The following is a 108487-nucleotide window of genomic DNA, read 5'->3' as shown; positions in this document are numbered from 1 at the left end:
GCCAAACTGCAAGCAGGCAAGTTCCCCTGAGTGGAAGATGCTATGGAGTGAGCCCATAACCATTTAAATGTGGGAGGGGGTGAGCTTAAATTAGGAAGGAGGTTGCCACCCTCCAATCAGCCATGACTAGCTGGACAACAATTGTAAAACATACTAGACACCTAACAAGCTCCTATTGAACCCCCAAAATGACCACAACAGACTCAGAACTTTGCAACTAATATTGACAGATTTACTATAAATCATTCTTCCTGTTATTACACAGGTTATTAAGAATTTATATTAGCGTTAGGGACCCCTGATATGTGGTCTGCCTTGGCGTTGGCTCAGGGGCTTACAACAATTTTGGCCAAAAATGTCAAACTAAAAGACCATTTTACTTATTAGATATTTATACATATATATTTAGGCACTGTACCGTGTATGAGTCTCACTGGATGTGCTAAAAACTGAGCTTTGTCTGTGTTTTATGTTCTGTCTCTGGTTTTAAAAATATATATTGCCATGCTCAGTAGCACTCCTCTGTGACACTCATATGCTTATATATATGTTGTGGTCATTTTGGGGGTTCAATAGGAGCTTGTTAGGTGTCCAGTATGTTTTACAATTGTTGTCCAGCTAGTCATGGCTGATTGGAGGGTGGCAACCTCCTTCCTAATTTAAGCTCACCCCCTCCCACATTTAAATGGTTATGGGCTCACTCCATAGCATCTTCCACTCAGGGGAACTTGCCTGCTTGCAGTTTGGCTGTGACATCTCTAATACAGAGTGCTTTTCCTGGTAATGTACAGGTTAATAAAAGCTTCAGTCAGACTCAGAACTTTGCAACTAATATTGACAGATTTACTATAAATCATTCTTCCTGTTATTACACAGGTTATTAAGAATTTATATTAGCGTTAGGGACCCCTGATATGTGGTCTGCCTTGGCGTTGGCTCAGGGGCTTACAACAATTTTGGCCAAAAATGTCAAACTAAAAGACCATTTTACTTATTAGATATTTATACATATATATTTAGGCACTGTACCGTGTATGAGTCTCACTGGATGTGCTAAAAACTGAGCTTTGTCTGTGTTTTATGTTCTGTCTCTGGTTTTAAAAATATATATTGCCATGCTCAGTAGCACTCCTCTGTGACACTCATATGCTTATATATATGTTGTGGTCATTTTGGGGGTTCAATAGGAGCTTGTTAGGTGTCCAGTATGTTTTACAATTGTTGTCCAGCTAGTCATGGCTGATTGGAGGGTGGCAACCTCCTTCCTAATTTAAGCTCACCCCCTCCCACATTTAAATGGTTATGGGCTCACTCCATAGCATCTTCCACTCAGGGGAACTTGCCTGCTTGCAGTTTGGCTGTGACATCTCTAATACAGAGTGCTTTTCCTGGTAATGTACAGGTTAATAAAAGCTTCAGTCAGACTCAGAACTTTGCAACTAATATTGACAGATTTACTATAAATCATTCTTCCTGTTATTACACAGGTTATTAAGAATTTATATTAGCGTTAGGGACCCCTGATATGTGGTCTGCCTTGGCGTTGGCTCAGGGGCTTACAACAATTTTGGCCAAAAATGTCAAACTAAAAGACCATTTTACTTATTAGATATTTATACATATATATTTAGGCACTGTACCGTGTATGAGTCTCACTGGATGTGCTAAAAACTGAGCTTTGTCTGTGTTTTATGTTCTGTCTCTGGTTTTAAAAATATATATTGCCATGCTCAGTAGCACTCCTCTGTGACACTCATATGCTTATATATATGTTGTGGTCATTTTGGGGGTTCAATAGGAGCTTGTTAGGTGTCCAGTATGTTTTCCCCATTTAATGTGTAAGTCGACAATTTATTCTTGCATCCCAAATGCATAACCTTACATTTATCTGTATTAAACCTCATCTGCCATTTACCTGCCTACGTTTCCTGCCACTCCAAGTCCTTCTGGAGAGAAATTACATCCTGCTCTGATTCTACTACCTTACAGAATTTAGTATCATCAGCAAAGGTGGAGACTTTGCTCTTGATGCCAACCTCAAGGTCATTTATAAACAAGTTAAAAAGCAGGGGTCCCAGTAACGATCCTTGAGGTACTCCACTCACGACTTTAGCCCAACCTGAAAAAGTTCCAATTATGACAACCCTCTGTTGTCTATCCTTCAACCAGTTTTCAATCCAGGTACATACATAATTACTGAGTCCAATTTGCTTTATTTTGTACACCAACCTCTTGTGTGGAACCGTATCAAAAGCTTTTGCAAAATCTAAGTAGACTACATCAACTGCATTACCCTGGTCTAAATTCCTACTTACCTCCTCAAAGAAACAAATAAGGTTAGTTTGGCATGAACTATCCTTCATAAATCCATGCTGACTATTACTAATGATTTTGTTTTCCATGAGGTATTCCTGAATATTATCCCGTTTTAAACCTTCAAGTAGTTTCCCCACTATTGAAGTCAGGCTTACAGGTCTGTAATTCCCCGTTTGTGATCTAGCTCCCTTTTTATATATAGGCACCACATCTGCTTTACGCCAATCTTGTGGTAATGGGGCTGTGGAAATGGGACTCCTGAAGGGGTAATTCTCTCTGAGGCATAACAGTACCTGTTTAGCATGGCTGATGTGTTCCTGGGTAGACAGGGAAAAGATCAAAATGTCATCCAGATAGACAAGGAGAAATTTTGAGGACGTCCAGGAATATTTTATTGACGAAGTCTTGAAATACCGCCGGGGTGTTGCAAAGACCGAAGGGCATGACTAGATATTCATAATGGTTATCCCAGGTTTTGAATGCCGTTTTCCATTCATCGCCTTGGCGTATTCTCACCAAATTGTAGGCACCCCGCAAGTCCAATTTAGTGAAGATAGTTGACCCTTGTAGACGGTCGAAGAGTTCCGTGATCAAGGGTAACGGGTAGCAATTCTTTATAGTAATCTTGTTGAGACCCGTATAATCAATGCACGGTCGGAGAGACCCATCCTTCTTTTTGATGAAAAAGAATCCGGCTCCCGCTGGGGAAGAAGATTTCCGAATAAATCCCTTCTCAAAGTTCTCTTGGATGTACTCGCTCATAGCCTTGGTCTGCGGAAAGGAGAGTGGGTAAGATCTTCCTCTAGGAAGTACCAAGCCGGGCAACAGGTCGATCGGACAATCGAAGGGGCGATGTGGAGGTAGCACTTCAGAGCGTACTTTATCGAACATATCACGAAATTCTTCGTATACCTCTGGCAGAGAGTTTGCCTGCTTCCCGGACGTGCACAAGCCCCCAACATTGTGAACCGGCGTAAGACAGGATTCCGCACAACGGGTACTTCACTGGATAGGCTTTTTATTGGTCCAATCCATGCGAGGATTATGGTGTTGGAGCCATGGAAGACCAAAATTACCTCAACCGCAGGGGTGTGAATCACGTCAAGGTGAATCACCTCCTTATGGTTTTATCCCGTCTACAAGCGGAAAGGGACGGTCTGTAGGGAGATAAAGGCTGGTTGTAGTGGTCGTCCGTCCAACCCCACCGGTACCTTCTTGCGGGTGAGTGGAATGTTATTCTGTTCTGCGAAGGTCTGATCGATAAAGTTACCTCCCGATCTGGAATCCACAAAAGCAATCGCAGTGACGTGAAAATTCTCCCCGGACAAGATCACTGGTATCATAATCCAGGTTGGCAGACTCTCTTTGGTGTTAGGGGAGATGGGCAGCTGTCCCAACAAGACTCTCCGGGATCTCATTGGGAGTTGGCGTTTCCCGGCTTGTGGACACACACGAGAACTTGATGGCCGGAATTGCCGCAGTAGAAACAAAGGCCAGCGCTGCAGCAGCGTTGCTTCTTGGATGAGGATAACTGGCTGCCCCCAAGTTGCATGGGTTCCGGAGCATCAGCATGGGAAAATACTGTGGCGATGAAGCGAGGAGGAGGAGATCTCGGTCTCCACTGTTGACGACAAGAACGTTCGGCCCTCCTCTCCTGCAGGCGTTGGTCCACCTGAATACAGACCGCAATCAGCTCCTCCAGATAAGTGTGGCATTCCTGGGCTGCAAGTTCGTCCTTGAGATTCTCCGCAAGGCCTTGCCAGAAGGCAGAGGATAAGGCCTCGTTGTTCCATCCCGTCTCGGACGCAATAGTGCGGAACTCCAAAGCGTATCTGGCGACCGATCGGTCTCCCTGGGAGATATGAAATAGGGAGGAAGCAGCAGTCATCTTACGTCCTGGAGTGTCGAAGACCCTACGGAACTCCCTGCGAAGAGGCTGATGTCCTGTGTAAGGTCTGATCTCTGCTACCAGATGGGGGAAGCCCAAGCCAAGGCGTCATCCGTAAGTAGGGATATGATGTAGGCCACCTTGGATCTTGGAGAGACAAAACGAGAAGGGGTGATCTAAAAATTGGATAAAGCATTGTTTTAAGAAGCCTCTACACGCATGGGGATCTCCTGTGTAACGGTTAGGCGTTGGTAGACGAGGTTCAGTAGAAGTACTGACGAGAATCGGGGTGGCAGATACAGTGGCAGTTGCCGGTGGGTTAGATACGGAAGGAGCGGTCTGTGCCTGGACAGTGAGGGAATGGAGGCTCTGCTGTAACAGGTCCATACGGAGGTCATTCTGTTCTAGGTATCTCTCTAGCCTAGTGAACATATTGGCGTGAGAGAACAGAGTTCTCTCCACCTCAGCGGGGTCCATGTTTGTAGGGCTGAGCATACTGTCACACTGTGCTCACCACAAACAAGGCGGGACCACGGTGCTGAGGTGGGAAAGGATATTACGCCACCCACAGCCACAGATCTGGAGTGTAGAGTACGTCAGAATAGCCGGGTTGGGGTTGGAGAGGTACGGATCATCGTTATACTTGTCGGGGTCAGAGGAGGAGAGGTACGGAATGTTGCAGCTACTATTAGCCGGGTCCGGGATTGGAGAGAGTAGAGTCGTTGTAGTCCGTTTGATGAGGTCAGGTTTGGAGAAAAGCAGATGGTCGTGGGAAGCTGGGTCGGTACACAGGAAGAAGCAGCAAGGCAAGACAGGACAAGACTGTGGAGACAGAGGTGAGTTCAATGCAACTAGAACTATGCTCAGCCAAAGTGCTAGTTGCACAGCTGAGCATATGTAGGTGAGAGCGTCCAATAGGAAAACTGCAATGTGGAGGTGTGTGCAAAGCGAGGCTGCGATAGGAGGCAGGATAACAAGGCTCAGGTGAGCTCCCTGGGTTGGAGCCTGTGTGTGCTGCGTGTGCGTCCGTGCGCGCATGTTGCGCGTGCCCCCTGTCCTCGCGAAGGGATGGCTTTAAGGGGCTGGAGCAGGTGTGCGCGCGCTTAAAGCAAGATGGCCACCGGAGGGACACACGGAGGCAGGAGAAGATCTCGAGAGAGCACTGGCCACCGGAGTGGGTGAGCAGGGAGTGCACCGAGGGCGGCGTGGCTCCCGAACCTTACAAAAGTATTGAGAGGTTACGTAAGAAATGTGTTTAAATAAATATTAATATTTAAACCTAGAGGTTGCATGGGGCATAGTTTATATATTGTGGCAGGACGGCCTTGCAATAGGGTCAGTAAGATGCTTAGACAGTGGGTTAATCTTAACTGCAGTGGTTTATTATCCTCAAACAAACTAAACATTAGCCGCACTGTCCCTTTAATTAAACCAAACCATAAAAATAATACCTACTCCTCTTTAGAAGACTGACTACACATCAGTTTCTGACTATCACACTGGCTGGCTAAGCCCAGTTTCAAGCTTTAACAAGTCCTTATGCATAGAAATATATATTATTAAATCCTTATCTGTTGGGGCCACAGTCCCATGCGAGTCCAGGAACTCCCTCTGGGCACTGCAACACAGCTTTAATCCATCCGCAGAGTTGGAACGACAGTTCCCTTGAGACAGGAACAGGGCTGTGTCCAGCAGCCCGTGGCGTATCAGGGAAAGTCTCTTACTGTATGTGGGTCCCTGGTGGTCCCAGCACCCCCTGCTTCCTTCAGGACTGGGGAATCACAGCAACCAGTGTTCCTCCTGTTTTGGCAAAGTCTCTTACCCCTTTCCTGGGGAAGATCAATCTCTTCTCTGCAAGCAACTTCATGTCTTTTAAATCCCTGTTGATTCAGGAGTTCAGCCTGCTTCATTAGCTGCATGTGCAGCAAGCTCTCCAGGATGAGGTTAACTGTTTGTATGCTGGAAAGCATACATATGCTCCTCACACCAGCATATCGAGCCAGTGACCAATAGGATTCTTCTTGTGAGATGTGTTTTAACTTGTTGCCACCTCTTTTCATTTTTATAGTGTCTATTTCCAAATATAACAGCCCAGTATGGTATTTCTTGAAATGGGATGATATACTATGTGTCTCCAAACCTATAGATATATTTCTAATGTGCTCCAGTATTCTAACGTGCAAAAGTCTTATAGTGCGTCCTATATATTGGAGTCCACAAGAACAAATCAGCATATAAATTACAGAGTCACTCCTGCAATTAATAAACTCAGTCATTTTGAAGGTTTCTTTGGTAACCTGTGATGTAAGGCAGTCTGTTTTCCGGTGACCAAATTTGCATTCCTTGCATCGAGTGCATTTGAAAAAACCTTTTTAGTGTATTATTTATCCAACTGTTCTCTATTTCATTTTCCTCGAATTTTAACATACTCGAGGCCAATTTATCTTTAAGATTGTTGGCTTTGGTGAATACAATCTGTGGTTTCTCAGGTAGGCCATCTTTTAAAATTGAATCTTGCTTTAAGACATGCCAGTGCTTCTTAATAATCGTATTTATTTATTCTGATTTTCTATTAAACTGAGTGATAAATGGAATAAAGGAATCTTTCTTTGGACTTTTGGGTTTCATTTATAAAGTATTGCTTCTATCTAAATTCCTTGTTTTGGATTGAGCTTCTTGAATTTCTGACAGAAGGTAATTCCTGTCAAGAAATGTATTTTCCAAAATGAGTGATTGTTCCTCATCAATCTTAGGGTCTCAACAATTTCTCCTTATTTGTCTGAACCGGCCAAACAGAATATTTGATGTCCATTTCTTATGATGACAACTACTGTCGAGAATGTAATTGCTGCAATCCACCTCCTTAAAAAAAAGGTTTTGGTGCAAACAACATCATTTTCTATATACAAATTTAAACCCAAGAACTCAATGTTAGTTTTGTGCAAATGATCTATAAGTCGAAGATTTAACTCGTTTATATGTTCAATGAAATCTCATAATCTCTCTTCACTCCCTTTCTAAATGAAGACCACATCATCGATGTAGTACTTCTATAGCACCAGGTTTGTGCCCAAAGGATTAGAATGATAAATAAAATCATCCCAAATCCACATAAAGAGGTTGGCGTAACTTGGCGCAAACCTGGATCCCATGGCTGTGTCGATCATCTGCAAAAAATATTTACGTTCAAACCAAAAAAAGTTGTGGCTGAGTATAAATAGTATACTCTCCACAATGAAATCAATTTGAAGATCATTTTCTTTCACAAGTTTTCTTCTAACGGCATCACAACTACTTTTGTGGTCCATGACCGTGTATAAAGAAGTAACGTCCACTGTGCACCAAATAAAATCAGATTCCCATTGAATTCCTTCTAAAATATTTATTACCTGAGTAGAGTCCTTTAGATGTGAAGGGAGTTTAGTAGCATATTTCTGTAGGAATGACTATGTACTGTGATAAATTTGAGGTGGCTGTGTCAATACCTGAGATATGAGCTCTCCCAGGGGGGTGAGTCAGATTCTTGTGTATTTGTGGTAAGAAAATATAGGAATCCTTGGAAATTGATTAAACAATAAAATGTTATTTGTTGCCATTGAGAATCCCACTATTTTTACCTTTTTGTAGAAGCAAGGCAAATTATACCATAAATTATTTCGTTGGATCTGCTTCTAAAGTTTCGTAGGTATCAATATCACCCAGTGAAAAACAAACTTATCAATAGTGGCGCTCCAAAATTACCAGTGTGTGACAAATCATTAGTGCAATAGTGAACAACAGTGATACTAATACAAACACATTTGATGAATGCTGCTGTGACCCAGTGTGGGATTGCTCTCTCAATCCCGTGGAGAGTGGAAAAGGTGTAGATCATCGGGAAGAGCAAACATGTGGCAACAGAAAAAATATTCTGATGGTGCAATATTGTTAAAACAAAAATGTGGAGATGATAGTATAAAGTCAATGTGTAGAATACTCACAAACGTGAGATGAACTGTATACACGTAATGGTATCTTTGGATGATGATCCGCCAAAATGCGGTGGAAATACAAGTAATCCCAATGGAAATGTACACTCCGGTAACCTTAGTATAAAACAAAAGAACCAGACATAGTGCAGACTGTATATGGTATTTATAAAAGGTAAGTGTAATGCAATGCACTCACATGATAAAAAGTATTAACAGGCATTTAGATCTCACAAAACGGATCTCGGCAGCAGGATCAATGGTCTCTCTGCTTCCCCTGTGTTGTGGCGTGCGTGTCACGGATGCGTCTCACCGATACCGGAAGTGACGTCATCCGCTTCCAGGGGTTCCAGCCGGTTGTGGATTTGATTGATCAATGTCACTCTACGCGTTTCACCTTCCCACAGTTTTAGTGTTAGGACCTGCATTTTTGGTTTACCTTGACGTTTAGTATGCAGGCTTACGATGCTTTGGCCAAAGGGTTTAACTAAAAAACCAAGTAATTACCATTATTATTCAAGTATTTAAACTTTATACTCATTACCATATATGTTTTGTCAATTTGATGTAGCATTGGGCACCCCTGTCTTCTGTTGTATACATTTGCCACGCTCAGTAGCACTCATTTTGGTATAAATATATATTCATGATGTGATGGATGTAGGAGTTTGAGCTATCTGGGAATGTGTGTTAATCAATTTCTGACTGGTAACAGTCTATGGAGGTTAGGTGGCACCTCCCCCCAGAGCTCGCCCCTCCCCACCTTTTTAACTTGGGAGGTTCTGGCAACTTGCTGAATGGACAGGACTCACTGCAGTTCCTCCCCCTCATACAGAGGTAACAGGAAGGGTTCACAGTTTTAGTGTTAGGACCTGCATTTTTGGTTTACCTTGACGTTTGGTATGCAGGCTTACGACACTTTGGCCAAAGGGTTTAACTAAAAAAACAAGTAATTACTATTATTACTCAAGTATTTAAACTTTATACTCATTACCATATATGTTTTGTCAATTTGATGTAGCATTGGTCACCCCTGTCTTTTGTTTTTCTTTAGTAATCAAATCAAAAGCATTGACTATTAAGTGAAAAAACGTATCTACTAAATTCCCCATGTCAAATTGTGGAAAAAAGTTGATTTGCTTTTTAAAGTTGTATGTTGAAATTCCTCTGAAGAGACTCCTATGGGATTATTAATCCTCTGAATTTTTGGCATGTCAAAGTCCCTTCTCAAAAAGTGTCTTTTAATAGTTCATTTTTGCATGAATTTATTGGCATCTATGAACAATTGGAGAATACATTACAATAAGTCTCAATTTTAACAAAAATGTGACTAAAAGTGAACCACCACCACAATAAAGTGCAATATAAAATAATTCACCAAAAAGTGATTAAAGTGCTGCTTTAGGAAAGATAAGGTGAACATGAAAAAAAAGAGAACCAGGGCAAAGCAACCACCAATGGTGAATACAATTGAAATCAGGTGATTAAAGTCCCTTAAAAAGGGGGAAAGTGATGTAAGGGATGTGTGCAGAGGTGCATTTAATGGAGACTGATTTAGGGCGAAATTAAATCCTGGCTTTATTGCGCCTATTCCTTTTAATAAGGCAAAATATACAAAAAGAAACAAAATAAAGGCCTACTCCACTTTGGAGAATAACTAAATACTCCAGCCCTCTCTAACTGAGTGGATAGCAAAGCTGGTTACCACCCCAAACATGTATATGTATGTGTGTGAGTGCGTATATATATATATATACACACATACACCCAACAGTCCAACAAGAAAGTCTCTCACCGGCAGTGAAGGATGTCTTCCGCTGCTCTCACCGCCCCCAGGATGTCAACGTGGTTCTCCTCACCCTCCGCCGTGGTCCTCTTCACCCTCCACCGCTGGTTGCAGGTTACCTGGCCGGGTAAAATTTTTTTTACGGGTACACTGTACCAGTTACCTGGTTATTTTTGGGACCTGGTACAACACTAATATATAGTAAATGTTATTTTCACCCGCTGGCGCGATATTCTGTGACATTCTGCTTTATCACTGCCATTGAATCGTATGGAAACTCTGTGATATTCTGAGTTATTACACAATATGTTGTGCTACCTGTTATATATAAAGTATATATGCGTGTTTATGTATGTCATTTTGTCATATAGTAGACAGTTTGCAACAGGTATTTCTTTTGAGCGAGAATTGTGGGATTGTCTGACAGATGAAAATGGTAAAGTTTGACATTTTTAATATGGATTTTAAGGAACTTCCAAAGCAAAATGGCAATAGAGTTAAGGGCACTTGGATGGAGACCCGTGACTTAACTTGAATGCAGTTTTTTGTAATTACATTTTGTAATGTTTTTACATTTATTTAAAATAATTAAATGTATCATTGAAATAGATTTCCCCTTCCTCCCCATGACTGGGCCAAACCAAAATACATTGCGGACCTGTCTGCAAAAAAACCCCCAGCTGACTGGGATGAGAAAACAGATGGCACGTGGAAACCCACCAGGATAAAGAATCCCAAATACAAAGTATAACATCAATCTTTCTGTGCGCAAAAGTAACTCATCCTCAGCCACTTTGTGATAAGTAGACAAATCAGCAGCAGTTTTATGTGGTTGCATATGTGTTGATTTATCAGACTTTTTAATGCAGTTAGCTTTCCCTCAAACTCACTTTCTCGAGCAATCACTCTCACAGGAGACCAGGACGTTTAACTAGTGTTGTACCGGGTAGTGAGTTTGAAAAAGAAATGGGTAACGGGTACCCTGCCAAAATCGATAGTTCTACCCGGCCGGGTACCCGGTTACCCGGTTTTGCACTTACCTGCAGGGTGGCGGCAACATCTAGGAACAGCAGCAGCGGTCCTGTGCTGGTGGCAGCATTGGAAGTGTCTTCAGCCGGCGTGGAACAGCTGGAATCCATTACACAGCACCGCAGCAGGTAAGCCGTGTGTGTGTGTGAGCCGCCGGGGAACCACGTGACCGGAGCAGGAGCGTTCCTATTGGACAGCCGTCCACTACTTTTAACACTTTTATACCGGGATCATTCACTAGGCAAAAAACAGTATTGGAATAAAATGTAGTTTATTCGTGTAAACCTGCACACACAATGAATACACAAAATACTGACGAAAAACACACTTTCTGGGGCTGAAAACCTGGCTAAAATATGTGCATGGCGCCTGCTTCGGAAGACTTGCCTTGACCGGGATATCCACCCGGGCTTCCTGTTCCTCTTTTCGGTTAGAAGCTCTAGCCGCGACCGCTACATTCTAAAATGAGAACTTGGACCTCGCGTCTGACAGCCTCAGCTAGGCAGGCTTTCTTAGCTCCAAAAATTAAGCTGGTTGCTCTGCTATTCGTAACAGAGCAACTTTGAAAAGCCCGCCTTTGCATCACCGGCCCCAGCCACAGGATTGTTCGGTTCTCTGACTGGGGCTTCTCCTTACATACCTTCCGCTGTTCTATGTTCTGCATGGAAGTAGGAGGAGCGACCAATCAGAGCGTGGGAATTCCTCCCCGCCAGCAAATAGGAATAGGGGCTCGTCCTTTGGCTGATGTCAGAGGAGGAGACGTGCCAAGTCGGCTCTGGATGCACCGTGGGCAGGACATATAAATTGACCAATGGGAAACGCACTGCCATTCTGCCGCTTCCCCCAGTCAACCCATTGCCACCTACTGGGCAGGCTCCACTGAGTCCTGCAAACCAGAGGGTCTTCCCCGCAGGGGTTCTCTGCCCTACGAACCCAGTACTCTGAACTGCCCCGGTCACTTAGTACCCCAACACCTGTCAACATCCCGTCTCCTCTTTGAACTACGATGTCTATCCAGACTTCCCGGCACCTATATGGATGCCCGAGCTGACTGAATAGACATTTATAGTAAATGGAGTGTGGAAAGGAAGGAATGGTCACTACTTCCTAGAGCACCAACACAAGCGTAATGAATAAAAGTTCTTTTATTGCAAAAAGCTGGTCATCATGAACAAAGCTCTGACGCGTTTCATCCCGTGCAAGGGACTTTATCAAAGACTTTGATAAAGTCCCTTGCACGGGATGAAACGCGTCAGAGCTTTGTTCATGATGACCAGCTTTTTGCAATAAAAGAACTTTTATTCATTACGCTTGTGTTGGTGCTCTAGGAAGTAGAGACCATTCCTTCCTTTCCACACTCTATGCTACGTTTTTTGAATGGAGCACACAGGAGTCTCTATTTGCAGCAGGTGATCATTCATTCACAGAGGAGCGGTATCCAGCTGTCACACGCCGGAAGACACCGCACACCGACTCCCCGGTCTCAGCACAGCTGATTGCTTCTCGGTCGCAGCCCCAGGACGACCTGTGCGTGCATACGCACCATCACGTGGGTTCCCAGACCAGCACAGCCATGTGCAGAGGCGCAGCTCCCATACCAAGCACATCGGTGAGGTGAGGGGTGGGCTCGCAAGACAGACAGCAGTGCAGCGGTGCCTTCTGCCGGTGGCTCCCGTAGGAACGCCATACACGTGAGATCTCCAGCCACGGTTCACCCGACAGCCGTTTATGGTTCATTACGGGACACTATTTCAGTTCACAAACTTGGCTGGAAGGGGCGGTATTGATACCAGTCGGTAAGGTTAGCATTATTGGGACTATTTATGGGTCACAGTCGGTATGACGGAGGTCACATTTCCCTGTGCCCCTTGTCCACATTTGCCTATTAACCACCGACTGGTTTATTCATACTAACATAACCACCCCATGTCTATTTCTTATGCACTTTATACCTTATACCTGCTTGGAGACTCCAATCCTATAGCTACACGTGGACAGTGATTGCATATCACAACACATATGATTGTTTAGCATTTGGATCACAGGAGTTCACTCTCCATTTCTTCTATTTATAGTAAATGCACCAAACATTATAAAACATATTTTAATACATATTATGACTTGGGGAGACCCATATCTATGTGGGACATAGGACTGGGATATCTGGGCTCGAAACCGAGGAGTCTGGGGGACACTGGGCAGCCCTTGTGTAATTCAACCCCTGTGCCGGTAAATCATGCCTGCACGCCTGGGAGAATTAGGAGACTACCGGTATCTTTGGCCCCCGAACTCCTGCAAACAAAACAACTGCATTTCGACCCAAATATCCCACCTAAATCTTACACACAGAAGTTTCATGAGTCTGGGGCAAAGGGAACATGAAAAGTGGAAAAGCAGGGGACACTTTAACTTTTGAATGTTATGTTAACTGGTCCCTGGCTTATGGTGCTATGTAGCTGCCAGGGACCCACGGTAACCAGGGGTAACCAGATGGGCGTAACCTTTATTGTATAGCCTAGTTACCCCCTACCATCACACACTCATGACACCCCTGTCTGGTACTTCAGCTGCTGGGACATAGGATTTTCTGAAAGATGCATTTGTTCTTGGACCAGTTATCTGGGAATAAATAATGCTGCATGTCATGCACACAAGCTGGAGGGCAGGAGGCTCAGGGAAAATGGGAGGACGTAACTATTCAATAAAAGGCAGTGGCCTTACCAGCAGAGGTAATAGAGGTCTAACAGGGTACAGGATTTCAGAATGGCTTTGGATAGACACGAGTGTCCTAAATATGGAGAAGAGCCAGGGATCAAATTGGGCCTGAGGGTGCACAGCAAATTAAGAGAACAGGCAGAGCGCATAAAGCATGCTATCCTTATATATGCCAACAATATCAATGCTTGTGTTATCTGTAGTAGTTAAATATGTCACCCTAGGGCAGGTAAAACACAGCATCTTGTAGGGTAAATGGAAGCCACGGCCGTTTGCAAACCCAAATAATAAAGAGGTTTGGGTTCACCCAGAGATTGACAATCCGGATAACATTGGAGATCCCAGCCTCTCTGCCTACAAGGACATTGGAGCCGTCGGCCTTAAACTGTGGCAAGTCAGTGCTTTTCTAGCACCCGCTAAGTGGTAGGCAACCTGTGCCCTAAGGGCTAATGAGACCTTAAAGGGGCAACCTGTGACCCTATTATGTGCAATCTGATTTGAGTTATCCGCTATTGGTTAGCACTCGTTAATTGGCATCCAAATGAATAGCCTTTAAAGATTTCTAATGACTAGTTTTCATTAGTGAATAAACCTGGTATCTTTTAATGCTGTCCCTTTTCTATTGAGCTTCTAACCATTGTCTCAATGTTGTACAACTTTTATTTATAATTTTATTCAGTTATGACATTTTGTCTTTTGATACTGTAAAAGGGGCACATGCCGCTGACTGAGGTATGTGAGAATTTATAATCTCATTTTTGATACTTGAAGCAAAAAGAGATAACAAAATACAAGACTGGCCCTACGATCTGATGCAGGATTTTGAGCCTGCAGTTTGCATTTCAATTGCCCTTACCCAGGGTTGAGCAAACTTTTTACACCGAGCCCCCCTTTTCATCCGTGATATTAGTCGGGCCCTCCCTGCCTGATGTAAACCAAATCGCATGACTTTTTTTTTATTAATGGGTATAATATTTTTAAAACGGTAAAACAGGACAAATGTTATAGGTTTATTGAAGTGAAACTTCTTTCGTGGCACCTAGTCCTGATAGAGCAAAACTGGATAGATGGGGGGCGAAATGTGAAACGGAAGTGACGTCACGTAATGGACGCCGCTCCGCTCACACGTCCCCTGTCACATATCGCCGCCGCCGCCGCTCCTAATCGCCGCCGCACCCCCACACACACGGCTGCTGACATATGCGGCGGCGATAGCCGCCGCCGCTCCTAACGGACCGCCTAACTGTTCCACGACCGCTACCATGCCGCGCATGCGCAGTTGTGATGGCGCCGCTGACGGACACCACACATGCGCAGAAGCGGCTGGCAGCGGCGTCGTTCCACCCACACGCTCCTAACGCCCATTGGCAGCGGCACCATTCAGCCCTCCACTGACGCGGGCGTTCGCGGGCCCCATGCGCCCCCAGGAAGCGGTGGCACATGGCGCAAACTCGGGCGCAACCCGCGCGGCACAGGGGCTCGGTCACCCATGCCCGTGCCGGGCGCATGTACCCCGCAGGGGGGTGTGTGTGCAGAATTTGCGTGGGGGGGGAGGGGGTGTGTGTGTGTGCAGAATTTGCGTCACACTGACTGACCCCCCCAGACCCCACACACACTGACTGACCCCCCCAGACCCCCACATACACTGACTGACCCCCCCAGACCCCCACGCACACTGGCTGACCCCCCCAGACCCCCACACACACTGACTGACCCCCCAGACCCCCACGCACACTGACTGACCCCCCCAGACCCCCACGCACACTGACTGACCCCCCCAGACCCCCACGCACACTGACTGACCCCCCCAGACCCCCACGCACACTGACTGACCCCCCCAGGCCCCCACGCACACTGACTGACCCCCCCCAGGCCCCCACGCACACTGACTGACCCCCCCAGTCCCCCACGCACACTGACTGACCCCCCCAGACCCCCCACGCACACTGACTGACCCCCCCAGACCCCCACGCACACTAACTGACCCCCCCAGACCCCCACGCACACTGACTGACCCCCCCCAGACCCCCACGCACACTGACTGACCCCCCAGACCCCCACACACACTGACTGACCCCCCCAGACCCCCACACACACCCCCCCAAACACACACACCTCCACACACCCACACCCCTCCCCCCCACACACACACCCACACACACACCCCACCCCACACACACACACCCCACACCCCCCCACACCCCCCTGTAGACGGACGTTTATCATGTGAAATTATAATAGGCTTTATTGTGCCTTTTCCTTTTTATCAGGAAATTATCCAAACACAGGGGGGAACAAAGCTTCCATTCACTTGGGAGTATTTCTAGTGAAAACCTTGCAATTAGTTCACATCTCCATTAGTTACGCTTTTCCCAGCCCAAACACATAACATGAAAATAAGCAGATATAAGCAGTCTCTTAATAAGGAAAGTCTTATCTGTTTAGTTGCTGTAGAGTAAGCTTCTCTGCTCTCCTGGAACCGCACCCGTGCGTGCACAGAAAAATATCAGCATCCAGGTTTAGAAGTCTTATTTGGTGTCTTGCAATCAGCTCTGCTGTGTGGCTGGCAGAGCTCAAGACTGGTCAGCTCCAGAGATCTGAGTTTCTTTTGGTCAGTCTCTCCTGGGACTCAAGAACCTCTGCTCTGTCTCTCCAAAGGTCAGCTCTCAGTCAGAGCTAAAGAGAGACACTTCCTGTCTCAAAGGCAGGCTTTTTGTAAACAATCTAATCAGGCAGGTGGTGTTTAGTAATTAACTACCACACTGCTAGATTAAAGGAACATTACTGAACAGGGATAAGTACCCTGTTACACCCCCCCCCCACACACACCCCCCCCCCCCCACACACCCACACACACACTCTCCCACCCCACACACACACACCCCCACACACACACACACCCACACCCCCCCCCCCACACACACCCACCCCCACACACCCCACACACCCCCCCCCACAAACACACTCCCCCCCCCCACAAACACACACCCACACCCCCACACACCCCCACACACACCCACCCCTCACACACACCCACCCCCCACACACCACCCCCCCCACACACCACCACCCCCCCACACCCCCCCCCCCCACACACACACACTGACATACATACACACACTGACTGACACACATACACACAAGGAATTCACACTTAGTGCAAATAGCTAATACAGGGGATGTGTGCCGAGCACGCGCATTATAAGTCAAATTTATTTGCGTTTTGTCAATGAAATTGTATTTTGATTTTTAATTAAAACATCACCAATACAAATACAATTTCTGTGACAAAAGTCAAAGAAGTTTCACTTACTATGCGCATGCACAGCACACACAGCTTTTTTTTTAAAAATAAATCAGCATAGTAGTATAAGATAATAATTTTTTTCTCCCTCCCATCCTCTCCCTGATCCTTTCTCACCCTCTCCTCATCATCCCTCCTCATCATCTCTCACCCACTCCCCCTCTTCATGCCTCCTCTTCCTCATCAACCCTCCTCAGCTCTCTCCCCCTCCTCCTCCATGCCTACCTGTGGGACAGGGTGGTGATAGAGGCAGGCGGGGGGCCACCAGGCGGGGGGAGATGATGCTACCCGGCGGCGGGCCACCAGTGTTAAGCAGAGGAGCAGCCTGCAGAGGAGTTAGGAGCTGCACAGAAGCAGAGCAGGATGACCGGGGAGGAGCGCGCTGTAGCAGCATAGACACCGGAGGTAAGAAAGATTTCCGGGTTGGACCGCTGTGACGCGCTCTTACCCGGCCATCCTGCTCGGCCTCCGTGCAAATCCTAACTCCTCTGCAGGCTGCTCCTCTGCTTAACTCTGGTGGGCTGCCGCCGCGTACCATCATCTCCCCCCGCCTGCCACAATCACCACCCTGCTTCACTCTGTGCCCCCCCTACAAAATCTTGCACCCCCCCCCCCAATTTGTGCAACCCCTGCCTTAACCAACAGTTCTCTAGTAGTCTAAACAGAAAAGCTACAATATTGCTCAAGTATAATGTTCATTTGTATTTTATAATTCATTCATAGTTATTGAAACATTATTATGGGCAAGTAAGATCCGGCACAATTTTCGATAACTTCATGATCACGGACGATGAAAAGTATGCAGAGAAATTTGTGAAAGTGATGTGGGGGGAAACGAAGGTTGAATTGTGGTTATGGGTTTTTATGATTATTATGATGCGGGGACCTACGGGTTAATGTATCAAGGCAATTTGGGAGATTATAATTATATGTCCAAAACAGTGGAGTTATTTGTCTCCCACATGTCTTAGTGCCAATTGTCCGTAACATCATCTGGCTCACACAGGGCACAATTAGAGCTGTGTTAATAGGTGAAGTTAGAGAAGGGTTACATAATGCAAACATTTTAACATGTACAGTATAGTCAGTTGAACACTTTAGTAATTCACGCTTCTGGACTGCACATCTATGCCTTTTGGACCAGCTAGACTTATACCTTTAATCCCTGTTTCAAGTATCTTTGTATAGTTTTCCACTCTTGATATAACTACGCTAAAAACACAGGGTCCTGACTCCTGGGCGTGGATTAAAATAACTGGGAATTGCCATAGACACTAGAAATCAAAGAAGAAGAAAAAAAGATGAAATAGCCTTCATCTTTAGGAATGATTGAAAACAAGTACTATGCTCTTTGAACGGGGCTGTATCAGCAAAGGATGTTATTTCTAAATGCATTTTGCAGGGGAATTCTTGCTTTCGAGTATCTGGTTTGATCCCTTCACCACCAGAAGGGCCTGCAATGCATTGATTTGCAAGGGGGTTACGTACGTGACTTCCCTGATGCTTCCAACACCGACTCTATTCACTATGTTGCTGCAGGATCCTGAAATGAAAATGAAAGAACAGAGGGATGAGTATTTAAAACAGGAGGCCAGACGGGAAGAGAATGAGAAGAAAGCAGCAGATCGTGGTCACCAAGATGACAAGAATTTTGAAGACAAGGAAGAAGGGGGAAAAAACGCGGCGTTAAAGAAAGTTGAACTTTAGTCCTACTCTCCAAATGCAAATGTTACATATTGGCTTTTAAGAGCTAAACACGATTTACTTGTAGGCTGTACTATGAAACAGAAATATGTATTTAAAGCATTGAGCAAAGGGTAAAACATTTTTGTAAGGACAAGTTTTACCCTCTGCCACTTTTACCTGCTGTCACCTTATATCAGAACATGACGCTCTTTAAGCCCACTGCACAAATTCACTAACATACACAGATGCACACACACATGAACCCACCGATCCACCTACAGACACATTAATACACTGACACATAAAGGCACTGCTACACACAGTGTAAACACAGATACACTGACATGTACAATGATATACACAAATTTGCACATGTACAATGATACACACAGACCCACAACTGCTTATATATACTGTTATATACGGCTGAAATTGTAAGCCTGTATTTTTGTATGTGCTGTATATGGGTGCAATGTCCCTACTCGTATAGTATGTTCAATTAAATTCATGTCATGTAAAAATACTCTGTTCTTTTTGTTTAAGTTCCCGTGCATCTGCCTGTCTCTTCTCTTGCGGCTTTACTTAGGTGGTGATGACATTACCATCAACAGCAGCTTTCTTTTATTTACTGATCACCTAATCATCCGGTGACATACAATGAGGCTGTAAATGCGTTTCCCATTTTCTTTTAAAACAAAAAAGTGTGTCCAAACTATTGACGACCAAAAAAGGGACCCACATACACAGAAAATTATTCCATTTATTAGTATTTTAAAATGGCACAAAAATAACTCATCAAATAAGCACCAAGACAGAGGGGAAAAAAACACCCAGTAGCAGACTATCCATGGAAAACTAGAGTCTTCGTTATATGGCTTTGTACCAATAAGCCAAAATACAGCAAAGCAAACAGCCTCATATTTGTGAGTAGATACACATCACACAATCCCAAAATCAATTGTATACATAATGAGAGCCTCATTCACTAGATGTGACGGTGCTCGTCTCAAATCAGGAGGTGGACCCGCAGGGCTGAGGCAGGGATGTAAATAAACCGACCAGAGCCCTGGGACAAAGTCCTGAAAGAGTATTCGTAGTTGGTATGGAAGCAGGGGTCAGGGCTGGCAGCAATGGTGCGGTGTCCAGGGGATAGGGAAAAGGTCAGGGCAGGCGGCAGTGGTGCAAAGTCCAGGCTAAGGGTCAGGGCAGGCGGACGGTAGCGAGGTCGGGGTCACGGTCTGGGGTCAACAACAAGGAATCCAAACAGGTAACGGAAAGGGGACAGCAAAGACCGACAGTGTAACGCTTGCGCTCACCACGAACAAGGCGGGGCCCCCGGTACTGAGGTGGGAAAGTATAGAACTGCGCACCCACAGCAGCGGAGGCGCGCCTGGAGGGTGGATAGTCAAGATCGCTGGGTCTGGGTTGGACAGAGTGGGTTAGTCGTGATACTTGCCAAGGTCGTGGGTAGGTGCCAGGAGGATAATTAGAGTCCGTAATGCCGTGGTCAAGGGTTGGAGCCAGGAAAGGAGTGAATGGTCCATTAGCCGTGGTCAGGAATGGCGCAGGCAGGCTGGTCTGAGGCAAGCCACGGTCGATAATCCAGAGCAGTCGATAGTCCAAAGTCTAGCCGAGTCGGTACACAGGGAAGCAAGCAGCAACAGGTTAAACACAGCAGAAGGCACAAGGCAGAGACAGAGTCGTGGGAACACAAGGCTACCAATAACTATGATCAGCCAAGAGGAAGTGACAGAGCTGAGCATATATGGAGGCAGGATTCCAATGAGAGAAGGGGGTGGAGCGGAGGAGTGGTGCACCCGCGCGACGTGTGCGCACTGCACGGCCCAAGCAGAGGGGCGGAGCCAAGCTCCGTAGGAACTGTGAAAGCCCTGCGTGGGCACACGCACTCTGTAAGGTGCGCAGGAAGGCTGTACAGCAGGAGGCAAGGAGGAAGCACGCCGCGGGGGACGCACTCTCAAACCCCTTGCAGCAGGAGGTAACACGCCGCAAGGGACGTGTTCCTCGATTCCTTACAGACTGGAGCTGCAGAAACACAGAACTTTGCTCGACGACTCCCACCAGGAAGTGCAGCCTTATATAGCAGGCTGCCAGTTACCAAAATGGCCAAATTGAGTTGAAAGGGCAGGCAGCCTGGAAAACACGAACTGGCAGCAAAACCCGGCACGGATCGAGCAGAATTCTTACAGTACCCCCGTCTCTAGGAGAGACCACCGGGCGATCTAAACCGGTTTGGCAGGAAATCTCAGGTGAAACGCTCGGACCAGTTTCGGGGCATGGACATCCCTGGATTTAATCCATCAATTTTCCTCGGGTCCATAACCCTTCCAATGGACCAAGTATTTTAGCCCGCCACGGGCTCTTCGAAAATCCAGTGTCTAGCATACTTCAAATTCCGCCTGTCCATCCATCAAGAACGGCCTAATGAATTTGTGTCCAAGTTTGGAGAAAGGTAGTTTCAGACGGGATTTTTTTGTAGCCAGCCAGACCTGATCTCCCACTTGATTTTATTATCCATTGCAGGAACTCTGGAGAGAGGACTGGAAGAGGGAAGGGCAGCAGGGTGGTACTCATAGGCACAGAAGAACGGAGATTCCAGTGTGGAATCGTGTTTCAGGGAATTGCGGGGAAACTCGGCAAACGGAAGCAGATCAACCCAGTCGTCCTGTAGTTCAGATGCAAAACATCGCAGGAATTGCTTCAGGGACTGGCCAGCCTCTTCTGTGAATCCATTGGACTGGGGATGGTAGGAAGAAGAAAAATGAAGGGCGATGCCCATTCTTTGACAGAAGGCCTTCAAGAATCTTGAGTCGAATTCGGATCCGCGGTCTGAGACCATAACCGTTGGGACTCCATGAAGGCGAAATATCTTCTTAATAAAGATTTCAGAAAGTTCAGAGGCTGTAGGTAGCTTCCTGAGGGGAACAAAATGGGCTTGACGTGTAAAGTGATCGACTGCAACCAGTATGGTAGTGTGAGGAATCCACTCCTGGCTTTTCTCGTAGCCTTGCAGGGTGCTGTTGTTCTCACTAAATTCCCTCTTTGCAATCAACAGCAGCGGTGTGGGCTACCACTGCAACCTAGCCTTGTACTCAGTCATTGGAGCAGTGCCCTCCTGGAATTGGTCCACTGGCCTTTAAGTACTGCATTCCCACAATCTCTCTCTGCCGAGCATAATCCTTCTCTGGACGTTACTGCCTCTGCCACAAGCCGCCTGGCTTATCTCCTTGTGTACTAACCTCTCTAATTATCGTTAGTAGTTCCTGAGGCCTGCTGCTAATCTTCATGCAGAGGCGTGTGTTTCCTGAGTATCCTGAGGCCTGCTGCTACTCTCCACGTAGAGGCCTGTGTTTCCTGATTATCCTGAGGCTTGCTGCTACTCTCCACGCAGGGGTCTGTTCCTGACTCCTGTGCTGAAGCATTGTTTAGCTAGCACAGGTTCCTGGTACCTGCTGCATTCTCACTAGCAGAAGTTACCCTTTGTTTCCTGAGGCCTGCTGCTATTCTCCACGCAGAGGCCTGCTTTGGACTTCTGTGCTGAAGCGTTGGTTTTCCCGGACGCTGCCGCGCAGTGTACTTCGGCCAGCCTGCTGTCTCCTCCTGCTGAGACCGGCGCCATGGGCCGAGCCCGCTCCTCGCACAGAGGCCACTCCTGCGCTCACGCTCCTGAGCTGAAGCGGGGAACTCCTGACTACCTGTTGCCGAACTCTTGCTTGAATAACGTCGGTGCTGCCTTCTCCAATCCTGACCATGCTATGTACGACTATGAACTGCGCACTCCGGATCAGTCTGCGATGACTAAGGTCGGTGATTATATAACGCCACCTCAGCCCCGCGGTCTGGTCCCGGTTTGTGGCGAGCACAATCGTAACAGGTAGTCATACCCCTGGCAATTGCACGACAAAATCCACGGATAAGTGGGTCCACGGACGGATGGGAACAGGAAATGGTTCTGCCTTGGTTTCTGGTTCCGTAAGGGGGTAACAAGGAGAGGGGAGGGGTAATGAGAGGAGGGGTAACTAGGAGAGGGGGATAACGAGGAGAGGGCAGGTTAACGAGGAGAGCGGGGGTAACGAAAGGGGGTAAGTGTGGCTTCAATGGGGGTTGGCCCCTGGGAGCAGGTTGATGGTACAAACGTGAGATCGGTTTGGCGGTAACTCCTCTGTTGGGACAGGCAGCAGTGTTGCAAAGTCCAGGCAAAGGGTCAGGGCAGGCAGAAGGCAGCGAGGTCGGGGTCACGGTCAGGGGTCTGCAACAAGGAATCCAAACAGGTAACAGAAAGGGCAACAGCAAAGACCGACATTAGCTGCAGAAACACAGAACTTTGCTTGGCGACTCCCACAAGGAAGTGAAGCCTTATATAGCAGGCTGCCAGTAACCAAAATGGCCAAATTGTGTCGAAAGGGTAGGCAGCTTGAAAAACATGAACTGGCAGTAAAACCCGACACAGATCAAGCAGAATCACTAGAGAGGTGTTTTGACATTATCCCTTTGATGACTCCCGACCATAGTCCCTTAATACATAGAGCGTTACAAATAAGGCATCTCTGGGTTCTCCCTCTATATTGGCAATCTGCACTTGGTGTGTTCACTCACTCCCCTTGGCGTGTCATGGAAAAGAGCAAAAAATAACCAACGCTAGGCACATGTTTAAAAAGAAATGGTAGAGATATGCTGACATTCACTGTGCTGCATACATTAACAGTAGGATTATTATGAGGTGCCAGAGCCCCTTTGTGACTCCTATCGGCGAATTTCAGGTTACATCCAGTCCAGCCTCCTAAATTCCAGTCTGCAGCGATCGCCATCAACCTGCTCCTATAGCCCAACGCATTTCACAAGCTCTATATATTTAATTAAAGCTGCAGTTCAAGCTGCCATTTAAAAAAAATATATATTTTTTTCCCATTCAATATGTGCATTAATACAATCTGCACACTGACAAGTGATTCGCTAAGCTGCAGATCGATCCGTTCTCCTGTAATCGATCGCTTGCTCCGAGTTATTTAATTCAGTTCTTCCACAGCATTCTGGGCAATGTAGTTCCTAGAATATGATTGACTGGGCAGTTACTAGATACAATTGGTGCACTGCCAGAGAGAGGGCGGGGCTTAAGAGCCAGAGCCTATCAGAACATTAGGCCTCGTTCAGGGTGCCTGCTTCGCGACATGCGCGCTTACAAAGTATTTAAAGTCAATAGCGGTTGTCAGGGTAGCAGCTACCCTGTTGCCGAAGCAGGGAGTTGACGCTTGCTACAGTTTGCATAAACAACTCAAGTTGTTTTTTCAAGATGCAGCAGCGTCACTGGTACTTCGGCAGCCAATCAACTCATTCGGGAAAGTGTAGTGAGAAGAACAACACCCATCCCTAAGCTGAGTTCTGTAGACCCACCTCCTCCATGCTAGCAAAGGTCTGCTGGGGATGATATGCACACATCGCCCAGCAGACTGACGCGCGGACACGCGCCCCCCCACCTCCTGTCTCTGCCACCCTGAACGAGGCCTCGGGCATGGTGCCTCGGGCCGCGCTGATCCGCGCTCCTGCTCTGCCTCGCCTGCTCAAACTGGAGCTTTTTTGTGTCCTGGCAGGCGAGGCAGTGAGCGCGCTTTGGGGGCGGAACGGAGGCGGGGCGTGGCGGAGGCAGTACGGAGGCGTGACGGGAGGCGGGGCTAGTTCCTTGCTCCCATTGGATGTGAGCGGTCACATGACCGCTCCTGCGCTCCCGAGCGGCAAATTTTAAATTTGCCTGTTTCTCCAAAATATCTGAGCTTCCGCACGCATGCGCAAGCGGCTGTTAAACCCGCACTGATGACAGATGCAGGGTGTAAGTGCATCTGCTCAGCGCAGCTCAGCAAGGCTCACCGTACTATGTCCCAGGCCTTAGAAACATTAAAAATGTCTTTAAAACCTTTTTTTTAATTTTTTTAAATGCTTCAAGTATTTTCTCATAGTACAGAACTGATTTATTAAAAAAAACACGCATGTAGGATATTGCTTGAACTGCTACTTTATTACAACTATGTGCAGTGCTTAGCTCCGCCCCCCAGCAACTTAGCACCGCCCACTGTCAAATGTCGTAGTGGACCACTCCCCTTGTCTACAGTGTTGTGCTTCCTCCGCAGGCTAGCTCGTCCCTCATTCGCTAAAAATTTACCCGCTCTCCCCCAATCCCCGGCTCCCGCTTTCCGCCTCATTTGCATGACTCCGCCCCCCCTCCGCAGCGCGACCCTGCCTAGTTGACGCTGCGCGCGCTCCCGCGGTTGCAGGCAAGATGGCGGCGCTCATCCCTCTCACACAGGTACCCCTATCTACTCATTGACATTGCGGGCTGGGGAAGGGGACGGTGACAGGGGGAACATGGGGGGCGGTAGCCGGAAGCTGCCAGGGAAGGAAACAGTGAGGGACAGAGGCATGCCCCTGCCCCAGCTCTCCCTGCAGGAATGGGGTGAGGCTGAGGAAGGCCCGGGGAGGTGTCCTGTCATAAAATAATACCACATAGCTCCTAGCTAAGCCTCACACTCACCCTCTGACATACACTAGCCTGCCCCAATGAGTCTTAATAGGATCACCCTCTTGCACGGAGCAGTTTCCCCTATAAACATGAATCACACAGCATCCTGCCCATGTAGGTCTTGATAGGATCACCCTCTCGCACACATCAGTTTCCCCTATAGAGCTTCAGTGGATCACCCTCATACACACATCGGTTGCCCCTGTGGGTCTTAATAGGATCACCATCATACACACATCAGTTGTCCCTATGAACATGGTCAATGTTGTTATTATTAATGTTTATTTGTACGTGATACCTCCTGTAGGTCTTAATAGGAGAATAATTGTGCACACATCAGGCCCTATAGACTAGGATCACACTCTTACATCAGCTGTTGCTATAGCTATCAATAGGATCACTCTCACATCAGACCCTACTGACTTAAATTAGCCTCTTTCCTACATCAGTAGGATCTTACACATACCTTTTTGCATATAGAACCACATCTTGTGCTAGTTGGGTGATAATGTCCTAAGCAATTGCTAAGGAAATCTATGCAGCTTACCACACACAAACTTTGTTTAATCGTTACAGGACCCAGAAACATGTTGTGTACACTTTCTGTGCACTGTAGTTTTCACTGTATTGCCTGTGACGCATCTGAGTTCCATATAGTTCCAGTGTGTTGCCAGACCACTGGCAGTATGTATGTATGTATGTATGTCTTTATTTGTATAGCGCCATAAAATGTACATAGCGCTTCACAGTAGTAATACATGTCATATAAATAGCAAATATAAATAACACATCATGGGAATAAGTGCTTCAGACATACTGTAAAAGTAACATTAAGGAAGGAGTCCCTGCTCCGAGGAGCTTACAATCTAATTGGTAGGTAGGGAGAACGTACAGAGACAGTAGGAGGGAATACTAGTAAGTGCGTGTGAAGGGGTTAAGCGGCTTTGGAGCTGGCCGGGTGTGTGATTTAAGATATTGGATTGATAATGGATTGTGGGATCAGTACCGAGCTCTGTGTCTCCTCTCTTGGCTGTCCACATATATTGCAGGAAATCACAGAGCACCATCAGGGAGGAGATTTAGTATCCTTGAGCTGCAGGGTTTTTAAGCTGTGGTCAAACGAAGGCACAATTGGGTATGCTTTTTGTATCTACTGTACGACTGACACATATTCGTAGCCAGATTGAAGGATAGTGCAAGTTGTAATTTTTCATCTGGAAGTACGTACTATTAGCTATTTTATGGAGATTTCCCAAAATGTTGGTGCTTTAACAGAATGGCTAGGCTTTAATGTATTGTATTATCTTTATCACTTCACGGTTGACGCACCAGCAGTCCATATAATTGAATGCTGAATGGGAAATTCTCAACGAAGGGTGTCCAAGAGATCAACAGGAAATGTTCAAACATTCGTTGATTCCCTTAAGTCTAAACATTAGTCATTATTTTTTTTTATTTTTTTCAAAGTACAAAATACGAGTATTAAAAAAAAAAAAAAAAATCCATAACACAAATTCCGGGTAAACAAAACTTAATTTCCTTATGTTGAATCACTGTTCATTACAATATGCACTTAGCTGACAGATAAAAGGAATAAAAGTTGGGAGGAGTGGCTCAGTGGTAATGTCGCTGTCTTTAATGTGGATGAACCTGGTTTGGATGCCATTATCAGCTCTCATTCTGACAGTCACTTTTTCTCCCTGTGCCTAATGTATCACACTTAGATTCTAAGGTTTATGGGGCAGGGACTGAAAATTTCTCTGTTAAGCACTGCGTGCACTGTCAGCCTTATGTAAGAAAAAAAATATTTCAAAATGTGGTTCTGTCAGGATCTTGGGTTAGTGTAATGGTTATTTTTTATTATATTTGATTTCTCCGGAAATTTGCAATCTCATTTGAAAGTAACCCTGATTGATTATTTTATGAAATGCCTCGGTTTATCATGTACATGTATAGTACCCTGGCAGCCTATAGAGTACAACATAATTATTTTAAATTATAAATGAGGGTTTGGTCTAATGCTGAGAATGATGTAACATCGGTTCAGGGTTAATGTTCTCTTATAGTCCTGTGTAGTAATCCTGTACCAACATTAGACTCATTAGCTGTGTGTGTGCTGTGGGTTTTTATTGAGTTTGCTTCTAGGTTGAAGTCCCATGTGGGTGATTTAGATGGAAGAGGGTGGGAAATGAGGAATGGGCCAGGGGAGGAAGTGAAAACCCCCTTCCTTCCTGCATTGGGATGTCGGGCTACTTACTAATGACTGCCATTTCTATCCATTTCCTGAATGGAGACTGCCCAGCATGCAACATGGGGACATAGGGTCAGCATCCTAATACTATTGAATAATAAGCATTTATGGTTAGATAGCTGTACTGTTATATGCAGCGTTGAACACAATGGAGGGCAGAGTCATCATAGTTGTACTGGCCCAAGAGATTTGTGGGTGTGTTGCAGGTTGCGGTACCTTTTTTATACTGGTTTTAAATCAGTGCATCAGCATCCCCACCCAAACAACCCGCCCCTGTCTCTCTTTAGCTAATTGTACTGTATGATGCTTGTGCCAAATTATCTCCACCTTTCCAGGTGTCATCTGAAAGCAGTCAGGGCCGTGGAACCTGTTTCATTAGGAAATCCCTGTTTAAATTCTTTCAGTGGAGGTGTGTTGTTGCAGCTCTTTTTTTTTTCCAGCACTGAAGGGGTTATAATACTTAAACCTGACCTTCACACCCACACCTTACTGATCCACTTTCACTGCTGATAATTCCCATGGCTGAAGTATAAGCACCTGTCTTTATAATGGTAATATTGTGTGTGTGTGTGTCAGTCAGAGACCCCCTGATGAAGCACTTCTCGTGCGAAACCGGTTAAAGATATTTTATTAATAAGTCACTATTTGACACTTCGGTCCCTTGTCCCACATTGAATAGTGATGTATTAATAAATGATCTTTATTTAAAAGATCCTGAGTGCCGTCCCCTTTTTAAATTTTTGTAATTTTGTTATATATTCACTTGATGCATGCTCATTTCTATTTTCTTTAAGGATATTATTAAAATTTCACTATCATCTTCCTTTTGCAGCTGGGCAGTGGGAATCCCATATATGAAACTTATTACAAACAAGTAAGTAGAATTCTCCTCCTAATACTCGGATGTGTTCTAAAGAAACATTTATCAGTGCTATGGGGACCACTGTGTTTCCTACTCTTATTGTAAACCCTTTAATAAAAAGGCTTTGTGCAGTCCCTGTTGCGTATATCACCTCTCTGTATGTATATATTTATATAGTGCAGTCTGTACATAGCGCTTCACAACAGTAATATACGTGACATAATAATATGACACATAATGGGAATAAGCGTTTGAGACAAAAGTAACATTAGGAAAAGGAGTCCCTGCCCCGAACAGCTTACAATCAAAGTCTCTGCTTGCTGAGCCTCTGACACTTGCAGTGGCACGTAACTAAAAATGAATGTTCTGTTCCTTTTTTGTTTACAAATGGTACAGGTTATCACTCTGGTGACAGAGATGCACTCTCTTTTGGGATCTTAATCCCTTTAAAACATTGAGTGTTGGGGCATGTGTGTGCATTGCTGCTTATCCTATTAGCCTGTTAATATTTTTGGGTCTCCAGACTCCAAAACCTGTGCAAGAAAACTGCGCCAGATTTATTGAAGAACAAATAAATCCTCTTGCTTTCAATGGGATTCATTTAGTTGGCTGAATCTGTGGGGTTTTTTCTCCACACTGGCCACACTGGTGACTTTCATAGACTCAAATCCTCATGCTGATTATTATTAGTTACATCATTGGAAGCAATGTGTTTTTGCTCCATTATAAAATCACAACATTCTGTTCACCCATAAAGTAGAAATAACATAATGTGACACATATTGGTGGTACACTAGCGCAGGGGTGGCCAACCTGTGGCCCAAGGGCCGCATGCGGCCCTTCAGTGCTTCATGTGCGGCCCCTGAAGAAAAAAAAGTAGGGTCTCCGACTGCAGACCATAGACACATGGAAGAGAAGCCAGAGCGCCCCCTAACCAGCTCCTCTCCTGAGCTCCTATGGACCAGGGACCCCTGGTGGGCTCCCAAGCAGCATAGGGAGCGAGTAAACACTCTACCTGCTAAGAGCTCCACGTGGTGCTGGCGGTAGAGACTGAAGAGCAACATAGGGATAATCCCCCCTTGTTCCCCTGTCACTCCAACTGGTGCCCCCCATCTCCCCTCTTGTCTACCACTGCCCCATCTCCCCATGTCTCTTTTCCCCCCTTTTCCCCCCTCCTCCCCCCGTCCCCATGTCAGCCCCTCTCCCATACACACCCTCATACTCTGTCCGATTATATACCCTGTCAGTGTATAGGGCCATCAGGTTATACTCCGCACTATACACTGACACGGTATATAACCTGACGGCCCTATACACTGACAAGGTCAGGTTATGCTCTGTCTGTGTGTACATGTGTTAATTAGAATTTTTTTCTTAGTGTGGCCCTTTGAAATTGACACTGGTAAATTGTGGCCCCAGCTCCGAGTCAGGTTGACCACCCCTACACTAGGGGAACTTACAATCTAAACTGTGAATGGTTCCTGCAGGTTGACCCATCTCACACTGGGAGGGTGGGACCAGCGGAAGCAGCTCTCTTCCTCAAAAAGTCATCCCTGTCTGACATAATCCTTGGGAAGGTACGTTCAGGGCTGTGGGAAGGAGGTGTGCTGCCTGGGAGAGGAGGGTATCCGATGGCCCAAGTTCATTTTTAAATCAGTTTAAATAACATTAGGCATAAAATCAACTGTGTTATGAGTTTGTATAATTTCCTTAGTTTTAGTAGAGTGGTACAGAGGCCATTTAGTTCCTGACATTCAATTTATATTTTAATGCCATATAGACATTTTGGTCAATATTTATTAAACAATACTATGCCATAAATGGACCATAAGGTGCCTTATGACTTGGGACCATTTAGTAAATATGGCCCTTTCTCTTTTCAGTTTTGTTTCTATTGAAGGGCGTCAGTAGGGCAGAATAACACCTTTATCTTCTATCGCCTTGTTTATCCTTCTTGCAGATATGGGACTTGGCAGATCCAGAGGGAAAAGGGTACTTGGATAAACAGGTATATATATATACTAGCTGAGAGACCCGGCGTTGCCCGGGATGTAATGTTCCCGTTCCTCTCTCTCCTCCCCCCTCTCTCTGTTTGTCCCCCATTCACATCAATCCAGTCCCCCCCCTCCCTCCCTCCTTTACAGCTTCATGTAGCGTGTGTGCGTCAGTCACTGTGTGTTTGCTCGCGCGTCAGTGAGTCTGAGGCAGAAACACAAACACACACAGACTGACTGACGCACACACAGTCAGTGTGTGCCTCAGTCAGTGTGTGCGTGCGTCAGTCAGGCTTTGTGTGCGCGTCAGTCAGTGTGTGCGTGCGTGCGGCAGTCAGTCAGTGTGTGCGCGCGGGGCGTCAAAGGCAGGGGGGGGCGTCAAAGGCAGGGGGGGGCGTCAAAGGGAGGGGGGGGGCGTCAAAGGGAGGGGGGGGGCGTCAAAGGGAGGGGGGGGGGCGTCAAAGGGAGGGGGGGGGCGTCAAAGGGAGGGGGGGGGGCGTCAAAGGGAGGGGGGGGCGTCAAAGGGAGGGGGGGGGCGTCAAAGGGAGGGGGGGGGCGTCAAAGGGAGGGGGGGGGCGTCAAAGGGAGGGGGGGGGCGTCAAAGGGAGGGGGGGCGTCAAAGGGAGGGTGGGGGGCGTCAAAGGGAGGGTGGGGGCGTCAAAGGGAGGGGGGGGGCGTCAAAGGGAGGGGGGGGGGCGTCAAAGGGAGGGGGGGGGCGTCAAAGGGAGGGGGGGGGGCGTCAAAGGGAGGGGGGGGGCGTCAAAGGGAGGGGGGGGGCGTCAAAGGGAGGGGGGGGGCGTCAAAGGGAGGGGGGGGGCGTCAAAGGGAGGGGGGGGGCGTCAAAGGGAGGGGGGGGGCGTCAAAGGGAGGGGGGGGCGTCAAAGGGAGGGGGGGGGCGTCAAAGGGAGGGGGGGGGCGTCAAAGGGAGAGGGGGGGCGTCAAAGGGAGAGGGGGGGCGTCAAAGGGAGAGGGGGGGCGTCAAAGGGAGAGGGGGGGCGTCAAAGGGAGAGGGGGGGCGTCAAAGGGAGAGGGGGGGCGTCAAAGGGAGAGGGGGGGCGTCAAAGGGAGGGGGGGGGGCGTCAAAGGGAGGGGGGGGGGGCGTCAAAGGGAGGGGGGGGGGGCGTCAAAGGGAGGGGGGGGGGGCGTCAAAGGGAGGGGGGGGGGCGTCAAAGGGAGGGGGGGGGGCGTCAAAGGGAGGGGGGGGGCGTCAAAGGGAGGGGGGGGCGTCAAAGGGAGGGGGGGGGCGTCAAAGGGAGGGGGGGGGGCGTCAAAGGGAGGGGGGGGGGCGCCTCAAAGGCATGGATTCCTCCCCCTGCATTTCCTGCAGTGGACAGGAGGGGGGGGCAGTGGACAGGAGGGGGGGGGGCAGTGGACAGGAGGGGGGGGCAGTGGACAGGAGGGGGGGGCAGTGGACAGGAGGGAGGGGGCAGTGGACAGGAGGGGGGGGGCAGTGGACAGGAGGGGGGGGGGCAGTGGACAGGAGGGGGGGGGCAGTGGACAGGAGGGGGGGGGGCAGTGGACAGGAGGGAGGGGGGCAGTGGACAGGAGGGGGGGGGGCAGTGGACAGGAGGGAGGGGGGCAGTGGACAGGAGGGGGGGGGGCAGTGGACAGGAGGGGGGGGGGCAGTGGACAGGAGGGGGGGGGGCAGTGGACAGGAGGGGGGGGGCAGTGGACAGGAGGGGGGGGCAGTGGACAGGAGGGGGGGGCAGTGGACAGGAGGGGGGGGGCAGTGGACAGGAGGGGGGGGCAGTGGACAGGAGGGGGGGGCAGTGGACAGGAGGGGGGGGGCAGTGGACAGGAGGGGGGGGGCAGTGGACAGGAGGGGGGGGGGCAGTGGACAGGAGGGGGGGGGCAGTGGACAGGAGGGGGGGGGCAGTGGACAGGAGGGGGGGGCAGTGGACAGGAGGGGGGGCAGTGGACAGAGGGGGGGGCAGTGGACAGGAGGGGGGGCAGTGGACAGGAGGGGGGGCAGTGGACAGGAGGGGGGGGCAGTGGACAGGAGGGGGGGCAGTGGACAGGAGGGGGGGGCAGTGGACAGGAGGGGGGACAGGAGGGGGGACGCAGTGGACAGGAGGGGGGACGCAGTGGACAGGAGGGGGGGGCAGTGGACAGGAGGGGGGGGCAGTGGATAGGAGGGGGGGGCAGTGGACAGTGACACACACACACACACACACACACACACACACACACACACACACCTCAGTTGATGCGCCCTTTCTCAGTTCCGTTTGGCGCCGGAGGTGGGGAGCGACACCTACCTGTACTTCCGGGCGCCGCCACCGTCTGACTCGGCGCCGCGAGGGAGGAAGGGGGTCCGCCATCTTACGCGCCGCGTGGCAGCTGCGGGAAGCGAGGTGATTTGGAGCGGGGAGGGGGGAGAGGTGATTTGGAGCGGGGAGAGGTGATTTGGAGCGGGGAGAGGTGATTTGGAGCGGGGAGAGGTGATGCCGCTGGGGAGGGGGAAGAGGTGATGCCGCTGGGGAGGGGGAAGAGGTGATGCCGCTGGGGAGGGGGAAGAGGTGATGCCGCTGGGGAGGGGGAAGAGGTGATGCCGCTGGGGAGGGGGAAGAGGTGATGCCGCTGGGGAGGGGGAAGAGGTGATGCCGCTGGGGAGGGGGAAAAGGTGATTTGGAGAGGGGAGAGAGAGGTGTGTGTGTGTGTGTGTGTGTGTGTGTGTGTGTGTGTGTGTGTGTGTGTGTGTGTGTTTTATTTATTTTTTTGGACCTTTGGCCCGTCACTCCGCCTCAGGCCAATGAGAGGTGTGGGGGGCGGGCCAAGGGGGTGGTGTGAGTGTGTGAGGCCAATGAGAGGTGTGCGGGGGGCGGGCGGGCCAAGGGACCAATGAGATTGCCGCTAGGGACACCGGACATCCAGCAGGCAGGCAGGCAAACATACAGTGCTTTCACTAATATAGTATAAGATATAAAAATACAGTGTAAGTGGTGGGGACAAAGTGGGACACGTTATCACAAGTTACTCAGCAGTCATGAGCCACCACTGCCTCAATTGCTATTTTTCTCATCCTGTTACTGTCTTTCAGGGGTTCTTCGTTGCTCTGAGGCTGGTGGCGTGTACACAGAACGGACACGAAGTGAGCTTGGCCAGTTTAAACTTTCCAGTGCCTCCACCCAAGTTTGTAAGTGGCTCTTTGTTCCTCTTTGAACAGTTTGCGACCCAACAGCGCCAATGGTGTGTGAGGTACACCTGTGTCCTTCTCAATTATCTGTGTGTTTGAGGGTATGCCAATTTTGTCTGAGAAGGGTATTTTTTACATAACTTTCTGTTGTATGTGAAAAAACTAAAACTGCACTCGTAGAAATGTAACATTGCACAATTCAGCCAATTACATTGCAGGATCTGCATTGTAAACTTTAGTGATTCTATATGAGTGCTGGTTGGGTGGGACATTGTATACAAGAGCCAAATTATTTTTTTTATTACTTTATAATAGCATTAAATCCTCATTAACGTCTGCAGAAAGCCTGCAATTCATTGATATCAGGTATACTTTTATTGGTTATCTTTGTGCAAATAACTTAAATTCTTCCACCAATGCCCAAGGAGACCCCCCCCCCAACACAGGTACTACAGTAACTGTTATGCTTTTAACATATTTGGGGGAAAAAATCTGAAATGAATGTAAATCTCACTCCATTACCAGAACATCCTGCACACAGCAATGAAATGCAGGAGCCTCTGGCACCGAAAGTGTTCTAGACGCTAGTCTAGAGCTACTAACTAAATCCACTTTCCCATATTGTTGTGGTGCTGACAAGTGATGGGTTAATCAGGTAGAGATAAAAAAAAAATGTTTAGCAAAGCTGAATTAGCTGAGCTCAGACCTACCTCTGTGACAGAAATCATCAGTAACACTGTATATCTTTCAATACCTTGGGAGTGCAGCTAGGAAAAAATAATTGGCCTGACATTTATGGAAAACAAATATAAAAACCCTGCACTTCTACCAATTTGGCTTGCAATTTATTAGTGAACTTTTACATTTTGATCCTAAATCTTAACAAGGAATTCTTTTAGTTGCATCTTTTGATCAAAAAATGATTTGCGCCTGCTAATCCATCAAGGATAGCAGGCTTAAACAATGATTGCTTTTTGTTTGTTTCAGCACGACACCAACAGCCCTCTGTTAATCACTCCTCCCCCTGCCGAGGCACATTGGTCTGTTCGGGTAAGTGTATTAGGGCCGATCTATACAGCGTGCGGCCGCGCATTCCTATGCGAACGCGCGTGCACGTGCCGCATGCTTTCCGTGTATATAGAGCCGGGAGCTGCAGGTAAGTGTGTCTCGTGCGAGTGTATGTGTCGTGCGAGTATATGTGTAAGGGGAGTGTATGTGTAAGGGGAGTGTATGTGTAAGGGGAGTGTATGTGTAAGGGGAGTGTATGTGTAAGGGGAGTGTATGTGTAAGGGGAGTGTATGTGTAAGGGGAGTGTATGTGTAAGGGGAGTGTATGTGTAAGGGGAGTGTATGTGTAAGGGGAGTGTATGTGTAAGGGGAGTGTATGTGTAAGGGGAGTGTATGTAAGATATTTTTTTTAAATTAAAAAAAAAGTTTCATTTTTTTTTGTGTGCGCATTTATTTACCCCCCCACACACACACATCCATCCATACATGCACGCATACATACATGCACACATACATACACACCAATACATACATTTGAGCGCAGGCAGCGGCGCGAAAAGATACATTTCTTCATCTTCGCCGCTGTCTGTCGGCTCCCCTTTCCCTGCCGTGCGCGCGCGGCACTTCTATAGAAAGGCTGACAACTAAAAATCCACGCGCACAGCGTAGCACGCGCCCGGCACTATAGAACGTGCCTTAGAAACCGGGATATGGTAATAGGGGGGGGAAGTGCAACAGACATCATTGACGTCTTTGGAGATCAGATGTAATGTTTAAATTAGTTATTAACTATCTAACTACAACAAATGCAGTTTCACCTACTCTATCCAAGCAGTTTCGTACTATAATAATATAAGTGTATCTTTCCACCTTCATCCTGATCACTTCATTGTAAATTCCTCTGTTCATTTTCTGGCTAGTCAGATACATGGCATTTTGTTCCAATGTGAACAGCTTTCTATGGCAGCTCTGACCTTTACCAGCACGTTCCTTGTGCGCTTTAAATCTCCCAGTGTTTATGTAGATGCAGAAAGTACTACACACCTGTGCCTAGCGTGTTCCCGTAACAAGTTACTTATTGTCATTGCCAATAGTCAATCACAGGGGATCTCACTATGGTGGGATACTTTGTTGCCCTACTCAACAACTTCAAGAGCGGCAGAAGATTTACCATGCTTTTACCGTCATTGTAACAGCGTAAGAGGGATTCGCAGCTAAACCAAATTAATTTGTCAAAATGTATAAGGAGCAGCAAGGAGGCTGAATGCTGCACAAGAGCCTACGTCTCATTTGGACAACACTATACTAATGTCAGACTGGTGTGTTTTTTTTGATTAATTTTTTTTCCTTTTACCTATTCACATAATTTCTTACTTACTAGATAGAAGAGAAATCCAAGTTTGATGGTATTTTTGAGAGCCTGTTGCCAGTGAACGGCTTACTATCTGGAGACAAGGTGAAGCCGGTACTTATAAACTCCAATCTACCTCTGGACATCTTAGGAAGGGTGAGAACGCATCTTGCTTATATCCGGTTAAGACATTAATCCACACTTCTCCAAGACGCTCAGCATCTTTGTAATTTGCATTGCTGAAATACCAAGCCTCATATCGGTTGTCCTAGGAATTCATTAATGAATCACGTTGCTGTTGCAGGCCTCTCTGTCTGGACAAGGAAACAATGTGACCATAGAAGCGACCATAGAAGCCAAAAAAAAAATATATCAGTAACTCTAATATTTTGCAATGTTTGAAAAAGCACAAAGGGTTTGGCCGGTGAAACAATGCTGGATTATAAATGTATTGGTGTAAGGTGTTGCAAAACCCTCAGGCACTGTTAGAGATAACAATGTAGAGTGTGAACATTGGAGTGTTTCCCACCTGTGGAGACTGACACAGCAAATGCATTTAATAAGAGTGCATATCTCTCTCTTTTTTTTATTTTTATTATTATTATTAAGGGAGAGTATACAGGGATGCGCCAAACAAGTTAAACCATAAGCAGTGTATAGATCCAGAGAGTGATCTGACTGCCATGTACTGGATTCAGGAAGGAATGTTTCCCCTTGTATGACTTTAACAGATGCTGAGGCTTTAGTCTGCCTACCTAATGTTCAGTATAAATAAATTTACAGTACTCGCATCTCCCCTCGTTAGAGTTCAAACTTTGCCCAATTCTATCGACATTGTCTTCCAGCCTAACATACGTTACTTTGTTAGTACTTCACGTTTCTCCTGAGGCACCACCGTGTAGCAAACCTTATTTTATAAACACCATGATATAGAGATGACAAAACATACATTTAATATAACACTTAGGAGGCACGTATGCTTTAGGTGCAGGGCATGTAAACCTTTGACTTTCTCCATCAGAACCTTATCACTATCCTCCTTTTAGCTAGACGGAGCAAGGAAATTGCATTGTAGATGGACCAATAGGTCGAAGTGTTTTAACAAGTCTTTTTAATAATGGCGTTGTCCTTTGAACCTAGGTGTGGGAACTCAGCGACATAGACAAGGATGGGCACTTGGACAGAGATGAGTTTGCCGTGGTAGGTACAGCCTGTTTTATTCATAGTGAAAACAACCAACTCTGTAAGGCTGCGGCCCCAGTACGCGCGTCGGGATGCCTGGCGGCGCTTGTTCCCGGCAGCACCTCGACCTGGTAGACTACAGGCAGCGCACGACGGGGAGGCATGGCGGGGGCGTAGCAATGACGTCACACGGCTGGTTCGCCCTCATTGGCTGAGCCTCCGCCATGACGTGGCAAGCGCTCCGTCACCACAAGCAAAGACAAAATCCTTGTCTTTGCTAAATGTGGTCGCGCATTGTGCTGGGCGCGCAGGCAACTATTGGGGTCGGCCCCATAGAGGGCCGCACCTTGTGTGCGCCGCGCATGCAGCCGCGGACACTGGGCACCTTGCCAAACATTGCAAATCGCTGCTTATAGACTACATTATAGTGCTTCTCCAATTGTAGTGAGCAAAACAAGTTCCAGTGCTGGGCTGTCGTGCCTGGAAGGATCTCTTCAAACCAATCCAATAACGTTCTATTGCATATATTAAATGTAGCACGGGGAGACGTTATGTAAGCATGTTTTATGTAATCAGTGGGGATTCATAAGACAAATTGTGTGTAGAGTGACTTAACCATTGTATACCCAATAAAAATATATTTCTCTTTCTCTCTGTCTCCTTTCTCTTCTCTTTCTTATGCATCCTATAATGATCCATTACAAGAACAGTTACTCTTAGAGCATACAAATAGACAAAAAGTGCCTAAAGAGCTTTGTTCCATCTTTAAAAGGATTGTGCTCTTCCATAACCAAACTAAGTACCACTGATTTTTAATAATACCTAGGACACTGGGTGTGTCTGTGATATGAGGGTATTCCTGTGGCAATAAGGGGTGTGCGTATTGTAAAAGGGGGCTGGTGCCACAGCTTATTACAATAGTGATTTTGAACTCTAATGGAATGTATGTAAGTGGGGAGGTAATGGCGTCCTTATTTTCTGCAGGCGATGCATCTCGTCTACAGAGCGCTGGAGAAGGAACCTGTCCCGCCCGTATTACCCCCATCTCTGATCCCCCCGACAAAGAGGAAGAAGACAACATTCCCCGGGGCCGTTGCAGTCCTCCCTGCCAGCCCCCCACCTAGGGACAGCCTGCGCTCCACCCCGTCCCACGGCAGCATGAGCAGCTTAAACAGCGCAGGCAGCCTGTCCCCCAAACACTCCGCAAAACCCACTCAGGTACAGGTGGAGTAGCGAGGGAGGGAGACATCTACATGGCTCTGCAGGAAAGGGTTAAAGGGGCAGTCCCTTCCAAATTGTTCTAATGGTGTTCATTCATTCACCCATTCATTTTAGCTCTGGCTACTCCTTGCTTCCAGAGTTACTTACCTTCGTAGGAGGTGTCGGTAGCCACTCCAGGGTTCACTATGTCTGCTTTTCAAAGCTCCCTGGCTCTGCGGGCCAATAGGAAGCCATGACAGCATCAGGTTGGGCTTCCTATTGACGGATGTGACAAGAGCTGAAAACTGCAGGAGATAATGGCACTCCCTTTGGAAATATCTTCGGGAGCAGGGGGTACCCAGAGCTGAAATTTACGGGGTTCAGCTCCGGAGGCCCTCTGCTTCAATCCAGTATTTAAAATTTAAGATTAAAAATAAACTGCTTGGATTTCTCCTTAAAATAATGGTGATCGTTGTTTTTTTTTTACACGATTATTGGTATCTTAAAATTCTTTATTGTACAATGCATACAATTGTACATTATTTCTAACGCGATCCGCTTATAGCGTGATGTGATTCTTTGGTCCCCAAGAGCAGCGTTATAAGTGGGTTGAGCTGTACCGTGCATTGCTCCCCTTATAAATGGGTATTAAGTAGCTGATCCTAGTTGCTCTGGTTTGTATTGTTGTTGGCACTTGCATTGATTAGTGCTTTTGTTTCTTTGGATGTCTGTCTGTCCCCTGTCTCTTTTTGCCCCCTGTTTTAGGTCTTCTCATGTGTGGGAATGGGGGACATCGTTTTAGAGCATCACCTTGTGGTTTTTTTTTTGTTTTTTTCCATTTATTGCTGTTAATTACAATTTGAGTTTTTCTCCTTATCCTGGAACCAGGATCACGTGTGGTGTATGAATGGCTCCAGTTAGCTTAACTCATGTCTTCCCTCTTCCAAAGCACAAGTCCCTGTGTCTTTCTTAACTTTATTAAAGGAAAGTCATAGGATGAAAGGTACTTGCAGATGTAGGGTGGGTAGAGAGTCCTACTCTATATGAAGTGCTAATATCAGGGTAAGACTGTGGTAAAAACAGAAAGGCCTTGCTAAGGCTGTTAGCAGGCAGGTACTATACTCAGTGTCCTGGGTGGAAAGGAAGTACAGGCATACCCCGCTTTAACATATGCAATGGGACCGGAGCATGTATGTAAAGCGAAAATGTACTTAAAGTGAAGCACTCCCTTTTTTCCACTTATCGATGCATGTACTGTACTGCAATCATCATATACGTGCATAAATAACGCATGTGTAACAGGCTCTATAGTCTCCCTGCTTGCACACACCTTCGGTACAGGTAGGGAGCCAGTATTTCTGTTCAGGACGTGCTGACAGGCGCATGCGTGAGCTGCCGTTTGTCTATTGGGCGATATGTACTTACTCGCGAGTGTACTTAAAGTGAGTGTCCTTAAACCGGGGTATGCCTGTATATGGCTTTCTGGGAACAGGAATAGACTGAGGATGAGACATCTGTGAATACAGACGGAGTAAGGGAAACTCCACTAAACCAGGGGGATTAAGGGGTTTGCCAAGACAACCTGGTTATGAGCTAACTGGAAAGCCCAAATGCAACAAATGTATCCGTTCCAAAGGCACTGTTTTCAGAGCAAATATACATGCAGCTGAAATAAAGGGCTGACAGACAGAAGCTGCAATGGGGGGGGGGGGGGGAGGTTAAACAGAAATATGAATTCTGTTCCAGGACACTCCTTATGCTCCACTGATGTGAATTGCAGTCTTTTGAGTGCTGTAGGTGTTGAGGTTATTGATGCATTGCTATTATTTTCCTTTGCATATAAATAGTTAATGTAAAAAATAAATAAAAATTGTTTAATAACTGTTGTGGATAAACCTGCGTTTTACTTTGCATTGTTGGAGGTATACTTTGCATGCCTCTTTTTGCTATTTAGCACCTACCTAGTATTTATTTTTCCAAGAAAGGGCTTCCTTTTGATTGAAGTGTACATGATTCTCTCATGTCATGTTACAAAGCAGTTAATAGAACATTACAACAGAGATTTTTTTAGGAATCTCCATTATAAAGATCAATTCTGCTTTGCTGTATGTTTCTTAATGAAGGATGTAGCTAAAATGCATCGTTAATTTCTCCTTTTTCATAAGCCTGCTGTAAATTGGGTGGTTCCCCCAACAGACAAGATGCGGTACGATGACATCTTCCTGAAGATAGACCTGGATATGGATGGATATGTGAGCGGGCATGAAGTAAAGGACATCTTCATGCAGTCCGGCCTGACTCAGAACCTATTGGCGCACATATGGTGAGCAGAGAGGGGGCTACGAGGCGCAGAACTGCGCGGCCTGTTTGGAAAAGACAGCGATGCGAGCTGAAGGATATATACACTGAAATCAATATAGCAAACTCAGGATTTCTACAATTTGCAGGGAGTCAGAGTTTCTATATGTTCTTATAACTCTTGCATCAAACTTCTTAATGACGTTTCCTAAATTTGTCTGGAGGAACAGTACAACTCCCAGCATCCATTGAGCTGCCGGCTCATCTGGCAGGTTGGGTTTATACCAGAATCTCAACGTCTACATTTATTGTTCTATGTATCTGGCAGGGATAGTGGTTTACTGTAAACAACAAATCCATCACTATGCCCTCTGTGATTTTGATGAAAATGAAAGGTAATTTATTAAATATAGTTTCTCATCCTGTCCTGCAGTGTAGTATATTGTGTTTTGGGGTCTGAAGTCCCTGCCTCCGAACTTGCTGTGCGCTCTACCAGGCAGAAAGGGGCTGTAAAACTTTTGTGTAAAAGAATGTGATGCTTGCCCATTTGTAATAATTCATTACCAATAGGCAGTAGTTGACAAATCACCAAAAAATCTACTCGGCGAACAAAAAAATCTACTCGCCACCTAGTACCACACGTGTGCTGCTTGGGCCAATAGGAGCTCGCCACAATGTTAAATCCACTCGCCCGGGGCGTGCAAATGTATAGGTTTGTCGAAAACTGCCAATAGGTGTAGACTCACCCAGACCATGGGGCTAATCCAAAAGGCATTTTGATAAAAGGCTAAACGATGATAAACCTAATTAGGGTTTACTCAGATATATATATTATAATATAGTTTTTATTTCTTCTGCATTGAAAAGCAGTTTTAAAAGCAAGATAAAAACCATGAATCTAAAGACATTTAGTTGTCTACGCTACTCATTACTGCATCATATGAGTCATAATAGTAATTAATATGAACCAACCTGATTTCTTCCAACGTTTTCAGTAGTTCAGTCCTGATTCTCTTTCAAAACTTTTTCTAGCGCAAAATGAGTGTAACTGGCATATCGTCTCCATACACATCAGATCTAAGCCGTAATCTTCTTCTCCTGACTTTGTGTTACTCGGCAGTGTCCTCCCATCTATGTACTAGCCTTATCTTATGGTTTTTACATCAACATAAATTAAGAGAGAGGATAACCGAATTAGAATCCGCCCTGTCAAGCAGCTATCATTACATGACTGAATCGGTGAGGTAGAAAGCATCGCATAGTAGCATATGATTGCATTACAGATGTAAATATATATAATGTGTTGTGTGTGCTTATCCACAGAACTGACTCTTAACTCCTCATGTCCTGTAGGGCGCTGGCCGACACAAGGCAGATGGGAAAGCTTAGTAAGGATCAGTTCGCTCTGGCCATGTATTTCATACAGCAGAAGGTCATCAAGGGAATCGATCCACCACAGGCCTTGTCCCCCGACATGATACCTCCAACAGAGAGGAGCACCCCGATACAGGTAATCAGATCTGGGTGACATGCGTCAGAGGCTGTCAGCTCTGCTTGTCATTCTGTTTTACATTTTCTTCTGTGGGAAGCTTGATTATCGAACTTCTTTCATCCGATGAAAATTGTTCGCCTAGGTGTCTTGACGAGGATTTATGAAAAATAAATAATGCGCAGAATTTGCTACATCCCACCTTAGTTGCTTAACTTCCCTCCAATTCCACTTAATGACATTATATCACAAATAGGTGCCAAAGTAATAATAACTTTATTTCATATAACGCTCTTCTTCCAATTGGACTCAAAGCGCTTGGCAAATAGTATAGTGCATGGTAAGCAGCATTATATATAGGATTTTTACAGACAGTCTCTGCCCTGTATAGCTTACAATCTGTTTTTGGTGCCTGAGGCTTGGGAGAGGGTGACTTGCCCAAGGTCACAAGGAGCCAACAATGGGATTTGAACCAGTCTCCAAACTCTGTGTCATTGTTTAGAGTCAGTGTTTTTACTCACTGAGCTGCTCATTCAGCCCAATACTGTGATAACATAGACGCTAAGAAACACAGCAGGCAAATCTCTGCACCAATTCAACGTCAAAATCGCCTTGATACAGAGACCAAGTTACACCACTTTTTTATTTATTCTTTTATTTGCGGTGGGGCATCAGAGCCGAAATGCGCTGCTTTCAGCCCTGGGTATCCCCTGATTCTCTAAAATATTACCGCTGAAGGTAGCGCCAGTACAGTCCCCTCCAGGGGAAAGAAATGGAGGTTTAAATCTCCAGTATGAACTGCTTCTTTAACCTTATAGCAAAATAGAATTAGGTGATCTCAGGCCTACCCCTGTAACAAAATACAGCAGTAACACTATACCTATCATTGCCCTGGGAGTCGAGGGTTATTAAACCTCATCTCTTAAACCCCTCATCCTCCTCCCTCCCCCTTCTCACTCCCCCACATTGTTAAAAGCATCTTTCATAATTCGCTGTTCCATCTGTGGCTTCTCCTCCCTGGACTTCTCCTCTCTAGACCCTGTCTGGTTACATGACCCCCATAGGAAATGAAATGCCGATCTTAACAGAAGTGCGCCGTGTGAGTAATCCTCAAATAAGTGCGCCCTTCGCTGGCATGTTGTGCATTTCTGCATCTCGTGCATGCGCCCACTTGCCTTTCTGCACCGACATGCTATCAGCCTGCTCATTTTTAATCCTGGGCATTTGTGATCCCTTTCCATTGTGACCCTTTTTAAGTAATAAGTAGTGATGTATCGAGTACCTGGAAATTGCCCGGTACCCGACTTACCCATCGCTTTTTCAGCTACCCGGACCCAGCAGCAGGGGGCTGGGACCGGCACCAGGTCGGCGCCGGATAATTTCAGGTCAGCTGAAAATAGTTCAACCCCTACCTGCAGCCGGCGACGGAACGTGAGGAAGACCGGCGAGGAAGACCGCAGCGACATCTGGGAGCAGCAGCAGACGTCCTGGTGGGGGTGGCAGCAGCCGAAGTCTGTGTGACCCAGGAAACTATGGGACCGGAGCAGTAGCATTCCTATTAGATAGCCGGGAGGAGCCGGCTGTCCAATATGAACACTCCTGCTCCAGTCACATGGTTCCCCGGCTCACACAGGCATCAGCTATTTGCTCTGTTCCTGCTGCACCCACCGGCTGAACATGGACTTTGGCTGCTGCCACCACCACACCAGGACGTCTACTGCTGCTCCCAGATGTCGCTGCGGTCCTCCTGACCCTCTGCAGCAGTCTTCCTCACCCTGCAGGTAAGTGCCGTCCGGGTGAAATGATTCATTTTGCCCGAGTACCCATTACCCAATTAAAAAAAATATAGGTCCCGGTACAACACTAGTGAGAAGTGTCTACAACCCTTCGCCGAGCTGTGAAGGGGTTAATGATGATCTATAAGATTGTCACTGTTGGTGTGTGCTGCGGAATAAGAATTTTGCATGAATTGCATCGTTCCCACCAGCATGGGTTAAAAGGCATGATATAATTCCTCTTGTAAGATGCCTTGCAATCCCTGGGGCAGTGAGACGGTTAGAGATGGGTAACGTAGTCACAATTGGGTAGAATTGACCTGTTTTAACCCTTTTGCTGCCAGAGGCCTGCCCCGCATTGCTTGGTTGGTAGAGAAGCAGTCTGCTCAGGTCCCTTCCTTCTGCACTTGTGACTGACGCAGTAATCCCCTTAAATTTGTTATGATGAATGCTCCTCCTCCTGCCTTTCTCAGGACAGTTCCAGTTCTGTTGGTTCAGGAGAATTTACTGGCGTGAAAGAACTGGATGAAATCAGCCAGGAAATAGCCCAGTTGCAGAGGCAAGTTGAAGGTGGATATAGAACCACACAGTATTGTGTATTTGTTTGTGTGTATATATTTATATATGTAGACACACAGTATTGCTATACTATACATGGTAAAATTATTTGCCTCCCAAAGCGTTTACAATGTGGCAGGTGCAGTAAACTTGCCCTAAGCAGGCAGGACTGCTTGTCCACAGATCCAGTGTAAGTACCCTAAGCTGTATCAACATGAAACACAATAACAATGGCGGGTATTCATTAAACTGTGACAGTGCCGATTTGGGCACTATCCCACACACTGCAATGCATGTTGGTGGTTCTATGCGACAATGCACCGATTGGCACTATCACAATTTTTAATAATTAACCCCCTAATGAGTCTTTATGTAGACACCAGCGGGTCTTGGGCTGCACAGACCTAAACGTGGGTTTGCTTATTTGACCTGCTCTTCCCCTACAGGGAAAAGTACGTGCTGGAGCAAGACATCCGAGACAAAGAGGATGCGATAAGGCAGAAGAGCACAGACGTACAGGTACAGATCCACCAATGAGTACCAAAAGGCACAATCCTACTTGGTTCACAAATCATTGCAGAGCTGCCTGCCAATTTATTTGACATACTGTATTTAAAACGTTTCTTCTCAGGGGGGGCGGGGTGGTGGGGGGGCAGAAATGACCACTCCTCAATCTGTCCTTTCCAAAGCCACCAGATATTTGCTGCCACCACATACAATGCACTTATTCCTTAAAGCTAATGTTAGGCAAATCCCACCATCCATGTGCAATTCTTACAGACCTATAAATATCAGGTCAAATCGGCTTCTCCCTTTGCGAGCAATTGGGGGGTAGGAAAGCGTCACTACTTTTGAATTTTCAACCCCTTAGACTTTCACTTTCTCAAAATAAAACCCCCCCAAAAAACGGAAGTCTGTCCCCATTCCTAGTTTTACATAACAAATATCGCCTAAATCTTTTTAAAGCAGTCCAAATGGCTTTGCCCTAATGTTTCATAAATGTAGATCTTTTTGTAACCAGGCACAGTACCACGATCTTTAACCACTTTAACCAGTGCTTGTATTTGTTAGGTTACCATAGCTTAATCCTAGAGGGTAGGGGAGCTGCATGTACAGGAGTTACGTTACCGCTATGCTTCCCTGTCATAGTTTTTGAGTTGTCCTATTGGGAAAGGGGTTTTAAATACACAAATGAACAGCCTGTTGGCTCACAGGAGCTGCAGAATGATTTAGACCGGGAGACGACTACGCTGCAGGAGCTGGAGGCGCAGAAGCAGGACGCACAGGACCGGCTGGATGAGATGGACCAACAGAAAGCCAAGCTCAAGGACATGCTGAACGATGTCCGGCAAAAGTGCCAGGAAGAGGGGCAGACGGTGAGCAGAGAATCCACTTGGCAACTGCACGGCATTTCCCACTCTCACCCCACCTGCAGCTGCACCGGTTTCCCACCTGCAGCCGCACTGCGTTCCCACTCTAACTCACTCCACCTACCCACCTGCTATTGCATTAAAAACATTAATCTCTTCCCAGATCTCCTCGCTGAAAATACAGATTCAATCCCAAGAATCAGATGTACAGGCTCAGGAAGAGGAGCTGAACAGAGCCAAATCTGAGCTAAACAGACTACAGCAGGAGGAGGCTCAGCTGGAACAGAGCATCCAGGCGGGCAGAGTTCAGCTGGAGACTATCATAAAGTCACTGAAATCCACCCAGGATGAAATCAACCAGGTGCAGAAGGAATTTCCACCCGAAAGTTGTTTTAATTTTTGGAAGATTTCTTCACAATACTGTATAATACAGGGTCTGTTTAACCTTTCTAGTTTTTTTTTCTTCTCCTGCTCACTGATTTTTGTTGAGAATAAGCGGTGTATTTTATTCCTTACAAATGAGCAAAAACCTTTATGAACATGGCTCCTTTCACTTGGGCCTAGGCCAGGAGTGGTCAACTCCAGTCCTCAAGTGCCACCAACAGGTCAGGTTTTCAGGATATCCCTGCTTCAGCACATGTGGCTCAGTCTTGAGGACTGGAGTTGATGACCTCTGACACATTTGATTGTAAAATTCAGCAGAAATATCTCTCCGTTTTCTGTTGTGTAACCGGCATATTTTAAATATTTTACGAACTCCGCCTTGACTTTATGTTTACGTCTATTAAACCCTTCGCTGCTAGCGGTGCCTGCCGTGCCTTTAAACCTTGGCTCACTGTGTCCCTAACTCAGGCTAGAAGCAAATTGTCACAGCTGCAGGAGAGCCAGCAGGAAATGAATGAAAGCATTGAGCAATACAACAAGGCGCTAAACGGAGACCATGGGGGCAGCATGAACAACCTCTCCAACATCAACGAGGCCTTTCCCCCCAGAGAGAGGGAGGATCTGTCTGCACCAACGGTAAGACCCAGAACTCGCTGCACTTAATCCTTTGGGTCCCCCATGACACAGCTGCCATGTTAAGGGGTCCTTGCACGCTAGGGTCCCCTGACCCAGCTATTTTTGCGCATTGGCTATGGGGGGGAGGGGGGGCGATGGTGTTCAGTGCTCTTGTAGAGACCCCTGCTTTTCTGTTGGTGTCATCAGTGACGTTGCGATCATGTGATGGCTCACGATGCACTCTGGTGCCCCAGCCCTTCCAGCACTCAAAGGGTTAAAGGAGCAATCCCTGGTAGCTGACCACAAACTCACATATTGTAATGAATGTATCAAATGAATTGTCTTCCTTAAACGTAAAAAATAAAAAAAATCTTAAATCAGGTTTTTATCTGCTTTTGTTTCAACTTTCTTCTTTCAGTCTGGGCCTCTGAATGGGGAAGTGTTGGCGAATGAATTGTTTTCTTTAGCTGTAGCCCACCCTGTTCTTAGTAGAGATTCAATACATATAAGGAGAGTGGGGAATACGAGGGGCACCGTTACATCAGACAGAAGAAAGCAGCCAGAGAAAATACAAGCCCTTCCTATTCTCAATTCACCATGTTTATAAACCAACGGTTACAAATAATGTAAGAACTCCTAGAGGTATCAGATTTGGGTAACAAAGGCATCATTCACCTAGATGTTACCCCATAAACATGTCACTGCAATTAATATTCTTTGGTCCTGGGTGGGACTGACCCATCAAACTTTTCACTGTCATTGGTTCACTATGGTCCTAGCAGGGACTGACTCTTCATAATAAAAACGATAATCTCCCAGATTCATTTAGCAGTCACTCACAATCGCTGTGCAGGGAAAGCATAGCTATTTATTTACTTCTTGTAAGGCTTTAGGGTCTTTGTACTTAATTTTCGGCACGCAGTCAAATCTAGAAGGTGTTTCGTACATCTGGGGCAGATTGTTAGAAGCCAGAAAGTTTAAGCCACCTTAGACCTGGCGAATTTTGTGCTGCAAATTGAAGGAAGAAAGTAACACACACAGGCAAAATTTGCTACATATCTTCATTGTATACCTCCTCCCTAACTCCTGCTTACACTCCCCAAATCTCAAACTGACATACACAGGGAAGAAATGGGGCAAAGACCTTGATAAGTTAACGCTAAGAGACTCAAAACTAAAATGCCTTATCAGTTTTGCTCCAAAGCTGCCCATAGTACATAGACCCCTTTATGTTTCTTACTTCTGCAGGATGATCCGTTCAAGAACAAAGCCCTTCTGTTCAGCAACAACAGCCAGGAACCCTACTCCGACCCATTCCATACAGAAGATCCCTTCAAATCCGACCCATTCAAAGGGGCAGACCCTTTTAAAGGCAGTAAGTGGCTATCAAAGTTTGAAGGGGCTTTAAAGTTTGTGGCCTTCACCTTTTTTTATAGATACTGTGTATCTGGTGAACAATGGGGTGAGTTGAAGCCGCAAGGGTTTTAACCAGCAGCCTTTTCATCCTCAGACCCATTCGGAGATGACCCGTTTAAAGAGAGTGACCCCTTCCACGCCTCTGCATCAGATGACCCCTTCCAGAAGCCGGCCAAGGGCGACCCTTTTTCTGCTGACCCCTTCACCAAGAACAGCACCCACTCAATGACCCTGCCCTTAAAGGTGAAGTGCAGCAACCTTCCAGGAAGTAAAAATGTACATATGTTTTTATTGATCTAGTGCCATGTACCAGCACACTACAAAACGGACATTACAGAACAGGGAGTTGTGATAACAGTAAGTTGACCAGACATGGAAGTACACACAAGGAGAAAGCGGTTCCTGCCCAGAAAGCTTACAATCTAAATGTGAACATGTTGTACTCATATGCAGATTCCCAGAATCCTTTATGGCAGCAGTTTTTGTGCACTGATATGTAGGCAGCTACAAAAGGCTGTTTACATGACCTTTGTTTAGAAATATGGTGGCTGTTGAAGGTCGGCCTTCCAAACTCTGTGTGTATGTGTACATATGTGTGTGTGTGTGTGTATGTATGTATCTGTATAGTACAGGCAATTCTAAATAAGATGTTAATTAATCACTAAAATTGTGAAATATAGTGCTAAATGGCTGGTATATAGTAGCCTCGTAGTAGTGCTAGGATGTGAATAATATAGGAATACCAGTATTACCAGTGTAAATATATACATAAATATAGTATACCAATAGATAGTGAAAAGACAAACAACAAAGAAAAACCAGTCCAGTGAATGTGCAATGGGTGATTCTTAGGTGTAGAAACGCTTCAGGTAGATGAGGTCAGGGCTGCTTTCAGGAGGATGAACCACATCCGATTTGATTTACCGAAGAAAAAAAGAAAAGCGAGCGCACGCCCCATTGTGTATAAAAAAAGTATAACATTTAATGGAAGGGAGGGAAACGTTCACTCCCAAGGATAGATTTAAAAACGGCATATGTGAATATATCACTGCCAGCAATGTTTCCCATCAGGAGTCCCAGTCCTAGTTGTTTTTCACAGCGTGAATGTTAACAATAAACAGCTGGGTACTCAAAACAAAAAGTTCCAGGTAGAGGAAACAGAGTCCTGCGACAAGTTCCCAGATAGCGCGGCCTTCGAGATGCTCCGAGCAGGATTTGGCCTCGTCGAGCTCTGCGTGATGACGTAGTGCTGTCGTTCTGGCGCATTTCGTCACAATATGGCGACTTCTTCAGACGATAATGGGAGGATCTAAAAAACTGTTTCAATATCCAAATGTTGCCTGGCAACAAATTGCAAACAAAAATGGCATGAATTGACCCTTTATGCACTGGATTTCATAATGGATGTTACATATATTCCAGTTTTAAATGGATAGCAATTTTTTTTGCTAAGAATAAGTCCACACATATAGCTAAATCAAATATGTAAAACCTTTTTGAAAATGCATACACGTGTATATATTGAAACTTGATATATTTAGGCAATCATATATTATACATATATTCAAATATTATATGTAAAAAAAAATGCATAGGTTAGATAGATTGACCAATAAGTGTTTCCTTAACACTTATTACATACACACGTGTATGTGCGTGACTGGTTGATTTCAAGTGCTGGTTGTATTACGTGTGCAGTTAGAACTAGATGTAGTTTGAACAAGGAAGGGGTTGAACCTGGTATAGTATATTGAAGTACAGTTTATTGTTAGTACTTATAAACGTCATAGTTGCTACAATGAGCAGGATTGAAAATGCCACTCAATGCACATCTTGCCACATGTATGTGCACTTGAAGCAACTGTTCCAAGGAGCATACCACTGTGAGAGGTGTGAGCGGTGGTCTCTTTAGAGTCAGAGATTGCTGATCTGAAGAGGAAACTTGCAATATTGAGGGACATTGGCAATCTTGAAAGTGGTTTAGTGCTCACTGAGCAGGCCCTTGCTTTGACTAGTGGTGCAGATTGTGGCGCTGTTCGTGAGGAGCAGGTAGGTAGCTGGGTGACAGTTAGAAGGGGAAGCAGGGGCAATAGGGAGAGGCAGGTCTTTTCTGAGCTGACACATCCCAATAGATTTGCCATGTTGAGTGAAGATATTGGGAGTGTCAGGGCAGAAATGGCAAGGCTGGGGGAGACTAATTCCTCTAGCAGCCAGGGGAATAGTTCCTCCAGCACAGTGGGGACTCAGGATGCTCAGATACAAAGAAAGATTGTGGTGGTAGGGGACTCCATTATTAGGAAGGTAGATCGGGCAATCTGTTGCCATAACCGCAAGACCCGAACAGTTTGTTGCCTCCCGGGTGCTCGTGTTCAGCACATTGTGGATCGGGTAGACAGATTGTTGTGAGGGGGGGAGGGGGCTGGGATTGATCCGGCGGTCTTGGTACATATTGGCACAAATCACAAAGTTAGAGAAAGATGGAGGGTCCTAAAAAATTATTTTAGGGATCTAGGCCAAAAGCTTAAGGCATGGAGCTCCAAGGTAGTTTTATGAAATACTACCAGTGCCATGTGCAGGGAGAGTCAGAGATTAGGGAGGTTAATGCATGGCTAAAAGTGGTGTAGGAAGGAGGGGTTTTTTTTGTTTTTTTTAGAGCACTGGGACTCCTTTTCTGAGAAGTATCATCTTTATTCTAGGGACAGATTGCACCTCAATGAAGAGGGATCTTCTGTGCTAGGGGGGAGAATGTTCAAAAGGTTGGAGGAGATTTTAAACTAGGGGAGAGGGGAATGAAACAGATAAAGAACTAAATAGAATAGATGAGCAAACAAGAGATTATGGAGGTAGAATGGGGGCAAGTGTGAGTTTGACAAGCAGCGAGACAGCCATAGTAAATACAGACAGATAATACTTAAAAAAAAAAAAAAAAAAAAAAAAAACACTTCTAAAGACTAAACCAAATTGGCGCAGAAAGGAAAGAGATAAGATAATAGTACGGGCTGAAAAAAAATAATTACATGCATGCTTGCTAATGCAAGAAGCCTGACAGATAAAATGGGGGAGCTTGAATTAATTGCTGCAAGGGAGTAGTATGGTAACATAGGCATTACTGAAACATGGTGAGATGAAACTCATGACTGGGCAGTTAATTTAGAGGGTTATTCCCTTTTTCGGAAGGATCGAGCAAATAGAAGAGGAGGTGGAGTATGTTTATATGTTAAACCGGATCTAAAACCTATAATAAGGGAAGATGTTTTTGAAGGGAATGATGAAAATGTAGAGACCTTGTGGATAGAAATTAGCAGTGGAGGTAAAACTAGAAAGAAAATGTAGGGATATGCTATAAACCACCAAATATCTGAGAGATTGAGGAAGCTAAAATACTTTTGGAAATGGAGAAGGCATCAAAACTGGGTCATGTTTGCATAATGGGTGATTGTAATTATCCAGACATAGATTGGGGCAATGAGATTAGCATTACAACAAAAGGAAACAGGTTTTTGGGGGTGCTTAAAGACAATTATATGACCCAAATTCTTGAGAAACCAACCAGGAGAGGGGCAATACTGGATTTGATTATATCAAACAATGTAGAAGTAATAACAAATATTCAAATCCTGAAACATTTGGGTAACAGTGATAAATAACATGGTCTCATTTGAAATAAATGATCAAAAAACAGATTACTTGGGTTCAACAAAGAATATAAACTTTAGAAAGGCAGATTTGAATAAACTGAGGTCTAATCTAGTAGTAATACAATGGGATGATGCTTTTGCAGGGACAAATGTAGAAGATAAATGGGCAGTCTTTAAAACATTGTTAGAAAAGCACACTTATCAGTGTATACCCTTGGGTAATATGTATAAAAAAAAAAAAAAGTCAAACCAATGTGGCTAAATAAACAGCTAGGGGAGAAATGGAAAAGAAGAGGCAGGCGTTCAGATTCTTTAAGTCAGAAGGGACGGAAGCATCATATCAGAATTATAAGGAATGTAATAAAAATTGCAAAAGGGCAATCAAATTAGCAAAAATTGATCATGTAAAAAGTATTGCAATAGAAAGTAAGATCAACCCTAAAAAGTTATTTATCTTAATAACAAAAAAAATACAATAGAATAGAAAATATAGGACCCTTTCAGTGTGAGATGGGCAGGCAGATTATTGGAGATAAGGGAAAAGCAGAGGTATTAAACACATTCTTTGCCTGGGAATAATCCATTTTCAATAGTAGTGCCGCAGGAGGAAGCCACAACCTCCATATTAAGGAACAATTGGTTAACTGAGGACGAAGTGCATAGGCAGCTTGAAAAAATTAAAGTAAATAAGGCACCTGGTCCCGATGGCATACATCCAAGAGTTCTCAAGGAGTTAAGTTCAGTAATAACCAAACCATTATATTTAATATTCAAGGACTCCATACCACAGGCTCAGTACCACAAGATTGGCGTAAAGCAGATGTGGTGCTTATATTTAAAAAGGGAGCTAGATCACAACCGGGGAATTACCCCGGTAAGCCTGACTTCAGTAGAGGGGAAACTACTTGGAGGTTTAATACGGATAATATTCAGGAATACCTAATGGAAAACAACATTATTGGTAATAGTCAGCATGGATTTATGAAGAGTAGATCATACCAAACTAACCTTATTTGTTTCTTTGAGGAGGTAAGTAGGAATTTAGACCAGGGTAATGCATGGTAGGTGGTCTACTTGGATTTTGCAAAGGCTTTTGATACGGTTCCACACGAGGTTGGTGTATACAAAATAAAGTAAATTGGACTCAGTCAAAATATTTTTACCTGTTTTGAAAACTAGTTGAAGGACAGACAACAGAGGGTTGTCATAAATGGAACATTCCAGGTTGGGCTAAGGTCATGAGTGGAATACCTCAGGGATCGGTACTGGGACCTAGTTCTTTCAACCACTCTTCAATTAACGGGTAATAGATGCAACAGACACAATGTTGACCTAAATATGGAAAATGGTTAAATAGGCTTTTTAGGCTTACCATCAGCATAGGAAAACAAGCAGATTGGGCCAAGTGCTCATTATCATCAGTTTCTGTATAACATGAACACACTGTTTCTTTCCCTCGGTGCAGTCATCTGATCCTTTTGAGAGCAGCGATCCTTTCTCCTCTTCCACACTTCCAAAGAAAGAGCCAGGTGAGCAGTAAAGAAGCCACGAGGACTTAGTGTGTCTGTGTGTGTGTGTCTATATATCCATATTTAGTAAGCAGTGCAACTCGAATGGACACCTTCCAATACGTCTAAGTAAATATGGCCCTGTAACATGTCTTCCAGCATGGAAGGTGTCTTATCGCTGGTTATGAAATATACTGCTTTCTGGACCATTCACTTGAATGGGGCTGTAAGGTGTTTTACAAGCCGGAAGGCATGTTATGGACTAGCACTTCTAAGTAAATGTGCCCGATGGTCCCATTCACTCATTAGGCGCTCTTGCAGCATGGTTTTCTTGCAGACTTATAACACAGCTTCTCTGTGTGCAGTAAAAGTAGCCAGCTCAGAGTTTTTCATCCAAACGTCTGTGTCACCAAAAGACACCTAATCTGAAGGGTTGCCTGTGGGAAATCAAATGATGACAGGGTTATAGAGTAGTATTGAAGACGCTCGTATCATATTTAAGCTCACAGAAAAATAATTTTTTTTTTTTTTTTAATTTTTGTTCTGGGCCCTTTTATATGAAGTTTAATGGTATTTGTAACTGAACAATATTAGCCATGCATTTGACATTGCACTTATTAGAGATGGACCCCTTTAAATCTGATAGAAAGCGGTCATCATACTGGAACACTGGTGCAAACATGAGCTCAAGTACAAATACCCACAAGGTGAGCCCGACCTCTAACATTCCCAGCACAACATAATGCAAACTAATTGTCTTCTGGCCTCCAGCAATGTATCGTAAATTAATAGAATAAGAACTGCAACCATTTAGTAATTGTTTAGTAATCTGGGTTTAGTCTTGTGCTCCGGCAAAAAGAAACCATAGTTTGTTGATACTTTGAAGATCTCCGTCACTTTAAGAATGATCTCAGAAGTCAGACTGCCGGTAATGATAAGCAAGCTGGCAATTTTACTTTTATTAACCGGTTTTATGTTTTCCCGCTACAGATCCGTTTGGAACCCTGGACCTGTTTGGAAGCAGCAACGAAAGTTTTGCAGATTTTAGCCAAATGTCCAAGGTAATTCCCTCCCAGTCCTATGCACTGAGTGGCCAGATGTCTTCCCCCATAGCAGACACCTACATGCCATTCAAATCTTCTCCACCAAGTGTCAGCCTAACCACACAGCCGAGCCGAGAGATATTGAAACCTCAGCTCTCTAGCATCTTCCACCACTTCAAAGCCATGTGTTTTAGGGGTAAGATGTAAACCGGCCACGTGTTTTGGTTACAGTTTCCCCTGGCCTAGCAACGTAGAGACCTCACAAAACTTAGTGCTGCCGCCCTGAAATGTTACCTGTTCCTTTTTATCCACCAAGTACCATTAAAAAGTTTATTTTTTCAGCAAGACCTGTGCTGATTTATGTGTGCCACATACATCCTCCTGTTAGTATATAAACGTGAGTGGTTTTTCAAGGACTTTATTGAACTTGTTGTGTGCAGCAGCCCTGTGTTCCCTGTTTCCCATGGAGGGTGACATAGTGAGTCTGAAGCAGAGGGGGGAAACAGTTTGTCCTAATTGAGAATGAATCGGTTTGCAAGTTAATGGCAGCAAAACTCAGACCTCCCACGTTTAACGTGTTTATAACAAGAATAAATGTCCATTAACCACTTCACTGCTAGATGCCCTTCTGGGAGAATTTTTTTTTTTTTTTTTTTAAAGTGGTATCTTTAGTGTGTCTGGTCAAATGTAAAAAAATGTGCTAAAACCATTACTAAGGAGGTAGATTTAGTGTTGTAAATAAAATAATTTAATCTAACAAAGCAACAAGTAAAAATCTACTTGAATCCTTATCAGATGGGTGTTTAAAAGTGCGTAAGAGCAGTGCAGTGGTATGAACAACAAAATGAAAACATATATGTCCAGTAGGAAGATTTCTACTAGATAAGAGTTCACATAGGTTACTAATAAATTTGGCTGTTTGAACCTGGATGGTAAAGTTGCAATGTGTTGTCTGTAAAAGACAAGCGCAAAACACCTCAGCATTGCACATTGAATACATAGTTGGAGATCTGGTCTGGAGAACACTAGATTGTGTTGCATTCTACCAGAAGGAGCGGCTCAGTGAGTAATGGCACGGACTCTGTAAACAACACCAGAGTTTGAATCAAGGGAACCTGGTTCAATTCCTGCTGTCGGCTCCTTGTGACCTTGGGCAAATCACTTTATCTCCTTGTGCCTCAGGCATCAAAAACATAGATTATAAGATCGTCTGTAGCAATCCTATGTGCTGCATACCGCAAACTATACAGTACTGTAATTGTGAAGCGCTTTGACTCCCATTGGGAGAAAAGCACTATATGAAATATTGATGATGATTATATTATTATCAATGGATCAGTATGAGAGTTCTTTGTACATGTAGTATATCTACAGTAAACTGCCTTGACCAGCAGATGTGTCTTATATCTATGTTTAGTGATATCTGGAAACTTAAAGCATCAGATTTGCAGCTTTAGGCTGCGTCCATAGATGGACCAGCCGTGCTGAGGCGTGCGGACGCTCCGCGCTGAGCCCCTGCATCCTCAATGAGGATGCCTTGAGAGGGGGCTCACGCGAGCGTCCGCAGGCGTGCTCAGGCTTTGGAGTTTTCAGCCGAGCGCCAAGCTGTTTTTCAGCGCGCTGTCGGCTGAAAACCTCCAATCACTGCACAGCAGCGTCAACGTCACGGCGCCGGGACGTCGGCGCTGTGACATTGACGTCAGTGTGTCACGGGCGATTGGCCCAGCGACGTCACTGCCCCATCTCCAACCACCTCCCCCGGCTCCCTTCGCGCACGCTGGCTCGCCTGCAAGTCTGTGCAATCGCGCTGACTGAAGCAGGCGAGCCTCAGCGTTAGCGCGCCTCCGCTCTCCCCACACCTCTATGGCCCGGGCCTTAAATAGCAAGCATGTGTGCTCACGACCTCTGTCAGTATCAAAGTAGCATTGCAATTTGTTGCAAGACCCTCAGACTGTGTAGACTTTAAAAGGTACCACTGTCTGCAAAAGACCTTTGATTTTTAGTTGAAAACACAGCGAGCAGGAACCTCGCTGTAAAGGAAGCAGCCATTATCAATCACAGGATCTCATGTACATCAAAGGAATTCTGCCCCAGCTAGTAAATTTCACAGAAAGTTGCCCCTAAAATCTTATCACCCCATCTGCTAAATGTGAAGGGTGTTAGTGCCTTTGCTGATGGGCAGACATGAAATGGTTGGATCAAAAAATCAGTTTAAGTTAAAACTTTGTTATTGGTGTTTAAAAAAAAAAAAAAAAAAAAAAAAAAGACACACCATTTTTAAGAACATAGTTGGAAAATGGAGATTTAAGAAATGCAGCTTTTTCTGAGGCCGTAACAGCGGCTCACCTCTGCTGTTTGCAAAGTGTAAACTTTCGTGACAGAGAATGAGAGAACCTGACGCCCTTAGAATCCTTATTTGTAATTTGCCAACGTCTTCTGCAGACGAGACCTGAATGCTGTGATATAAAGATAACCTATAACACACAATTACTTGCATTTGTCCCATGCTAGTAATTGTTCGTTATGATGGGCTTAGGGTCCTCTGCTATCTTGCGTTCATTACATAGGGAAGGAAAGGAGCACATACCATTTTTAAACTGCTAGCTTTTCAGAGTCTCATTTCTGCTTTGAAAATATTTCCAGTGTGTTAAATTGAGCCTTAAAGTGTAATGAATAAGCTGCTAGATGTTGCTTACCTCTAAACCTCTGAACTATACATTTAGCAAATATTAGCCCCTTTCCGTGTAGAAAGAGCAGCAGGTGAACCCCGTGGGTAGCAGGAGCCTGAATGCCCAGTGAGTGGTTACTGTGCCTAGTTTAATGTCTTGGCAGCAACAGAAAACTCTGAATATTGTTTAAATCTGCTGTCAAATCCTACCCGCTCTTCTATTAGACAACACTGCAGAGCTGAACCCATTCCTTCTCTCTGCAAAGTTTCGTCTCTTGGGTGTGAGAGGCAGCGCTTAGTTTACTGGGTCACTGCCAGATTGTCAAACTCTGCACCAGCACAGCTAAGAGGCTGTAGGGCATTACTGACTCACTAGTAGGCTTGCAACGGTTTAACCACTTAACTGCTGGAGAGGTTCCTGAGGCCCTCTCATGCCCAGAATGTGTAAAAATACAAACTTTGCATAGCTCAGTAACATTGGCGGGTGAGAATTTTCCCAGCCCTTGCTGCTTAACCACAGATTAGATTGCTCCGCTGATCTGTGAGAGATGCACAACAGGGCTTGTTTTGTCCTGAGGGTGTGACTGTGCTGATACTTTCTGCCAACAGACCCATTTTTCAGAGCTGTACATACCCAAGAAAGTTGTCTTGGTGATAATTACAGCTGGGTTAGTTTGTTAATTGCATTTTAATTAGGGAAATCTTGAAAATATGATATGTTGGTAGCCTTCAAGGGTTGATGGAGTTTTGCTACACATTATCACGGACAGTCCTGGGTTTATATATAATTTAGGGTGACACCCTGATGGAAGATTAATAGAGACGTGTGTGTGTGTGTGTGTGTGTGTGTGTGTGTGTGTGTGTGTCTATTTCATATAGCACTTTTCTTCCAATGGGACTCAAAACGCTTCACAATTACAGTACAGTGTGCGGTACGTAGCACACAGGAATTTTCCAGACTCCCTTCCCAGAAGAGCTTACAATTTGGTGTGAATGTATATATTCCAGATTTCATATACAATCTATATGTACCCTTGAGCAACCTTATAGGTGCATCCTCATACCTGTATTACTAAACATCTTATAACCCAATCGGTGCTGTGCAAAGTACTTTACAGGGCTGCAGTGCCCACCACAGTGGATCAATGTATTATAGGATCCACTGTCAGCAAAGATAATACAATCTTCCAGCAGTCTTAGTTTTTGACACCTACAGAGGGGATGTGCTGCCCCCTGTCACTCCTCCTGTCAGGTCGTCTCTACTTTCCAATTCTCAGATGCTGCGAAAAGCAAATAGAGGAAACCGCTTCACTTTCAGAACCCTCTCTGATCTCTCAAAGTATACCAACGGCTGCCGGATACACAGAGCAAAACCTTCCAGGGACAGTTAGGGCAGTTTTTTCATGTATTACCCCCAGTGTCAGACTGGGGTACCAAGGGCGCACACAATGAATACATTATAGGGCCACTGTTGGGACCATAATTGATTTGTTATAGCTGGGCTTGCACTGATGCAGGCTCAGACATACATATAATCATTTCACATAATTCGCAAATTTTTTATTTTTTATTTTACATTTACAGTATTTATAAGCCCAGGGACACTACTTTATTTGCAAACATACAGTTCTGCTTTTGTTTAAAAATTTCAATAAGTATGTTCCAATCATTTCATATTACATTTCACTTGGTTTCGTTCCTGTCGTTTTAAAAGAAAGGGGTGCAGTCTGTATTTAAGTAGCCAAAGTATACAGAAGCACCAGGTCTTGGGAGTCATTTTGGGCAGAGCCTCATTTCGCTCTAGCTTACAGCAAATAGCCAACAGGGGGATCCTGTCAAACATAGTTTTCATTATTAAAATCAGTGAGTGTGGATGAATGGGGATTTTTCCAAAGCTTGTCAGAACTTGAGATTGTATGGTGCAGAATATCTCTTTTTGTAGGCAGATGCCCAACATGGAATACCACCTTAACTCCTTTGCCAGAGGCGCCTCAATCATATTGTTTAGCTGTGTTTTTAGGGGGGACACTGGCATTGTTGAGGTTAACCGTTCGGGTACTAAAGACAGTGGCAGGTCCTTACCTACCATGTCACATCCCCATAAGTGTCTAGGATCAAGGAACCCACATCCGCTTTTGTCTTTTCAGCACCACACCCCCGACCCCTTTGCTGCCTCTTTCTCGGGCACAGGATTTTCAGACGACCCCTTCAAAGGAAAGCACGACACTCCAGCGCTGCCACCCAAAAGGAGTGTCCCTCCCCGGCCAAAACCGCCAAGTGGTACGTACCTAAAGAGATGCTAGTCTAACCATTGTGATGCTTATTAAAGGCCCATCATTCTAAAAGTTCTCCCACAACCATTATGTATCATACATTATAGCGTGAGCGTTGCTCATTAGAAGTACGTGTTGCTTCTTAAAAGGCAGTCTCGTTCATTTGGAGCAAGTCTCGCTGATTAGAGGTAAGTTTTGCTCGGTAAAAAGCAGTCTCGCTTATTTGAAGTAAGTCTGGCTCATTAGGAGCCAATAATTGGTAGTTGGTCCAGCTGATTAGAAGCGAATCTCACTCATTAAACGTTTTGAGCTCATAAGACCGTATGAATATGTTTCCCTCATTTGTAGCATACATCGCTGATTGCCAGATTGTCTCACTTATCGTAAAGCAGCCTTGCACTAATAGTGAGACTCATTTGATAGTCTCACTCTGGAGTGTGTGTCATTCGTTTGTAGTGAACCTTACTCATCACTGGCCCTGCTCCATGTTTGGAGTCTGACTCGGCTGAATTTTTAGAACAACATTGAATTATGAGTTGTTTGGTCAGATCCTCAGTCATCTGGGTCCTTTCACCTGTAAAACTCTGAAGCTCCCCCTCCCTCTCATCCCTGCTTTCACAACTGTACCTCTTCACTGCTTTGAAAAGCGCCTCACAGAGGAAACCGCTTCACTTTCAGAACCGTCTCTGATCTCTGAACTAGTGTCAACGGCTGCCGGATAAAGCCGTTCGGGGACGGTTACGGGGACGGTTACGGTTATCAATGGAATCTAGAGCCACAATGATAGTTTCCTTAGTGTTTTGTGTTTTTGCTGCAAGCTGCAGAGTTAAAAACAGTTCTGAGACACGAGACCGGTTTCAAGGAACAGTAGGGTCAGGGCTGTAACCATAAGAGATGAAATCCTACAACCTACGTCTTTATTCATATACTGGGAAAAGTCTTTAGATGGACGTCAGTGTGCAGCAGTGCTTTACATGGCAGTATGTTGTTTTAGTGTTCAAATCTATAGCCAAGCCTCAGAGTTTGTGAATTTGTGTGATGCTTTTTTTTAAAGGACTATCCTTCCTAAAACCAAATGTCCTGATGACCGTGACATATATTTTAGGGGTCTGTCCCTCTTAGGACCAAAGTGAACTAATGGCAGTAACAGGTTTAAGGAGTTACCCATGGGTGATGTGTGTTGTTGTTTTTTTTTTGTTTGTTTGTTTTTAATAAAATCAGATTTCTATGCATTTTAAATTATTTTTAAAGTTTGTTTATTAATATGGTGACCTGAGACTAGGGAGGGGTTTGATTTCCTCCTTTTGTCTGTTAGTGTGTTCAACAAGAGTTTGCACAGGCAAAACCCCCTCTTCCCCTCATCCTTAAGGCTCTCTAATCAAGACAGGGTGTGATAAGGAGGGAGAAAGCACTTGATACACACTCCCCCATACAGAGTCTCCATAGAAATATATAATTTGTAACACCTTCTTTGCTTTTAGCGCACTTTTTTTATTTTTTTTTATTTTTAGTTTTAAGGAAGCCAATTGACGTTTACAATAGGCTGTCTTTTGCCGGCTACATGAGATTGTGCCTTCAGGGGCAGATCTAACTCATTAAATATGTTATCACGGTGGTCATCTTTAGACACCTGTTTTCTAAGAACTTGAAGACCGCAATCCGTCACCTTCCTAGGTGTCAGGGGATCCCTGATCAGCTCTACGGGACCATAGGGACTTCTTGGTCTGCTCCAGATCCATGTAGCGCTGAAGTGATGAACCTGAGACTTAATCAGCGTTATCAAAGACCTTAAAGAAATAACACAAACTTGGATATGTGCAAAATGTGTTAACAATAAAGGGTCATGCAACAGGGAGCAGAACTGGAATATACTCCTACCTGCAATCACTGTGGAATGAAGGCCGTAAATAAATCTGTATTTTGCAGGAACACTGAGCAGGTTTATAGGCTTATTGAAGAAAAAGAAAAAAAGCTTGATGCAAAACGCAAGCGGATACCGCTGTGTTGGTGTCTTTGCAATGCATTGTAAACACCCTCGGGAAGCGAACAGGTTAATCTCGCTCTTTATGAATACTCATATATTTAACTGACATTATCGTATATAGATTGCTGTTTTATTTTTTTACTCCTGACTGATCTGCAGGTAATCTGTGGTTTCCTTTGAAAAGTTGGGAGATGAGTGTACCGAGAGTTCAGTTTCATAGTATCACGAAGAAGCAGCACCGCACCAGAGGAAAGGCAGTTAGCAACAAACGACTCGTTTGCTAGAATTTTTACAAATTCTGTTAAAGCCCCAGTATCACTTAAAAAAACAAACCTCACTATCTTTAAAACGACATGTAGATCATTAACGTGACATTTCGTTGTAAAATCCTCCATTTTTTTTTCTCCATACAGTTCTTTAGAAATAATGAGATATTATAGGACCGTTGAAATACCTGCTGAATTTTCTAAGACAAACCGTATAATTAGGAATTTTTCTGTGTATTTTTTTTAACGCTTTTCCTGTGTTTTCTTTAAAAAAAATAAAAAGGGCAAACCCCCAACAGCCAAATTGTTTTGCTGACAAGATTATAAAGATTGAAACTTTAAATATTGGATCAACAGGGGTTGGATGCAGGTCATGTTAGGTAAAAACAATTATAATAAAATAATAAGCAGCATTGACTAATGCTTTAGTTTAACCAACTGTTCTTAAGTCAATCTTGACTTCTTTGGAACTAAGCAAATGTTTATTTTCGACAGGGACTCTGAAGGTTTTGTATTTGTCACTTAGGGGTTTCCCCTAACATTATCCCACCCTGTGCCTGTCACCTAACTAAGGGGTGAGCAAACTGGGAGGCACGAGATTTTCGGGGGGGTGGGAGGGGGGTGTGGCAGTTATAGAGGTCCCGCACTCTCCCCCAAGGCATTTAAATTAAATGCCGGGGGACCGCGTGAGGCATCTATAACACACTTACGTTCCAGCGACACTTCGTTATGGTAACCCAGCGTCATTTGATGACGGGGGGGGGGGGGGCGAGGCACCGAGGGGAGCAGACAGGGGGAAAGTTTGCGCACCCCTGAACTAACCAGTGAAGATAAAGGGAGGGGGAATAAGTGGGACTCTGCAAACTGTTGTTCGGCAGCCAGAGAAAATCAAGCCCCTCTCCAAGTGTCTGCTTACCAGGTTTAGAAAGGACTTGCAAGAACTTATTAGGTGTCAGATTTTGTTTAAAAAAAAAAAAAAACACGGCGTATAAATTTAAACCTGAAACATGTCACTTTCAATTTGGCCTTGGGAGGGACTGCACCTTTTATATCAGCAAGCCTTTCAAACACTCATTCAGCGACCTGGTTGACAAAACATAACCCTTTTCTTTGTCTTGTGTATTGACAAAAAAAAAATACAGAGCAATTGATTCAAGGCTTTGGCATCCAATTGCTGGTTTACATTACGGAACAGCTGTAAAAAAATTAATAGAGACGGTCTCCATGTGTAATGCTAATATTTAAAAGATCTACATCAGGGGTGGCCAACTCCAGTCCTCAAGGGCCACCAACAGGTCAGGTTTTCAGGATATTCCTGTTTCAGCACAGGTGGCTCAGTCTCCCAAAAATACATAAGAACCAACTGCACCCCCTGGGACGACATATCGTCTCAGGCAATAATTGCCTCATGGAAGGTAGCAATGTGTACATTGACAAAGTCCTGCTGAGTTTTGTTACCAGTCTACCATCTTACGTTTAGGACACAAAAGATACTTTGGATACTCAGTGTCATTACTTTTACCCCAGAGACATTTTTTGCGATTCTTGACGTAGTCACTGTACACCAGCATCAGACATTAATAATGGGCTCACGGCATGTGCACATTTTCTATCAACTAGACTGCAGATTTGGGAAGCACAATAGTTTTTTCCTCGACCTCCTACATTAGGTGTTGACACATAATTATTTCATCTTTGACGACCAGTACTACCACAAGACCATGGGTACGGCATGCACACCTACCTATGCCAACTTGTACTTTGGCTGGTGGGAGGACATTCACGTGTTCATTGCCTAGTTTTCTATGGACACTGACCACATCGAGCAGTGGATCAGGTACATCGATGACATTCTGATATTGTGGAATTACCCCACATCACTGTTCTCAGAGTTTCACATGTCTGAATAACAGCCAGCTCAATTTAAAACTGACAATGACAGTTTGGACTCCAACTACAGTGATACATGTTTTTAATCAATTTATTAAATGCTATGTTTTATTTTGTGTGGTTTGCAACAAACTGATTTCTTTTGGTGTATACACTTCTTTGTATCCTCCCTTTTTGTTTTGATGTTCACTTAACTATTTACAGTCTTGCACCCACCTTGCGTCACTAGGATTATCCATTCACCTGCTGGTCTATTTAGGTGCAGCCCTCCAGTGCAATTTCTCTTGTGTGTTTTTTTTTTTTTTTTTATGTGGGATGTCTCTGAACCCTCTATTCTGCACCCACCATGTCAGGTTTTCTCACTAATGGTATCGATGTCTCATGCAAGCCGGATGAGGCTAAAATCGTGTTCTCTAAAGCACTTATTACTATCTCTTAAAGAAATCCGACTATTCTAGATCACCTCCGGCATATCTCTTGATTACTCAGATCAGACTCGGATATGGTGGGAGGTGACGAGTCTACAGAATTATATAGAACATGAGATGATCCCTCGTGGATTTAGGCAAAGGCCATGCTAGGCGTGCGCGACGGAGCGTGTGGCAATGCGCGTGCCTGCAGCAGAGGTGATTTGTGGCCTAGTGGGAGATGCGATGGGGAGGCATGAAGTCACTGAGCTGGTTCGCTCTCAATGCCGGAACCATTCGAGTGACCCGGCCGTCATGCGACAAAATCAAATTTTATCGCGTGAAATATCTATGGCTGCCATGGTAGCTAGTGATAGGTTATAATATACACCAAATATCTGGGTTGAATTGAACACGACTTAGATATAATTAATATAGTTTATTCCTTAAAGAAGGAGAACACGCAAGATGATACAAATAACAGACAAGAAATAGCACTTAGGGGTTGGACAATGAAGCAATCAGGTACAGGATTGGCAATTCATTCAGCAATACAGGTTCAAATGAAGACATCATGAAAAGACACTGGGTATAGGGCTTACACTCGTTTATATGGAGTTTCAGCCCCATACCCTAACCTTGGGCGCCTGAAAGTCTACCAGACTTGTATCTAGTCAGGAAACCCGTTTGTCTGTAGGTGTGGATTATGGCACTTACAGACCACTCAGGCTCTGCGTTTCTCCACCCTATTGTACACAGAGTGGTCAAGTCTTTGATCAGGGGGGCTGTTGTAGACAAAGAGTCGCCCTCCTGAACATTAACATAAAGCAGAGCCAGTAACTTTCCCGGGCTTTTATACCAGCCTTGCAAAACAGTATATTCTTTAATATCTACACATATTAAAATAATCCGTTCTGTGGGTCTGAGCAGGCTGAAATTGGCCAGGTCCTCATGCCAGAGGACCCTTGCCATAGTGGCCAAATATCAGCCTTCCACGACCCCCAGAACCGGAGATACAAAAACCGAGTTAAAATCCCCTATTGACTTTAATGCAGGATTCTCCGCTATAAGCTAAAAGAAATCACTGCAGTTCACTCTCCCATTGAAATCAATGGGCTCCGCCGCTATAGGCTTTCAATGGAGCAACTACGCCATTGAAGTCAATGGGGAAACCACAATTTTCACATTTGCCTATACTCCGTCTGGTTGATCGGAGAGGGCTAGAAATGGCCATGCAGTCATGGCGGAGCAGTGACTACATGCTACCAAAATCCCAGCCCTCTGGTACTCACAGAACCGGGGATATGGGTTTTACCTTTACACACTTTCGGACTTAGCCGTTTCAAAGCGACGCAGCTTTCCTCCATTAGAATCAATATGGCCGGCGCCTCCATAGGAAATGCATGGGCCGGCACGCCATAGGATTCAATGGGACCTCCATTATCATTAGTCAATGGCGAGACCCTCGTGGCGAGCGCGACCCTTTACGGGGGTCCTTAATTCTCGGACCCGGTGGTGGTTGAGTGTGGGGGTTCCTAGGGTCTAGGGGCAAAAATATTATATTTTATTCCTAGGTGCCCTAGAACAGAAGTTCCCACGCCAATTGGCCGTGAACTTGACCGATGCCCTAGTTGCCACGCCAATGGCGCAATCAAAGCTCTTTTGTGACAATGTTTCTGCTCTTGCGGTTTTGCGGTCTGGCTGGCTGCCAGCTCATCTCCGGAGGTCGGCTTCCAGGAATCCCCATTGAAATGGATGGCTCCATTGACTTTCAATGGTGAACCGCCGCTCCTCCTCTCGAGCCCCACCTGCAGGTCTTCTACGGAAACGAGCCCAAATCGCCGGAATCTCCATAGGATTGTATTGAGCCCCAATGGCGACCTATGGAGAAACTGCAAAATGGAGCCTGCAAAGGCGGGAAAAGGGACAAAGGGCCATAAACACAGAATTAACATTAACCCTTTCCCTCCCGCATAGATCCCAGTGTATGTGTTGGTGCAAACACTGGAATGGGAACAATACATATTCACAGGGGGATACACAGTTGGTGCTGAAGCAGGGGCATAACTACAGTACTGGACATCATTCCAGTTAACCCCCTCTCCTCCCAGGTGAGTGTAGGGGGAGGCCAAATGGGGTGTAACCCCTTTAATACCGTGCCAAACCCCCTCTCCCATGACACCTCCCCTGCTCAATGGGTGCCTTGTGCCCCAGCTGCCCACCCTGGCACTGGGACCCCACGGGCATCCTTGAAGCACTTGATAAGTCCTGAGGGGTTTGCCTGGCAAAATTGTCCTGGCCACATTGGATTGTGAAGTCCAGATCCTGCTGAGCAGGGCTCCAACGTGGCCGCCGGGCATTCTCCTTTGACACCCTCTACCCCCCACCCAGTGCCTGGTGAACCAAGACCACTGTGAAGGGGCACCTCTGCAGACCAGGCTGCATGTTGCCCAGAGACTGGCACGTCTCTGTACCAGCGAGAGACTAGCTAACAAGCACAGACCGTCGCTTCTCCGTCAAACCAGTCTGGGAAAGAGCTATGTCACTATCGGATAGGGACCCTACCTGCCCTGGCCCTGTACCCACCTGTAGCTGCTCCGCTATACCTGTGCCTCTCCTTCCTGGCTCTAAGGCAGTCCCCACCCCGAGTGGCATCACTTCTGGAGTCCAGAAATCACCTGGGATGCTGACTACTACCCTCTCCTTTGCCTCCTGGGACAAGGCAATCCCCCAGTAACCTGTACTGGGGTTCCTGGTACCCAGATGCTTTGCTCCTGCCCTCTCAAACCTGAAGGCCAGGAGATAAGCACCTGCTACCACCACTGCTGCTAGGGCTAGCATCACTCCTCTACCCTCCACTATGCTGCCCTTACCCTCTGTAGCTAACCTTGGCTGCCCTGGGGACAGAACCCTCTGCTGTACCCCCTAGCTCTGGCTACTGGCTGCCTACCTCCCCACAGCCCTACCTCTGGGAACCCTGGGGAATCTGTCATGGGGGTTGCTCCTGGTAAGTCCAAACAAGGGACCTCCTGCCTTCCTAGCCCATCCCAAGCTTCTACCAGCTGCCTGACACCCCACTGACCTATCTCCCCCTGCTCCACAGTGCCTCCCTACCTAGCCTCTCCTAGGCTCAGCACCTCAGCCACTGCTGATGACTCCTGCTGCCTACCTCCCTGCAGCCCACCTTCACTCTGCTCCCCCCTAGGCAATCCTAACCTAGACACAGGGACTACCTGAGTACACCTACCTCCCTGAACTTGTCTCCCCCTTACCAGGGATGAGCTCTGGGGCATCTCTTCAGATGCATCCGTCTTGGCTGGCAGGCATCCCTGAGGTGGCACAAGCTTTCCACTGCCCTTGATACCTCCAGCCCATAGCCAGGCTGCAACAGGGGGTTGCTGATCTGAGAGACCCCCTGAGGCTCCGCCAGGGTAATGGGGAGCTCTAGCTGCCATACCTGCTGCTTTTCCTCCCCGGCTACCACTAGCCTATCTCCTCTTACTGAGACATTGTGCTGACTACCTACTTGCAGTCTTCCCTCACTCCACTTCTCCCTAGCTAATCCTAACCTGGATACTAAAGACACCTGAGTGAGGCCATCTCCCTGACACTGCCTCCCCATTACCGGAGAGGAGCCCAGGGGCACTGGTGCAGAAGCACCTGCCTTGGCTCCTGGCTGGCAGGTAATCTGGGGGTGGTCTAACTTTGCCACTGCCCCTGATACCTCCAGCGCATAGCCAGGTGACAACAGTGGGGCTCTAAATCGAGAGACCCCCTGATGCTCTGCCAGGGTAATGGGGAAATCTAGCTGGCTCACTTGCTGCCTTTCCTCCCCGGTTCCCACTGGCCCACCCAACCCTTTCCCAGGCAATCCTACCCTAGAGCTGGGTGCTAACGGGGCGAGCCCTTCTCCCTGAAGCTGTGCCCCCATTACCGGAGACGAGCTCAGGGTTGCGGGTGCGGATGCACCCGTCTTGGCTCCTGGCTGCTAGGTAACCCTGGGGTGGTCTAACTTTGCCACAACCCCTGATATCTCCAGCCCATAGCAAGGCTGCAACAGTGGGGCTCTTAACTGAGAGCCCCCTTGATGCTCCACCAGGGTAATGGGAAAGCCTAGCTGCCCTACACGCTGCCCTTTCTTCCCCTCCACTGGTAGCCCTATCTCCTGCCACCCACTGGTCACTCCTACAGGGGAATAACAGGGTACAGTTATAGGACAAAATAAGTCAGGGTCAGTCTGCGACTTGGTCTGGCTTACCTCGCTGGTCCCCGCAGAGACCGACAGCTTTCGTAGGTCCCGATTGCAGGGGGACTTGAGTGGCCGCCGCCGGCGAGCTCCGGGCAACTGCTGCAACAGCACCTGGGTTTGGCACAGGTAAATCGGTGCAGGATATGGGTCCCAGGTCCTCAAGGAGAAACTCGGCTCCTTTCAAACCCGAAAAAATAACCCCCTCCCACACACCCTGTCCCTCCCCTCACTCAGAAAAGGCTCCGGCACTTTGCCGGAATCTCTGCTCTTCCGCAGCCGCGGGCGAGCTCCGGGTGACTGCCGCAACAGCACCCGGCTTCGGTACAGGGTCGTCAGCGTAGACCGTGGGGCTCCGGTCATCGCTGAGGATCGTCGACTCCTCCAAACAATGCAAAACACCCACCTCTAGCACACCCCGACCCTCCCCCCAAATCAAATCGGCTCCGGCAGCTTGCCGGAATCGCGGCTTCTCCGCCGCCTGCATCCCGCGTCCTGGGAGCACTTCCACTGGCCGGACCATATCAGGTCGGGCCAGGGGGACAACAGCACCTTGCTATAGCAAGCCGACCGCTTGCCGAACACCGCTTCTGATGGCCGGAAAAGATCTGCTCCGGCCGCCGCTCCGCTGTTCTTCGCCGGGATCAGATGGATGGTCTCCACCGCTGTTGCTGATGCTGCCCGGCCAGGTTCTCCAGGAGACGTCCCGCGAAGGGTTGTCGCCCCGGCTGGGCGGGAGCCTTCGGAGGATGCCGTTAAACGGGTTACCTTCTCCGCAGCTTGTGAACGTTGGCCCTGAGGGGCTCCTTCGCCCGACCATGCACGGTCCGGGCATCGGGCTTTGATGTGGCCCGCTTTGTTGCAGTGATAAAAACGCTGCTTCTGCCAGAACTCCTCCACCGCCGGTGGATTACCTCCCGCAAGAGGCTGCTGAATCCAAGGCGGAGTTGTTAGAGCGCCGGGCTCGTTCCGGAGCTTCTCCGCCGCCGATGGACTTCCTCCCGCAAGAGGCTGCTTAGTCCAGAGCGGAGTAGCTCGAGCGCCGGGCTCATGCCAGAGCTTCTCCGCCGCCGGTAAACTACCTCCCGCAAGAGGCTGCTTAGTCCAGAGCGGAGTTGCTCGAGCGCCGTGCTCAGGGAGGGGGTAAGTGGGTTGGGACATGGCCAGCTTCTGGAGTTCGTTCCGCTCTGCCTGGGACCACGTCTCTCCCCACACAGACATCAGTGCTAGCTCTTCCAGGGAAAATGGACTGGCCGCCGCAATGGCCGATACCTCTCCTGCTGCAAGACTCCCGTAGTCTCCAAGATCACACGCTCCCTCCGCAAGTCTCTGCCGTCCCAGAGCTGGGTCCATTCCCTACTCTCCGGACAGTTTGGTGGTTACAGCGGCTGCAGCTTTGGATCTTAGCTCAGCCTGTCGGGTTTCGTGTTCTCCGATCGCCTCCTCCATCTGCTCCATATCTCTGTCCTCCGTGGGCAGCCCGTACTCGCGTACTTGTCCCGTATCTGAGCCCGTGTCCGGATTGTAGATGCACCGGCACCCTCGCTCATGGTTCAAGGCTTTCAGGGGTTAGGTATGAACAGTGAGGGGGTGTTATATCTCGCGTTATATGTTGTACACCCGTGTGTTCAATATCATTAGCCTTAGGAACTCGCAATTCACCCGAGTTCCAACTGTATTACAGAATCCCGCAGTAAACTGTAATACAGGTTCAATTCAATCCCGCTGCTGCCACCAGTAAATATAGCCTGTCACGGTAGCTAGTGATAGGTCATAATATACACCAAATATCTGGGTTGAATTGAACACGACTTGGATATAATAAATATAGTTTATTCCTTAAAGAAGGAGAACACGCAAGATTATACAAATAACAGACAAGAAATAGCACTTACTTAGGGGTTGGACAATGAAGCAATCAGGTACAGGATTGGCAATTCATTCAGCAATACAGGTTCAAATGAAGACATCACGAAAAGACACTGGGTATAGGGCTTACACTCGTTTATATGGAGTTTCAGCCCCATACCCTAACCTCAGGAAACCCGTTTGTCTGTAGGTGTGGATTATGGCACTTACAGACCACTCAGGCTCTGCGTTTCTCCACCCTATTGTACACAATCAGAGTGGTCAAGTCTTTGATCAGGGGGGCTGTTGTAGACAAAGAGTCGCCCTCCTGAACATTAACATAAAGCAGAGCCAGTAACTTTCCCGGGCTTTTATACCAGCCTTGCAAAACAGTATATTCTTTAATATCTACACATATTAAAATAATCCGTTCTGTGGGTCTGAGCAGGCTGAAATTGGCCAGGTCCTCATGCCAGAGGACCCTTGCCATAGTGGCCAAATATCAGCCTTCCACGACCCCCAGAACCGGAGATACAAAAAACAAGTTAAAATCCCCTATTAACTTTAATGCAGGATTCTCCGCTATAAGCTTAAAGAAATCACTGCAGTTCACTTTCCCATTGAAATCAATGGGCTCCGCTGCTATAGGCTTTCAATGGAGCAACTCCGCCATTGAAGTCAATGGGGAAATCACAATTTTGACATTTGCCCATACTCCGTCTGGTTGATCGGAGAGGGCTGGAAATGGCCATGCAGTTATGCCGGAGCAGTGACTACATGCTACCAAAATCCTAGCCCTCTGGTACACTCAGAATCGGGGATATGGGTTTTACCTTTACACACTTTCGGACTTGGCCGTTTCAAAGCCACGCGGCTTTCCTCCATTAGAATCAATATGGCCGGCGCCTCCATAGGAAATGCATGGGCCGGCGCCGCCATAGGATTCATTGGGACCTCCGCTATCATTAGTCAATGGCGCGACCCTCGTGGTGAGCGCGACCCTTTACGGGGGTCCTTAATTCTCGGACCCGGTGGTGGTTGAGTGTGGGGGTTCCTAGGGTCTAGGGGCAAAAATAATTTTATTCCTAGGTGCCCTAGAACAGAAGTTTCCACGCCAATTGGCCGTGAACTTGTCCGAGGCCCTAGTTCCCACGCCAATGGCGCGATCAAAGCTCTTTTGTGACAATGTTTCTGCTCTTGCGGTCTGGCTGGCTGCCAGCTCGTCTCCGGAGGTCAGCTTCCAGGAATCCCCATTGAAATGGATGGCTCCATTGACTTTCAATGGAGAACCGCCGCTCCTCCTCTCGGGCGCCACCTGCATGTCTTCTACGGAAACGGGCCCAAATCGCCGGAATCTCCATAGGATTGTATTGAGCCCCAATGGCGACCTATGGAGCCTGCAAAGGCGGGAAAAGGGACAACGGGCCATAAACACAGAATTAACATGAACCCTTTCCCTCCCGCATAGATCCCAGTGTATGTATTGGTGCAGACACTGGAATGGGAGCAATACATATTCACAGGGGGATACACAGTTGGTGCTGAAGCAGGGGCATAACTACAGTACTGGACATCATTCCAGTTAACCCCTCGCCTCACAGGTGAGTGCAGTGGGTTGCCAAATGGTGTGTAACCCCTTTAATACCGGGCCAAACCCCCTCTCCCATGACAATGGCCATTTTCCTTGAGGCAATGCCTTTTGTTCGAGCCGCGTGGTCGTGCTAACCATGGACGCGGCCTAAGACATAACCCTTCACACCATATTACATCAACTGATTTTATCAAACGATGGGAGCTAGCTCTCTAATTGCGCCAAAGAGTTAATGTCCTTACTGATTGAGCACGAAAAAATAAGATTGGAATGGATCCGTGCTGAACTTGATTTAACCCTTAAGGACATCTCTAAATTCAGGATTTTAAGAATTATGAAAGATGACTAGAGATTAATATTGATAAATTCAAAACAGAATTAAAGGATAGAAAACATAGTAAAGTCACCAGACAGCCGTGGTTATGGACAGAGCACAATCTATAGGTACCCCTCTGGACAAAATAAGCGGAGTAATATGACTGACTTTTCTTCTTAAGATGCTGAAATCGGAGAGTGAGTTAACAGTCTAACAAAACACGTGACTTCCTTAGGAATAAAGGCCATCAGTCGTCTCTGTCACGGGAGACCAGGTTATTTATACCTTTTTACCAGGATCATTCATTGAGCAAAACAAGGCAATGAAATAAATTGTAGTTTATTTGGCATAAATTCGCTTATACACAATGATACACAAAATACAGACAAAAAGACACATTGCGATTGGGGTAGAAAACTAAACTTTACTAGGTGCAGGGAACTCTATGGTAGAGTTTTACCCTGACCGGTACTTAGCCCGGAATCTCCTAAACCCAAATCGGTATAAAATTCCAGACGCCACCGCTACGTTCTCTTCTGAAAACTTGGTCCCTCCTAACCGTGAGTTAGTCCAAATCTCCTGGAACTCAAATCGGCATAAAATACCAGCCGTGTCCGCTACCATAATTTCTGAGAACTTGGGCGCAAAATTCGGGACTTAGAACTCTGGTAGGTAGGCTTTTCAGGCCCAAAATCGTAGCCCGGTTGCACTGCTATTCAAACAGAAGCAACTTTGAAAAGCCCGTCCGCACTCTTAGTATCGGGGAGAGCTAATCTGATTTGGCCTGATCAATTCTTATAGTATTTTCAGTTTCATTCACAAAACTGAAAAGCCAATCAACGCGTGGGAACTATCCCAAGCAGCCAATCGGAGCCAAGACGGCTAGAAAAGCTGGGTCAGCAGAAAATCCAAAATAGCCAAGAGACATGCGAAAGCCTGCCACCTCTCTCCCTAGATTTCTCAATGCCACCCGCTGGGCAGGCTCCACCAGGTCTGACAGAACAAGTGGCATCCCAGAGGACTGCCATTGATCTCTGGACCTGGTACTCACTCCACCTTCTGACCAAATGCTATTCACACCTCCTGGGCATCCTCTGGTTGCTTTGAACTTCGATGTCCAGCAGACTTACCGGCGCCTATGGGTTAGCTCGCACAGCCTATTTGGACATTGGTTCCGAATGTAAAAAGCACCTTACATTAGAGTATTTTAATACACTTCTGAGTCTCTGGGTACAGGGGACAGAAAAGGAAAAATATCGTAGTTTTATTTCTATCTGCTTTATTCCCCACACACTTTCCCTTGGACTCAGTTTGGACTCTGAGTCCCCCCCTCAACCTTGTATACGGTTGGGGCACCCAATAACCTTATACTGGTTGTGGGTCACTTTGGCACTAGCTGTGGTACCCCCCTTAACCCAGGGATTCCCTCAGCTACAGGAATGTTTTATCCCTGTGCCTCATTCTCCTTTCTGGGCTGTGCTGAAGCAGGGTGCCCTAGTGGTGAGTCACGCTTGCATTTTCAAGGGGAGGTATTGCCGGGACAATGTGCCTACATATATCTGAGAATCAGACATGATCCCCGGGGTACATTTATGGGGGAACAGACAACTCCGGACCCCAACCTCCTAAGCACATTCTGTCAACGGTTCCTCCGCAAAAAAAACCTTGAAACTCATACCCTATTAATCCCTGCTTGATTACATGCCCGGAAAGGGAAAAACACACAAAATGCTTTTAATACAGTATAACACAGTGATACAATGTTACTTGGTCCAAGAGCTGACTTTCTGGGACCCTTATACACGGATCAGGGGTAACCAAAACGGGCTTGACCTTGATTAGAGAGCCTGGTTACCCCCTCCCACCACAGTCTCTTCCAAGTAATGGCATTTTTTTTTTGTTTTTTCTTTAGACGTAACACAACCAAATGTCGAACCTACAGAGGGAAAAAGAACCCTGCGAGAAAGAAAAGGGCAACCATACTGGAAGAGACAACAGTATTAGACACTAAAACCGACTCATTACAGATCTTCAATCTGCCTCAAACCATTTTCAGCCTTAATCGGCTGAATCTGTTGAAAAAGGGACTTCCATTCTCTCCCACATCAGATTTCAATTTGTTTTAATGGGTCAAAGATCTGAATATGTTTGACAGGAGATTACTTCATCTGTATCATGCTAAACGTGCCAATGAGGATGCAGATACATGAGTCCATCTGATAGACGTAACCTTAGGGCACTTCTTGCTTGAGCAAAATGAGGATACTGATACTCGCATCATGTGCCCTTTCACTGACCCGAAGAACCAGTCACTTTACTCCGCCTTCCACCCTGTGTCCTTCTGTTGAACTTCTATCTCCTGTGTCACAAGAGATTTAGAAGCTCAACTTTCCCGTTCCAAATCCACTAACAATCTGAATGCTAGAGAGAGATGATCTTAAAGCTTTAATGTCGATCACGGAGTTCACCATTAAACCGCCAGATAAAGGCGGTAATATCGTCATTTTAGACAGACGCTTATGTCTGAAAAGAAAAGATTATTAGGTGACAAATGGTGCTATAGCATTCTTTCACCGTAGTCCCACATTACAGTTCAAAAAAAATAATATAATCACTATTTTACAAAGAGGACTAGACGAGGAGTCGTTGTAGATTTGGGAAACATGAATTCATACTCCTACCTCAAAATGAGATCCTCATCTGGTCCTCTTTGTAAAATAGTGATGCATTTTTTGTTTGAACTGTGATGTGTGAGTACTGTCAAGGCTGTAATAGTATAGTCGCCTAATAATCTCTTTATTTTCAGGGACCTAAGTCTGTGTCTAAAATGACAATATTACCACCTTTATCTGACTGTTGAATGGTGAGCTCCATGCTTGACATTAAAGCTTTAAGACCCTCTCTTTAGCATTCAGATTTAGTGGATTTGAAATGGAAAGGTTGAGCTTCTAGATCTCTTGTGACACAGGAGCTTTTTGCTCACTTTGTAGCAAGCCATTTACATTGATATGGTGCTACATGTTTATATACTGCTACTATTGTAGCTATTTTCTGGCTTGTTGACTACCAGGGTCCACCTGCTGTTGGCCACTACCATTTATTACAGCTTTTTAAGCGTGCTCAGTTACTCACATTAGAGAGACTTTTTACATGAATTTCATTATTTAAACGTACTCTGATGGTACGCGTATAGCTGTACCAATCTGGGCAGGGCGCATATACACCCCTATTTAGGTGATTCTCTTTTGGCTCTTTATTGATTTTGAGCCCTTAGTGATCTGTGTCTACTCACTTTCTCTACCCCCCCACCTCCCCCATTCCACGATTATCAATATTTTTTCATTACAGTTTAGACTCCAACTACAGTGATACATGTTTTAATAAATCTATTAAATGCTCTGTTTTATTTTGGGTGGTGTGCAACAAACTGATTTTCTTTTGGAGTACAGTATATACATCTCTCTGTATCATCCATTTTGTTTTGATGTTCACTTAACTATCCACAGTCTTGCACCCACTTTACGTCACTAGGATTATCCATTCATCTGCTGGTCTATTTAGGTGCAGCACTCCAGTTGATCATCAATTTCTCTTGTTTTTCCAATAGTTTTTATGTGGGGATGTCTGTGAGCCCTCTCTATTCTTGATCCTGTTCTGCATCCACCATGTCAGGCTTTCTCACTAATGGTATCGATGTCTTGTGCTAGGCGGATGGGGCTAAAAACGCTTTCTCTAAAGCACTTGCTATCTCTGAAAGTAATCCGGATTTTCTAGATTACTTCCGGAATATCTCTAGATTAGATTACTCAGATCACAGAGTCAAATATGGTGGGAGGTGACGAGTCTACAGAAATTATATCGAACATGAGTTGATCCCTCGTGGACTTAGACCTAGACGTAACCCTTCACACCATATTACATCAACTGATTTAATCAAACGACGATGGGAGCTAGCTCTCTTATCTATCAATCAGTCATCTCTTCCAAGTAACACAAGCAACGTTCACTTAGTTATTCACAAACTTGCACCCTCCTTACGTCACTAGGATTATCCATTCACCTACTGGTCTATTTAGATGCAGCACTCCAGTTGGTCATCAATTTCTCTCTCTCTTTTTTTTTTTCCCCCAATTACGCGGGTGTGACATAAAAAAAATAAAAAAAGAGCCCATTCAGTGAATAAAGCAGAGCACAGCAAGCAAAAATTGGGGCTACTATTCAAAAACTACATTAAAAAACCACTTTAATCAGATGACAACATGGAATATGCAGGTAAGTCACTCTAACATGTTTTGTGCGTTCGGCGCTTTATCACTTAGTTTTTGAATTGTAGCCCCAATTTTTGCTTGCTGTACTCTGCTTTTTTCACTGAATTGGATCTTCTGCTTGACGCTGTTAACGTGAGGCATGCACTGGAACTGGACTGCATGAGACTGTGAGTAAATCTTTATTATCCCACATCAGTCATCAGCCCTTGGGAAGAAGACTGTACATTCATATGTTATGCTCTAGGGTTGGTTGTCCATACAGGAAGAGAACAAGCCAGTAGTGTTCATATACAGGTATTGGCTTTATTATCTACCGCAGGACTTGATAAATATACCCCCTCATTTTGAGATTACTTTCATTTATGGAATACCTACAGATACTCACTGATGCATTTATTGTCCATCTTCAAGCAAGTTTAAAAATATCAAGCAGTTGCATACATTGCTATTTTTCTATTCATGGATCTGAAACACTGATATCTAGAACTTTGTTTTTTTAAAGTTGGTGACAAAAAAGGGGAAAAAAAGTCGTGTTATCTTGTGCCCCCTAGCACCATCACACTTTAACCTCTGCTTAGGACCTTATATCTGCAGTCTCTGAGCGGGTATACACATACCTCCTGACTAACTGGATAACTGGCCTGGTTTAACTTTTATCTCTTGTATACCAAAGGTTGCTAAGAGTAGCACTAAGGGAATCCAAAACCAGGACTGGATCATCACCTTTCGGGGACCAACAAATGGTTAGAAGGGATGCGTCCAGCCTTATTAATAGTAATTTCTTTTCATGCTACATGAAATTGGTCAGAGTTCAGCGCTGCCTCGTTTCTAGGTAAAAGTTGTTGATTACCAAAAGAAAGGAACAGATTTTTTTTTTCATGAGCTCCGGAAGCCAGCGTGTGGGTGTCAGTGATTACTGTGAACAGCTCGTGGTCTGTAATGCTTTGGTTAGGCAGATGGGTGTTTGCTGAGCCCCACCCGTGACCACTTCCCATTTTATTACTCTTTTTTTTTTTTTTCCCTCACTATTAGTCAATTGGTGCCGCGCAAAAAACGGCTCTGTGCTGTTAACATGGGAGATTTGTTTTAACATCCCCCATCTTGACGAGCACATAACCTTTTATCTTGCTCCGTGCCACGCACAGAGCTGGTAAACTTTTAACCTTGGCAGTGTGAAGGCACGATGCTGCTCTGTAGCCATCAATGCTTTGAACGGCAGCAAGTCACTCTATCTCCTTGGTACAAGAGTTCGGGTGAGCCAGAGCTTCTCGATTCCGGTCCTCAAGACTCCCCCCAACCCCCCAAAAAGGTCAGGTTTTAATTATATCCCTGCTTTAGCACAGGTGGCTCAGTCACTGTTTGAGCCACCTGTGCTCATGCAGGGATATCCTGAAAACTGAACCTGTTGGGTAGGGGGGGAGGGAGGGGTTCTTGAGGATTGGCGTTGAGAAACCCTGGTGTAAGCTGTTCAAGGCACACATGCTGTGCCTGTATTGAATTGTAAACTGTTCGGATTAGAGACAGGATACAACTACTTGGAAATCCTGTAAATAAATATAACCATCTAAGTGGTTGTGTTTCCACTGATCAGATACACATACGTATATTTTCAGATGGTGGTGTACCCAGTAAGGAAGTGGTATTATCCACTGAGTATATACTGTACAGTATTAGGCAGTGGTGTGTGTATAGAGCATTACTTTAGTATCTTCAATATTAGGTCGTAATATATACATTGAGTATACTGTCTCTACATTCTTCCTACACACCACTTAGATTGCAAGCTCTTTGGGGCAGGAACTCTTTTCCTAATGTTATGTTTGTCTCGAGTGCTTATTCCCATTGTTAGATTGTCACGTGTATTACTGCTGTTAAGCGAAATGTACATCAATGACGCTATATAAATAGATATACATACATAAATTAATACGTGGTATACAAACACACAGAGCTAGACTGGTCATTACTGCACTCAATACCTTTTATAGAAAAAAAACTAGATAAAACTATTAATCTACAGCTAAAGTAACAGGAAAATTCAGGTGGCAATCCAAGGAGTAGATGCTCCCCTTCTTAAAACTAATCGGCCACTGAAAAAGAGCACTCGCAATACACCTTACTTAAGCTTAGAGAGAGGATATCTCCATATGAGGTGAAAGCAGGGTGTTAGTAAGAGGATTAAGCCCTAATAGTCCCTCTGTAATTCTTATTTGTTAGGAACAATACTTTGGCTACCCAGTAGAGAGTATAGATGCTCCGGTGCCCGTAATGCCGCCAAACCTGTGTTCTCCCCTTCTCGCTTCCCTTTCCGATGGTAGCACTTAATGCAAGCTCTCACAAACACAAGTAAAGACAGAAGTGGTACGGGGGTAGCAAATGGCGAGCACTTTGACAGGACACTGTGGCAGGTAGTGGTGTGCGCATTGACAGTACATTGTAGCAGTGTGCTGACTGTGCGCTATAATGGGCGGCAGAGCGCCTGCGTCTCCTGTACATGCTGTGCACCGTGATGGGAGGCAGAATGCGCTGGCTGTGCACCTTGACAGGCGGCGGCACTCCCTGGCTGTGCACAGTGGCGGCGGTACGCCCTGACCACACCAGTTAGCGTCAAGAGCTGGCAGTGCACCGTGGTGGGGGGCGACGGGCAGTGGCTGTGCATAGTGGCAGTCAGGCAGCGGGGCTCGGGCGTCTTCAGCACACTAAGCTGTGTACCGTGGCAAGCGACGGCACTCGCTGTCTCTGAACTGCTGTGGGCAGCAGCTCTCCTTGGCTTTCATCGCTGCGGGTCGTGCTCACTGGCTTTGCACCGCGGAAGCTGTGCACCACGGTAGTGTCAGGTGGCAGGCAACGCATGTAGAATGCACACTAGACTGTGCAGCGTAGCAAGCGGCGGCTGTGCACCGCGGCAGGTGGTAGCTCTGCACAGCAGCAGTGACAAATGGCAGGGTGCGTGGTGACCAAGTTGTGTATGCTGACTGTACACCAAAGGCAGTGGCCAGGCGGCGTTGTGCACACGTCGTGACTGCACACTAGGTAGTGTGAAGCGGCGCACACAGTCCATGTATACACTGTAAGGCGATGGCATGTGTACTGACTCTGTATCGTGTAAGGTGGTGTGTGCATTGCAAATCTACTGGATTGCGAATGTGTGAGAGCTGTTTGTTCCTTTTTATGAACTTGACTGGCTACCAAGCCACAGGACACCGATAACCTGATAAGGCTGATCTTGAAATTCTTATTTACGTTCATGGAGGTCAATGTTTACCTCTGGAGCAATACAGGGGCATTTTTAGAGTGATTGGAGGGATATATACACTGGGAGATGCAGAAAATGGAAAATAAAAAGGAGAAATACAGAGGACAAAGTGTGGGAGAGTGACAGATGTTTACATGCGTCAATAACAATTAATATTCCCTTATAGTTTTAAATGAGATCTTTTCGGGGGGGGGAGGGGGCTTTTTGCTTTGAGCACTGAATAAAGTATGGGGTTTCCCAAAGGTTATTGCTTAAGAGGGATGGGGGGTGGGGGACTTCTTGTTACTTCTTGAGTAAAGCAGAATAGACCAGCCCTGTGTGTCTATAGCATGTAGTTCCTCTCTGGTGCCTGCAGTGTGACAATACCATCAGAGATGGCACCCGTGGTTAACACCTCTCTTCGAGTGAAGGGCCTCAGTTCTGTTCTCACGTTTTTTTTGTTTTTTTTACTTGAGCATATCTGATTGTACCACTTCGTTAGGGCGATCAACCAAGTGTTTTCTCAGGGCAAAAGCAGATAATTTCCCATGCAGATATAAATAAGAATACTTCAGTAAAGTATAAGTAAAGATGATTCGTTTTTAGAAGCCTTGATGTAACAGCGGCAGAAGTGTTGGCGACTTAAGTAATTCAAATGCTAGCCACAATTCAAAAACAAAATATAGAAACAGAGCTCCCATGAAAAGCTTTTATTTTACTCTTTCACCCCGATCCCACAATTCCACCAGTTTTAGGTGAAACCATTTCATTTTATTTTTTGCTTGAACTGTTAAAATTGGCTTCAAGAAAAATCATCGTGGGTGCTCTTTAAATTGTAAAATGTATAAAAACCCTTTTACCATTTAACCCATTATCAGTGACATTTCGGAAGTGCTAACTAGCTCATAATGAAAGATACTATGCATCCAATATTATGTGTTGTGCTTGTAAAACAGCAGGGCTAGAAAACCTGAATGTGATTGAAACTACATTTAAAAAATAATAAATATCTACACTTTTTTACCAATTCTAATCAAGAATTTGCAGCTGTACCAGGGAGACACTGGGTGGCCGCTATATAGTCTCCCAGAATCCCCTGCTTCACCTGCTATCTACCATTTTTCTATCCTTTTACCGTAGGAATTTTCAGAGGGACTTTGAAAGGTCTTAGGATGTTTAGAACTTGCTCACCCCTCGTGCCAAGGCACTGGCAGTGTCAACATTAGGATATGCAAGAGATATCTCAATTACGGCTTCAGAGTGGCTTCAAACTCTGCTCAGCGTGTGGTTTCACCGAATCACTTGGTTAGATGCTGAAACTAATGTGGTTAAAGAAACACGCTTCTTTTTTTTTTTTTTTCTAGCAGATTTAAACATTGAAAAACAAGTGTCCTATCTTAGTATTACAGTGCTGGGAATTCAGATGTTATTTTGCAAAAGGTTGCAAAATGTGTGACCGAAAGCTGTGGTGGTAGCCGTTCAACCAGCGGAGGGCAACCAACGGCCAAAGTGGCATCAACCAATTTCTGTGGCTTAACCCAGCTGCTTAAAGGTGCAGTCCCATATAGACGGCCCCCAAAAAAACAACCTTTTGTAGCGATTAATCAGATTATCTTTCAACTAATCGAACTGTGATAAAAACAAAAATGGTGGTTGCTTTTGTTTCTCTAGAAATTAATTACAAATCTCATTTCTAAAGGGCTCCAGAAGAGTTTGTCCTTGACATTTTGTTTACAGGGAGCCGGTAAGAGGAGGGGGAGAGAAGGGAGCTTTGTCTGTGCAAACTCTTGCCTAACAGAGAAAAGGGAGCAGCCAGAAGAAATCGACCCGCTCCCTAGTTTTTAGCTCACCTTGTTTGCAAACTGACAATATAAGCATTACTAAATTCCTTGCAAAGGGTTTAATGGTAAGCGGCTGCTTTGGAGAGTTTTTAACAATCGTTATCTAATATGATAGAGGGGATCCACAAAGTTTTCTATCTAATATGCAAACTGTAAACCTCTTTTTCTACCCATGTTCTTTTGCTAACGGAATTAGTCAAGTGGAGCAAAATGCTTTTCTGTCGCAATGAATTTTACAGGAATGTTTAAAAATAGGCTTTTTTGGGTTTTATCATGATTAAATAGTGATGTTTGTTTTAACCTTTTTGCTACCAGCGTGGCCAGGAACGCAATACAGACCAGCAAAGGGTAAGGATGATAGAATTCTTTTTTCTAAGAACATGCATAATATTATTTGACGCTTGAGGGATTGTGTCAGTGTCCCTGCTGAGAATCTAATGCAGAGAATAGCAGCAGATTTCAGAGACAAAAAAAAAGTCCAAAGGAAAATTTAATAGAGAAGGGAACACCTAATTTTAATCAACAATAAAACCAACTCAACATACAATATGTGCCTTAACTAACTCCTCTCAAATTGCCTCTGTTGCATATAATGCTCCCTATACCTACTCGTATTGTCCCATGTTACCCCTTCCTAGAAGTCTTATTTTTCCATGTAACCACTCCTTATGCCTGCTGTTGGTCCATATACAGTAACCGCTCACTATAGCTCCTCCTATTGCCCTATATAATCTCTATCTATAACTCCTTTTGTTCCATACAACCTGTTCCTATAACTCCTCCTATTTCTTCATATAATTGCTCCCTTTAAGTCATCCTATTGCCCCATATAACTGTTCATTATAACTCATCCTTTTGCTCCATATAACTTCATATACAGCTCAACCGCCTTATAACGCTGTGCTTTGGGTCCAAAGAATCTCATTGTGTTTATAAGCGGATCGCGTTAGAAATAATGTACAATTGTATGCATCGTACAATAAAGTATTTAAGATACCAATAATCGTGTTGTAAAGTATTCATAAGTACAAAAATTGGGAGCCACACTTGCATCGCGTTATAAGCGGATTCGCGTTGTAACGGATCCCGTTATAGCGGGGTTGAGCTGTACTTTAAGGAGCCATTTACACTGGGATGTAAAAACGAATAAAATTGAATTGGCACTGAACATTTAATGTTAAATATAATTATCCTAATCAGATTTGTCAGATTCAACACTAATATCCTTGCAAAAAAGCTTTGCTCCAAGAGGAAGAGGCGAGGAAAAATTCCTTTCCAAGGGCAGGAAGCTGTGGCAGGAAGCTACTGTATAAGAAGCCCCTAATGTATATAGAATATAAAGAAGCACTGAGGTTTTTTTTTTTTTCCCCTTGTGGTTTTGGTCAAATGTTTTTAGACCTGAATTAAACCTAGACCGTACTAAACAATACCTTTTCTGTCTGAAAAAAACAAAACGATAGAAATATGATAGTGCTGAGTATATTTACTACCTAATGTCTCAGCTAGTGGATTCAAAATTGTGGAGTGGATATTCATTAAACCGAGTGCACCAATCGGCACTATCACACAATCCCATTGACTTGCCTCTTTGAGCATTCCACTACTAGCTTAACCCTTTTACCTGCTAGAGCAGGGGTGGGCAACGCCAGTCCTCAAGGGCCACAAGCAGGTCAGAATTTCAGGATATCCCTACTTCAACACAGGTGTCTGTCGTTGGCTGTGCTGAAGCAGGGATATCCTGAAAATCTGACCACCTGGTGGCCTTTGAGGACTGGAGTTGTCCACCCTTGCTCTCAGCATTAGGCCTCGGACATGGTCAAAAAGACAGTGCTGAGGCGCGCTGAGCCGCGCTGAGGGGAAACATTATCCCTATCAGCGCGGCTTTAGACGGCGCTTCCGCAGGCGTGCGGAGGCGTGTGGAAATGCAGGAGACAGACAAGTTTAAATTTTGCCGTTCATGCAAGCGCAGGGCCGGTCACGTGACTGTCAGAAGCCAATGGCAGTCCGTGACGTCGGCGCAGTGACGTGGCGTGCTAGCCCCGCCTCCCGATCCGCCTCCCGAAATAGAAAAAAACAAGCGCAAACGCATATGGTGAAGTAAGTCAAAAGTGATTATAATATATAAAAGGTATGATATCTGCGTACATCAATGTGATCAAAAGTAGGCATATCGTGCACTTAGGTTAACAAGTTACCCGGCACCACCAAAAGCACAGGAACCGTTGAATTTCAGCAACCGCCGTGTCACCAAGCTAAGTGGTATAGGGCTGATCCTCCGCCGTCTTAGGCCGTCACGGGTTGTCTTTAAGGGACATCAGGGATCCCTGATGAAGTAACTTCTGCTATGAAACGCGTTGGATAATTGATTGAATGGCTCCTTTTGTCTTATATCGCTGGTTTATCACCTCTGAGTGAAGTTTAAAGAGACTTTCTCCCGGACTATTTTTCTTGTGACGTCATTGACTTTTGCGGCAGAGATTGCATTACGGCAATTCGCGGCGTAGCCGCAAAACTGCACGGAGTTCCGGAGAGACGAGCCTGACTGCGGCTCCAGCGTGCATGGTACCGAGACGACTTCGTGGAATCTATACAGCCAGAAGGAGGGTCCCTTAAAGACAACCCGTGACGGCCTAAGACGGCGGAGGATCAGCCCTATTCCACTTACCTTGGTGACACGGCGGTTGCTGAAATTCAACGGTTCCTGTGCTTCTGGTGGTGCCGGGTAACTTGTTAACCTAAGTGCACGATATGCCTACTTTTGATCACATTGATGTACGCAGATATCATACCTTTTATATATTATCACTTTTGACTTACTTCACCATATGCGTTTGCGCTTGTTTTTTTCTATTTCAGTTCCTGGGGTGTTTGTTCACTCCTTTGTTCACAGCTGCAGACCATAAACCTTGTAAGGTTGTGTTATATTTATACCACTGAGGTGTATGGGGCATACTCCCTTTCACAATAGAGGTTTTTTTTGCGCACTTTAAATTTGTTTTTCCCGCCTCCCACCCGGCACACAAGCGCGCTCGCTGACTCTCATGCAGGTACAAGAAAAATCTGCTTGAGCAGGAGAGCATGAGCGTCAGCGCTGCCCAGCGCTGCTCCCTGCACCATGTCCCAGGCCTTAAAAGTCAATGTGCTTTGCGAAATTGTCAACATTTCTTACTTTCTTCAATTTGTCTTACATTTTGCACTAATTTATCTTACTGCCGAGACTAGAACTAGAGTGCACACACCATTTGGTTTGTGCAGCTGAGCGGGAGTGTTAATAATACAGGTACACCCACAGACAGTGAAAAATTAAAACTGTCTAGAGGTATAGGCAAATAGGGAGATTTGGGAAGGTGCAGTATTGGCTGGCAAGAAAGGAATGTAGTATGGCTTGGGGCCAAAGAGAAAAGACTAGGACATCAGACTACTTAAATAATCAGCAGTGGTACTTGAGCCCCAAAAGAATTCAAACTGAAATAGAGGAACGGGTTGTCTACAAAAATAACTGCATGGTGCAGTTAAAAATAAAAAATAAAGTGGCTTAAAAAGATTAGTTATCCAAACCCCAGAATAAGCAGGCGTGTTAGCGTGAGTGAGAAGGACCAACCTGTCTCTGAATGTCCTCCCACAGTAGAAACACCAGTTGATCGTCTGTCAAGAAATTATGAGCCAGAATCTTGAGAGGATGATACTGGGGAAGAAGTTTTTTTGTTTTTGTTTGTTTTCTTAATTTCGACAGGCCTCAACGTCTTGGTGTGCAAGCGCACCAACAAAACTACGTGAGGGAAGGGTCAGAGACATTATTCCTTGGCAAAACATGCAGGGATGGGTGGTGAACTGCCTCTAGCTCTTTTCAAGACTGAGGAGGGGAGGGATTTAGGCAGAGATGGAGGAGGTAGATGATCAGGAGCGTGGTACTGGTAGGGTGGGGGCTGTACAAATTGCACAAATGGTAGTTTGATGATCGTGGAACGGTCTAGGACACTTGGTCGAGGTTGTTCTGCGACGATCAAATGACCGTCAACGCTTTGCCGCCGGGACCTGCCGGCCGCTTCGCCACTAAGGTAGTGCCTTACCCCCAGGCGAGCGCAAACTTTTTCTTCCCTGTCTTCCCTGCCTCGATGCTCGCGCCCCCCCCCCCTCCCAACCTTAGACCTACGTCAAATGACGCTGCGGGGTCATGTGACGTCGCGTAACCGCGGCGCCATTTGTTGCGTGACGTCATGTCACATGACCCTCCCGTGTCATTTGACGCCGCGTTGCCATGGCGATGTGTCACAGAGCGCCTGAGCCTCGGTAAGTATAGCGTTGCAGAGGTCTCACGAGATACCCCGGCATTTAATTTAAATGCCTTGGGGAAGAGGGCGAGGCCTCTGCAACCGCCCGCACCCCCCCTGGGGGGCGCACTCCCCAGTTTGCGCACCGCTGCCTTACCTGAACCCCCCTAACCTAAGTCCGTACCCTAAAACCCCTTAAATTAACCCACTACCCTGACTGCTAAAACTCTTACATTAACCCCCTAGATGTAACATGAATTAGAGCAGTATTTCCCAAGAACCCCTAACAGGTCAGGTTTTAAGAATATCCCTGGCTCGATCAGTGGCGGCTCAATGATTTTGACTGACCTACCTGTGCTGAAGTAGGGATATCCTTAAAACCTGACCTGTTGGGGGTTCTTGAGGACTAGTTGGTAACCACTGAAGTAGATGAATAGTCAAAAGTGTGGCAATCACAGTTTAATGTAAAAAAGAAAGCAAAATCATGCACTTTTCATACATTTCGCAATCCTGAATTTTGTGGCCCACATCCACCACTATAGAGGCAGTGGATCTGGGAGTCATTTCGGATGACATATGTAGACATTTACAAACACGCACATACAGCCCCTGTAAGCCCAGAACCCAAACCCACCAAACCATACAGATGGAGCATGATTTAGCTCCACCCTGCCCTGCACTTGGAGCAGGTGAACTGCAGCCCAAGTGTGGCCGGATCACAGCTAAGTGCAGTGCAGGGGGGAATTTCCCATCAGGATTAATACAGCGAGGGTCCCTGCTTCTGAATGGAACTTCCACTCCTGCTGCATTAATCCTACTGGGCCTCCACCAGTCTGGAAAAACTGCGCAGAGAGAATCTGCATCTCCCTGCACAGCTCTTGGGCCATAGACACTGCAGCCGTGCGGAGGCACGCGGAGACCCGCTTTCCCTGGCCTTAGCACGTGTGCCGTCCGGGGGGCGTGTCTATGGGCAGGCCAGTGCGGTCTGCCCATCTATGGACGCAACCTTACAGGTGATCGCACTGGTTTTGTGTATTACATAGGATTAAAGTAGGGGGTCCCCGGAGCTGAAGTGCATAAATTTCAGGTCTGGGGACCCCCTGCTTCCCGAGTTACAGGCCTCCATATCTGGGGCCGTTATCGTCTGCAAGTTTAAATGTCCCGTGTCATAACTATTTGTAACCATGTATTATTTGTCTTAACTCTGTGCCCAGGACATACTTGAAAACGAGAGGTAACTCTCAATGTATTACTTCCTGGTAAAATATTTTATAAATAAATAAATAAACCCACATGACCGGGACATTTAAACTTGCACAACATACCGGCACCCCATTCTGGGGCCTGTACCCCGGGAAGCAGGGGGTTCCCCGGGAAGTAGGGGGTCCCCGCACCTGAAAGTAATTTGGTTCAGCTTCAGAGACCCCCTGCATCAATCCTGTAATAAAAATAAAATTTAAACGGCACGATCACCTGTAAGGTGGTGGTCACCATTCTTCCAAAAATACTAATACAGTTCCATGCATGGAAATATCACACAGCTCAGCAATTACTTGCAATGTTTTATGTTTGTTTACTTGAGTGATGGTAAAACACAAGATCAACGTACATCATAATTCCATTAAAACAAACATTACAAAACCTTTTTCTTATTACTTGTACTATGTTGACCGAGTCATATATGGCTTTTTCTAACATTTCATTTAAATTTGGCCAATTTATGCAATTAAAACCCTAAGTATGATGAGGTTGCCTACCACACCAAGGTAACCCCTCCCGATAAGGCAAGTTCCAACTTCTAATTAACGCTTTTATTTTTTTGGTTACCATGTTCTCTTAGCTGAATTACTCTCCTACTCTCTGGTTTTCATGGAGGAAGACTGACTAACGACCTTTGTTCTCTTGCGGTTTTGCTTTTTTTTTTTTTTTTTTTTAAACTCTTCAATAGCACTCCGGTTTCAAATGATAAAATATTACACCTTCTATTCTTAAAGCACATTCTCCATCACAAAAGGAGTGTTTATCATATTCGACTGCGTTGTGGGAGCTCATGACGCCGTTACAGAACTTTTATTTCACTGCTCCTAAGAGCAATAACATGTGCCGGGCTCTCCAACCAGTTATCCATGGGGACCAGATCATAAAACATTTAACAGTTAAAGGGCCACAAGCTTATTATAATGTAACTTTAAATGTGTAAATCTTAAGTTATAATATTTCAATATTTTGCAAGCATGTCCAACATCTGCACAACATATATTAACATAACTTAAGAATGAAAAATTGCTTTTTGCTCCTGCTAAAGGGCGGCTGAGTGAGCCACATCAAGACCCTTCTGGGGCCACATTTGACCCGTGGGCTGCCAGTTGAAGAGCTCTGTTATAGACCCAGCACATATAGATAGAGGTCCTGACAGACAGGTAGATGGCCAAATAGAATAGGCATGGATACATGAGATGGATGGACAGAAATAGATACGGGTAAATGAATGAAGGGAAATATCTACCATGATAGATACGTGTAGATTGATGAATTTATAGACTAACATATCCTATAAGAATGATGAGAACTGGAGACTGCAAAAAAAGGGGTCGTCTGTCCAACTATAAAGACATTTACACAGTAGGCACGTGTTCATGTATGCATACACAAAATATCTGTTGTTCTTAGATGCAGGTTCCAAGCACCTCTGGGTAACAAATAGAGGTACTGCAAGAACGTCTCGGGCGAGCCAAAATGTGTCCCATGTAGTCAACTGTATTGAACCTTGTACATTGATCCCTGCTCGGTTCCACCACTCGTGTGTAATCCAGAGCCAGGAGAGACCAGTGAAGACGTTTTTTGCAATGGCTGATAGTTTACCATTTTACTGCCAGACAGGCCAGCAATTCATTGCTGGCCCCTCTAGCTGCCAAGGGGTTAATCTGCGCAAGACCCTGCTGACTTTACAAAGTATAGAGTGCCAAAACAGTGAGTCAATCGGGGTAACTCCATATTCAATTGCTTGACTAAAATCTTTTTTTTTTTTTTTTTTAAGATATTTTTTTTGTGGTCATTTCCTTTTTAAGCAAATCATTTTTTTATTTTTTTTCGTGCTGCTGTGAGTGATGGAGGAAAACCGCAAGGGAGCCCTGCACAGGTGCTCATACAGCAGGCAAAGGGAGGAGCCATAACAATGCTGGTTACTGTACACAGTACAATAGCTCTATTACCATTCAGTTAACATCTTCACTGCCAAATGAGTCTTCATCATTCCTCTCCTGGCTTTAAATAAAGTGTCATGCACGCACAAACACATGCATGCATACGCACACATACACACATATGTATATATTAATATAACTATATTTATCTAAATATAGATATATTCATACACACAGATACATACTGCACAGGCCTCAGATTTGCCTGTAACGTTGATATTCTTGCGAGATATAAGAAAAGAAAAAATCACATGATCAGATTGCACTTTTAACAGCTCGAATTTGAACATCAGGAAATAGAAAGTTTCCAGGAAAGCACTTTAAAAAAAAAAAAAAAAAAAAAAAAAGCGCAGGTCTGATAACAGTGAGAGATAGTCATCAGTGCAGATAGATTAGGAACTGTGAGTTTGGCAGCTGCCTTTGCAACACCCTCTGGCAGCGGAGGGATGGAAGGGATTACTTTTTTAGTGGGATTCATTATTGAAATGTTTCCCTGAGCATCCTGTATATGCAGAGTTTGTTTTTTTTAATCTCCTACCTTCACTTGCAAAACAGCAATGGCTGAAGTGGTCTCTATTTCCAGGGGGGGTTTACGGAAAAGGTATAGAGATGATGTATCTTGTCATAGTGCTGATTGTGTTCTGCCTGCCTTCTATAGACCCAATAGTGAGTGGTGTATATCTCTATTTTAAGAGCAGTCCTGCATTCGCAAAAGAAAAGGTCATTTTAAATGATGGTACAGGAGTGACCAATTCCAGTCCTCAAAGATTGAGCCATCTGTGCTGAAGCAGGGATATCCTGAAAACGGGACCTGTTGGTGGCCCTTGAGGACTGGAGTTGCCCACCCCTGACTTGGTATATTCAGCCTCTTGAGGAAGATCCAACCGCCCACAGAGTAACATTTTTACTTCTAGAACATATACAGACCAGCGCCCAAAAAGAGTCCAAAGTCCCTAATAGAGTCCAAACAGATGGAAGGGAAGATAATCCAAATGCTCCAATCACTGGAAGATCTCCAATCCGGGGGTCCGGGACATAGGGACAGAAACAAAGAAAAATAATAGTGTAATACGTAATGTTAAAATGGGACAAACATGAAACACTTAACAGAAGACAAACATAAAACAATCAAGCTGAAAGAAAAATAACTATTTAATAAAACAAACGGAGCCTGCTGCAGCGGGTCATCAAAGGTTTAAAACCCAAAACCCTACTTACAGCAGGACTGGAATAAACAAGCATGTGTGACCAAGTGGGGCAGACGCCTGCAGCAGTGGGGGTCCTCACGGGCTCCCTGATGTGTAGTTTCTTTCCCTCTAGCTTCAAAACACTCTTCAAGATGGACGCCGAGTAAGGGAACTCCACACTCTCCTGCTTGCCAGCACTGCAGCTTCAATGATGCTGCTTCACTTTTACTTCTAGGTTCACTAAGCCCCGTTAACTCGGCGAAAATAACGCCACATTAGCTAAAACAGGAACAGATGTGATGTTCCCTGAGTCAACGCCTTATTCACTAACCTAATTATATGTAACAGCCATAATTGAGCTCATAGGCGTCGAATCGCATTATCATTGCGTTAACTTTAGAGATATCTCGGTCTCGTTTCTGCATCGTGATGGGAGTAACCCTTAATTGAGCTTGTTGGATATGGAGGAAATGTTTTTAGATACTAATAAGGTCTTTTGCATAATAATTAGAATATGTCCCGTTATTTGCTTTAGTGACGACCGCGTGACCATGAATGAGACTTCCCACAGTCAACCCGAAAACCAGCATATAACCGTCTTACTCAGGGGTGCTCAACTCCAGTCCTCATGCCCCCCCCCCCCCCAACAGGTCAGGTTTTCAGGATATCCCAGCTTCAGCACAGGTGGCTCAATCAGGGGCTCGGTTGAAGACATGGGCCTCTGATTGAGCCACCTGTGCTGAAGCTGGGATAAATGAATATACACAGAGGGCACGTCGCTACACCAAACACACATACACTTAAACAGGAAACAATCTACCTGGTGCAAGAGAGAAAGCACAAATCAATACACACAAATAATCCTAGGATTACAAACAGCCCCCTAAAGTTGCACTCAAGGTAGGTGACAAAAAAATCTATTGTCTACTAATAACTGGCTGGATAGTAGCCAAATCGTAGCATAGGATTCACCACCAAAAGGTCACACTCAAATGAAAATAAAATAAAAAACACTTTAATAGTTATACTGTAAAAAACGACGAAACACTCTAAAAATGCACAACAGTGCATGGATAAAATCCCCAAATGTGTTTGTCACGGTAACTATATGAACAGATAGTGTTCCAAACATATAGCTGATAATAAGTCAAATGCTATGCATAGAGCTGCAGTATTACATACATAGGTGTGGTGAATGATTGTAAAGGGTAGATAGCAGTGGTCTTAATACAAACGCTATATGATACAAAATCTAACCAACCAATCTTCTGTATAGGGTGGTCAGTACATTCAGATATAATCATTAAATGGATATATATATATATATATATATATATATAGAGAGGCCCTATAACAGCTTGCTTGGGACCAATACACCCATACACGGAATTAATATTCACATACAATCGTTGTAATTAGTCAATAATAGACTCTGTGTAGTGACTCTGGGTAGCGCATGCAGAAAAGCACAAAATAAATACTCCAAAGCATAGAACGAGCACTCGCATACAATCGTTCGTTTGTTGTCAATAGTAGACTCTGAGTACTTGCTCTGGGTAGCGCATGCTGCAAAGTGCGGAAGTACAAGCCCCCAGAGAGGTAGAGTAACACCAAACCAAAGTAGGATAGTATACAACCTGATATGAAATATCAATAAGCAGCGTTTTGCTCCGTGTAGTGGAACGGTCGCTCCAGCTACTACACGGAGCAAAACGCTGCTTATTGATATTTCATATCAGGTTGTATACTATCCTACTTTGGTTTGGTGTTACTCTACCTCTCTGGGGGCTTGTACTTCCACACTTTGCAGCATGCGCTACCCAGAGCAAGTACTCAGAGTCTACTATTGACAACAAACGAACGATTGTATGCGAGTGCTCGTTCTATGCTTTGGAGTATTTATTTTGTGCTTTTCTGCGTGCGCTACCCAGAGTCACTACACAGAGTCTATTATTGACTAATTACAACGCTTGTATGTGAATATTAATTCCGTGTATGGGTGTATTGGTCCCAAGCAAGCTGTTATAGGGCCTCTCTCTATATATATATATCCATTTAATGATTATATCTGAGTGTACTGACCACCCTATACAGAAGATTGGTTGGTTAGATTTTGTATCATATAGCGTTTGTATTAAGACCACTGCTATCTACCCTTTACAATCATTCACCACACCTGTGTATGTAATACTGCAGCTCTATGCATAGCATTTGACTCATTATCAGCTATATGTTTGGAACACTATCTGTTCATATAGTTACCGTGACCAAACACATTTGGGGATTTTATCCATGCACTGTTGTGCATTTTTAGAGTGTTTCGTCGTTTTTTACAGTATAACTATTAAAGTGTTTTTTATTTTCATTTGAGTGTGACCTTTTGGTGATGAATCTATGCTAGGATTTGGCTACTATCCAGCCAGTTATTAGTAGACAATAGATTTTTTTGTCACCTACCTTGAGTGCAACTTTAGGGGGCTGTTTGTAATCCTAGGATTATTTGTGTGTATTGACTGAAGCTGGGATAGCCTGAAAACCTGACCTGTTGGGGGGGACTTGACAACTGGAGTTGAGCACTCCTGGAACTGGGTTCCCTAAATCAATCTAACTGCTAATAGCAAAGGTTTATCCGCTTTCATTTTTTCTTTGTATATTTAGTTACAAGTTGAATTTCTTAGGGGTTTCTCAATGGGGAAGAGTTTGTCTATCCGGTGTTTTCTTTCCTCTTATCCCACCCTGTTCTTATCAGAGAGCCAATAAATATAAGGTGAGGGGGGGGGGGGCGGCTCTGGTTGTACAGGGGCTTGCTGATCACACAGTAATATCACACGCAAGGGAGCAGCCAGAGGAGATAACACCCCTCCCAAGTATCACTTTAAAGCCATCAATAGCCCAGATAAGACCTTATACAGTGTATGTATGTATGTCTTTATGTATATAGCGCCTTTAATGTACATAGCGCTTCACAGAAGTAATACACGTGACAATCATATAAGTAACAAATAATACAAATAATTAATGGGAATAAGCGCTTCAGACATAAAAGTAACATTTCTGAAGAGGAGTCCCTGCCCCAAAGAGCTTACAATCTAATTGGTAGGTAGGAAGAACGTACAGAGACAGTAGGTGGGCATTCTGGTAAGTGCGTCTGCAGGGGGCCAAGCTTTATGTATCGTGTATATAGTATTAGCCACGGTGCCACTCATATGCTTCTTTAAGCAAGTATGTCGTAACGTGGATAGAGAGCTCGTCGGGTATTGAGGGGAAAGGCATTCCACAGGTGTGGGGCAGTCAGTGAGAAAGGCTTAAGGCAGGAGAGGGCTTTAGATACAAAGGGGGTACAGGGAAGACAACCTTGAGCAGAATGCAAGAGTCGGGATGGTGCACAGCGAGAAATTAGGGCTGAGATGTAAGGAGGAGCAGAAAAGTGTAAAGCTTTAAAAGTGAGGAGAATTGAGTGTGAGATGCGGGATTTGATAGGAAGCCAGGAGAGGGATTTCAGCAGGGGAGATGCTGAGACAGATTTAGGAAAGAGTAGAGTGATTCTAGCAGCAGCGTTTAGGATAGATTGTAGTAGAGGCAGGAAGCCTGACAGCAGGAGGTTACAGTAATCGAGACGGGAGAGAATGAGGGCCTGAGTCAGAGTTTTAGCAGTCGAGCAACAGTGGAAAGGGCGTATCTTTGTAATATTGCGGAGGAAAAAGCCACCGGTTTTAGATATGTTTTGAATGCGATAGGAGAATGTGAGAGAGTAGTAGAGTGTGAGCCCCAGGCAGCGTGCTTGGGCTACTGGGTGAATGATAGTACTTCCAACAGTAATGTGGATGGAGGTAGTAGGGCCAGGTTTGGGAGGAAGTATAAGGAGCTCTGTTTTTGCCATGTTAAGTTTAAGGCGGCGGTGGGCCATCCAGGATGTTATCGCAGAGAGACATGTCACTGGAATTAGTTTGATCGTAGGAGGGATTGCCCCCAAGTAGCCAAACAGAGTTTGGGCAATCCCCCTTCTTCACGTCCTGTGTAATTTTAATCTTATCTGCTCCTTATTGTCCTTCCCCTTTATCTCTCTGACTAACAATGGCAGCATAATTAGTTTAAAGTAACACAAGAAGATAATTTGCCTGTATACAAAGGATTTCCAAACGATCTTATCACGAGATTAGGCAAAGAATGTAAAAACAGTTCAGGAATTAAGACATGACAATTTCTGTTTTTCCAGTATGATATATAGGCAATAATTAATGCTTATAATACATATTGTATATGGTATTATATACACAATTTTTAATGCAAATTGTTTATGCCCATTCTGATTTATGTAAACTAATTCTGCTGCAATTGATCAGCCAAGAGACAAAGGGGAAGCGCAGTAATTATCAGAGGAGAGTAGAATTTCAGAGAAAAGCGATAGATATTCATGTTGAGCACGGAAGAAAATACTTAACACCACTGACTTTAAGGGCGATGCAATCGTACAACAGAAGCAGATTAGTCATAAGATATTTAGTAGACTTTTTTCGGGGGGGGGGAGGGCGATGAGGTTCATGTGGTGGGGGCTCTGTTCTTTCTAAGAACGATGGGTGAGGGGGGAGGTATTGAGTAGTGTTAGCGCTGTGTAATAGTTACCCAAGTGAACTTCACAACCTCCCCTTCATTCAATCTCTACCCTTTCATGGCCACCAGACCTAGTAACCTAGACAAGACAGCTCCTGCCCTACACGTTGCCGTGACAATTTTAGCCACAACAATGGCACACAAACTTGACCCGCTACCTTCAAAAGTGCTCACACTGTTGAATGTTACTGGAGGAAATCACGCTCCTAAAGCCGATTTTCCTCCACTATAAATTCATACTCTAATATAACACTGCCCTATCCCTTGCCAAGCAAACTTACTTTTCTTCACGTATACAAACTCTCCTCTGACACTCAATGCTTATGCGCCACCTTTAATTCCCTTCTCTGCCGAACTGCACCTGCACACTATTCTTCCCTCACAGCCCAAGACCTCGTCATCCAACTTCACAGATCAGATTGGGTCCATCAGTCATGACATCTCCATGTAAAGCTCCACAAACACCACCCACCTCCCTTCGGACACCTATTTCCACCCTCAACTCATTTTACCCTGTGACCGGAGGATGAGGTCTCCATACTCCATCTCACCCCATAGGATGCCCCTTGATCCTATTCCCTCACATCTCCTCTGCTCTCTCTCTGGCGTACTAAGCCCTTCTCTAACTACCCTTTTTAACCTCTTATATCTGCAACTCATTCCCATCTTCCTTTAAACATGTACTTATCCTGCCCATTCTAAAGAAATCCTCGTTTGACCCAACCTCCCTGTCTAACTACTTCCCTATCTCTCTTCTCCCCTTTGCCTCCAAGCTACTTGAGCGGCTGTATACAACCACTTGACTCCCTTTCTCTCCTCCAACTCCCTACTTGACTCTTTGCAATCTGTTTTCTGTTTTTCTACACTCCACCGAGACATCACTAACAAAAGTGGCCAATGACCTACTCACAGCGAAGTACAAGGGTTCCTTCTCCTTACTAATTCTCCTGGATCTCTCTGCTGCCTTTGACACGGTTGATCACCTCCTTCTCATGCACACTCTTCATTCCATTGGCCTCCGTGACGCTGCCCTTTCCTTATTCTCGTCCTACCTAGCCAACCTCTCTTTCAGTGTTTTTCCCCTTTCTCGTGTCTCCTCTTCACTCCCTCTTTCTGTTGGGGTCCCACAAGGCTATGTCCGTGGCCCTCTGCTATTCTTACTCTACACCTCCTTGTCTTGGTGAACTAATGCAATCTTTTGGCTTTCAGTATCATCTTTATGCCGATGACACCCAAATCTACCTCTCGTCCCCTGACCTTTCCCCCTCTATCGTCCCGTGTCACTTAACTCTCGTGAATCTCCTCCTGAATGTACCACCATTATCATGTCCAAAACAGAATTTATATTCTTTCCCCCCTTCCACTACCAGGCCTACACCCAAACAGTTCCTCACTATCAATAATACTACAATCTCATCAACACCCCAACCCCGGCCTAGGGGTTATCTTTGGCTCTGCCCTCTCATTCATTCCTCATATTCACTCCCTAAGTCCTGCCGTCTTCACCTCCGAAATCTTGCCAAGATACGCCCTTTTCTATCTCATGACACAACTAAAATCCTAAATCACTCGTCGTATCCCGCCTTTACTGCAACCGTCTCCTAGTTGGCATTTCCCTTGTCCGCCTGTCCCAGCTTCAATCCATCCAAAATGCTGCTGCGAAACTCATCTACCTCACTCACTGCTCCACTTCAACCGCTCCACTGCACATATCCCTACACTGGCTTCCCATAGCCTCTGGAATCAAATTTAAAACTCTAGTTCTGACATCTAAAGCTCTCAGCAATGCTGCCCCCCCCCCTTACATCAGCCCTCATCCCCAAATATATTCCTAATCGCTCCCCCAAGATCTGCCCATGACATCAGTCTTTCCTCCTGCCTTATTACCGCCTCACACCAGCCTGCAAGACTTCTTCCGTGCTGCCCCCTCTCTGGAATTCTCTACCATGCACCATCAGACTCTCCACCAGCTTTCAGGCTCCCAGGAAATTCTAAAAACTCCCGGGAAATTCCACTTTTCAAGGAAACCTATCTAGCACACCCGTAACATCCACCAGCCCCCCTCCAACCCTATTGGCAGCAGCTGTGCGGCTAGATCAAACTCCACCCTAACACCTACCAACATCCACACTCCCAAACCTTTATGGGATCAGCTGTCTGTCTGGACCATACTCCACCCTAAGGCACACTCCGTCCCACAACGAGCAGCCACTTTACCTTTTGTTCCAACATTGCCCATTATTCCCTCTAAATTGTAACCTCTCACTATCAGGGCCCTCATTAATTTCTGTCTGTTTGCCCTTGTTTGTATGTCATTCTGTTTCTATAAAATACATAACTCTGAACCCCCATTGTACCGCACTGCGGTATATGTTGGCGCTTTACAGATAAACAATAACAATAGGACCCTGGGCGCAGAATGTCCTGATACCGAGGACATCTGTGCACCAGACAGGTTTAAAGACTGTAGGTAAGCAGTAATGTGGCTGAGAGCTTTCTGTATGAAGCCGAAGCAAAGGGGTTAAATTAAACAATGCATCAGTTCCGCCTCTTTCTCTCCAGGTAAGAGCACCCCAGTCATCCAGCTGGCGTCAACGCACTTCCCGAAGCCCCACGATCCCTTCCAGCCATTCGGAACGGAAGCCAGCGACCCCTTCCAGAACAAAAAGGGCTTCACTGATCCCTTCAGCGGCAAAGACCCTTTCGCCACCTCGCAGCCAGGAAAACACTCTAAGGGCACCTCCTCCGGGTTTGCAAACTTCAGCTCTGTAAGTTGAATTTCCCCACTAACCCATATAAAGAGTCATTCCCCCCCCTGCCACAACACACTCCTGTGCTTCCGTGGCTCTTGCTCTCCACTTAAGCATTACTACCCCCTTAAGCAGTGAAGGGGTTAAGGGGCAGACTTCACCTTTTCTTAAATTGTAACCCAATAGTCTGCAATTATGTGTTGCATCTCACACCTATATAATTCCAAATTGGTGAAAGTGTTCCTTAAATGGGTTGTTGGCTCTATACCTATACAATCCATACACACACCAGGTATCGCTCCTTTAAACTTCTGAGATCAAACCAGTCTTTATTGCATTTAGCCAGAAACGGCCAACGTTTGAACCCGTTACAGAGGTCTACAGGGGCTGTTCCTGGCAATTCCTACTGCCGTGTATGCAATATATAATGATTGGTATTAAAAGTTTAAAGGAGCGATGCCGGGTGCTTCTGTGGATTACAAGATCACTACATGATATATACAGCACACTCCCAGCACCTGGGGCATGCCTATTTGAGTATTAACTGTGTATTGTTTAACTTAATGATTGCAGAAGTGTGCCATCCAAGACTTTGCTTTTGGTGTATCATACTTTTGTAACCCGGGCTGAGCTGGCTCCTTAGTACAGACAGGGCCCTCTGTTGGGTAGGGAGCAGAAGTGTGCTAGAGAGCCTATTCTCTTATTCACTATCTATACATTGAATCTCTACATCAGGAGTGGCCAACTCCAGTCCTCAAGGGTCACCAACAGGACAGGTTGTAAGGATAGCCCTGCCTCAGCACATGTGGCTCAATCAGTGGCTCAGTCATTGAGCCACCTGTGCTGAAGCAACCTGGCCTGTTGGTGGCCATTGAGAACCGGAGATGGCCACTCCTGGTCTACATGCTGCAGCCTCTCAACACAGTGTGTGAAAAGTGACATTTACCAATCCAGTTTGGCTACCTCCTGACTTTTTAATCCCTTTGCAACCAGAGGATATGAAGGATATTTCAATCATTTTAATCTGTCATTGCTAATGTGTATACAGTATATGTATAATTTTTGTAACAGTTTCAGGATACCTCCTTTAAGCAGCAATCCTCTCTACCTCCCAAAAGGAAAAGGATTTTGTATTTTAGCTGTTAAAATTATTTCCCCGTTTTTCTCGCTGACCTTTTATTCAATTGCGCAGTTGGGGGGGGGGGGGGGGGGGATTGCTGTGTTATCCCCTTTGCTGTTAGAGGGGTCAGAGTGGCTGGACGCTCTAGCAGCAAAGAGGTTAATAGGGATATGCAACCTGCTTTCAAATCTCCATCTTAAAAACTCCCGGCTTTAATGTTCCATGCACTGTCTTTAATGTTATGTTGTATTTCTATTTATGTATACAGAAAGAATCTCTGTGTTTTCTCAATAAATGAAGAAACCATCTCTAGCGCTTCCCTCCCCTCGTTTATTCCGTCTCGGTCTTTGCTGCTTTCTCACTCTTTGGCTTTTTATGTTTTTTTTCCCTACATTATTTCTTTGATTGAGAGAGGCTGGCTTCCTTTTCTAATCCTTTGGTTTCCCCTTTGCCTATTTAGTGCAATAAAAAGCATTCAATTATGTTGCACGGCTTCGATACTGCGTGGAAATCCCAGGCTTCTTGCCTAGAGAGTTGTACTTGCCGTTTGGGGTGGGACAGGGACATGTCATTTTTGCTGAGCCTAATTCTGCTGATAAGAGGTTGGAGGGATAAACCTGTCGGCTACTACCAGTGGTATAAATCAGTGGCGCTCGACTCCAGTTCTCAAGACCCCCCTGACAGGTCAAGTTTTCAGGATATCCCTGCTTCAGCACAGGTGGCTCAGTCAAAAATTGAGCCACCTGTGCTGAAGCAGGGATATGCTGAAAACCTGATCTGTTGGGGTGGTCTTGAGGACTGGAGTTGGCCACCCCTAATATAAATATATACACAGCCCTTTTTAAAGCAGCAATCCCCCCTGGAGACTCTGTGTTTTACTCCTATGTTCGTATCTTGGGCCCCACCTCAGCCCGAGCATGTTAAAATCCTCATTAGGCTTCTATGATTACCATGGTAACCTTTTAGACGGTGCTTGGCTCTTGTAAAAGTTCAATTTTAACCACCTGGACATCTAATATTTTAAACTCTTCGATCTCCTGTGCGGATCCTCAGATTTTACACACAAAAACAGCATTGGAAAAAGCAAGAAGAGTCTGCTTAAAGTACGTAAAACCAAGATGCAAAACCAATTGGCGGTCATCACACACTGCTGCTTTAAAATGCTTGGTAGTTATGGTTGGAAAAGGTTTGTGCTGCATATAAGTTCTAAAAGCAGAAAGCAAGAGAGCCTTGTAGAATAGATAATATCTTGTATCTGTAAACAGTTGTGAAAGTTTGTATTTCTAAATGTTGCGCGTGTGTGTGTGTGTGTGTGTGTGTGCGCGCGCGCGCGCTAGCTAAATGCAGCTATAAGTACAGGCCAGTGTCCTCTAATATCCCCCACATATTAACATAGCAACTCTTCTGTAGTCTCTGCTGCTGGGTATTGTCAGGTAGAACAGTTTTCATCTCAGCATCGATGTTTCCGTGTACTTTGCACCTGTCGTTCCCCTGCGGGCTTCAGCTTATGATTTGACGATTGACAATAGGAGTTACATGACGCGCATGTTTTAATGGGATGCGTGTAATTCTGCAGCGCTGTGTGATATTGATATATTTCTCGCAATGGCTTTTGCCTGGAACTCCCACGTCTGACTGATGCTGTGAAGTTTCCAACGATGCAGAAAATAACTCTGGAGGAGCAAGAAGTAGGATCAGCACAACTTGAACCATCAGATTGTGTTCTGACTTCATTTTAATATTTTATGGTTTATGTTTTGACCTCTTCATTGCAAACTTTAACGTGTCCCACAGATTTATTATTATTTTCCATTTTTTTTCTTTATGTGATTTGTAGTCATATTGTAGGATATTTGCTCTGAACCCACAAATTTCAATTCCAATTTACAAATGCGAGTTTATAATTTGCCGGCTGACAGAATCAGCAGAGCAGTAATACCAAGACGAGTTCATGCACAGAAGCTGGAAATGTAAGATGCTTCTGTGCTAAAGGAGGAGCAGATGCATGGAGCAGCCTCCCAGCAGAGGAGTGTACAGTGAAAGGTTTCACAGCAGCTTAGCAAAACGGGCCATTTAGGTGGGCCCCCTCTGACATGCTTTATTGAACCCCAAATATTTCTCAGTCCACGTTTTGTATCTTAACTGAGCCTTTCAGCTTCTTTCATACTAATCAGCCCAGCAGGACAGGTGGAAGGTAAGGAAGGAATTTATTTTGCGTTCGAATTTGATGAAGAGTTGATGCACCTTTTTCTGGCGTTGAGAAAATAAACCACAATTGGCAGAATCTGTTATATGGAAGCAATAGAAGGCATTATAGAAAGCGGATATATGGGACAATAGCAGGCATTCTAGGGAGCGTTATATGGGGCAATAGGAGGAGTTATAGGGAGAGGTTATATGGGGCAATAGGAGGAGTTATAGGGAGCGGTTATATGGGGCAATAGGAAGAGTTATAGGGAGCGGTTATATGGGGCAATAGGAGGAGTTATAGGGAGAGGTTATATGGGGCAATAGGAGGAGTTATAGGGAGCGGTTATATGGGGCAATAGGAAGAGTTATAGGGAGCGGTTATATGGGGCAATAGGAGTTATAGGGAGCGGTTATATGGGGCAATAGGAGGAGTTATAGGGAGCGTTATATGGGGCAATAGGAGGAGTTATAGGGAGCGGTTATATGTAGTAATAGGAGGAGTTATAGGGAGAGGTTATATGGGGCAATAGGAGGAGTTATAGGGAGCGGCTATATGGGGCAATAGGAGGAGTTATAGGGAGAGGTTATATGGAGCAATAGGAGTTATAGGGAGGGTTATATGGGGCAATAGGAGGAGTTATAGGGAGGTTATATGGGGCAATAGGAGGAGTTATAGGGAGCGGTTATATGGGGCAATAGGAGGAGTTATAGGAAGCAATAAGAGTTATATAGGGAGCAATAGTGTATTGTGGGCCACTCAGGCAGGGAAGTGGTTAAACACAAATCTCAGGCTGTAAAGCGCTCCTTATCCATTACACCACATGTTTCCAGCTGCTTCCTCCTTGGCTATGTGTTTCCTCTCCCCCTTTCTGTCAGAGGAAGGCGATTCGGGGCTTCTTAACTTGTACCCCTAAACAGGCTTTTGGAAAATTTAAGGCAGGAGGAAATAAACAGGTGATATACAGCACCCAGCCCGCAAAACCACTGTATTTATGTTCAGATAAACATACTTTCACATTTCCTTTAACACTTTCTCTGCCAGAGGGCCCTGCAACCCAATCGTTGCAGGACTAAACAGCAGCTGACGACGAAAACTTTAAAAAACTATTTTATCAATAGAATTAGCGCCCATTGAAAGATGCAATTTCACACTCGTGATATTTACATTACATTCTTATTTTCAACAGGTGAAGTTTTTCTTATCAGCTACTTGCACTGCACATTTAGCTGCTTGACTAATGACCGCACCAATAATCGCTGTCAAAAATAAAAAGATCGATTTGGTCGTAAGGGAATCCAGGAGGGTAATTTTTAGCCTCCCCTCAAGAATGGACAGGGGGAAAAATAAGGCCGAAATGCAATTTGTAAACAGAAAATGAGTGGGTCAATCTGCACTTTTTTTTTTTTTATAGGACGACATTACTGATCCCGGCTCAATTTTTCTGTCTCGCAGTTTGGGAACGAGGAGCAGCAGCTAGCGTGGGCCAAACGTGAGAGCCAGAGAGCCGAGAAGGAGAGACTAGACCGCTTAAAACGACAGGAGCAGGAGGACCTGGAGCTAGCGATCGCACTCAGCAGAGCAGAGATGCCCAGTTCCTGAGACCCGCAGCCTCCGTCTCTCTCCCTCCTGTGCCCGCGGGACAGCACGACCAGCTACAAGCTACATCCTCTCCGAGGGTCAGAACGGAGGAAAAGGGGGAAGGGGACATTTACATCATCTTAAACTTAATTGTCTTTCGTTCTAAAGTATTAGCCAATCACGTGGGGGGGGGGGACAGTGGCACCTTGAAACTACCCAATGGGAATTCTTGACGGAATTGTTTTTGCGCAGATTTCCTTCGGGGAAAATGGCTTCCAATGATCATGTTTTATTTTTATGTTTTTTTATATCGGAGGGGTTTTCCCCCCCTCCCCCCTCCACTTCTGCAAAAGATCTGGTCCAAACATTCGCCAATTAAGCATTTGAGGTCATCAGCCTTCACCACTCATTAAAGCGAGGCTGGAGGGAGAGAGGTCTGTCTCTTGGGAACTTGCATAAGGAGCAGTAATGTGGTCTCTGTTTTACAAAACTTTTTTTTTAAAGGTGCTGCCCCCACTGCAATATTCTTCCCAATTCAGAAAATAAGCTTTTAATCACACTGGCTTCTTTCTTATCAAAGGGCAGCTATTCTAAAAGTGCTCAGTAGCCTTCCACGTTTACAAGTGCTATTGCATTCAAGTTGAGGTGTGAATCCCAGCGGAAAGCATCAATACATTGCATTTTTAAATAAAGCAGATGGGACCGCGCCTTTAGAAACCGAGGAGCCCAACGCTAGTTGGCATTTTTGCTCGTCTCTCTCGTGGTGGTTCTGGATTTTTGTTCCCAAACAGTAACCCATTTCCGACACCCGTAGCCCTTCCCTGAAAAGCGTGCAATTCAGCATTTGGTACCGAGCCACGACGACTTAAGCAAGACTCAGTGGAACTGGCCTTGAACCCAAACCCCAGTCCCAATTCGAAGCCCCCCCCTGAACTTGCAGCTCTGCGGTGCTGGCCCCTCTGGCAACACGGGTTAAATGAATAAAAGCAGTGCTGCAGGTTTGATTAAAAAGTAGTGGTACCACCCCTAGTGCCACCCCGCTCCGGCTGATGTTATTGTGGTTTTGGAGATGTTTCTCACTAAAGCTGCTCTTAGAAGTCACACGGTTTGAGAAGTCACACCCTCGCTGATGTTTTCTCTGTGGTTTTATTATTATTATTTTTTTTTTCTTCGCAGGGTAAAAATCCAGCAGTCTGCCCTCTTTTCCTTCCCATATTACGATAACATCGGGAAACGTAACTAAACGGGTTTATTAGGTGCAGGAAACAAAAAAATAGAAGCAGCCTTAAAAAAAAATAATAGCCGAAAGGAGGGGGGGGGGGGGGTAGTATGTATATTTGAATTTTCTGCTTGTATCAAACATGTAGATGTATGTAGGAATGTAGATCACCTTTTTTATTTCTGACGCTAATCGTAAGCAATGGGGGGTTTGGGCGGCTGAGTTTTTTTTACATCCAAAAATGGGTAGAGAAAAGTGTTCCTGTATTTATCATTCTGTGAAGGTGCTTCCCAGTGTTGGAGAAGATGCCAGCTCTAGATAAGTTGGGCAACAACCTTCTCCAGCCCGGGGAAGACTGTTTCCGGGGCATATTAATGAGGGCAGAGTTTCTACTTTGTCACCAGGGGGGTGGGGGGAGGGAGTGGGTGGTGAGCACCACCTGTTCCTATTTTCCGAAATCCGAGCACAAAAATATGGAGCAAAATCCCTCGATGCGTTGACGCAAAAGGGGGGAAATGACTTTATTTTGCTCCCAAACTGCCTTAGTGCACGGACCTAAATATCTCAAGTCTTTAAATGCATTTAAAGAGATGTGAATCCACTTTAAAAAAAAAAAAAAAAAAGCTTGATAAAAAAAATGTATTTATTTTTATTTTTGTAACCCCATAGCTGCTAGAGGGGACTGCAACATCATAACCTGCATTGCCGGCCGCTTTTGGTGGCGAAAGGGGTGAAACTGGGCAAATCTGTGAAACCTAAATTTTAACCGCGCTTGCGTCGGCGAGCAAACTTTTAGCTTATTTTTGTCGCGAAGCCGTTGAAGAACCTGTTTTTCTTTTGTTTTTTTTGGTGGCAATGTCGGTGCCTTTCCTCTTTAGGAAAGTGGTGGTGGGTGCAGGACAGAGAATAAGTGTACCCGCTTAAAAAAAAATGGAATTACTTATTGTTTCCATGGGCCACTAAGTTGGCATTTTAAGGCTGCTTAAAAAATCCAGTGACATTTAGTATTTTTTTTTTTTTTTTGTCTGGTAAAAGGGGACGGGTTCCCTCTAATATCCTGATCTTAGCTGGAATTAACCTCACCTCTCAGTCCATCAAATGAAACTTGACTCTAGATACGGGGTGAGCAAGTCCAGGCCTCAAGGGACACCAACAGGTTAGGGTTTTAGGATATTCCTGCTTCAGCACAGGTGGAGCCATCTATGCTGGAGCAGGGGTATCCTTAAAACCTGACCTGTTGGGGGGCCCTTGAGGACTGAACTTGCCCACCCCTAATTTAGATTTCTTTTTGGGAGCTACGCTGCATCACAGCACTTTGAAGTCTGCGGGATATGCAGCTCAGAGTGTCTTCTGTATGTATATTTGTCCCGGTCTTGCAGTATAATACGCCAAGAATCTATCAAACCTTCCCTGTTTCCTCTCCTCTTATCCACATGTATCCTACAGTATCAGAAGACAACAACAAACATAGCTGTTAGGGCAGAGGAAGGGAAAAAATATATAGAATATTAATCCGTTGTGTGTCTATTGTTTAATATAAGAGAAATTGTATTGTTTTAATATAATAAATGAAAAGTCAATTTTTTTTGAATTTTTTGCTTGTCTGGTTTTCTCACTTAAAAAAAAACTTGGTTCTGGATTTTTGATCCGAAAAGGCAACGTATTTCAGACACGTTTAAACGTTGCCTGAAAAGATTGCAATCCAGAGTTGGGTAAAGGAGTTTGTCAAGACTACGTAGCGTTGGCCTTGAACCAAAATCATAGTCCTAATTAAAAGTCCCTTAATTTGCAGCTTTGCAAATTGATATTTTTGTACCCCTTTTAAAAAATATCATTTTACAGCATCTTTTCATCTATATATTATTTATTTGGAATCTTTAACCCTTTTCCTGCTGCAGGGGCCAGCAAGACATTGGAAAGCCATGTGTGGCAGCAAAGAGGTTATTAATATTGTCTATTCCTTTACAACTTGCTTAACTTTGGTTTACCTACTAGTAACTTTCGATACTGATGTGTTACTACTGAGTGCCTATTTCTCTCTTACAAAGTTTTTTCCTTCACACCAACAAGGCTCTACGCTCCTTTTCTAAATCTCGGTATTGGTTTATCTCTATACGCCTGCTGTTCTCCTACTCTCTACACAGGGCTGTCTCCTTTCTGCTTCTTTAATCTCTACTCTCACCTAAAACCATTCTACCTCAATGCCCCTCATCACCTGTATAACTCCAGCGTAATCGTTATACACCAAACATCTTCTGTCCCCACCTTCAAGTCAAACCTAAAAACACACCACCTGAATGAAACGTTTCAGTAGCCTGGATTCCTGACAACTGCTCTCACAGCCAGAGAGGCACTTATCCACCATCAAGGTGAAGCACTGGCATCTACTGCACTTATTCGTACGTTATCTGTAAATTTCCCAGCAGCCCAATTAGGTCCATATTTACTGAAGGGTGACAAATTTTAGCACATCTTCACACCCATTCATTTAGCACCCTTTAGTGAACTTGGGCCTTAGAATTTCGGACCTGAAGACTTTATAATCTATCATTGTGAATGTTTGCGGCACTTTATTGTATTATAATTCCCTGTCTTCTATAGTCTAATTTGTAAAGTGCTGCTATATAAATAAAAATGTACATGCAATGGAGAAATGGCATTGCAGAACAGACACTGGCAGCGCTTGCCAATTATTGGGTACCATCATGCTCAGGTTAAGCAAGGCAATGAATTTCAACCAAGCGTCTGTAGGCAAAAGGACCACAGTATTCCAAACTGATCGAGTCTGCCAGGTGTTGGGTATTCTTTTCTGTCAGAGTAAAGTAAATGCACAGATTAAAGATTTCATTCTAAACTGGAACTGAAAATGCTGTCCAGCAGTAAAATAACCTTTGACCTGTTCCAGCATTGTCCAGTTTATGATCTGCCTGTAATGTATTTGTGTACAGTATAGCATTATTTACAGGTATGCTGTGCAATTACACTATGTGGTAAGGCAGGTTTGTGGACCTGTCTCAGACACGTGAACTTGGTTATAAGTGTTCTTTATCATTGCTGGACGGTGGAGGGTTTTTGTCACTTTTGTACTTGCCATAATTTACATTATTTGCGGCTATAACATGCCATGACATGCTCCTTCGACAGGGCTGCCATGTTTGCTTGGGGGGGGTGCGTAAGTTAAACAGTTAAGTGAGGTTTGCTGGACCCTAAAATATCAGTATGGGGTGTTATTAGGTCAGTACCTTCTTATCTACTGTACTTGCTGTATGCAGGTAGATAAGGGCTGTGACGTGCGAGGTGGTCTCCTGTACCACCAGAGGGCACTGTTAACATGGATATAGCGCATGGACATGGGATTCCACCAAAGTGGGATCGGGGTTTCCCTACACCATGACTTTTAATGCGGTCTCGTTTGTGATAAGATGACATTTATCTAGCAGTGCTGTAACTGTTTCATAGATAGAGGATGAGACACGCACTCAATATCAATGGTAATATAGGTGGGGTACTTTGCTGCCGGTGCGCTGGTCCTGGGGAGCTCCTGTAGTCCCAAATGTTCCAGTACAAAGAAGAAGAAGCAGGCACACGGTCTTACTCAAAAGGAGGTTTAATATGCCATAAAGTCCAACGTTTCGGCAGTCAAATACTGCCTTTTTCAAGGTGTAACTGTTTCAGACATGACGCTTCCTCTTGATTGTGGTATATGGGGTGGTTCTTGTTGACACTGAATGGTGCTTGAGGTAGGCATCTGTGGCCCCATAACACTGGGTTAAATGGTCTACTATCACACTGCAGACAACCTGATGTTTGAAGCCAAAGTGGCCAGTTGTAGAGGGTGCTTCATAACCAAATCATTCTGCATAATGGACTTTGACATGCATCAACATCATAGGACACCATCTTTGTGTCACTGACTTCATTCTACACTGAACCCATCGTTCCGTATCTTTGTGACATCATTCTGTGCCATATTGAATGCGATTGCAAGGTCAACATGTTTATGGTAAATTTGATAAGTCCCTTTAATAATTATATGAGACAACCCCCAGGTTCCCATCTTGTTCTGCAGTGAAATAAGGCTAGATGTATATTAACCCCTACGATGCCAGGGAAACCAGCAACACCTTGCTCTGCATGTCCTTATATCTTTTCAAAGCATCTCCAGCAGTGAATAGGGCTATCTTTTGTGCTTGCCAAATATATATATACCCTGTGTGTCCCCTACCTGTCGCTCTGAAAATTATATGGTGGATAGGGATGGTTTGAATTATTTGAGCCTCTGGTAACACTGTGTGTGTATTTAATCATGAGATTTCTCTCTCCTACACACGTGAGAAAAGAAAGAGGCTAGTTAAAAGTGAAATGAGAGAGTTTCTCTTCCATGTCAGTGAGCCAGAGCTGCTGCTCACAGAGCTGCAGGTTCTCTCGGAAGGAGCTATTTTTACACGTAGTCAAATGCAGCGGTTGCAGTGTCCTGGAGAGGTGCAGCGGTACTGAGCCTGGGTCGGAGACCTTTTACACCCCTTCTAGGGTAAAGCTTTGGGGTTTTAGTAATGTTTATATAATCTCTATGCTCTGCAAGCAGAACGTGGCTTCCTATAATCCGTCTTCAATGCAGGTTTGTAACTAAGAATGTAACCCCCTATTACCATCGCACATTGATGCTAAATACTGGATACAGTACATACATATATATATATAATGAATTAGCCCTAAATCCTGGACCAATACAGTTACTGTAGTTAAGCATTATATAGCGATGTGTTTCTTAGCGTAGAAATGTGCCACCATAAATTTGACGCAGCGCATCTCGAGCAACACAAGCTTGTGCGGAATCACAGGGTGGGGCACTTTGGGGTGGTATTTGAGGATCATTATGTGGTCATAGCACAAAAAAAAGCTGGTCTTAAAATAAAGTCAGATTTCTGCAGCTGTTAATTAATTTGCCTGCTGGCGGTTTTGCCCACGGTGATTGTAACATGTTATTGTATTAGACAGGTTTTCTCCAAGTATTTACACAAATGCAAATTAATTAACAGCTGCAGAAATCTGACATTATTTTAAGACCAGCTTTTTTTTGTGCTGTGACCACATAATGATCCTCAAATACCACCCCAAAGTGCCCCACCCTGTGATTCCGCACAAGCTTGTGTTGCTCGAGATGCGCTGCGTCAAATTTATGGTGGCACATTTCTACGCTAAGAAACACATCGCTATATAATGCTT

General features: G+C 45.3%; 1 protein-coding gene across 13 annotated transcripts; it reads left to right on the top strand.

The window, feature by feature from the left end:
- Window positions 1-24934: 24934 nt before the first annotated feature.
- EPS15L1 (epidermal growth factor receptor pathway substrate 15 like 1) lies at window positions 24935-104852 on the top strand. 13 transcript variants are annotated; one of them, XM_075611183.1, is made up of 25 exons: window positions 24935-25008; window positions 28305-28346; window positions 29822-29911; window positions 30295-30342; window positions 33369-33464; window positions 34452-34514; window positions 35853-35978; window positions 36963-37022; window positions 37989-38222; window positions 40370-40527; window positions 41856-42012; window positions 43028-43090; window positions 44240-44325; window positions 44771-44843; window positions 45539-45700; window positions 45858-46055; window positions 46547-46714; window positions 47942-48068; window positions 48204-48352; window positions 53213-53276; window positions 54246-54316; window positions 59114-59246; window positions 81447-81479; window positions 96966-97171; window positions 101917-104852. In XM_075611183.1, the coding sequence occupies exons 1-25, from the start codon at window positions 24982-24984 to the stop codon at window positions 102061-102063; spliced, it is 2781 nt and encodes a 926-aa protein (XP_075467298.1). In that variant the 5' UTR covers window positions 24935-24981; the 3' UTR covers window positions 102064-104852. The 13 variants fall into 13 exon arrangements, with proteins under 13 accessions (XP_075467298.1, XP_075467297.1, XP_075467306.1 ...); XM_075611182.1 differs by having other exon boundaries at window positions 45524-45700; XM_075611191.1 differs by having other exon boundaries at window positions 45524-45700; window positions 101876-104852.
- Window positions 104853-108487: the final 3635 nt, after the last annotated feature.

This window comes from Ascaphus truei, chromosome 8, assembly GCF_040206685.1.
Source record: "Ascaphus truei isolate aAscTru1 chromosome 8, aAscTru1.hap1, whole genome shotgun sequence".
NCBI classification, from domain to species: domain Eukaryota; kingdom Metazoa; phylum Chordata; class Amphibia; order Anura; family Ascaphidae; genus Ascaphus; species Ascaphus truei.
This window is presented reverse-complemented; position numbering and strand designations above follow the sequence as displayed.

Bases quoted from the DNA above. Each gene is read 5' to 3' on its own strand.
- EPS15L1 (XM_075611182.1), top strand. From the start codon at position 24,982: ATGGCGGCGCTCATCCCTCTCACACAG. The intron at 46,715-47,941 runs GTAAGACCCAGA...TTACTTCTGCAG, and splicing joins AGGATCTGTCTGCACCAACG to GATGATCCGTTCAAGAACAA. The intron at 53,277-54,245 runs GTGAGCAGTAAA...TTCCCGCTACAG, and splicing joins ACTTCCAAAGAAAGAGCCAG to ATCCGTTTGGAACCCTGGAC.